Below are 143235 nucleotides of genomic sequence, written 5' to 3'. Positions count from 1 at the left end.
CCATATTAAGTTACTGTCCAGCAACTCGGGCCCCCCTCTGTGTAACTGCAATGGGCTGCGACAAAACCCATTGACTGCAAAGCGACACAAGAAGACCAATCACAAGCCCTTCCAACTAAAAATTTCCAAGCATTCCACCATCAGTGTAGGTCCCCTCCCATGTATGTGGTAAATGTAGAAGGCAGAACTTTAACCAATTCATGGAAAGACAGCTTTGCAGAATAACAAGTAGCCACCAGATGATAAGATTAGAAGCCTATTGAATTACTGGAGGTGAAAGAAACGTGCTCACTCACCACAATTTAACAAAAAACTATAATTATATATAATCACACATACATTTTACATTCATTCATTTGGAAATCTCATTCTTGTTCATTGTGGAATCAGTAGTGTGTGAACCAAGCCTTATAAAGGAAAATCGGTGTGTCATAGCAGTACTGGCATAGAGCATAGAGTATACACACTTAGGGAGCGTTCACATTTGGAATAAATATTAATATAAACTATATGAACAAAAGTATTGGGACACCCACACATTACACCTCCTGGAGGTTTTATGACATCCCATTCTAAATTCACAGGCATTAAACTGGAGTTGGTTCCCCCTTTGCAGCTGAAACATCTTCCACTCTTCTGGGAAGGCTTTCTACAAGATTTTGGAGTGTCTGTGGGAATTTTGCCCATTCATCCAGGAGAGCATTTGTGAGGTCAGACACAGATGTTGGACGAGAGGGCCTGGCTCACAATCTCCTTTCTAGTTCATCCTAAAGGTGTTCGATGGGATTGAGGTCAGGCCTCTGCATGGGCCAGTCAGGTCCTTCCACACCAAACGCCCCCAACCATACCTGTATGGACCTTGCTTTGTGCACTGGGGCACAGTCATGGTGGAACAGAAAAGGGCCAAACCCCAAACTGTTCCCACAAATTTGGAAGCATACAATTGTCCAAAATGTCTTGGTATGCTGAAGCAGTAAGATTTCTCTTCACTGGAACTAAGGGGGCTAGGCCAACCCCTGAAAAACAACCCCAAAGATTTATCCCTCCTTCACCAAACTTTACAGTTGGCAGAATGAAGTCAGGCAGGTAACGTTCTCCTGGCAATCACTAAAACCAGACTCGTCTATCAGACTAAGGTGATTTGTCACTCCACAAAACACGTTTCCACTGCTCCAGAGTCCAGTGGCGGCGTGCTTTACACCACTCCATCCAACGCTTAGCATTTTGCTTGGTGATGTTAGGCTTGTATGCAGCTGGTGGGCGATGGAAACCCATGCCATGGAGCTCCTGGTGCAGTTTTTGTGCGGATGTTAATGCAAGAGGTTTGGAGCTCTGCAGTTATTGAGTCAGCAGAGCGTTGGTGACTTCTATCTATGCACTATGCCCCTCAGTACTTGGCAACCCCACTCTGTAACTTTGCATGGTCTGCTACTTTGTGGCTGAGTTGCTGTGGTTTCTAAATGCCTCCATTTTGCAATAATATCACTCACAGTTAATTATGGAATATCAAGGAGGGAAGAAATTACACAAACTGACCTTTTACAATGGTGCCATCCTAAAACATTATTCCGCTGGAATTCAATGAGCTCTTTACAACGACCCATTTTTCATAAATGTCTGTAAAGGCAGACTGCATGGCTTGGCGCTTGAATTTATACTTCTGTGGCAATGGGACTGAATGAAACATATGCATTCAATGATTAAAGGGGTTGTGCGAGATTTAATTACTTTGTGTTAATGCTTGCAATTTATAAATATAAATACATTTGTAATATTCTTACGTTTTCCAAAGTGGCCCCGTTTCCAGATCCTGCCGTAGGGAACTTGACAGGTGACGTCACTCTCTGCACTGGCTCTGCCCGCTTTGTTGATCTTGAAGTCTTTGTCGGGTATGTGACACGTCACTTGTGACGTGGTTTAAATCGGCTTGTTCTGCTTCTCAGTCCGTAACACGCATGCTATGTCACTGCTGTTGTCGCGGTCCCTGCTGTTCTCGAGATAACAGCAGGGGCCACGCATGCGCGTTACAACAGAACAAGCCGACATACAAGTGACGTGTCGTATACCCGGAAAATAATTCAAGATCAACAAAGCGGCCAAAGCCAGAGCAGAGAGTGACGTCACCTGTCAAGTTCCCCACGGCAGGATCTGGAAACGGGGCCACTTTGGAAAATGTAAGTATATTACAAATGTATTTATATTTATAAATTACAAGCATTAACACAAGGTCATTAAATCTCGCACAACCCCTTTAAGGGATGTGACCCAATACTTCTGTCCATATAGTGTGTGTATATATATATATATATATATATATATATATATATATAGTGTGTATATATGTATATACAGTATATATATATATCTATATAGTGTGTGTGTATATATATATATATATATATAGTGTGTGTATATATGTATATACAGTATATATATATATCTATATAGTGTGTGTGTATATATATATATAGTGTGTGTATATATGTATATACAGTATATATATATCTATATAGTGTGTGTGTATATATATATATATATATATATATTATAAACATACGTTAATGTGCAAAAGTTTCCGGCAGTTGTGGAAAAATGATGCAAAGTAAGAATGTTAATCGTTTTTTATCAATTAACAAAATACAAAGTGAATGAACAGAAGAGAAATATAAATCAAATAAATTTTTGGTGTGACCACCCTTTGCCTTTAAAACAGCCTCAGTTCTTCTAGGTACACTTGCACACAGTTTTTGAAGGAATTCGGCAGGGAGGTTGTTCCAAATATCTTGGAGAACTAACCACAGATCTTCTGTAGATGGAAGCTTCCTCAAATCCTTCTGTCTCTTTATGTAATCTCAGATAGACTCGATAATGTTGAGATCAGGGCTCTGTGGGGGCCATATTATCACTTCCAGGGCTCCTTGTTCTTCTTTACGCTGAAGATATTTCTTAATGACATTCGCTGTATATTTGGGGTAGTTGTACTGCTGCAGAATAAATTTAGAGCCAATCAGACGCCTCCCTGATGGTATTGCATGATGTATAAGTATCTGCCTGTATTTCTCAGCATTGAGGACAGCATTAATCCTGACCAAATTCCCAACTCTATGTGTGGAAAGCTAAAAGAGAATAAAAAATGCACGGCGCCACATGGTGCTGGTCACCTAAGGGGGGGGGGGGGAGAAGTAAGACGAAAACAGGAATGTGCTCACCTATAGAAGTTGTGCAAACACAGGCACAACTCTGGTATCCGCATAAACGTCAATCCACGGAAAAACAGCTGTAGCCAATGTCCAGATCAGCGACAGGAACTGTTGCCACGATAATAAAAGGATACGGATGGGAAGGAAAAACTGGACCCTTAATTGGTGTTGCTTTTTGGAGAACAAACATTGTCTGTTCTCCAAATTGAAGCACCAATTAAGGGTCCAGTTTTTTCTTTCCACCCATATCCACCTATGTGTGGAAAGGCTGCCTTAAACTTGCAAGGAACCTCTACCATGCTTCACTGTTGCCTGCAGACACTACACTTTTGGAGAAAAAACTGCCTTCTGTTACAGCCAAATATTAAAATTTTTTACTCCTCAGTCCAGGGCACATGCTGTCATTCTTCTGTACCCCAGTTCATTCGTGCATCGTTGAGCCGCTTGGACTTGTTTCCACGTCAAAGGTATGGCTTCTTGGCCGCAATTCTTCCACGAAGACTTCTGGCCAGACTTCTCTGAACAGTAGGTGTTACTGATTGCCGGTTTCTGCCAGTTCTGAACTGATGGCACTGCTGGACATTTTCCGATTTCAAAGTGAAGTGAGCATGATGTGCCTTTGATCTGCTTTACTAAGTTTCCTTGGCCGACCACTGCGTCTACGGTCCTCAACGTTGCATTTTTCTTTGTGCTTCCTCAAAAGAACTTGAACAGCACATCTTGAAACCCCAGTCTGTTTGAAATATTTGCCTGGCAGAGACCTTGCTGATGCAAAGTAACTACCTTGTGTCTTGTTGCTGTGCCAAGTCTTGCCATGGTGGAACTGTGACATGAAACGGTCTTCCACAACCTCACCTTTGTAGCAGAGTTTGGCTGTTCCTCACCCCATTTTAAAGGCTATGTACACCGTTGAAATAGTTTCTTTCAATAAAAGTGTGTTTTGTGCAACTTTCTATTAAAAATAATTTTTACTTTTTGAGATACAGCTGCTTTGTAGTCTGTATACAGAGCAGCTGTATCATGCGCTGAGACCTGAATCCGTCAAGTCAGTGGCACTGACTGGTTCAGCGTCAGCGGGTCCACGCATGATCCACCTGTGATCGATCACATCTAAGTTATGAACTTAGATGCGATCGGTAACAGCTTGATCCTGCATGTCAGAGACACGCAGGACCCACTGTCACTAAAGCTGTCAGTGCCGCTGACTTGACATAGAGGTTTCAGCACTAGATACAGCTGCTTTGTATACAGTATACAAAGAATCTCAAAAAGTAAAGATGATATAACAAGTATTTAGAAAGTTGCACAAAACACAAACAACAAAATTATTTCAAAGGTGTACATAGCCTTTATGCCTCATACACAGCTGTTTCTGTTACAGTTAATGACTGTGTTTCAACCTACATATGAAAATAATGATCATTATAACCTGTTTGGAATAATTGGTTAATCACACACCTGACTATAATCCTACAAAATCCATGACTTTGTGTAACTAGAAGAATTGATGCTGTTCTGAAGGCAAAGGGTGGTCACACCAAATATTGATTTGATTTAGATTTCTCTTCTGTTCATTCACTTTGTATTTTGTTAATTGATAAAACTATTAACACTTCTAGTTTTAAAAACATTCTTACTTTGCATTATTTTTCCACAACTGCCAAAAACTTTTGCACAGTACTGTATGTTTTATACATATATACACATGCACACACACAATATATATATATTCTCGAGATAACAGCAGGGGCCACGCATGCGCGTTACAACAGAACAAGCCGACATACAAGTGACGTGTCGTATACCCGGAAAATAATTCAAGATCAACAAAGCGGCCAAAGCCAGAGCAGAGAGTGACGTCACCTGTCAAGTTCCCCACGGCAGGATCTGGAAACGGGGCCACTTTGGAAAACGTAAGTATATTACAAATGTATTTATATTTATAAATTACAAGCATTAACACAAAGTCATTAAATCTCGCACAACCCCTTTAAGGGATGTGACCCAATACTTCTGTCCATATAGTGTGTGTATATATATATATATATATATATATATATATATATATATAGTGTGTATATATGTATATACAGTATATATATATATATCTATATAGTGTGTGTGTATATATATATATATATATATATATAGTGTGTGTATATATGTATATACAGTATATATATATCTATATAGTGTGTGTGTATATATATATATATATATATATAAATATATATATATATATATATATATATATATATATATATATATATATATATATATATATATATATATATATATATATATTATAAACATACGTTAATGTGCAAAAGTTTCCGGCAGTTGTGGAAAAATGATGCAAAGTAAGAATGTTAATCGTTTTTTATCAATTAACAAAATACAAAGTGAATGAACAGAAGAGAAATATAAATCAAATACATTTTTGGTGTGACCACCCTTTGCCTTTAAAACAGCCTCAGTTCTTCTAGGTACACTTGCACACAGTTTTTGAAGGAATTCGGCAGGGAGGTTGTTCCAAATATCTTGGAGAACTAACCACAGATCTTCTGTAGATGGAAGCTTCCTCAAATCCTTCTGTCTCTTTATGTAATCTCAGATAGACTCGATAATGTTGAGATCAGGGCTCTGTGGGGGCCATATTATCACTTTCAGGGCTCCTTGTTCTTCTTTACGCTGAAGATATTTCTTAATGACATTCGCTGTATATTTGGGGTAGTTGTACTGCTGCAGAATAAATTTAGAGCCAATCAGACGCCTCCCTGATGGTATTGCATGATGTATAAGTATCTGCCTGTATTTCTCAGCATTGAGGACAGCATTAATCCTGACCAAATTCCCAACTCTATGTGTGGAAAGCTAAAAGAGAATAAAAAATGCACGGCGCCACATGGTGCTGGTCACCTAAGGGGGGGGGGGGGAGAAGTAAGACGAAAACAGGAATGTGCTCACCTATAGAAGTTGTGCAAACACAGGCACAACTCTGGTATCCGCATAAAAGTCAATCCACGGAAAAACAGCTGTAGCCAATGTCCAAATCAGCGACAGGAACTGTTGCCACGATAATAAAAGGATACGGATGGGAAGGAAAAACTGGACCCTTAATTGGTGTTGCTATTTGGAGAACAAACATTGTCTGTTCTCCAAATTGAAGCACCAATTAAGGGTCCAGTTTTTTCTTTCCACCCATATCCACCTATGTGTGGAAAGGCTGCCTTAAACTTGCAAGGAACCTCTACCATGCTTCACTGTTGCCTGCAGACACTACACTTTTGGAGAAAAAACTGCCTTCTGTTACAGCCAAATATTAAAATTTTTTACTCCTCAGTCCAGGGCACATGCTGTCATTCTTCTGTACCCCAGTTCATTCGTGCATCGTTGAGCCGCTTGGACTTGTTTCCACGTCAAAGGTATGGCTTCTTGGCCGCAATTCTTCCACGAAGACTTCTGGCCAGACTTCTCTGAACAGTAGGTGTTACTGATTGCCGGTTTCTGCCAGTTCTGAACTGATGGCACTGCTGGACATTTTCCGATTTCAAAGTGAAGTGAGCATGATGTGCCTTTGATCTGCTTTACTAAGTTTCCTTGGCCGACCACTGCGTCTACGGTCCTCAACGTTGCATTTTTCTTTGTGCTTCCTCAAAAGAACTTGAACAGCACATCTTGAAACCCCAGTCTGTTTGAAATATTTGCCTGGCAGAGACCTTGCTGATGCAAAGTAACTACCTTGTGTCTTGTTGCTGTGCCAAGTCTTGCCATGGTGGAACTGTGACATGAAACGGTCTTCCACAACCTCACCTTTGTAGCAGAGTTTGGCTGTTCCTCACCCCATTTTAAAGGCTATGTACACCGTTGAAATAGTTTCTTTCAATAAAAGTGTGTTTTTCTATTAAAAATAATTTTTACTTTTTGAGATACAGCTGCTTTGTAGTCTGTATACAGAGCAGCTGTATCATGCGCTGAGACCTGAATCCGTCAAGTCAGTGGCACTGACTGGTTCAGCGTCAGCGGGTCCACGCATGATCCACCTGTGATCGATCACATCTAAGTTATGAACTTAGATGCGATCGGTAACAGCTTGATCCTGCATGTCAGAGACATGCAGGACCCACTGTCACTAAAGCTGTCAGTGCCGCTGACTTGACATAGAGGTTTCAGCACTAGATACAGCTGCTTTGTATACAGTATACAAAGAATCTCAAAAAGTAAAGATGATATAACAAGTATTTAGAAAGTTGCACAAAACACAAACAACAAAATGATTTCAAAGGTGTACATAGCCTTTAAGCCTCATACACAGCTGTTTCTGTTACAGTTAATGACTGTGTTTCAACCTACATATGAAAATAATGATCATTATAACCTGTTTGGAATAATTGGTTAATCACACACCTGACTATAATCCTACAAAATCCATGACTTTGTGTAACTAGAAGAATTGATGCTGTTCTGAAGGCAAAGGGTGGTCACACCAAATATTGATTTGATTTAGATTTCTCTTCTGTTCATTCACTTTGTATTTTGTTAATTGATAAAACTATTAACACTTCTAGTTTTAAAAACATTCTTACTTTGCATTATTTTTCCACAACTGCCAAAAACTTTTGCACAGTACTGTATGTTTTATACATATATACACATGCACACACACACAATATATATATATATATATATATATATATATATATATATATAAATATATATATATATATATACACTACCGTTCAAAAGTTTGGGGTCACCCAGACAATTTTGTGTTTTCCATGAAAACTCACACTTATATTTATCAAATGAGTTGCAAAATGACTAGAAAATATAGTCAAGACATTGACAAGGTTAGAAATAATGATTTTTATTTGAAATAATAATTTTCTCCTTCAAACTTTGCTTTCGTCAAAGAATGCTCCATTTGCAGCAATTACAGCATTGCAGAACTTTGGCATTCTAGATGTTAATTTGCTGAGGTAATCGGGAGAAATTTCACCCCATGCTTCCAGAAGGCCCTCCCACAAGTTTGATTGGCTTGATGGGCACTTCTTGCGTACCATACGGTCAAGCTGCTCCCACAACAGCTCTATGGGGTTGAGATATGGTGACTGCGCTGGCCACTCCATTACAGATAGAATACCAGCTGCCTGCTTCTTCCCTAAATAGTTCTTGCATAATTTGGAGGTGTGCTTTGGGTCATTGTCCTGTTGTAGGATGAAATTGGCTCCAATCAAGCGCTGTCCACAGGGTATGGCATGGCGTTGCAAAATGGAGTGATAGCCTTCCTTATTCAAAATCCCTTTTACCTTGTACAAATCTCCCACTTTACCAGCACCAAAGCAACCCCAGACCTCCACCATGCTTGACAGATGGCGTCAGGCACTCTCCCAGCATCTTTTCAGTTGTTCTGCATCTCACAAATGTTCTTCTGTGTGATCGAAACACCTCAAACTTCGATTTGTCTGTCCATAACACTTTTTTCCAATCTTCCTCTGTCCAATGTCTGTGTGGTTTTGCCCATATTAATCTTTTCCTTTTATTAGCCAGTCTCAGATATGGCTTTATCTGAAGGCCAGCATCCCGGAGTCGCCTCTTCACTATAGACGTTGACCCTGGCGTTTTGCGGGTACTATTTAATGAAGCTGCCAGTTGAGGACCTGTGAGGCGTCTATTTCTCAAACTAGAGACTCTAATGTACTTGTCTTGTTGCTCAGTTGTGCAGCGGGGCTGTAAAGGATCTGCCTGACACAGCTTCTGTGTCGACGCCCGTGGTTACTCACTCTGCACCTGCTCCTAAGTCTGGTCGAGTGACCCCTTCTTCCACCAATCAGTCAGGGAGGCTGAGGAGTGGGAGAGCCTATCACAGCCTGGCCAGACGGAGCTAGCTCCCGCCCCCTGTCTATTTATACCTTCAATTCCTGCTCCTCCTTTGCTTTTGATTCTTTCAGTCTGTTTCCTGGCTCTGCTTCTGCTGCTTACTACTTGTCTTCTGCTTCATATTGACCCTGGCTTGACTGACTATTCTCCTGCTCTGCATTTTGTACCTCGTCCACTCCTGGTTTGACTCGGCTCGTTCACTATTCTTGTTGTTCACGGGGTTGCCGTGGGCAACAGCCCCATTTCCCTTAGCTTCTGTGTACCCTTGTCTGTTTGTCTGTCGTGCACTTGTACGCCCAGTTGTACGCCGTCGCTTAGGACGGGCTGTTGCAAGTAGGCAGGGACTAAGTGCCGGGTAGATTAGGGCTCACCTGTCTTTCTCCCTACCCCGCCATTACATAATCACAAGCACATATACCTTTTCAACCCTGGTCCCTGTCACAACTATGGACCCCCTTGAGACCCTGGCTCAGCAAATGCAGGGCCTCTCCCTACAGGTCCAAGCCCTGGCTCAGAGCGGCAACCAGCAAGATGCTACCCTGGTAGTGCCCCCCACCTCACCTCTTGAACCCCACCTCAAGTTGCCTGACCGGTTCTCAGGGGACCGGAAGACTTTTTTCTTTCGGGAGAGTTGTAGGCTCTATTTCCGTCTAAAGCCCCACTCCTCAGGTTCCGAGAGCCAGCGAGTGGGTATAATTATGTCCCGGCTCCAGGACGGGCCCCAAGAATGGGCCTTCTCCTTGGCTCCCGATGCCCCTGAACTTTCCTCTGTTGACCTTTTTTTTCCTGCTCTCGGGTTCATATGTAACGAGACTGACAAGACTGCCTTTGCCGAGAGTCAGCTGGTGACCTTACGTCAGGGTAAGAGACCCGTTGAGGAGTACTGTTCGGACTTTAGGAAGTGGTGTGTGGCTTCTCGGTGGAATGACCCTGCCTTTAGGTGCCAGTTTAGATTGGGTCTGTCGAACGCCCTGAAGGACCTGTTAGTTAGCTACCCCTCTTCTGACTCTCTAGATCAGGTTATGGCTTTAGCGGTACGACTTGACCGACGTCTCAGGGAACGACGACTTGAACGTTTTTGTTCTTCCACGGAAAACTCGGATGAACCAATGCAACTCGGGGCCTCCGTGTCTCCCTAACAACGTAGAGACTTCCGAAGGAAGAATGGTCTCTGCTTCTACTGTGGGGAGGACAAGCATCAAGTGAACAACTGTCCTAGGCGTAAGAATAAGCAGCCGGAAGAACTTCCGCGCCTAAGTGATCATCGGGGAGGTCACTTGGGCGCACAGGTATTTCCCGTAAATATGAAACCTAATAAGATCTTGCTTCCCTTTCAGGTCTCTTTTGGTGGTAGGTCTGCTACCAGCAGTGCCTTCGTGGATTCAGGGTCTTCTGCTAATATTATGTCTGTGGAATTTGCTATGTCTCTAGCTATGCCATTGATTGATTTGCCTAAACCTATTCCGGTAGTGGGTATCGACTCCACTCCTCTTGCTAATGGTTATTTTACGCAGCATACCCCTGTTTTTGAACTCCTTGTTGGCTCCATGCATTTGGAGCAGTGCTCTGTACTGGTTATGCAGGGATTATCGTCCGATTTGGTTTTAGGCCTTCCCTGGTTGCAGTTGCATAATCCCACGTTTAACTGGAGTACTGGGGATCTTACCAAATGGGGTAATGAATGCATGACGTCATGTTTTTCTGTTAATTTTATTTCTCTCCCTGAGGAGGTGAACACTCTACCTGAGTTTATTCAGGACTTTGCTGATGTTTTTTCTAAAAAGGCCTCTGAAGCGTTACCTCCTCATAGAGAATACGATTGCGCAATCGATTTGGTACCAGGAGCTAAGCTTCCTAAGGGTAGGATATTTAATCTCTCTTGTCCCGAACGTGAAGCCATGAGAGAGTATATCCAGGAATGCCTGGCCAAGGGTTACATTCGCCCCTCTACTTCGCCGGTAGGTGCTGGTTTCTTCTTCATAGGGAAGAAGGATGGTGGTCTTAGGCCGTGCATTGATTACCGAAACTTGAATAAGGTCACTGTAAGGAACCAGTATCCCCTTCCTTTGATTCCTGATCTCTTCAATCAGGTTCAGGAGGCCCAATGGTTCTCTAAGTTTGATCTACGGGGGGCTTATAACCTTATCCGCATCAAAGAGGGGGATGAGTGGAAGACTGCGTTTAACACGCCCGAAGGTCATTTAGAATACCTCGTCATGCCCTATGGGTTGTGTAATGCTCCCGCGGTCTTCCAGAATTTCATAAATGAGATTTTAAGAGACTACCTGGGGGTATTTCTTGTAGTGTACCTTGACAACATCCTAGTGTTTTCCAAGGACTGGTCCTCCCAAATTGAGCATGTCAGGAAGGTGCTCCAGGCCCTTCGGGAAAACAAGCTGTTTGCTAAAACCGAAAAATGTGTGTTTGGGGTGCAGGAGATACCATTTTTTGGGTCAAATCCTCACTCCGCATGAATTCCGCATGGGCCCTGCCAAGGTTCAGGCTGTGGCGGAATGGGTCCAACCTGCCTCCCTGAAGGCGTTACAGTGCTTCCTGGGGTTTGCTAATTATTATAGGAGATTTATTGCTAACTTCTCGGTCATCGCTAAGCCTCTTACAGATCTCACTCGCAAAGGTGCTGATCTCCTCCATTGGCCTCCAGAGGCGGTCCAGGCTTTTGAGATCCTTAGGAAGTGCTTTATCTCGGCCCCAGTGCTGATTCAGCCTAACCAAATGGAGCCATATATCGTGGAGGTTGACGCCTCCGAGGTGGGAGTGGGTGCTGTCTTGTCCCAGGGTACCAGGTCCCTCACCCATCTCCGTCCCTGTGCCTACTTCTCCAGGAAGTTCTCACCCACTGAGAGTAACTACGACATTGGCAACCGCGAACTTTTAGCCATTAAATGGGCATTTGAAGAGTGGCGCCACTTCCTGGAGGGGGCTAGGCACCAGGTTACGGTCCTTACCGACCACAAGAATCTGGTTTTCCTAGAATATGCCCGGAGGCTAAACCCGAGACTAGCTCGATGGGCGTTGTTTTTTACTAGATTCAACTTTTTGGTCACCTATAGGGCTGGGTCTAAAAATATTAAAGCTGATGCACTGTTGCGTAGCTTCATGGCCAGCCCTCCTTCGGAGGAAGATCCTGCTTGTGTTTTGCCCCATGTAAAATAGTTTCCTCTGTTGATTCTGACTTAGTCTCCGAAATTGCGGCTGATCAAGGTTCAGCTCCCGGGAACCTTGCTGAGAATAAGCTGTTTGTTCCCCTGCAATTCCGGCTAAGGGTATCATGACTCTGCACTATCTGGCCATCCAGGGTACCAAGCACCTCATTGCCAGAGACTATTGGTGGCCTGGGTTGCTTAAAGACGTTAAGGCCTACGTCGCCGCTTGTGAAATTTGTGCTAGGTCCAAGACTCCCAGGTCCCAACCAGCGTGTTTACTATGTTCTTTGCCCATTCCCCAGAGACCTTGGACCCATATCTCCATGGATTTTATCACCGATCTGCCTCCATCTCAAGGCAAGTCGGTGGTATGGGTGGTAGTGGACCGCTTCAGTAAGATGTGCCACTTTGTGCCCCTCAAGAAACTACCCAATGCTAAGACGTTGGCTACCTTGTTTATCAAACACATCCTGCGTCTCCATGGGGTTCCTGTCAATATTGTTTCTGACAGAGGGGTACAATTTGTTTCATTGTTTTGGAGAGCCTTCTGTAAAAAGTTGGAGATTGATCTGTCCTCCTCGGCCTTCCATCCTGAAACTAATGACCAAACTGAGAGGACTAATCAGTCTCTAGAACAATATTTAAGGTGTTTTATCTCTGATTGTCAATATGATTGGGTCTCCTTCATTTCCCTCGCTGAATTTTCCCTTAATAACCGGGTCAGTAACTCGTCAGGGGTCTCCTCCTTTTTCTGTAATTTTGGGTTCAATCCACGGTTCTCCTCCGTTTCACCTGGTGGTTCCAACAATCCTGAGGTAGATGTCGTTCATTGGGAACTGTGCACAGTCTGGGCCCAGGTTCAGAAGAGCCTAGAGGTGTCCCAGAGCATACAAAAGACCCAGGCAGATAGAAGATGTTCTGCTAACCCCTTGTTTGCGGTCGGGGATCTGGTGTGGCTGTCTTCAAGAAATTTGCGCCTTAAAGTCCCGGCCAAAAAATTTGCCCCCAGGTATATAGGGCCGTACAAGGTCATTGAAGTCTTTAACCCTGTCTCCTTCCGACTGGAGTTACCCCCGTCTTTTCGAATACACGTGTTTCATGCCTCCCTCCTGAAACGCTGCTCCGCATCCTTGGCTCCCTCGAGGAAACCTCCGGTCCCTGTTCTCACCCCTGAAGGGGTAGAATTCAAGGTGACCAAGATTGTGGACAGCAGGATGGTCCAAGTCTCTCTCCAGTACCTGGTCCATTGGAGAGGATACGGGCCTGAGGAGAGGACTTGGGTACCCGCCCGGGATGTTCACGCTGCAGTATTGCTCAGGAGGTTCCATCTTCGGTTCCCCTATAAGCCAGGTCCACCTAGAAAGGGTCCAGTGGCCCCTCATAAAAAGGGGGGGTACTGTAAAGGATCTGCCTGACAGCTTCTGTGTCGACGCCCGTGGTTACTCACTCTGCACCTGCTCCTAAGTCTGGTCGAGTGACCCCTTCTTCCACCAATCAGTCGGGGAGGCTGAGGAGTGGGAGAGCCTATCACAGCCTGGCCAGACGGAGCTAGCTCCCGCCCCGTCTATTTATACCTTCACTTCCTGCTCCTCCTTTGCTTGTGATTCTTTCAGTCTGTTTCCTGGCTCTGCTTCTACTGCTTACTACTTGTCTTCTGCTTCATATTGACCCTGGCTTGACTGACTATTCTCCTGCTCTGCATTTTGTACCTCGTCCACTCCTGGTTTGACTCGGCTCGTTCACTATTCTTGTTGCTCACGCGGTTACCGTGGGCAACAGCCCCATTTCCCTTAGCTTCTGTGTACCCTTGTCTGTCGTGCACTTAGTGAGCGTAGGGACCGTCGCCCAGTTGTACGCCGTCGCTTAGGACGGGCCGTTGCATGTAGGCAGGGACTGAGTGGCGGGTAGATTAGGGCTCACCTGTCTGTCTCCCTACCCCGCCATTACAGGGGCCTCCCACTTCTCTTTCTACTCTGGTTAGAGCCTGTTTGTGCTGTCCTCTGAAGGGAGTAGTACACACCGTTGTAGGAAATCTTCAGTTTCTTGTCAATTTCTCGCATGGAATATCCTTCATTTCTAAGAACAAGAATAGACTGTCGTGTTTCACATGAAAGCTCTCTTTTTCTAGCCATTTTGAGAGTTTAATTGAACCCACAAATGCAATGCTCCAGATTCTCAACTAGCTCAAAGGAAGGTCAGTTTTATAGCTCCTCCAAACAGCAAAACTGTTTACAGCGGTGCGAACATAATTGCACAAGGGTTTTCAAGTGTTTTCTAATTATCCATTAGCCTTCTAACACAGTTAGCAAACACAATGTACCATTAGAACACTGGAGTGATGGTTGCTGGAAATGGGCCTCTATACACCCATGTAGATATTGCATTAAAAACCAGACGTTTGCAGCTAGAATAGTCATTTAGCACATTAACAATGTATAGAGTGTATTTTTGATTAATTTAATGTTATCTTCATTGAAAAAAACGGTGCTTTTCTTTCAAAAATAAGGAAATTTCTAAGTGACCCTAAACTTTTGAACGGTAGTGTATATATATATATATATATACACACACACACACACACACTAGTCCTTCTCAATAAATTAGAATATAATCAAAAAGTTTAATTTATTTCAGTAATTCAATTCAAAAAGTGAAACTCATATATTATATAGATTCATTTCACACAGAGTAATCTATTTCCAGCATTTTTTTCTTTTAATGTTGATGATTATGGCTAACAGTTAATGAAACCCCAAATTTAGTCGCTCAGAAAGTTAGAATATTATGTAAGCCCAATTTCAAAAATAATTTTTAATACCGAAATGTTGGCTTACTGAAAAGTATGTACACAGTATATGCACTCAATACTTGGTCGTGGCTCCTTTTGCATGATTTACTGCATCTATGCGGCGTGGCATGGAGGCGATCAGCTCGTGGCACTGCTGAGGTGTTATGGAAGCCCAGGTTGCTTTGATAGCGGCCTTCAGCTCGTCTGCATTGTTGGGTCTGGTGTCTCATCTTTCCATTGACAATAACCCATAGGTTCTCTATGGGGTTTAGGTCAGGCGAGTTTGCTGGCCAGTCAAGCACAGTAATACTATGGTTATTAAACCAGGTATTGGTACTTTTGGCAGTGTGGGCAGGTAGACTCTGGGACCTTGACTTTCAAATGAAATGCAAAATTTACTATAATCTGAAAACAGGACTTTAGACCACTGAGCACCCGACCAGTCCTTTCTCCTTAGCCCAGGTAAGACGCTTCTGATGGGTCATGACATTTGTGGCCCATGTCCTGGATATGTCTGTGTGTGGTGGCTCTTGAAGCACTAACTCCAGCTGCAGTCTACTCCTTGTGAATCTCCCCCAGTTCCTTGAATGGCCTTTTCTTGACAATCCTTTCAAGGCTGCGGTTATCCCTGTTGCTTTTGCACCTTTTTCTACCACACTTTTTCCTTGCTCTCAACTCTCCATTAATATGCTTGGATACAGCACTGTGAACAGCCAGCTTCTTTAGCAATGTTGTTTTGTGGCTTACCCTCCTTGTGGAGGATGTCAATCACTGTCTTCTGGACAAATGTCAAGTCAGCAGTCTTCCCCATGATTGTGTAGCTACTGAACCAGACTGTTGGACCATTTAAAGGCTTAGGAAACCTTTACAGGTGTTTTGTGTTGATTTGCTGATTAGAGTGTGACACCATGAGTCTACAATCTTCAACTTTTACCCAATATTCAAATTTTCTGAGAGACATAATTCTGTGTTTTCATTAACTGTTAGCCATAACCTTCAACATTCAAAGACAAAAATGCTGGAAATAGATCAATCTGTGTGTAATGAATCTATATAATATATGAATTTCACTTTTTGAAATTAATTACTGAAATAAATAAACTTTTTAATGATATTCTAATTCATGGAGAAGGACCTGTATTATGTATATATATTCCAGTAACTATGCACAAAGGTCTGTACATATATAGGATTGCGGATAGGTCACTAATCACATATTTTTCTAGCAGTGCTAAAGTCCCTATGACAATGCATTTTATGGTCTCCTTTTGAGGTATACGCCGAGAGAAGCTCCCGACATTTACGTCAAAGAGAAACAGTAATTCCCAAAAACATTTGATGTCAGTCATATCAGAAGTTTTTATTGCGGAGCCCGCGTACTCAGCTGAGCGCCCTGCAGCATTGAGTGCTATTGGCACTCCTTGTTAGGCTAAAGATGGCTCCCATAGACATCCTATCTGAGTAGTTTTCAGCCCCACAGAGAGCATTAAAGCATTACAATGCATGTTGTACCGCTGCGTCCTGGTTCGTCAAGGGGTTAAAGAACACTGACCATACAGTGGATATAAAGTCTACACACACCTGTTAAAATGCCAGGTTTTTGTCATGTTACAAAATCAGTACAAGATCAATAATTTCACAACTTTTTCCACCTTTAATCTGTACAATTGTATTGAAAAACAAATGGAAATCTTTTAGGGTGGAAAAATAAAAAAACAAAATGTTTGCATAAATATGCACACCCATAAACTAATACTTTATTGAATTACCCTTTGACAGCATTCAGTCATTTTGGTTAGAAGTCTATCAGCATGGCACATCTTGACTTTGCAATTGTTGCCCACTCTTCCTTGCAAAAGTGCTCCAAATCTGTCAGATTGCAAAGGCATCACCTGTGTACAGCCCCACAGATTTTCAATGGGATTCAGGTCTGGGCCACTCCAAAACTGTAATCTTCTTCTGGTGAAGCCATTATTTTGTTGATTTGGAGGTATGCTTTGGGTCGTTGTAACGCTGAAAGGTGAAATTCCTCTTCAGCTTTTTAGCAGAAGCCTGCAGGATTTGTGCCAATAGTGCATATTTGGAACTGTTCATAATTCCCTCTACCATGACGAAAGCCCCAGTTTCAGAAAAAAGCCTCAAAGCATAATGCTGCCTCCACCATGCTTCACTGTGGGTATGGTGTTCTTTTGGTGATGTGCAGCGTTGACTTTGCACAAAAAATTCCTTTTGGAATTAGGGACAAAAAGTTAAACTTAGGTCTCATCAGACCATGAGGCTGGGTTCACACGACCACATTAACGTCCGTAATGGACGGACGTATTTCGGCCGGAAGTCCCGGACCGATCACAGTGCAAGGAGCCGGGCTCCTAGCATCATAGTTATGTACGACACTAGGAGTCCCTGCCTCTCTGCAGGACAACTGTCCCGTACTGTAATCATGTTTTCAGTACGGGACAGTAGTTCCACGGAGAGGCAGGGACTCCTAGCGTCATACATAACTATGTTGCTAGGAGCCCGGCTCCCTGCACTGAGTTCGATCCGGGACTTCCGGCCGAAATACGTCCGTCCATTACGGACGTTAATGTGCTCGTGTGAACCCAGCCTAACACGTTTTCCCACATGCTTTTGGCAGACTTGACTTTGGTAGGTCTTTGCAAAACATAGCCGGGCTTGGATGGTTTTATTAGTTAGAAAAGACTTCCGTCTTGCCACCTTACCTACATATGAAGAATACGGGAGATTGTTGTTACATGCACTACAAAACCAGTACCTGCCAGAAAGTCCTGCAACTAATTTAAGGTTGCTGTAGGCCTCTTGGTAGCCTCCCGGACCAATTTTCATCAAGTTTTGAGGGACATCCAGTTCTTGGTAAGGTCACTGTTGTGCCAAATGTAATCCACTTTTTTATGACCGCCTTCGCTGTGTTCCATGGTATATCTAATGCCTTGGAAATTCTTTGGTACCCTTCTCCCAGCTGATACCTTTCAACAATCAGATCCCTTTGATGTGTTGTAAGCTCTTTACGGACCATGGCTTTTGCCGTCACATGCAGCAAAGCAAATGTCAGGAAAATCCTAATAGATCAGCTGAACTTTATTTTGGGTTACTCGGATTCACTTTAAATAATGGCAGTTGTGTACTGACTACTATTTAGCATGAGTTTAAATGTGATTGGCTAATTCTGAACACAACCACATCCCCAATTATAAGAGGGTATTCACACTTATGCAACCACATTGTCATTTTGTTACTTTTATTTTTCCCCTCTAAATGATTTCAGTTTGTTTTTCAATGGAATTGTACAGATTATGGGTCACATTAAAGGTGGAAAAAGTTGTAAAATGATTAATCTTGTACTGATTTTTTGACATGACAAAAACCTGGCATTTTAACAGGGGCGTGTAGACTTTTTATATTCCACTGTATATGACAAGTGATAGATACATGTTCTTGGGGGGCAGAACTTACCTCGGTTACCTGTGACATTGCATTGCTTAACTCTTGCGTCTCCCATAATATGCATTATCTGCAGTGAATATTATTTAGATGATTACAGAACTTATTCTGAACGTGTACACTTTGCAGACTTTGTAACATTTACTTACCTACAATGTTTTTTACTCGCCAACAAATTTTACTAAAGCAGAAAAGCTTTTTTTCCTACTGAAATTCATTTTCCCTGCTATAAAAAACACCCCCCCCCCCCCCAGTGTAGACTAAAACCATGAGGAGTTTGCATGACATAGGGCTACAAGCCACACGTCCAGCTACAGGAGTTCAATTGACCACACGCCACCGCTCTCAAAAACTATCATGGTGCACAGCAAGACCACAATGGAGGCTGAAATGGCAGTCTATCCTCTTCATCAATGAGTCCCGCTTTTGTCTCAGATGCAATGATAGCCAGAGATTGGTCTGGAGACCACTTGGACAACTCCAATAAGAGGTCTTCACAAGGGAATGTCACACCGGTCCTACTCCTGGGATTATGGTGTGGCATAATGTATGGTAGCCAGACCCCTCTAGTTTTCATTTCAGGTACACTTACAGCTCGGTATTACATTGATTTGGTTATGGAACCTTTGGTACGGCCATGTCTCTAAAGTGTTACAGAAGCGGTTATTCAACAGGACGTCAAGCCGCATGTTGCTCATGCTACTGGGAGAAGCCTGCGTGGCCTAAACGTGCTACCATAGCCTGCAGCCTCTCCGGACTTGTCTCCCACGGAGCACATCTAGGACATCATTAGTCAGCAATTACAAAAGGCGTTGACAGCAGCCAATCTTGATTATTTGCATGCCCAAGTGTATTCAGCGTGGCATAACATTACTCAGACAACCATTAGTAACCTCATTGATAGTAGGCCAAGGCCTGCAAGTGCATGTATTTCTGCGTGTGACGATCATACTGGATATTGAATAAATCAAGATGTTTGGAACACAGTTTTCATTTTTTTTTCTATCATTTGCACATCAATAACAGGTCTATCGATCCTGCGATTTACACAATTCCAAAACTTTTCCTTCTTGGTATTGCAAATTCAATTTTGAGGAATGTATATATGATAGTGATTTGTTGATAGTTTTAAAGATTAATGCATCCCAGATACTAGATAAAGTGGCATCTGAACTCTAAGCATTTTTATCTAGTTTACATACAAAACAACTGTACACTTCTTTGATGTGATGGTAAAGATGGCCAATAAACCAAATTGCCATTGGCAAAAGAATAAGCCCTATATGGTTTATTGTTCATAAATTTAGCCCACCAGCTACCTGGGTCCATTTATTGTTCATGCAGGTAAAGACGGCCATACACTTGTGATTAAAAAAAAAGTTACCCAAACCTGCCGACTTCAGCAGGCTCAACCAACGATCCTAAGGGTATGGGGTCACCAGACTCTCCATGTGTTGGGGGAAAGAGGCTGTAGGATTTCAAATGCCCATGATCTTTTGCTTCCACGAGAGATAAGTAATTGCATGTGAAGTCTGGCAATGACTTATTTCCCCTTTCTCCAATTAAATAAACATGCCCGCTTAGCTGAGCCAAGTGTGCATGTTTATGGTGGCGTTGGGAGGAATAGCCGTCGGCCAATCCTATGGTCACACAACAGTTATTTCATGTGTATAGCCGGTTTAAGCGCTCTTGCACACTACCGTGTGTACCACCTCAGTCCCATCCGTGAACTGTGGAAAGATAGACCACGTTCTATCTTTCCCAGGATCAGCGAGTCGGGTCCGTTTTCAGACGGTGGGACCCACTGAAGTGAATTGGTGCCACTCGGATACTGTAAAAGATGGCCCGAGTGGCACCATAGATGTTTTAAAAAAGAGAAGTCGAATTAGTCCTTCGTATTTTCCCTGCCTTTATTACCCACTAATGTGCAATAACCAAGTCACAACTTTAGTGGTCCCTTTATTCTCACCGTGAAACCCTAATCAAAAAAGCGAGCAGAAACTGCAGCACTAGAAGCATTTGATGCAGTGGATGCTAGAGATTTTCTATTTAATAGATATGGCACACATTACGAGTGTTTGGACATGCCTCTTTCCCCCCCCCGACAATTTTGGAAACTTGAGTAATGCACAAAACAGTTAAAAGTGGTGGTAAACGCATAGTAAATTTGGCACTTTTTTTTATGCCAATTTTTTCAAACCCTGCATATTTTTTTGAGACCAATTTGCTTAATAAATTTCTAGCACTAACCAAAACACATCTGCAATGTACCTAAGATGATTTCAAAGAGTACTAGTTAGCTCTACAAACAAGTCTATTTTAGTGAATACTTGCATTGTCCATAAAATAAAAGTTTTGGTGCATAATTTCTTAGAATTTATGGTTGTGCAGTTCCTCTGTTGTTATTCCTCCTGGGAGTGTAATAAACTGACAACTGGGCGTTACACCTCCTCTTGTCAACAGGGTGTGATCCTAAACACACTGTCCAATCAGCGCTAGCAGCGTCAGCGTGTGTAGGGACACACCCTATCGACAAGGAAAATGGTAATACCCAGTCAACAATAAATCCATACATTTCTAGGAGAAATAATAGCGTAAGGCCCCATGCAAACAAACGTGATTTTGCAGCCGCAATTCCCCCAAAATTCCATAGAATTGCAGCCCCATTCATTCCTATGGGATCATACACACGACCGTGGTTTCCATGGTCCGTGCATGGCCCCGGAGCGCCGAAAGAACGGGCATGTCTTATTACGGCCATGTTCTGTAGGCAGGCTCATAGCAAATAATGGGCGCGGCCATGTGCACGGTCCACGATTTGCAGGCGGCTTGCCGGTGACACTCCGCCCCCAGCCAACACGAAAGTCACGGCCGTGCACATGGCTACGGTCGTGTGCATGAGGCCTAACAGCACAACCAAGCGTTCAACGAACAGATGCTCCAGAATAATGTGGAACGCAAGTATTTACTAAAACAAACAGACACGTCAGGAGAGCTGACAGGTCCTTTTTAATGTTGGATAAAATAAAGAAACTTTCAATACCAAGAGGATTCTCTATTAATTTACCCAGTCTAGATAGATGTAAAAAAAATTATATTATAGTTCGAGGTTATAGATATTGAGTTATTGAAGAATATAACTGAGAAATGAATACATTGATGTGATGTAGGCCCGTAAAATTATTTGGCATTGCTGTAGTAGCTTTAGTAAAAACAACTGTGTAGACAGACAGAAGTCAATAATACCTTTTAATGTGTAAATGCCTAGAAACACTGCCCACTGTACATGGCATTGTAAGCACTGTGGATGTATCTTACCTAAAGTGTCATACCTAACTACATCTACTTTATTCTGCCATCAGCTGGCTGTTAAAAATAAAAAGCACAACACCACCAACATAATAATAATAAATCACAGAGCTAGTCCTTTTAACCTAAAAACCAGAAGACATATTTGAGAGCAGATAAAGGAACTTCAATCCATACAAGACGGAGTTAATCTTGTACGGACATAACACCTTACACTTTAGTCATCCGATCCCTTTCGGCACTTCCTGACTGAGGGGACTGAAACAAATCTTTCACCCCTTGATCGAGGGGCACACACTAACTTTCCTTTAACAGGGTATTTTACAGAAAACTTATTAAGAGGTCTGGCTGGTGACAGATAATCTTTGAAGAGAACCCGTCAGCGCTCGTTAAATACTTGTCTTCTCGATGAAATAATGCTGGAGCATTTTTTGGGTTAAGAACTCTGTATTGTGACCATCTTCTATTATTCCTCCTGGAAATGCATGAATAAATTCACAACTGGACATTACCATTGCCTGTGTCAATTGGGTGTTTCCCTACACAGTATGACCGCGTCAGGGACACTGTAAATGGCAACAACGCAGAGTTCTAAGGAAAAGTGCTTCAGAATTGTCATAGGGAATGCACAGATTTAGTAAATCAGATGTGTCAGCAGAACGGACAAGTCCTCTTTAAGTAGAACGGTCATTCTAATGTCTACCTGAAAGAGCCTACGGAGCTTCTCGAACAAGTTGCAACTGAAAAAAAGGTCTAAGGCCTCATTCAGGCGGCAGTATTTTGAATTCCGATGTGGAACCTACACAGAAAAAGTATAAAAGGTAAGATTTGCTTTTCTTCTTTGTTATAGACCCACTCCTGTTATTGGCTTACAAATACCCACCATTATACTGCAGAGTAAATGAGGCCCAAGTCTGTACTGTCATTATCTCTACTCCCCTTAACTGTTGAATAGAGTTACCTTATAAGATCCTAACTGGCGAATTGTTTTCAGTACTGACAATTTAAAACCGTTATATGCAAGTAAATGTAACAACCATAAATGTTGTAATAGCAACAAATAGACAATTTTACATTTTATACAAAAAAAATTAAGTAAAATAAAAAGGAGGAGAATTACTGAAGTATGACTAAAAAAAAAAGAAAAGAAAAAAAGATACATAAAAAGGGTTTTCTGACCCCTAACAATACCTTCTATCAGGACAACTCCAGACCATATAACCTATTATGGCAAATGAACATGATAAAGGGGAGTCCCTTACAAGCAGCGGCTCTATCTCTGGTGGGCGGGCTGTCCGTCCACTACATGAAAGGTCAATCATTTGAATACCTATACGAGTAGCTGACAGCAACTTCCCCCAGTAAAATCAGTTTATGGAAATTGATGAAGATCATTAAAGGCCTCTTTCCCAGGATTCTTAAGGTTGGCCATACAACTTTGATAGATGTCCCATCTAGTACTCCCGACCCCCATACACACTCAGCCGAGGGTGCATGTGTTCTCAATGGGGAAAGTGGAACAGGCCGCCGTCCGACACCTCCAGCAGTGCCTTATCTCCGTGGAGAATAAAGGATTGGGCATGGTGAAATACAACATTCCCCGATCCTTCTTCCCTCCCCGACATCTGCTGTCGGTGGAAGCTCAAACACCCCTCAAAATCCATTAGTTGGTCAACTGGTCCAGCTGAAATGGGCAGGTTCAGCTGACGTTCATCTAATGTATATGGGCATTTCAAAGTTGACTTAAAGGAGTTTTCTCATCAGAGACATATAGGACATATCCTGTGGATATGTCATAAATGTCAGATAGATGCGGGTCCCACCTCTGGGACCTGCACCTATCTCTAGAATGGGGTCCCCTAAGCCCCGTTCTAGCTTTTTGTGCTCACGCTGCCTCCCAGCCACTTACTGATTACATGGTCAGGAGTTACGGAAACCTAGAATTGAATAGTAGTTCCGGAAACAGCGTAGCTCACATGCTACGCTGCTTCCGTAACTGCCATTCATTACTATGGGAGTTACGGAAACAGCATAGCTCAGCGAGTTACGCTGTTTCTATAACTCCCGACCATATCCCAACAATGTAAGCAAGAAATCGCCGAGAGTCAGCAAGTGCACAAAAAGCTAGAACGGGGTTTAGAGGACCCTGTTCTAGAGATAGGTGCAGGTCCCAGAGGTGGGACCTACATCTGACATTTAGGACATATCCTGTGGATATGTCCTAAATGTCCCCAATGGGAAAACCCCTTTAAGTCTTATGTGACTTTTCCAAACTTGGCTAAAATCGACATTTGGTTTAAGGGCTCAAGTACTTGGACATATCCATGTTGTACAGATTTAGTATAGGACGCCTAGACAACTACGGCCCAAATTGTACCTTCGTGTGCCTCCATCTTTATACACAGGCACCCAGAGATTTCATCTCACAGATTCATGCAGAATTATTCTTTTTTTTTTTACATGCTCTAATGCATGCCGTACTAAGGAGGTATTCTCCTCTAGAGACATTGCTTCTGGGGAGAACATGGCGCCTCACAAGTCGTTGGCGTACATGGTCTGTGCATATGGCACTGCTACGTGCACAGACCGTACAGCGTACAACTTTTTATAGTGGCACATCGCTGACCTTTAAATTGGGACAACAAGGATCATCACAGGAAAAAGGCCATCACTAATCATCATCAATTTCTATATAGTATTTTTTTTTATTATTTATTACTGGAATTCCGCATTTAAGCAGTGGAAAGTTACATTTAGTTCCATCTATTTTCTTCAGAACAAGATCAACACAGTAGTTGTAATACTGTTATATCACACCATAAGTCAAAAAAGAAAAAACCTAAATCTGTCCACAAAAAAAAAAAAAATCATTTTGAAATAATTTGAACTGTCCTGTTCTGATTTGCCTTCTACACAGCAATATACAAATATTAAATCTTGTGTACGCAAAAAGCAAATGTTTTATCCTCCACTATTTGTACAGTTTTTCTCCTAAATCATATTATCGCCATTATACTTCACTATGCATCAGTAAGTCCAGGTAAGGTGCAGAAAAAAGCAAGTGGCATTTAAATAGTTAACATCACATAGGCCTCTTTTTTCAGCAATAAGAGGGGGAAAAAAAAAATAATGATAACATTGCCGGTCCATTGTGCAGAACAATAACTGCTTAACATCTTCACTGTAACGGAAAGCAAGGTTGCTGCTGTGCGGTAGGCAGATTAATTGGACAAGCATTGTCATATTAACAAAGAAATGCAAAATGACGTCACTTGTCATATCCATTGAAAAACATTACATCTATGAACCTCGTCTCTTATCAAGATGTTGAAGGAAGTATTCTAAGTGCTGAAGACATGAACAGACTCCTCTTAGATTTCGAGCATCGCACAACTGGAACTATATCTCAAAGGCAGGAAACTTGGCATTTGCAGGATCCATTAAGTCGGCCAAAAAATAAATGGTGCCAGCCAGCCCTGTAGGTAAAGAATACAAACTTATAAGAAAAATAAAACAGATCTATAGAATAATGTACCCTCTACTGAAAATTACAATAATATAAAAAGTCACCATGGAGCTCTACGGCCATATAAAAGCATGAGTGCATTGATACAAGTCACGGAACCCTGAAGATACTTCTAATATTCTTTATAATTTATTGTATTATTTCTTAGGATGCACACCCTAGCTGCTGCAGAAGCTCTTTATGATTAGTATGCAACGCCCTCGTCTTTTTCATAAAGAAAGTCCACAGCATTAACAGTGTGATGTTCTGCAGCAGCTGAAACACAAAACTGTATAATACGCATCGCAGCCGCTAAAAAAATATTTTTTAAAGGGGGAGGTGGCTCTACATGTCAATCAGTGGTTAGCATAGAAGCAACTTCCTGCAAAAACCAATGCGTGAGACTGTTTCTGCAGGAAGCAATAAATAGTGACTATGTAGCACCGCTCATCTATTTATAATTGTCAGATTCGGATATCAGAATTTGATGGTTATACAAATTATTAAGATATAAAATAAACATCAAGGTACCAGTGAGCGTTGTGGCCCCTTTAATGTTTATCTAGGCACAGAGTCAGTAAATGTGACTTTGCCTGGTGCTGCATCTAATCCCAATGCAAGTGTTTATCGATGGGGGTCCCAGGGATACGACTGCCACCAACCATTCGTTGATTGTTCCTCTTAAAGTGGTTGTCCAGGTTCGGGGCTGCTTTTTATACTGATGACTTATCCACACTATATGATCGGTGGGGTCCGACACCAGTACCGATAAGCTGTCCGGCTGCCAGAAGCTATGCAGGTGTCGGTGCCGGAAGCAGAAGGCTCTGACCACTGTATACCGGCCGTGCTGGGTTATTGCAGCGCTGCTACTATTTACTTGAATAGGAGCAGAGCTGCAGTACAGTCTCTATACAGTGGATGGAAGCTTCTGCTTCCAACACCGACCCCTGCATAGCTTGCAATGCCCGGAGGCAGCCGGATCAGTGTGGGATTCGGGTGTCGACACCCACAGATCATATACTGATGACCTATCCTGTGGATAGATCATCAGTTAACAAAAAACACAGCCCCTAACCTTGACAACCACTTTAAAGAGGCTCTGTCACCAGATTTTGCAACCCTTATCTGCTATTGCAGCAGATCGGCGCTGCAATGTAGATTACAGTAACGTTTCTATTTTTAAAAAACGAGCATTTTTGGCCAAGTTATGACCATTTTCGTATTTATGCAAATGAGGCTTGCAAAAGTACAACTGGGCGTGTTGAAAAGTAAAAGTACAACTGGGCGTGTATTATGTGCGTACATCGGGGCGTGTTTACTACTTTTACTAGCTGGGCGCTCTGATGAGAAGTATCATCCACTTCTCTTCACAACGCCCAGCTTCTGGCAGTGCAGATCTGTGACGTCACTCACAGGTCCTGCATCGTGTCGGCACCAGAGGCTACAGTTGATTCTGCATCAGCATTTGCAGGTAAGTAGCTACATCGACTTACCTGCAAACGCCGATGCTGCTGCAGAATCATCTGTAGCCTCTGGTGCCGATGTGTCCTCGCTCGTCTGACACGATGCAGGACCTGTGAGTGACGACACAGCGTGATCTCTCGAGAACACGGCTGTGTCTGCACTGCCAGAAGCTGGGCGTTGTGAAGAGAAGTGGATGATACTTCTATACACAACGCCCAGCTAGTAAAAGTGGTAAACACGCCCCGATGTACGCACATAATACACGCCCAGTTGTACTTTTACTTTTCAACACGCCCAGTTGTACTTTTGCAAGCCTCATTTGCATAAATACAAAAATGGTCATAACTTGGCCAAAAATGCTTGTTTTTTAAAAATAAAAACGTTACTGTAATCTACATTGCAGCGCCTATCTGCTGCAATAGCAGATAGGGGTTGCAAAATCTGGTGACAGAGCCTCTTTAAGGTAAGGCTAGCAATGTTGTTTTTTTTCTGGAAAACCCCTTCTTAAGATTGTGTCTTATGATTTGTTATCCCCATTACAGATTAAAAAAAAAGTGAATAAAGGAGAGCCTGGGGTTTTAAAGTGGTTTTCCCATTTCACATGTTGAAATGAAAGAGAACATAAAATCTAATTTTAGCAAAATTTCAAAACTCAACAAGATCTCGTAGTACAGGCTGCAGCCTGGACTATTTATGACTTCTATATTAGTCGTTTTTCCAAGACAATGATATATATTTTTTTAATTAAAATGCTTGACAAAGACCCAACAGGGGTTGAAACGTTGCAGTTTTATTGCTTGGTGAATAAAGACTAACACCTTTTGGAAACTCGAGTGCTGCTGTATTTCTTATTCTTAATATATTTTTTTAAATGGGATATAAAGGGAATCGATTTCAAATACCTTCAAAAAGGGAAAATGGAGAATCTGGAGTCCTGCAGCCATGATGTCCATAATCCATGCACCACTCTGCAAACTGGCAGAACAACACAATATTAACAATGCAATGTTAAGCTATTGAACAGTTATTGAGATAAGAAATTTCATATTTTTCATTTTCTATCAACTCATTTAAAAAAAAACATGCTCCCAAAAATTGAGAAATGTGAAGTATATTCATTACTAAAAACAGCAGTTTCACCATGAAAAGGCTGTTACCTAGAACATTATCTCTGCCTGTGCCCTTAAAGGGGTATTCTCAAACAACACCTTTACCAGCCCTCCATTCATTCTTCGCTTCGACAGGGCAACCGCCTCACCAGGCAAGATGGCGTGGGGTCCCCCGTTCTTTACATAGGTGCAAGTATGGATTAAGGATGCAGAGTATTTAGCATCTTCAGAACACTGCAATTTCTTTAGTTTTTGCATTAGCGCATTCGGAGAGCCATAGCTACTTCGCGCCTGTGCCTTACAGGATAGGCCATCAATGTTTTTTTTCAGAAAACCACTTTACTCTAGTGATTGGCTAGTTATTATGGCTACGTTCATACATTTGCTCTTCTTGTCTAGATTATATATACTAGCTTATAGAAGTTGAGTTGGGCCTCATGCACACAGTCGCAGCTTGATTTCAATGAGCCCGGACCGCAAATCTGGACTGTATAATGACATGTCCTAATTTTTGGCGGTTTGGGATTCGGGCAATACACGGACCGTGGAAACCACGGTCGTGTGCATTGACCCATAGGTTAACGTGTGTTTTATACTGTGCGCAATTGCGGATAGTATACGACCGCAAATGCCCGGTCCTGTGCATGAGGCCTATACCCAATAGATGTGTTGTATATAACAAAATAAAACAATTACATGTCCCTGGATATTACCACAGCAACTATAGAGGAGAGAAGCAGTCATACATATGCTCTCTCATGGGGGTTATGGAAACAGCAGAGTGCTGTAGGATATGGCATAAATATCGGACACCAAAATACCCCTTTAATGGAGGACTGAAAGGCACAAAAGAGAAACGATGACAGGACGAGCAGTCAGGACAGGATAACAGCGTCACTCAGCAGTGGCATACACATATTGTAAAGCCATTTTGTATAAATCCCCGCACATTAGGCCAAACCGCTCACCTTACAGGCTCTGTACAAATATTTCAAATCATGAGTCAGGTTGAACATTGCAAGGAAACTATAGGCATTTCCTGCTACTCCATGGCATATACCATATCCTTTCTTCAACAATCCACGTTGCCAAGAGATCTCAGCGCACAGTGCGGCATCTGCTAGATATTCACCATCCTGAAAAATCTAGCAATAAAAAAAACATACGCAGAACGTTGAGTAGTTAAATTCCGTAGAACAGCAGCTGGACAATGCGAGCTTAAAGTGACTCTGCCACGATCTAATAGCCACATGCAGCATGGGGCAGGATGGTCCAAGGCAGGAGCGGTTTCGGCCATCGTACAATTGCATTGGCAACCCAACAGTCCTGCCTGACTGCATCTCTCGCGGCCGATTGCACATTTTAGCAGGAGATGCGGCTAGTAGATCACGACAGTGTCACTTTCTAGAGAGACAGTCTTTTTATGCACGGTGTATATATATGTACATATATATCACTTACAGAATATAAATATTGACCTTTTTATATATAAATAATATTCACAGCTGTAGTTTCTGTCCATATTATGGGTTCTGCCATTTTAAATACCATGACGCTGGGCAGGCCCTTTACTCACCCAGGTTTTTCCATATTATGCAATAATTAAAAGCTGGTAAAGGCATTTTCGTGTGTGTATGCGACTTTCACATTTTATGTGACTTATCTATAAAATATTGTTTTTTATCTATAGAAGGGTGCTTGACTAAACTTCCAGTCAGTAGAAAGATTTGAATAAAAAAAAAATCTTGCTTTCTTTCCAAATACCATTTCACAGACGTGGGAATTTTTGGGGGACGGATAGACTGCTGGCTGCATATTTTAAGAAAATAACTGAATTAGGCGCTGTTCAGTACTGCTTTGTACCATTCTTGCCTTAAGAATTATCAGACCCCATAAGTCAATGATGTGTGTGTGTGTGTGTGTGTGTGTGTGTGTGTGTGTGTGTGTATATATGAGCGCGTGTGTGTATGTATGTATGTATGTATGTATATGTACGCGTGTATGTATGTATGTATGTATATGTGCGCGTGTATGTATGTATGTATGTATGTATATATGTGCGCGTGTATGTATGTGTATATGTGCGCGTGTATGTATGTATGTGTGTGTATATGTGTATGTATGTGTGTGTATATGTATGTATGTATGTATGTATGTGTGTGCGCGTGTATGTATGTGTATATGTGCACGTGTATGTATATATATATTTGCGAGTGTATGTATGCGTGTGAGTATATGTGCGTGTGTATGTATGTGTATATATATATATATATGTGCGCGTGTATGTATGTATATGTGCGCGTGCGTGTATGTATGTATGTATGTATATGTGCGCGTGTATGTGTGTATGTATGTATGTATGTATATGTGCGCGTGTATGTATGTATATGTGCGTGTGTATGTATGCATGTATATGTGCGAGTGTATGCATGTATGTATATATGTGTGTGTATATGTGCGCGTGTATATGTGCGCGTGTATGCATGTATATGTGCGCGTGTATGCATGTATATGTGCGCGTGTATGCATGTATATGTGCGCGTGTATGCATGTATATGTGCGCGTGTATGCATGTATATGTGCGCGTGTATGCATGTATATGTGCGCGTGTATGCATGTATATGTGCGCGTGTATGCATGTATATGTGCGCGTGTATGCATGTATATGTGCGCGTGTATGCATGTATATGTGCGCGTGTATGCATGTATATGTGCGCGTGTATGCATGTATATGTGCGCGTGTATGCATGTATATGTGCGCGTGTATGCATGTATATGTGCGCGTGTATGCATGTATATGTGCGCGTGTATGCATGTATATGTGCGCGTGTATGCATGTATATGTGCGCGTGTATGCATGTATATGTGCGCGTGTATGCATGTATATGTGCGCGTGTATGCATGTATATGTGCGCGTGTATGCATGTATATGTGCGCGTGTATGCATGTATATGTGCGCGTGTATGCATGTATATGTGCGCGTGTATGCATGTATATGTGCGCGTGTATGCATGTATATGTGCGCGTGTATGCATGTATATGTGCGCGTGTATGCATGTATATGTGCGCGTGTATGCATGTATATGTGCGGGTGTATGAATGTATATGTGCGGGTGTATGCATGTATATGTGCGGGTGTATGCATGTATATGTGCGCGTGTATGCATGTATATGTGCGCGTGTATGCATGTATATGTGCGCGTGTATGCATGTATATGTGCGCGTGTATGCATGTATATGTGCGCGTGTATGCATGTATATGTGCGCGTGTATGCATGTATATGTGCGCGTGTATGCATGTATGTGCGCGTGTATGCATGTATATGTGCGCGTGTATGCATGTATGTATGTATGTATGTATGTATATGTGCGCGTGTATGCATGTATGTATGTATATGTGCGCGTGTATGCATGTATGTATGTATATGTGCGCGTGTATGTATGTATATATGTATGTGTGTATATGTGCGCGTGTATGCATGTATGTATGTATGTATGTATGTATATGTGCGCGTGTATGCATGTATGTATGTATATGTGCGCGTGTATGCATGTATGTATGTATATGTGCGAGTGTATGTATGTATATGTGCGCGTGTATGTATGTATGTATATGTGCGCATGTATGTATGTATGTATGTATATGTGCGCGTGTATGTATGTATGTATATGTGCGCGTGTATGTATGTATATGTGCGCGTGTATGTATGTATGTATGCATGTATGTATGTATATGTGCGCGTGTATGTATGTATATGTGCGCGTGTATGTATTTATGTATGTATATGTGCGCGTGTATGTATGTATGTATGTATATGTGCGCGTGTATGTATGTATGTATGTATGTATATGTGCGCGTGTATGTATGTATATGTGCGCGTGTATGTATTTATGTATGTATATGTGCGCGTGTATGTATGTATGTACACAAACACCAATCAATACATGCTGTGTGAGAAAGGCTATGTTAATGTGTTTAAAAAAAATAACATTTTTTTTTTTAAAAAGACGACACCTCAAGATAAACGTCACTATATTTATAGACTTATAAAACTGGGAATATTTCGATCAGAGCACAGGAACAGTGATAAGTACCTTGTAAGCCTGTGTTAACATATAAATGACACCAGGCGCTCCATGACACCAGTGCACCAGAAGATCTCTGCTGTCTCCAATGCAGGCAGGATAGTTTCCAGAAGGATACTTGAGCTGGCGGACATATTCCACACTTGGTCGAACAAGGGTCTGTAGCTTTTCACTACTGATGTTACATTCAGGCTGAGAAGAATAATGCAATATTACTTTTTCTGCAAGCACATTACCTGTACCAGAGGCCAAGCACAACACAGCTAGTAAATTATTTCGATTTATACTAAACTAGTAAATGCACATACCGGACCTGGAATCACCTTACTGCATACATCATCCACTGTTGGGGATTTTTTTTTTTTTTGTATGCTGGTACTGTTGCTGATGCCTAAAATTTTTAACTACAAAAAAAAATCCCCATTTCTATGAGCAGCTTAGACTATCAACAAGTGCAACATGAAGTATAAAGAAAAACATATTTCTCACAATCACACATGACTAACCCAATTGTCAATTTATTAATACATTACTAGGAGGAATGACAGAGGGACGTCACAACACTGAGTTCTAAGTATAGATGCTATCATTATTTTATGGAGAATGCAAGTATTCACTAGAACAGACATGTCAGAAGAGCTGACAGGTCCTCTTTAAAGGTAATACATTTCCTCTTCCACAGTCATTTCTAGTATACTATGTATTTCATGCTTGCAGGAATTCTGGCATCTATATATTTTTATGTTTTAATTGAGCTTTTGAAAGAGTATCTAAATAAATCATACTAGAAAATTGTGGGGAAGCATGGTTGAAAAAGATTGAAGGGGGTGACAGAATTAAAGGCTGTTGGCACGATGCAAGAGTATTGATTTATGGGTCTTAATTTTCTCCAAAGTATATCATAATATATAGAGTATGGAACAGATCATCCATGGGCAGACAAATAGAGGGGCCCCTGTGCAAAGACAGTATACGGGCCCTTACTCTTAATAGCTCACCTCCTTTATGTCTCTCTAACAATCCACCAGTAATCATGAGCAAAGAAATTCATTAGCTTAATCCATTACATGCAATCTGATAGGCAGTAGGAAACTCATATGGTATATCTGCCCTGATATCCTTGGATCAGAGCATTTCCAAGTTGCTGTAGTAGATACAATGTGATAAGTAATTTTCCAATGTCTACGAATGGCCTTTCATTTAAAGACTATGTAAACCTTTGATGGCCATTTTTTTTTTTAAATAAACAGGTCAGTCATTGTGTTTGGTGTAACTTTATAATTAGCCTTTATTAAAAATTCTATGTTCTCTATACAGAGCAGCTGTATCTAGCTCTAAATCCTGCTGCCGTCAGGTCCGCGTTCAGTGTCAGCCGGTCCGGAGTGTCGTTGATGTGCAGGATTCACCTGTTATCTATAACTTAGATGTGATGGATTACAGGTGAATCCTATCTGCTGACATTGAACCCCCATCAGGTCCACGGGACTAACGGATTCAGGTCAAAACAAAAGAAACAGCTGCTGTGTATGGAGAATACAGAACAGCTGTATCTCAAAAAGTAAAACACATTTTTAATAAAGATTAATTATAAAGTTACACCAAATACACTGACTTAACGGTTTATAAAAAAATAACGCCCCTCAAAGGTTCCCATAGCCTTTATGATCTTGACACATTTAAGTTTATCGCATATAACCACCTATATTGCAGTATATCTATCTAGTGTATGTAAAAGGGGTAGACTCATCACAACCACCACTTGTAATATTGTAGTTGACCTGGTAATAAGCCTTGAGAATAAAATACCTTAATGCAGCACTCCTATTAAGCGCTGTGTAATCAAATGCAGAAGCCGCCACTTCTACAATTGGGGCAGTTTGATAGGGAAACCAGTGACATCATTAACGACATCACAGGAATTTCCTGTGCCGAGGGGGTCGGGAAACAAGCAGGTGATCAGTCATTAAAATGTTCCTGTCACCCAGAATGTACATTACGTCAGACACAAAATAATTACCCCAAGCCAACAAGCCTCATGTAAAAATTGGGGTTAGACAGAAATAAAAACAAAATTCAACTTTAGAAAGTAGTACTCCAAAAATTAAAATTTGGCTCCTAAACATCATGAAAGGGTTAAACAGCTCCAAAATCTTAGTATTTTTAGTTATTGATATACTTTTTTTTTTTTTGTAATTCCTTTGTACAGTAAACATACCTGCATTAAGTAGTAATAAATGCCTGCAAGACCATGGGCTGGTCCAACATAGTACTCTCCATACCATTCGTACAATAACGGGCTATGGTTTCTCATGCGTTTGTGCACAGAGAAGTTCTCACCAGATTTTAGAACGACTTCACACACCTGAAAAAAAAAAAAAAATGGCTTTACTCTGTGAAACATCCTTGTAGTACCAGCAGTTGTTAGTTAGAGCATGTCTGCATTGTATACATTCCAATTACTGCACATAGAAAATAATCAATATCAATTTACAGCTTATTGGAGTTCTACAAAACCGAAATAAAACAGCACATTTTCTTCCAATCACAAATTTGACTTTTTACAATGGCCGTGCATTCACCTCTTGGATGCATCTGAAAGAAACCTTCTCTCCTTTGTAATACTTGTTGATGAACAACAAGGTGTATAGGTAACCCATACGGCCATACAAAAGCTCATCTGGTAGTCGGGACTCCAATTTCATCACAGAAGGGTGCATCTGAAGCACTCTGGGAAAACAAAATAATAGAATAAACTAACTCATCAAATCACTGCAAGGAATTGCTTAACATGCTTAATCCTTCCATCTGAAGGGTTGTCTGGTTTTACCAACCCATATAAATGTAATAGAGGGGGTGCTTCGGGAAGCCCCCTTTGCAGAAAAGATAAGCACTCCCTCTGGCAGACCATATGCATCTATGTATTATAAGGAGGACAAGCTGCTGCTTTAGGCCACATGCACACGACCGTAGATTTTATCTGTAATTATGGTCCGTAATTACGGATCCATTCATTTCTATGGCCGACGGACACCTTCCCATATATTTAGGCGAAGGTGTCAGGGCCGTAGAAAGTTTTCGTAAAAAAATAGGACATGTCCTATTTTTTTTTATTTTACAGACCATGCTCCCATACCCCCGGTCAGCCGTGCCTATAATCGCGGACTGTGATTACGGGCACGGGCGTGTGCATGGGGCGGTGTCCACGCATAACGGAATTGCAATTACCCATCAACTAGCTGAAAATCCGCACCATTTTAATGGTGCCAATCTTCTGCTGTGATTTTTGCATGATTACTACAGGAAAAAAAATGCAAGAAATCAGTCCACTTTCTGCTGCAGTATTTGACATGGTGCGGAAATAAAATTACACACCGCAGGTGAATTTCGGGACATTTGTACAATCAAACCCTCTTTGCTGCTACTGTATTCCATTGCGTATTTTTCATCCGCAATTCCGGACACAAAATATGCAGCAATTACGGCACGGGTGAACAAGCCCTATCTTTTAAAAAATAACAAAAGCTGCAGAATGCGGTGATCCGTTTTAGATTTAACATATAGGGGAAAATGTATTAAGACTGGCATTTCAGACACGTCAATCTAAAAAATGCTGGCGTAAGATGGGCCTATTTTATTAAATTAGGCACATTTCTGGCTGTCCGTATGCCACAAGAGTCAAATCTACGCCAGCTATGTGCTGGCGTAGCTTCGTGCTATAATTTACGCCAGATTCAAGCGTTAATTATAGGAAGCTCTGCTCTCGTTTTAGAAAAGTGGCGACTTTTGTGCCATTTGAGACTTTTCTACGTCAGTGGCGTAGAACTAGTAATAAATCTCCTTCATAGTGTAGAACACTATCATTTATATGTCTATATCAACACACACAAAATGTTAGCTTTGTAAAACTTTACAGCACCCTCTAGTGGTGAAGGTGGCTAACATCAGGGAACGGAAGGTAATGGCTTGTGTTCACTTTCATAACAGATCCCAAAAACAAGAGGGTATATTCCTCATTTCAAGATAGAGAATAGGGCCATGCAGACCAGATAATACATTTAACGTAATAAATTTCTGGGAGCTAATTAAACCCGGTTTTTATCCTTGACAAGATCCCATTGCCCAAAAAAATTATTAAAATGAAGCGTGGCCACAGCTATACCTCCAAAAGGACAGGAAATTTTTCTGCGCCATGTGCTGTAGCACTTCCCGACCCCACTCTACGAATTTGCATCGCTGAGCTGCTTTTAATCCGAGACACTTCTACTTCACAATAATAGCACTTACAGGTGACCGGGGAAGATCTAGTCGATCATAAATTTCACTAACTGACTTTTGTCAAAGGTGGCATCCTATGACAATGCAACGTTTAATGTCCCTGAGCTCTTCATTATGACCCATACTACTACCAATGTTTGTCTATGGAGAGTGCATGGTTGTGTGCCTGTTTGTGATGGGTGTGGCTGAAACAATTGAACTCACTAATTAGGAGGGATGTCTCCATACTTTTGGCCATAGGGTTTGTTCAAACATGGCAGATTTTCCACAATGGTTTTCATGTCATAAAATCAACAGCGTATTTATACTAGCAGCAGAGTGGATGAGATTTCAACAACGCTGCGTAAAAAGAAAAAAAAAAGAAAAATCAGCCGAAAACCTTTCAGAAATTGACCTGCTTCTTCCATCCGCAGAATGTCAATTTATGCTTCGGAATCGCTGCTTTTCTGTTGCGGTCTTACCTCTCCATTCAATTCAATGGGGAACACCCGCAACAAATAGCAAATGTTTTGCGATTTCTGCGGCGGAAATGCTGCGATTCCTCAAAAATCGCAACTCAAAAAATAAGGGTTTTTTTCATTTAAAATGAATAAAAAGGTTTATATTTACCACCCAAACATTTCATCCCATGTGACTGCTGCAGCCAATTACAGGCTGTAGTCACATGGACTGCAGCATCATTCCAGGAGGCCGAACTGCGCGTCAAATAGAGGGACCTGTCGCCATGGCAATGGAGACTAAGGTAAGTATAAACTTTTTTTTTTTTTTCTCCAACCACTGTTTTCCACAGCAGACATTCCGTCCGAGAAACTGCACTACAATTTGGTGCCTTTTTTGGGGCGGAATTCCCTGCGGGTTCCAGGATGGATACGCGGTGTACTTTTACACAGCAGATCTGCCCTGTGTGAACATGGCCATATAGTGTATGTTTATAGCAGTTGGAGCTGTATTTCTGATCCGGAACTCCAAATTCCCTGCATAGGGACATGAACATGCTAGTTACCTTCAGCTACGGTTAGCAATAGCTCACTGCATACGGTGTTATTATTGAACTCTATCTGCTACAGTATGCAGTAGTAGTCTCCCTCTAGTGGTGGCTGCAGGCAGCTAGCATTTTATTCTTTAAATCTAAATTACGGAAAGTCTGCCAGAGAGAGAGAAGATGCAACTGGTGATCGCTGTGACAGGCTGTCACAGTGATCACCTGACCAGAGAACACTGAAGCTCGGTGATACAGCTGTCTCTAGACAGCTGTGTCATGGAGCTCCTTACCGCCGGCACGCATGTGATTGCAGTGACAGGCTGTCACAGCGTTCACATAGCTGAGCTCCTTACCGTCGGCGCGCAAGCGCTGCTGGGAGGAGCAATGTGATCGCTGTGACATGCTGTCACAGCGTTCACATAACCGGAGACCACACTGAGTGGTCAATGGGTGAAAGCTCCATGATATCAGCTGTCTAGACAGCTGTATCACGGAGCTCCTCACAGTCGGCGCGTAAGCACTGCTGTTAGGAGCAATGTGATCGTTGTGACAGGTTGTCACAACGATCTCACCACCGGAAACCACGCTGAGTGGTCTCCTGTTAAAGTTCCATGATCCAGCTGTCTGGAGCAAAAGGGGAGCGGCAAACCTGCTAAATCTGCAGGACGTTCTGGAACGGCCCTGCAGAGTAAATTGCGGACCGCCCGGACGTTTATAGTCTATGGGCGGTTCGGAAGTGGTTAAGACTGCATCCACACATTGGGTTGTATCTAGTATTTTGTGAAACTGCTGCGTTTTTCAGAAAGGTTTTGTACCAAAAATTGCGATACAACATCCATGTGTGTTTTATTGTTAACCCCATGGACTATACAACCCCCTTTGTCACCACAGATGTATTGCTGCTGTTTTCTGTACAGCAGAGAACTTTACCCTCTGAGCACCAATACTTGAACTGTATTTACGGCCAGCGGTCAGGGTCCTTAAAACCCAAGTCATAGACTATTTACGGCGCGGGTTTTAGCTTGCTGCCCGAGTGATCGGGCAGCTGAATGTCGGGTCTCCAGCACCCGGGACCCTGAGGAGAAGATAGAAGCTTCTCTTCTCAATGAGCGCTGTGTATATGAATACAGGCAGCGGCGCTATTGGTCCCGGTGATCATGTGACTGGTCACATGATCGCCGGGATGCCGTTAGTGGTCTTACTAGACCCAGCAGAGCCCTATTAGGGACAGACCATAGTAATAAAAAATAAAAGTAAAGCAAAGTGCAGAAACAATTAATAATAATACGCATAAAATACCCACCCCAAAAAAAAACGTTCCGCCAATCATTGTCGTAATGCTAGCCCTGAGGCAATTACCCTAAAATAGATATATTAAAATTTACGGTAGACAATGACTATCACAAATAAAAGGTCTATTTTAGGGTAAAACTATGTTATTACCAGAAAAAAAATAGCTAAAATGTAAAAAAAGCTTATTTATTTTTTACTATTATTTTCAAACTTTAAGCCTAAAAATTCTAAAATAGCAAAAAGGAGGTGTATAAAAAAAAATAAGAAGAAACCTGCATTGTCTACGGAAAAAAAACAAAAATCACGTCGACGAACGAGTGCTAAAAAGGGCTAAACGGTGTCTGGTCCTGAACCTGTTAAAATGGACATGCTATAGTTATACTGTCAATTTGACAGTTTTGGTGCTCAGAGAGTTAACATAAGAAAAAGAGGTTCTCTCTGCAGTAAAAAAAATGGTGGCTAGGGGCTTAAACGTTATAGAAATGCAGGTAAAAAACATTATTTTGGTCAGGGGTTAACAAGAAAACATCACTAAAACAGGGCAAAACAGTTCTTCATTAAAACACATTGGTGTTGAGAGGTTAAAGGGGTTTTCCCATCAGGGAAATTTATGACATAACCACAGGATATGTCATAAATATCAGACTGATGCGGGCCCCACCTTTGGGACCCGCACCTATCTCTAGAACAGGGCCCCCTAAAACCCGTTCTACTGCTGTGTTCCCGCTGAAACGTGTTTTCCGACCATGCTGAGCTATGCGGTTTCCATCCCGTATTAGTGAATCACAGTTACGGAAACAGGTGGGATCCGCATCTATCTGATATTTATAACATATCCGGTGGATATGTCAAATGTCCCTCATAGCAAAACCCTTTAATACTTACATTCACAAGTGCCGATACTGTAGCAGTTTTTGGTTGCGACTTTTGCAAAGTTGCAGCAAAATGAAAGCAGCGGTTTTGCTGAACTGTATAATAAAGAGAACAGCCACCCGTGGGTTCACATGGTGCGTTTTTAGCATGCTTTTATGCCCTGTCTCTCATAGGGAGTTCATCAACCAAAGCCAAAAACTTGCAAGCTAAAAACGTAACAAAAACACACCACAGCCGTCAGTCATCACACCCGAGGGCTGAGGAAATGCCACCTAAGCAGACTTCTGAATGCAATTTTGGTATAGACACCTATCTCACCAATCAGGTAACTTACAAAGCTGCTTTATACAGTAATATATTCTATATACTGGCTAATATTTGTTTTTACTAGCCATGTACCCAGGGTTTCTGTTTAAAACTGAAAAAAAAAAAAACTGGGAACTGAACCTAAACAGAAGAAACATATTTAAAAAAAAAAAAAAAGGCCTTCTAGGGGTCTCCTCTCCTGGATCTAATTCTGGTTTTGGCTTACAAAATTCAGGCAAAATCTGCAGCAAATCTGCACTGTGGGAACCCAGTCTAATGGTGAAGTAAATGCATCATATTCGTTTTACATTTCGGAGAAAATCTATTTTGACTAAGAAGATGTGAAACCTTTACCTTGAAATACATTCGTCCGCCTCCTTGTGGGACCCCAGTTTATATAAAATAATGGCAGCTACTGCATAGGGTCCTGCATCACCGCACAGGAAGGTGACATCACGTCTCTTCAAGCAGTGCAATCCTTTGGAGGCATATTCTTGTGCTCTTAGCAAGTACGACTGATCCCCATACACTTCAGAGAGGTGAAGATACAACAGGGCTATTCCTGGAAGAAATACAAATAATGCAAAGAGCAAGTTGTTACAGAACAAAGGAACTAACACGCAAAGTTCTAAAATTAGGCTTTAAAACTATTACAAAAATTAGCCTCTCCATCTGTAAAGGATAGTTATATATATTTATAGGATGCTTGTTGCTTAGGACGACGTGAGGAAGATTAACCCCTATTTTGGGCCTTAATGACCAAGCAATTTTTTTTCGTTTTTCTATAGTTGCATTCAAAGAGCTGTAACTTTATTTTTCCGTTGACATAGCTGTATGAGGACCTTTTTTTGCGGGATTAGTTTTACTTTTTAAATGGCTCCCTTTTGGGGTACATTAATTTTTTGATTAACTTTTATTAGCTTTTTTTGGGTGGGGGGAGGGGAATAGAAAAAACCCCAACAAATTCCATCATTATTCTATGCGTTTTAAATTCACGCCGTTCACCGTGCGGCATAAATAACAGGTTACCTTTGTTCTATGAGTTGGTACGATTACGGCGATACCACGTTTTATGACTTTTGCACAATAAACACTTTTGAACAAAAATTATTTGTTTTTGCATCGTTGTTTTCCAAAAGGCATAACTTTTTTATTTTTCCGGCAATGTAGTGAAATGTGGGCTTGTTTTTTGCGGGATGAGATGTGGTTTCCATTGGTACTTTTTTGGGGTACATGGGACTTATTGCTTAACTTTTATTATGACTTTTTTGAGGGCAATGAAAAAAAAAATAGCAATTTTGCCATTGTTTTTTGTGTTTTTTTTTTTTTTACGGTGTTCACCTTGCGGTTTAAATTACATGTTAAAGGGAGTCTGCCACCAGAACTTCCAGTTGAACTAGAAGTATGCTAATATAGTTCATGCTAACCTGATTTTAAATGTGTTTTCCTTGTTCCCCAGCGTGCCTGCTTTGCATTAAAAACAATTTTATTAAGTTAATGCAAATTAGCATTCCGATGCAACGAGGACGTGTCCGTTGCACCAACATGTAAGCGCGTCATTGCCCTGTTCCACCCCCCCCCCCGTCCCTCACTGCTGGATGTGATTGACATGGGCCAGGCAGCATACTCGGCGAGTTCAAGCCTGGCCCCGTAGTGTAGTGAACGCGCGCACGTTCCTGCATCTTAGTTGGCACATGCGCAGTATAAACAATACGTCCGCCCCTGTAATCGGCACTACTGCGCATGAGCTGATGGCATCATTTTTATTAACTAAAACCACTTTTTATGGAATTCTCTCTTAATAATTTATATTTAACATTACTTATTTTCCAGTCCCACTAGGGGACTTCACTATGCGATCTTTAGATCACATATATAATGCTTTGGTATACTTCGTATACCAGAGCATTACTGCCTGTCAGTGTAAAACTGACAGGCAATCTATTAGGCCATGTATCTGGCACGGCCTAATAGGCATATAACCAGGGCAAGCCTGGTGGCCTTTATTAGGCCCCCGGCTGCCATGGCACCCCATCAGAGGCCCGTGATTGTATTTGTAGATGGGTGAGAGAAGGAGCTTCCTCTCTCTGTAAACAACTTAAATGTTGCGGTCGCTACTGACCGCAGCATTTAAGGGGTTAAACGGCCGCGATCTAAGTAAACTTCAATGGCTACCGTTTGAGCAGGAGCCCGACTGTCATCAGACAACCGAGCACCTGCTCCAGCCTGCACAGGACACCAATCCAGGACTTCGACTCGGCCGCGGTGAAAAGGCGACTGCCTAGCCCAAGGCCCCTTAGTAACCGCCGTGAAAATGCATATTGGTGGTCATTAGGGGGTTAATCCCTTGCGGTCGCAGCCATTTTTTCATAATTTTATTTTTCTCCCCACTTTACAAAAGCCATAACTTTTTTTAGTTTTTCTTCCACAGATGTATGTGGGCTTGTGTTTTTTTGGGGCAAGTTGTCGTTTTTAATGGCACCATTTAATCTACTGCATAATGTACTTGGAAACAGAAAAAATTTGGAGTGACCGAAAAACAGCAATTCTCGTGTTTTTCTTTTCTTTACGGTGTTCATCCTGTGGGTTAAAGGATTTGACTTTTTATTTATTTTTTTAAATAAAAATTGCGCATCAGTGTGACTGGTTCAACTTCCTAAATACATTTTATTAAAAATTATTTTTACTTTTTGAGATACAGCTGCTTTATATTCTGTATACAGAGCAGCTGTATCGTTCACGGATACCTGAATCCATCAGGTCCTGACGGGTTCAGGGACAGCGAGTCCTGCTTGTCTGATCCACCTGTAATCTATCACATCTAAGTTCTGAACTTAGAGGTGATCAATTACAGGTGGATCCTGCATGTCAAAGTTATGAACTTAGAGGTGATCGGTAACCGCTCGATCCTGTGTGTTAGGCTGGATTCACACGAGCATGTTACGTCCGTAAAGGACGGAACGTATTTCGGCCGCAAGTCCCCGGACCGAACACACTGCGGGGAGCCGGGCTCCTAGCATCATAGTGATGTACGACGCTAGGAGTCCCTGCCTCGCTGCGGGACAACTGTCCCATACTGTAATCATGTTTTCAGTACGGGACAGTAGTTCCATGGAGAGGCAGGGATTCCTAGCGTCGTACATAACTATGATGCTAGGAGCCCGGCTCCCCGCAGTGTGTTCGGTCCGGGACTTGCGACCGAAATACGTTCCGTCCTTTACGGACGAGTCCAGCCGTAGAGACACGCAGGGCGCGCTGACACTGAACTAGTCAGTCCCGCAGACCTGACCAATACAAGATTCAGTGCAAGATACAGCTGCTCTGTATACAGGGCAGATGTATCTCAAAAATCAAAAATTATTTTTAATAAAATGTATTTAGAAAGTTGCACCAATCACACTGATGCACGATTTTATTTGAAAAAAAAAAAAAAAACACGATATGAAAACTAGTCTTTAAATCATGTTATATTGTAGTAGTTAGGGATTTTTTTGAACTCGGCAATCCCAATTATGTTTGTTTTTTTGCTGTAGGGGAAAAAACAAACAAAAAAACGTGCTGGACCAGCGATCATTTGCTCTCTGGTACAATACACTCTAATACCTATGTATTACAGTTTATCATGAATTTTACTGGTCCTGCCTCTGGCTTAATAGGAGCCACTAACCCCTTTATCTTTAATAATCCCTTGGCCCCCATAAATCATCAATATTAACAGATAGTCATTTAATTAGATAGTGTGGTTGTGTTAACTGGTAACTGTAAGGATCCTATTTCACGGCCGGACGTGGGCTGTGTAAACGAGACAGCTCGTTGATCGGCGCTCTTTTGCGTCTTTCACAAGGAGATATGTATGGGAATGAGAGCTCGTTACTACAATCACTCGTCCCCATACATTTCTATCATGTCGGCATCACATCTCCCTGTTTACACAGTGAGATGTGCTGCCGATAATACTACTTTAGGATGCAGAAACGATCCGATCAGCCAATGAACACGCGTTCATCGGCTGTTTGCTGCCTTGTTCACACAGGGCAATTATCAGGAATGATGATTGGCCCGTGTAATAGGGCCTTAAGTGGTGGTTAACATCGACATGTATATGTTTATTATGAGTGACTGCTGTGTATCACGTGTCTTACATTTGTATTCTGGTATATGTCGTGTAGTAAACATTTCTATTGTTTATTAATAATGTGTTGCGCAATTTTACGGGCGTTAAAGAGAGATGAGCAAGGGAAAAAAAAAAAGATTTAAAAGGGGGGACATCCAATACCATATTATGTTGCCTACGGTAAAAAAGAAAAATTAAGTCCTTGGGCTTTACTATTTTGTCAAGCCATTAAAGGGAATCTGTCAGGAGTATAACAATACCTGTTAGTATCCTGGCTAGAGCCGTCACTCAAAGCAGAGGGGAGGAGGGAGATGGCGGCGTTTAGTTAGGAGAGCCTGGAGCACTTGAACATCAAAGAGTACTTGCGACCGCGGTGCCCAGGGAATTAAACGTCGATTTCTTGCACAAAACACAGGTATTGTTAACTGTCCCCCACTATATAGCGCGGTCTGCAATTTTCAGTGCAGAAAACTGCTGACAGATTCCCTTTAATATTATTCACCTACGTCTTAGTTGGAAAAGCTGGGTGACAACCAAAATTGCCACACATAACAATACCTGAATTTCAGATAGGATTTGCCTAGTTATGTAAAGAAACAACCATAGAGGCTCAGTCTACTTTACATGTGATAATGCATATAACAGTCATATTAATAGGTAACTTTGTTGCATAATTTTTATTAAAAATGCATTTTACCAGACCAGCCTGTGTACACAGAGGAATCTCCGGGATCTGCAGACTTTAGACCAATTTCCAGAAGATGAAGTAATTCTTTGATTTTACCATTCAAGCGATTAACAAAGTCAGGACTCAGCTTCAAAGGAAAAAAAGAAAATCATCATAGAGAGGTCCAACATTACATTTTTAAAAGGGTTCTGTACAAATGTTTGGTTAGGGCCTGTTCACATCAGCGTTCGTCTCCGCTGAGGTGTTCCATCCGAGGTTTCCATCGGGTTAACCCCTCAGTGGAAAGGCAAACCTCAGCTTCCGTTTCCCTCACCATTGAACTCAATGGTGACGGAAACTTAGCTAATGGTTTCCGTCTGTCACCGTTGTGACAGGGTTCCGTCGTTTTGACGGAATCAATAGCGCAGTCGACTGCACTATTGATTTAGTCCGAAACAACGTAATCCTGTGACAACAGAGACAGACGGAACCATTAGCTAGTTTTCCGTCACCATTGAGTTCAATGGTAAGGGAAACGTAAGCGGAGGTTTCCGTTTGCCTTTCCGTTGAGGGGTTAACCCGACGGAACCCCTCAACGGAAGGGCAACGGTAATGTGAACAGGCCCTTATACAAAGTGTAAGCACATAAAAAGCTCACACCTTACAGGTGGCCGTGCAAGTGCGCAACTCTCCATTCTGCTCAGCTGTTTCCGCATTTCCCATAGATGCATCTAAATAAACATCTAAGGCGGGAATAACCTTTTTCTCTTCGGTAGACCGCCAACTAGCAACAGCTGATGGGTACAGCCAACTAGCCTCCTAAGGCTGGGGGTCCACACGTTGTGGTACATTTTTTGCCACGACCGCACCAAAACCCTGCCATTTTGTCACAATTTTTGCAAATGCGGCAAAAAACAGAATTTTGACTGCGACGTGTGAATCTAGCCAACATTGGACTGAAGAGTGATTGAATGCATAACCTGTGCATGGCTTCTCCTCAGGTGAAGTGCTGCCCAGGAAGGGCTTTTCCTCAGAATGTTTTAATGCAGCTTTACATATAAACGTGTCCCCAGGTAGAGCAGCTAATTTTATGGATTTTTACCACAGAATAGCACCAAATCTCTCCCAGATTACTACAAATGGTAAGTAAATAGGAATGCACATTTCTTGTCAGTTATTTGATAATACTCAGAGAAAACAGTATTTCTAGTCAAACACCAGAGTTGCTGAGCGATTTTCCTTTGTGAATAAGACTTTGGAACTTCTATTATAATATATACTATTATATAACTATCATATTGTAGATCACAATGCATATTCACTTTATCAGATATATACTGTATAACTGTAGGAACGCTCTTTCATATATACTAGGGATGGCTATTACTGCTGTATACTGGTGTCTACAGACTACACGGACAAGACTTCTGTGGTAAATCGCGTGGTGGTGGTGGTGTTCATCATATGTCACATAACAGGGATACCCGCTGCTGTATACTGGGGGGTCTTCAGATTATTGCGAACACCAGACTGCATTGTGGTGTTTATCATAGAGATATACTAGTTTAATCATAACAATTTGTCTTAGGGCCCATTCACACGAACGCGAATCTCGTCCGTGTGCTGTGCATGGAAATCACGCCCAGCACACGGACCCATTTATTTCAATGGAACCGTTGACATTGAAGCCAATGCGTGCGTGAAAACCACGCACCGCGCACGGATGCACATCCGTCTGCGGTGGGTGATTTGCGCATCAATTCCTTTGAGAAAAAAAAAAAAAGAAGTGCTTTGCAAGTGCGTGAAAAAAGCATGCCACTCGCAAAGCACACTGTTGCATAACGCAACGCACACGGACAGATTTACGTGCGTTTTTTTTACATGCGTAAATCTGTCACGCTCGTGTAAATGTAGCCTTAATTCCTGCCTCCTAGTCATATAGCTGTGAGGTGAACTGCAGCTGGTGAGATGGACCCTGCGCCTCTGATCATGTGACTGCAGCAGGTATGACAGACCCTGCACCTCTGATCATGTGACTGCAGCAGGTATGACAGACCCTGCATCTCTGATCATGTGACTGCAGCAGGTATGACAGACCCTGCACCTCTGATCATGTGAATGCAGCAGGTATGACAGACCCTGCACCTCTGATCATGTGAATGCAGCAGGTATGACAGACCCTGCACCTCTGATCATGTGTGACTGCATCTGGTGAGATGGACCCTGCGCCTCTGATCATGTGACTGCAGCAGGTATGACAGACCCTGCACCTCTGATAATATTTGACTGCATCTGGCGTGACAGAACCTGAACCTCTGATAACGTGACTGCAGTTTGGGAGACACCTCTGATAATATGTGACAGTAGCATGTGAGACAGACCTGTTACACATGTCTATGCTGGGACGTCAACAACATTTGAAGGAAAACGATCTGAGTTTAATTTGAAGATAATAGATGCATTTGCAACATATAAACACCTCAGATGCTCGATGGACCAGAGTTTCGTCATCTCTGAGGCAAATGAAGCGATGGCATCCTCATTTATCCATAGACAACAGAATACCTCACAAGTCAAGCGAGACAGACTCATGTTAGTTGTCTGAGCTAACCGTGGAAATTGCTTCATATTATTTCTTTGGGAGAATTTCTGCCACACAGATTTTAAACTAGTGGGGGGCAGTGAAAAAACGTACAAAAGTCCAGAGTGATCGTAAAAAAAAATTAAAAAATAAACACGTCAAGTACACTCCGTGTGAACAGGGCCTTAGAATGTAGTAGAAAAATTATAGACAGATTTGCATTTATTCTGGCTACCAGCTTATCCAGTAACAGAACTAGTAAAGAATAAGAGATCCTCAGCTTACCTGTCCAGCTGAATTGAAGGGAGTTGAATAATCTTTACTGTAATCTTGATATAGAAAAGGATTTGGAAAGCTTCTGACATCCATGGTATATCAGGTATAACAAACTGACGAAAGAGTAAGAAAAAAAATTGTGATTAGCTAACTCATCTCAGGTATAATGTAGATCAGTCCGGTTCACCCACTGATGGCATCATTATGTGTTGTGGTCAACTTGGCACATTTTGCAGTCCTGGACTCAGGGAGCCACCCAACAGGTCAAAACAAGAAATAGGCATTGACGCATGCAACTATTTACATGGCCATAAGTGCTGAATAATTTTTTTTACCCCCTTATAAATAGGATTAAAGAGACTCTGTCACCAGATTATAAGTGCCCTGTCTCCTACATAATGTGATCGGCGCTGTAATGTATATAATAACAACAGTGGTTTTTATTTTGAAAAACGATCATTTTTGAGCAAGTTATGAGCTAGTTTAGATTTATGCTAATAAGTTTCTCAATGGACAACTGGGTGTGTTTTTACTTTTTACCAACTGGGTGTTGTACAGAGGAGTGTATGAGGCTGACCAATCAGTGACCAAACAGCGTCCTGCACTTCTCATTGTTCTAGCCCAGCTTCTTTCACTGCACAATCACACTAACAATGGGCTGGAACAATCAGAAGTGTATGACGCTGATTGGTCACTGATTGGTCAGCCTCATACACTTCTCTGTACAACACCCAGTTGGTAAAAAGTAAAAACACGCCCAGTTATCCATTGAGAAACTCATTAGCATAAATCTAAACTAGCTCATAACTTGCTCAAAAATGATCGTTTTTCAAAATAAAAACCACTGCTGTTATCTACATTACATTACAGCGCCAATCACATTATGTAGGAGATAGGGCACTTATAATCGGGTGACAGAGCCTCTTTAAGCCCTACTGGAGAAAATGAATATAGATTTCCTGCTAGTACATTTTTTCTTGGTTATAACATGTTTCCAGATACCACAGTATCCCTGCTTCTTTCTAGCTTAGAGAGCTAGCACTGTCCCTCTGTTCCCTATGGTTGGGCAGAGCACCCACAAAATCATGAGAAAGGCAGCAGCACCCTACAATTTATGGCTGCGTTACCCTGTGCTGCGCAATAGACACACATGGGCCATCTTATGGGCAACACTATAACTTAGTAGCAGTATGAGGCCTTATTCATGAGGTATTGCTTTAAAGAGACTCTGTCACCACATTAGAAGTGGCCTATCTCCTACATAAGGAGATCGGCGCTATAATGTAGGTGACAGCAGTGCTTTTTATTTTAAAAAAATTATCTATTTTCACCATTTTATTAGTGATTTTAGATTTATGCTTATGAGTTTCTCAATGGACAACTGGGCGTGTTTTACTATTGACCAATTGGGCGTTGTACAGAGGAGTGTATGACGCTGACCAATCAGTGTCATACACTTCTCTCCATTCATTTAGAGCAAGTGTAATCTCCCTGTAACCTGTCATTTACAGCGTAATCTCGCGGGATTACGCTTGCTCTGCTGTAACTACCACAGAACCAGTAACGAAGTGCAGAGATTGTGAATAGACATCCGGTGGAATGTCTATTCACTGTCTAAACACTTCAGTATCGTTAATGTGTTAGTATAAAACAGCACATACTGATCTAACAGGATCCCTATGCGCTGCCTAAATGAATGGAGAGAAGTGTATGACGCTGATTGGTCACTGATTGGTCAGCGTCATACACTCCTCTGTACAACGCCCACTTGGTCATATAGTAAAACACGCCTAGTTGTCCATTGAGAAACTAATTAGCATAAATCTAAAAATCGCTAATAAAGTGGTGAAAATAGATTGTTTTTTTTACATAAAAAGCACTGCTGTCATCTACATTATAGCGCCCATCTCCTTATGTAGGGGATAGGGCACTTATAATGTGGTGACAGAGCCTCTTTAAGTGCTCCTGTAGACAGCGGTTTTACTGCTCCGTTTTGGACACAGCCATAATAGGGTTCCCATAAAGGTACATGGGGTCTTTACTGTACATCCATATGCCTCTGATTTCATAAGGAGGCATACACAAGTTTCTTGTAAGATTCAGTACAAATCCATGGCATGATCAATGAGGTGCAGTATATACAGAGCTGTTCTCCCCTAGGAGCATTGCTTCTAGGGGGAAAATAGTTCTATACATACAGTAATGGAGAAAGTCCCTACAGCAGAACATGGAGGCCATACAGCTTCCGTACATGCTCCAAACCAGCGTTCAACCAATAGCTATCTCGTGTATGGTGTCTTAAATTTGCTTAGGAACCATTTATTCTCTCCCTTGTACGCAGATACTCCTATTAAAGGCTATGTAAACCTTTGACAGGCACATTTTTTTTTTTTTTTTTAATAAACAGTGTGTTTGGTGTAACTTTTAAATGTCTTTATTAAAAAATTGTTTCACTTTTTTTGTATGTAGTGCTAAATCCTGTTCCCGTCAGGACCGCAAGACTGACGGGTTCAGTCACAGCGGTTCTCCATCACATCTAAATTCACAACTTAGATGTGATAGATTACAGGTGGATTCCTCTGACACTGAACCCGTCAGGTTTGCAGGACTGACGGATTCAGGCAATAGCGACCAATACAGTTGCTCTGTATAGAGACTATAGAGAAGCTGTATCTGAAAAAGTAAAACAAATTTTGAATAAAGACTAATTAAAAAAAAAGTTACACCAAGCACTGTAAAAAAAAAATAAAAAAATGCCCATCAAAGGTGTACATAGCCTTTAATAGAAGACATACGCGAGCAAATCTCCTAAATGTGATGTAAAAATCGGACTAATTCGCACAAGAATTAGCTTAGCCCAAAAGTGAGTAATGGCTTGAGGGTTCAAGAGAAGTGACACTCAGTGTTGAATCAGAAATGTTTTTGATGTGGTCTTATATGAAGTGAAAAAGAGAATAGTTCTCCGAGCCTGGGTGAGACTTTTTGAATTTCAAGAATCCTCTGCTGCAAAGAATGAGGCTCCATGCACACGACCGTATTTTTCATCAGTAATTACGGACAGTAATTACTGAGCCACGGACACCTTTCAGTATTTTTACTGATGGGTGTCCGTGCTAAAAAAATGATAGAACCTGTCCTATTAGTCAGGCCCCATGCACACGACCGTGCCCGCAATCACGGCCCGGGATTGCGTGCGCGGCCGGCCGCCGATTGCCACCCGCATTTTCGGCCCATGCTCCCATACAAAGTATGGGAGCACAGCCCGCAAAAGAACGGACATGTTCCATAATTTTCGGAACATTTCTACGGCACGGACACCCATCCGTAGCGCTACGGAAAGGTGTCCGCGTTCAATGAAAGTGAATGGGTCTGTCTTTGTGGACCGCAATTGCGGTCTGCAAAAACTGAGGAATTTTACGGTCGTGTGCATAGGGCCTCAGTAATTACAGCAAGGACTGTCCCATAGAAGTCTATGGGAGCTTCCGTAAATATGGACGGCTACTGATGTGAATCCGTAAACTGTCCATATTTATGGAAGCATTGCTAGTCAACATGTTGCAACCTCCCTCTTTTTGTAAGGATCTGTATATACGGATGGAATACAGATGCAATACGGACAGTATTTACGGACACTCGTCCGTATATACAGATGATATACGGATGCCTACTGATCCGTATTTACGAACAGCATTTCGGGACAGATAAAAAAAAACCTGTTGTGTGCATGGGGCCTTAAAGAGGCTCTGTCACCAGATTATCAAATCCCTATCTCCTATTGCATGTGATCGGCGCTGCAATGTAGATAACAGTAACGTCTTTGTTTTTTTTTTTTAAAACGATCATTTTTGGCCAAGTTATGAGCAATTTTATATTTATGCAAATGAGCCTTTCTAATGGACAACTGGGCGTGTTTACTTGTTTTACTAGCTGGGCGTTGTGAATAGAAGTGTATGATGCTGACATATGATGCTGACAAACACTTCTATTCACAACGCCCAGCTAGTAAAACAAGTAATCACGCCCAGATGTTACAAACACAATACACGCCCAGTTGGAAATAAGAGAAAACACGCCCAGTTGTCCATTAGAATATAAATATAAAATTGCTCATAACTTGGCCAAAAATTATCGTTTAAAAAAAAACAAAAAAAAACCACGTTACTGTTATCTACATTGCAGCGCCGATCACATGCAATAGGAGATAGGGATTTGATAACCTGGTGACAGAGCCTCTTTAATCTTATGTCCATGACGTCTGGCAGACCCTCAGGCCCCATGCACACGACTATTTCCCCCCCCCCCCCATAAATACGTGTCCTTTGTCCCACGTTTTTAACCCGTATTTACGGACCCGTGCCTGTAATTACGGGTCTGTTGTCATCTGTATTCTACCCGTATTTACAGACCCGCAAAAAAGGGGGCTGGAAATGATGTCACATGATCGCTCAGACGCCATTTTCTCTGCTTCTCTTTCTTCAAAAATTGAAATCCCCTGACGTCACCTAGGAAAACTCCCGTAATTCCGGGAGCACACGTTGCCACCCGTAATTCCGGGAGCCCCATAGACTTCTATGTGCCTGCCTGTGCCGTAATTACGGCCTCAAATAGGACATGTTCCATATTTTTCAACGGGCCGTAATTACGGGCCTTTTTACGGTCGTGTGCATGGGGCCTCAGCTGTTGGGAATTTGGATTTTCCCTGTCTGATCCTTAGATATCTGTGTATGTGCTGGATGAGACAAGGTTCTAGTACATGTGCAGATACAATTTATATAGTGATCTCTGCGGGCGCCTACACGTATGTCCACTTCCCCAAAGAAGATAATGATAAAGCATTCACATTGGAATAAAACATGCCTATCACAGATAGGGATGATGGGTCACATTGTTCACTATGTATTCCCTACATGAAGCCCAGCTGTTTGTCACCTCATTATTGGTGCAGAATTGGATCAAACGGGTTTTCCCAGAAGGAAATTATTACCTGTGCACAGGATAGGCGATCATTTTCTCATCGCTGGCAACCCCACAGATCGCGAGAACGGTACTCACGAACCTCCAGATTCTCCTTACTTCACCCAACTAAGTGAGGAGCAGCTTGAATAGTGCGGTGGTCAAGCATGCACCTGCATTAAATTTCTAGGAGAATGATGAGAACAGCCGAGCACTGTACTTGACTGTTTACATTATTCCGATAGACTTTGGATGGAGCGGCAGCGCGCATGCTTGTCCGCCGCTCCATTCAATGTCTTCCTCACTGAGGTCGAGCAGTGAGGAGGAAGGGGGGGGGGGGGGCGTTCAGGGCCCCCATTGATCAGAAAATTATCACCTATGCTGTGGATAGATGACCGTTTAGGCTATGTTCACACGGGGTCTTTTGCCGAGTTTTTTGACGCGGAAACCGCGTCGCAAAACTCGGCAGAAACGGCCCGAGAACGCCTCCCATTGATTTCAATGGGAGGCGTCGGCGTCTTTTTCCCGCGAGCAGTAAAACTGCCTCGCGGGAAAAAGAAGCGACATGCCCTATCTTCGGGCGCTTCCGCGTCCGACCTCCCATTGACTTCAATGGGAGGCAGGAGAAAGCGTGTTTTATGCCCGCGGCGCTCAATGGCCGCGGGCGAAAAACGGCGCGATAATTGCTATTCACACGGAGTATTTTGGGGGAGGAATATCTGCCTCAAAATTCCGTTTGGAGCTTTGAGGCAGATATTCCTCCCCCAAAATACTCCGTGTGAACATAGCCTTATGATTCTGGGAAAACCCCCTTAATTTTGTAGATTATAGTAAATGTGCTCCTCAGCACAAATGCCCTGTGAAACGTCATAGACATGTTCTAAGGTTGTATCATTGGGGACCCAATGCAGAACACTAGAGCGAAGGAGCGTTCAGGAACCCATGAGTGATCATGAGAGTCCTAGCACCCACACACCATTGATATTCACTTCAAACAGGTCTCTAAGGCCCCATGCACACAAACTTACTTTTGCGGCCGCAATTCACCCGCAAATCTGCAGGTGAATTGCGGCCCCATTCATTTCAATGGGCCCATGCACACGACCGTGGTTTCCACGGTCCGTGCATTACCCGGGAGCCTGGACTGCAAAAAGATAGGACATGTCTTATTACGGCCGCATTTTGCGGTCCAGGCTCGTTGAAATGAATGCACACGACAACGTGCACGGCACGTGATTTGCGGCCAGCCGCAGGTTACACTCCGCGGTCGTCCGAGCCGCAAATCATGGCCCGTGCACACCACTACGGTCGCGTGCATGAGGCCTTAGTCTTTTCAAATGAGAAAATTTTGTGCGCATTCCCTTTTAACTTTTTATATTATTATTGAACAGTGTTTATCAGAAACTGAATAACTCCTTCAACCCTATGGAAATGTAGGTTTAAAGAGAACCTTTCACCTGCCAATACATGTGCAGCATGTAATGGGCAGGGCTGCACAAACCCTGGGGCACTTTACATTTCTTTCCTATCCTCCGTTATTCAGATATCGGTGCCATTATATTTGGCGCCCAATATTTAAATAGCCTCCTGAAGTGTCAATGGGGCGTGTAGTTGGCAAGGGGGCGTGTAACAGCGCTGTGACACTGTCCAATCAGCTACAGACAGTGTCACAGCAAAAGCTGGAGAGGGGAGTATGCGCGCGTGCAGCTCGCACTCTCACTCACTCTTTAGCGCTCTCCAGACAAGGAAGACAAGACAAATCGCGAGAGATCGCACGGTCTTGTCGTCCTTGTCTGCCGAGAGCTAAAGAGCACGCGCTCTCTCTCTCTCTCTCTCTGTCCATAGCGGATTGGACAGTGTCACAGAGATGCCAGTTACACACCCCATTGACGGTTCGGGGGGTTATTTAAACATCGGGCACCAAATATAACGGCACCGATATCTAAATAACGGAGGAGGATAGGAAAAAAAATGTAAAGTGCCCCAGGGTTTGTGTAGCCCTGCCTATTACATGCTGCACATGTATGGGCAGATGAAAGGTTATTTTTAAAGAGGTTTGCCAGCTACTAAAAATCGATGACCTATCCTCAGGATAGGCCATCAATAGCTGATGGTCAAGGTCCGACTCCTGGGACCCCCGCCGATCAGCTTTTTGCTCACTGTAAATTGTCGACACGCATTTAGCAGCGGTTCACAGGTATTGCAGCCTTTTCTCCTATAGAAGTGAACGGGAGAACAAGGCTGCAATACCTGTGAATCTCTGCTAAATGCGTGTCGACTATTCAGTGAGCAAACAAAAATGAAGGGGAAGCAGCGCTCGTACGAGCGCTGAGGCCCCTTCAAAACAGCTGATTGACAGGGGTCCTGAAAGTCAGACCCCGACCCATCAGCTATTGATGGCTATACTGAGGATAGGCCATCAATTTTTAGTGTCTGGAAAACTCCTTAAGGCTGGGTTCACACGAGCACATTAACGTCCGTAATGGACGGACGTATTTCGGCCGGAAGTCCCGGACCGAACTCAGTGCAGGGAGCCGGGCTCCTAGCATCATAGTTATGTACGATGCTAGGAGTCCCTGCCTCTCCGTGGAACTACTGTCCCGTACTGAAAACATGATTACAGTACGGGACAGTTGTCCTGCAGAGAGGCAGGGACTCCTAGCATCGTACATAACTATGATGCTAGGAGCCCGGCTCCCTGCACTGAGTTCGGTCCGGGACTTCCGGCCGAAATACGTCCGTCCATTACGGACGTTAATGTGCTCGTGTGAACCCTGCCTTAACCTCCTGGGCCTGGATGCAAATACTATGCCACCACTGATGACGTCACTGTGTTAGGCCTCCTTTAAACTTGAGGATTTTGCAGCAGTATTTGTAAGCCAAAACCAGGAAAGGAACATAAACAGAGAAAAAGTATGATGGAAAGATATCTACCGCTGCTGTGTTTCGTACCCACTCCTGGTTTTGACTTCTACATAACGGTGCAAAATATGAAAAGTACAGTACACAAATGTGAAAGAGGCCTAAGACTAATACACTGCAAAAAAAAAATTAAGTATTCATTGAGATTCAATACATTGGGGCAGATTTATCTATAGAATTTACACATGGACCAACGCCATTTTTTTGAAGCCTCTGCTCTACCTTTTCTGATATGTCAGAAAAAAATGAGCGGATCTTCAGTCTGTAAGGGTATGTTCACATGGAGTTCTTTTACGGTGATTTTGACGCATCTTTTGTGACGGAATCAGCGTAAAAATACGCCCTAAACCTGCCATCCATTGATTTCAACAGCAAATAGATTTTTTTTCTGCTTTTCTGAAAACAAACAAAAAACATCCTCGCCTGCACCATCTTGGGGCGGATTCCACGCTTGAACCTCCCACTGAAATAAATGGAGAAAAAAAAAAAGTGCCCAGCAGCTCGACAGGTTATGCAGGTTTTTTTTTTGTAAAAAAAAAATAATAATTCTAAATTTGCCTGCATTTTAAAAACCACCTCCATAATTCTGGGGATTTTTAGAAAAATATTTTTTTCTGCTTAACAAAAAAAACTGTGTGAACATACCCTTAGGCCCTGTTCACACTGAGTATTTCGACGAGTTTTTTGGCGCTGAAACCGCTCCGCAAAACTCGTCAAAAACCGGCTAAAAATGCCTCCCATTGATTTCAATGGGAGGCTGAGGCAGTTTTCTCCCTCGCGGGAGAAAGGGACATGCTCTACCTTCGCACGTTTACGCCTCTGACCTCCCATTGACACCAATGGGAGGCAGAGAAAGCGTATTTCACTGAGTTTTTTTGCCTGTAGCACTCACTGGGCGTGAGCGAAAAATGCGGCAAAAATCGCAGCAAACGCCGTGCAGGAAGGTCAAAATCTGTATCAAAATCCCAAACGGGATTTTGAGGCAGAATTTTCCTCCTGAAAAAAACTGTGTGAACATACCCTTAGGGCCTGTTCACACGGAGTTTTTTGACACGTTTTTTGACGCGGAAAACGCGTCGGAAAACGCGCCAAAAACGACCCAAAATGACTCCCATTGATTTCAATGGGAGACGGAGGCGGTTTTTTACCGCGAGTAAAAAAAACGCCTCGCGGCAAAAAGAAGGGACATGACCCTTCTTGATGCGGTTTCCGCGTCCAAAACCGCATTGAAAGCAATGGGGACACGTCAAAAAACACCTCGAACTAGTGAGGTGTTTTCTGACGAGTATATTGCCGAGAGTTTTGGAGGAGTTTCTTGCAGTCTCCTGCTGCTAGTCCAGCCCAGAAAGGGGCTGTCATTTCCTGTCTGCTCGTGGAGGCTGAAAAACATCGTGGACAGAACTCAGGGATACAGAAAACCGAAGTCCTGCATCCAAATACAAGTAAGTGCACTTGCTCCTATGTTCCATACATGCTATACATGTATGGAGCTGTGCATTTTTTTTTTAGAATTTTTTTTTTTATTTTTTTTTCTGATTTTTTTTTTAGATTTTTTTTTTAGATTTTTTTTTTAGATTTTTTTTTTAGATTTTTTTTTTAGATTTTTTTTTCTATTTTTTTATTTTTAATTTTTTAATTTTGTTATGCAGTTGTTCATGTATGTCATCTCTTTTTTATTTTTTTTTAACATTTCAGGAACAGAAATGACGACAGCAGAGGTGTACCACCGAATGGACATTGATGTTGGGAAATTGATTCAAGAAGTAAGTATACTTTTTTTTTTTTAATGTGGGCCTGTTCACATCAGCGTGGTTTCCGCTGAGGGGTTCCGTCGGTGCTTTCAGTCAGGGGAACCCCTCAACGGAAAGGCAAGTGTGAAGTGGTGACAGATCCGTTGCTAATTGTTTCTGTTTGTCCCCGTTGTGCAAAGGGTTCTGTCGTTTCGACTGAACCAATACCGCAGTGTAGGGAATCCCATTAGCAACGGATCCATCAGCATTGAAGTCAATGATGATGCAAACAGAAAACAAATGTTTTTTTTAATGTGGGCCTGTTCACATCAGCGTGGTTTCTGCTCAGGGGTTCCGTCGGTGCTTTCGGTCAGGGGAACCCCTCAACGGAAAGGCAAGTGTGAAGTAAGTTCCGTTTGCATCACCATTCATTTCAATGGTGACAGATCCGTTGACAGAAGGCTGTCAGGCTGGGTTCACACGACCATGTTACGTCTGTAATGTACGGAACGTATTTCAGCCGGAAGACCCGGACCGAAGACAGTGCAGGGAGCCGGGCTCCTAGCATCATAGTGATGTACGACGCTAGGAGTCCCTGCCTCGCTGCAGGACAACTGTCCCGTACTGTAATCATGATTACAGTACGGGACAGTAGTTCCACGCAGAGGCAGGGACTCCTAGTGTCGTACATCACTATGATGCTAGGAGCCCGGCTCCCTGCACTGTCTTCGGTCCGGGTCTTCCGGCCGAAATACGTTCCGTACATTATGGACGTAACATGGTTGTGTGAACCCAGCCTCATGCGTGTGAAAACCTCGGCAAAAACAGCCTGAAAAACCGCCTGGAAAACCGCGTCAAAAACCACGTCAAAAACCACATCAAACATGAAAACCTCCAGGGTCAGTTTTTACAGGAGGAATTTTCCTCCTGCAAAAAACTCCGTGTGAACAGGGCCTAAGCTACTTTCCTACGAGCATATTTTTCATTCTTTTTTTTCTACCCGTAATACAGAGCTAATGATAATCAGAGGCGATTCACATTGGTCAGAAAACACGTGCATATAATATAAAAGCAGCATGCACTACTCATCAATATTGCAGATGGAAATGCCATTAAAGTATATGGAGAGTGAATGAAATACAGATGCATCCATTTTTAGTCTGTATGTCATCACTATTGCATCTGTTTTTTTAACGAGGCCGTCCTATGTAATTCAATCACCTCCCTAGAAGACTGCGCATCAGTAATACGGATCTGTAATACTGAAGGAATACGGATGAAACATCGTACGCCGTATCGTGGATCTGTATTCTGGACATTTACCAATAAGGCCTAAGTCTCATTTACCACCAAGGTCTGACCTGGCATTGTGTGATCCCTGCACCATCTTCATCTACAGGGCGTGGGATCTATTGATAAATATGGCCCATTCTGCCCTTGGGAGAGACTAGCACATTGCGGCAGCAGCAGTAATACATTGATTTTCCCCATTGAGTTCAATCCAGAACAATTATCTGATGCTGCAATGAGCATGACCGGCTCCAAATCTTCTGCTGCAGTCATTCTAGGCCTACCGTCAATCATACGTTTCTTATATAGCGGTGGCCCTCTACATATAGGTGACCGGGACTCCCGGTGCTATAGCAACCTCTAAACCCATCATTTGCTACGTATGAACAGACACAAGCACAGGCCTAGTCTTTTTGCACACCGAGCAACGGCGGTAATAGAGACCGCGCCGCAAAACCCAGACTACGAGCGCACAGCGAGCAAACCCCCGGTACAGACACCGTCCCGAGCATGCGTTATAATAACTCACAGCGGAGGCAGAGGTGACAACAGGAAACACAACGTGCAAAGCGTGATCCGGTGCGGCTCCTGACCCAAGACCCGCCCTAGTGTGACGTACCCGGCGGTGTCTCCTCCCCCACCACATCAGCCATACAAGAAAACATCGGCGGTTGCACAGTAGATGCGCGTTAGTAACACAGCGCTCGGTGTGGTGATAGTGGAGACGGCAGGAGAATGCAGCGTCCATGCTTATCACATTCACATACTGGAGACGTGTGAAAACGGAACTCCCATTAGCCTAGAAATCTGCTCCCATCCCGGAGCTGCTATGGCGTAAATATCACTTTCCAGTTTCCATTTTTGTGGTAAAGACTCTCCACCTGCTCCACGTCCTCAGGGTATGTGCACACACACTAATTACGTCCGTAATTTACGGACGTATTTCGGCCGCAAGTCCCGGACCGAACACAGTGCAGGGAGCCGGGCTCCTAGCATCATACTTATGTACGATGCTAGAAGTCCCTGCCTCGCTGCAGGACAACTGTCCCGTACTGTAAACATGATTACACTACGGGACAGTTGTCCTGCAGCGAGGCAGGGACTCCTAGCATCGTACATAAGTATGATGCTAGGAGCCCGGCTCCCTGCACTGTGTTCGGTCCGGGACTTGCGGCCGAATTACGTCCGTCCATTACGGACGTAATTAGTGTGTGTGCACATACATAAGGGTATGTTCACACGGCCTATTTACGGACGTAATTCGGGCGTTTTGGCCCCGAATTACGTCTGAAAATAGCGCCTCAATAGCGCTGACAAACATCTGCCCATTGAAAGCAATGGGCAGACGTTTGTCTGTTCACACGAGGCGTATATTTACGCGCCGCTGTCAAATGACGGCGCGTAACTAGACGCCCGCGTCAAAGAAGTGACCTGTCACTTCTTTGGCCGTAATTGGAGCCGCTATTCATTGACTCCAATGAATAGCAGCGCTAATTACGGCCGTAATTGACGCGGCGTTCAAGCGCCTGCACATGCCGGTACGGCTGAAATTACGGGGATGTTTTCAGGCTGAAACATCCCCGTAATTTCAGCCGTTACGGACCCCCGCCGTGTGAACATACCCTAACGGTTTCATTTGGCAGGGTTCACACTCTGCATTATGTCACAAGTATACACATCAAAAGCTCATGTTGTTGCTGCTGCTGCATCCCTGCATGTGTTTTTGTTTTTTCTTAACCCCTTCACGCTGCAGCCGTTTTGACCTTCCTGACAGAGCTTAATTTTTCCAATCTGACTTTGTAGCGCTTCAACCAATGCTGAGATTGTTTTCTTGTGACACATGGTACTTTATGTTATTGGTAAAATTTGGTAGATACATTTGGTGTTTATTTGTGAATAATACCAAAGCTTAGAGAAAATGTGGAAAAATTAATGTTTTCTATAATTAAATGTATCTTGTTGTAGGACAAATAGTTATTTCACACATAATAGTTACTAGTTCACATTTCCTGTATGTCTACTTTATGTTGGCATCCGTTTTTTGAACATCCTTTTTATTTTTGTAGGACATTACAAGGCTTATAAGTTGAGCAGTAATTTTTCACATTTTCAAGAGAACTTCCAATACCTATTTTTTTTAGGGACCAGTGGCTTTGAAGGGGCCAAATATTTTAGGAACCCCCATAAATCATCCCGTTTAAAAAACGGCACCCCTCAAAGTATTCAAAACAGCATTTAGAATGTTTCTTAACCCTTTAAGTGTTTCACAGGAATGAAAGCAAAGTGGAGGTGAAATGGTGAAATTTCAAAATGTCATTTTTTTTGCAGATATTCCATTTTAATCCTGTTTTTCTGTTACGCAGCCAATATTAACAGAGAAACTCAACTCAATATTTATTTCCCTGGTTCTGAAGTTTTTAGAAATATCTTATATGTGGCCCTAGTGTGCTACTTGACTTCAACACAGGCCTCAGAAATGAAGGAGCACTTTGTGGATTTTGGGGCCTTCTTTTTATTAGAAAATAGTTTAGGCACCATGTCTAAGTTTAAAAAGGTCTTGTGGTGGGAAAACCCCCCAAAAAGACACCATTTTGGAAACTACACCCCTAAGGAATTGATATAGTGAACATTTTGACCCTAGAGCTGTTTTATAGATTTTATTAGAATTTGGCCATGAAAATGAAAAATGTAATTTTTTCCAATAAGATGTAGATTTACCTAAAAAATGTTTTCATTTCCACAAGGAATAAAGGAGAAAAAGCACCTCAACATCTGTAAAGCAATTTTTAGAGTATGGAAACACCCCATATGTGGCAATAAACTGCTGTTTGGACACGACCGTGTTGAGAAGGGAAGGAGCGCCATTTGGATTTTGGAGTGCAGATTTTGCTGGATTGGTTTCTGGGCGCCATGTCACATTTTCAGAGCCCCTGAGGCACCAGTACTGTGGAAACCACTAAAAAGGTGACTCCATTTGGGAAACTACACCTCTTAAGGAATTAATCTAGGATTATAGTGAGAATTCTGACCTAACAAGTTTTTTTCTGAATTGATTAGCATTGGGAAGCGAAAATGAAATATTTTTTTTTTCCAATAAGATGTAGTTTTGGCTTAAAATGCTTACATTTCACAAAGAATAAAGGATAAAAAGCACCCCAATATTCACAAAACAATTTCTCCCAAGTACGGAAATACCCCATATGTGGTCATAAACTACTGTTTGGGCACAGAAGGGAAAGAGCACCATTTGGCTTTTGAAATGTAGATTTTGCTGGATTGGTTTCTGGGCGCAATTTCGCATTTGCAGAGCCCCTCTAGTACAGTGGAAACACCCGAAAAGTGACTCTATTTGGGAACGTACACCCCTTGAGGAATTCATCTGGGGGTATAGTGAGAATTTTGACCCAAAGTTTTTTTGCTGAATAAATTAAAATTTTTATTTTTTTCCAATAAGATGTAGTTTAGATCAACATTTTTCATTTTCACAAGGAATAAAGAAGAACAAGCACCCCAGCACTTGTAAAGCAATGTCTCCCGAGTATGGTAATACCCCATATGTGGTAATAAACTGCTGTTTGGACATATGGCAGGGTTTAGAAGGGAAGGAGTGGTATTTGACTTTTGGAACGTAGATTTTGCTGGAATGGTTTGCGGATGCCATGTTGCATTTTCAAAACCCCTTATGTACCAAAAAAGTGACCCCATTTGGGAAACTACACCCCTAAAGGCATTTATTAAGGGGTGTAGTGAGCGATTTAAACCCCACTGGTATTTTCAAAAATTAATACGCAGTTTTTCCACTGATATGCTGTTTCACCGCACAATATATTTTGCCCAGCTTGTTCCACTGGAGAATCTTACCCCATAAATTGTTAAGTGGGTTCTCCCAGGTATGGCAATGCCATACATATGGATGTAAACTGCTGTTTGGGCACACTGTAGGGCTTAGAAGGGAAGGACCGCCATTTGGAGTGTGGCTTTACTTGGTAGTCGTTTTGTTTGAGTTTTACTGGTAAGCTGTGCGGTGTACATCAGGATATAATAAGAGGGTATAATAATGGGGTAAATAATACAACTATCCATAGATGTGTGTTACGCTGTGAAACAATCTGTTATGCACAGGCCGGTGTCGCACTGATAAACGGTTTTCTTTCCTATTCCCCTTTTGTAACGCTCTGCACCTATTTGTGACTTTTCCTCCTTTGTAGTTTGGGAAATTTTGCTGGGAAAATGTTTCCATGGTATAATATGGGCGCCCTCGCTTCCAGCAGATGTGCTATGTCCCTTCCTGGTTCCTAAACAGAGGCCTTGATAACCACTTCTTGAAACTGAAGGACTGTTCCCCTCTGGCTTCACATCCGGATTTTTTTTTTTTTTATCGCCGCATTACTAGTGCCATAACTTTTTTATTTTTCGGTTGATGGAGCTGTGTGAGGGCTTCTTTTTTATGAGAGAAGCTGTAGATTTTATTGGTACCATTTTGAGACACGCGACTTTTTGATCACTTTCTTTTTCATTTTTTGGAAGAGGAAATGACCAAAAATTATGTAATTTTATTTTTTTTCTGCATTCACTGTCTGCCATAAATTACATGTAAGGCCGGGTTCACACGAGTATGTTCGTCCTGCCTCGCTGCGGGAAAACTGTCCCGTACTGTAATCATGTTTTCAGTACGGGACAGTTTTCCGCAGGGACGCAGTTATAGATAGTGTTATAGATAACTATGATGCTAGGAGCCCGGCTCCCTGCAGTGTGTTCGGTCCGGGAAATGCGGCCGACATACGGTCCGTATTTTACGGACCGAACATGCTTGTGTGAACCCGATCTTAACTTTATTCTGCGGGTATAAACAATTAGGGCGATACCAAATTTTTATGGTTTTTTTCATGTATTTCAGCTTTTGCACAATAAAATCACTTTTTAAAAGGAAAAAAAAAAAAAACATTTGTTTTCTGTGTTGCCATATTCTAAGACCCATAACTTTTTTATTTTAGTATCGACAAGGATGTGTCAGGAATTTGTTTTTTGCGGGACGGGCTATCATTTTTATTGATACTATTTTGGTGTAAATGTGACTTTTTGATCACTTTTTATTCAATTTTTTTAGGAGGAGATGTGACCTAAAAACAGTGCTTCTGGCGTTGGTTTTCATATTTTTTTTACGGTGTTCACCGTGCGGGATAAATTACGTAATATTTGTATAGTTTGGACCCGATGATACCATTTATGTATAGTTTGTTGTTTTTTTTTTTTTTTTATAATAAAAGACTTGTGTTTGTTAACCTCAAACTTAAATTTTTTTATAACTTTTTTTGGATCCCACTAGGGGGCTTAAAGGCCTGCAATACTGGTCGCTATACTAATACACTGCATTACCTACATAATACAATGTATTAGAGCTGTCAGTGTGACATGGTCAGCAAGTAAATTAGGACCTGCCGTAGATGGGTCCTAACAGGCTTCTGGGCTTGACAAACCATGAGGCCATTGTTAGGCCTCCAGTTTCCGTACCAACCATCGGCACTCCCACGATCACGTTGCCGGGGTGCTGATCGGCTACAAACCCCTCAGATGCTGCGGTCGCTATTGATCGTGGCATCTGAAGGGTTAATCGGCCGGATCTTAGGCTAGTTTCAGTGCTGGCCATTACAGCAGGGTGTCAGCTGTAATATACAGCCGATACCTGGCGGTGATGGTGTAGGGAACATCTTCTGAGCCCGCATCATCACTGTGATGTAACTGTACTGCGGTTTCGTGGGAACCACTTCCCAACTGCGCCCATAAAATATATGGCGCATGTGGAGAAGGGGTTATAGCGAGTCTGTGAGTAGATTTTATGATACCAAACGGCTGACACCACCAGGTAGCTATCGTGTAATGGATTAGGGGCTTACCTGTTACTGCTTGCATTAGTGGAAAAAATAAGTTTCATTCTGCCTTGAGCTGTGCTCGCTGAACCAGGAAGATTTCGGTATCGAAGGGTATGTTCACAAGCAGTGTTTTTCGGGGCGTAAACGCCTCGAGAAACGCCTGAAGAAATGGAAGCAGAACGCCTCCAAACATCTGCCCATTGATTTCAATGGGAAAAACGGCATTTCGTTCAGACCAGGCTTTTTTTTATGTGTGCGTTTGAAAAAAGGGCGCGTAAAAAAACCCTCGTAAAAAGAAATGCATGTCACTTCTTGAGCCGTTTTTGGAGCCGTTTTTCATTGAGTCAATAGAAAAACAGCTCCAAAAATGGCTCCAAAAAAACAAATAAAAAACGTTTGATGCTTTAAAAACGGCTGAAAATCAGAGACTGTTTTCCCTTGTAAACAACTCAGTATTTTACAGCCGTTTTTACTTTAGCATGTGAACATAGCCTAACACTCGAACTCCTGATTCAACAGAAAACCAACTGCATAAGAGGGGGAGGGGTTGGAGCACTGCCCACCGTCTCCTCCTGGTTTGGCAGGGGGGCACATTCTAAAGGAGATAAAGTAGTCCAGCCGTTCCCCAGAACATTTAATCATCGAGGGGATATAGCAAATACATGCATATACTAAGTAGAAATTACAGAGTTAAAACAAAAGTCAGAAGACTTGGGGGTAGTGGGTGGCCCTGAGAAAGGAGAAACAGTGTTAGGCCGGATTCACACGAGCGTGTGCGTTTTGCTCGCGCAAAAAACGCAGCGTTTTGCGTGCGCAAAAGGTACTTAACAGCTCCAGCTCCGTGTGTCAGCCCCGTATGATGCGCGGCTGCGTGATTTTCGCGCAGCCGCCATCATTATGACACTCCGTTTGGATGTTTGTAAACAGAAAAACACGTGGTACTTTTCTGTTTTCATTCACAGTTTTACAGCTGTTGCGCAAATCACGCGCGTCCCACGGAAGTGCTTCCGTGTGGTGCGCGTGATTTTCACGCACCCAATGACTTCAATGGGTGCGTGATGCGCGAAATACGCACAAAGAACGGACATGTCGTGAGTTTTACGCAGCGGACACACGCTGCGCAAAAATCACTGACAGTCTGCACTGCCCCATAGACTAATATAGGTCCGTGCGAGACGCGTGAAAATCACGCGCGTTGCACGGACGTATATCACGTTCATCTGAATAAGCCCTTAGGGCTTATGTACACGAACGTGTAATACGTCCGTGCAACGCGCGTGATTTTCACGCGCCTCGCACAGACCTGTGTTAGTCTATGGGGCCGTTCAGACAGTCCGTGATTTTCACGCAGCGTATGTCTGCTGCGTAAAACTCACGACATGTCCGTTCTTTGTGCGTTGTTCGCGTATCACGCACCCATTGAAGTCAAATGGTGCGTGATTCGCACAACAGCAGTCAAAACTATGAATGAAAACAGAAAAGCACCACGTGCTTTTCTGTTTACAAACAGAGTGTCATAATGATGGCGGCTGCGCGAAAATCACGCAGCCGCACATCATATGGTGATGACACACGGAGCTGTTAAGTGTCTTTTGCGCGCGCAAAATGCAGCGTTTTTGTGCACGCAAAACGCACACGCTTGTGTAAATCTAGCCTAAATTGGAAATTGAGTCCTTCGTTTAAAACTAACACTGTGTATGAAGAATGCAACCTTGAAATGAACCTCCCTCTACACTAATACATTTAAAAATAAATATTTTATATAGATAAGAAGCCACCTGGAGACCTAAATACAATAGTTTCTATATTTTGTATTATAATAGTTCTCCATTTAGGATTTTAATTATAGGCATATTTAATTCAGCGTCAACTAACTTCTACTTTGATTACACTAATAACTTTATAGGTTCCTGTTATAGGGTCGCTAGGGTGTTATTCAGGTGCTGTATGCTACACCATATAAAATATGTTTATTACTGATATTACTATACATAAAACACCTTATGTTACAATAACATATAAACAGTATACAATCAATATTCTTTTCAATAGAGATAATAACCATGATGAAATCCGTAAACAAAAAATTATATAGAATTATCAAACAACAAAACTGCAGTAAAACACCATTACCAACACATTTACACACACATAAACAAACAGAATGTGTTATTTTCATACATACAGTACTGTGCAAAAGTTTTAGTCAGTTGTGGAAAAATTCTGCAAAGTAAGAATGCTTTCAAAAATAGTAAAAAAGAAGTGTTAATAGTTTTTTTCTGTCAATTAACAAAATGCAAAGTGAACGAACAGAAGAGAAATCATATTCAAATCAATATTTAGTGTGACCACCCTTTTCCTTCGAAACAGCATACATTTTTCTAGGTACACTTGCACATAGTTTTTGAAGGAACTCGGCACGGAGGTTGTTCCAAACATCTTGGAGAACTAACCACAGATCTTCTGTGAATGTAGGCTTCCTCAAATCCTTCTGTCTCTTCATGTAATCCCAGGCATACCAGATGATGTTGAGATCAGGACTCTGTAGGGGCCATATCAACACTTCCAGGTGTACTTGTTCTTCTTTACGCTGAGGATAGCTCTTAGTGACATTAGCTGTGTGTTTGGGGTCAATGTCCTGCTGCAGAATAAATTTGGAGCCAATGAGACGCCTCCGTGATAATATTGCATGATGGATAAGTATCTGCCTGTATTTATCAGCATTGAGGAGACCATTAATCCTGACCAAATCCCCAACTCTATTTTCTGAAATGCAGCCCCAAACTTGCAAGGAACCTCCACCATGCTTCACTGCTACCTACAGACACTTATTACTGTGCTGCTCTACAGCCCTTTGCGAACAAACTGCCTTCTGTTACAGCCAAGTATTTAAGATTTTACTCATCAGTTCAGAGCACCTGCTGCCATTTTTCTGCACCCCAGTACCTATTTCATGCATAGTTGAGTCGCTTGGTCTTTTTTCCCACATCAAAGGTATGGCTTTTTGGCCTCAATTCTTCCATAAAGACCTCTTCTGGCCAGACTTCTCCGAACAGTAAATGGGTGTACCTGGATCCCACTGGTTTCTGCCAGTTCTAAGCTGATTGCACTGCTAGACATCTTCCAGTTTTGAAGGGAAGTAAGTGTCATGTGTCTTTAATCTGCAGTTCTAAGTTTCCTTGGCCGACCACTGCGTCTACGGTCCTCAATGTTGCCAGTTTCTTTGTGCTTCTTCAAAAGAGCTTGAACAGACCATCTTTGAAATATTTGCCTTGGAGAGACCTTGCTGATGCAGTATAACTACCTTGTGTCGTATTGCTGTTCTCAGTCTTTCAACATGGTGGACCTGTGAGATGAAACTGTCTTCCACAACCTGACCTTTTATAGCAGAGTTTGGCTGTTCCTCACCCAGCTTTAAGCCTCTTACAGAGCTGTTACAGATAATGACTGTGCATCGGAAAAAAGGCTTACATTTGCACTGCAGTATCAGGATTGGACCACCGATGACTGACAAAGTATTGCCTACTCTGATGAGCCACGTTTTCTGCTTCATTGGCATATCAGGCGAGAAACATAAGGGAACAAACACCCTGCAACCATTTCTGGAAGAACACAAGGTGGTGGCGGCAGCGTTATGATCTGGGGAATTTTTCCATGGCATTCCCAGGGCCCACTCATTTATGTGGAAGGAACTCTGAACAAATTTGGGTATGAATCCATCCTTGCAGATCACGTTCACTCATACATGCTGTTTGTCTTTCCGGGTGCAGAAGGAATCTTCTAGTAAGACAATGCGACATGTCACACTACTAGAAATGTCTGACTGTGGTTGGAAGAGCACTTCCAAGTACTTCCCTGGTGTAATGACGGGGGTGGGGAGACAGACAAGTGAGCCCTAATCTACCCACCACTCAGTCCCTGCCTACTTGCAACGACCCGCCCTAGGCGACGGGGTACAACTGGGCGACGGTCCCTACGCTCAATAAGTGCACGACAGACAAACACACAAGGGTACACAGAGCAAAGCGGAGAAAGGGGCAGTTGCCCACAGCAACACCGTGAGCAACAAGAGAAGTGAACAAGCCGAGTAAAACCAGGAGAGTACGAGGTGCCAAACGCAGAGCAGAAGAGTAGTAAACAAGTCGAGTCAAACCAGGAGTGTACGAGGTACCAAACGCAGAGCAGGAGAGTAGTCAGCAATCCGGGGTCAATATGAAGCAAGGACAATGGTACAAGAAGCTGCAGCAGGGCCAGGAAACCAAACGAGAAGAATCACAAGCAAAGGAGGAACAGGAAAGGCAGGTATAAATAGACGGGAGCTAGCTCCGTCTGGCCAGGCTGTGATAGGTTCTCCCACTCCTAAGCCTGCCACCCTGAGTGATGGAAGATGGAGTCAGCCTCACAGACATAGAAGCAGGTGCAGACTGATTATCTATGGGCGTTAACCCCAAAGCTGTGCCTGGCAGATCCTTTACAGTACCCCCCCCTTTTATGAGGGGCCACCGGACCCTTTCTAAGTGGACCTGGTTTACTGGGGAAACGAAGGTGAAACCTCCTGACCAATATCCCAGCGTGAACATCCCGAGCGGGTACCCAAGTCCTCTCCTCAGGCCCGTATCCTCTCCAATGGACCAGGTACTGGAGGGAGCCTTGGACCATCCTACTGTCCACAATCTTGGCCACCTCGAATTCTGCCCCCTCAGGGGTGAGAACAGGGACCGGAGGTTTCCTCGAGGGAGCCAAGGACGGGGAGCAGCGTTTAAGGAGGGAGGCATGGAACACGTCGTGTACTCGAAAAGATGGGGGCAACTCCAGTCGGAAGGAGACAGGATTGAGGACTTCAATGACCTTGTACGGCCCTATAAACCGCGGAGCAAACTTCTTGGACGGGACCTTAAGACGCAAATTTTTAGACGATAGCCACACCAGATCCCCGACCATAAACAAGGGGTTAGCAGAACGTTTTCTATCTGCCTGAGTTTTTTGTATGCTCTGGGACGCTTCTAGGTTCTTCTGAACCTGAGCCCAGACTGTGCACAGTTCTCGATGAACGACCTCTACCTCGGGATTGTTGGAACTACCAGGTGACACGGAAGAGAACCGTGGATTAAACCCAAAATTACAGAAAAAGGGGGAGACCCCTGACGAGTTACTGACCCGGTTATTAAGGGAAAATTCGGCGAGGGGAATGAATGAGACCCAATCATATTGACAGTCAGACATAAAACACCTTAAATATTGTTCTAGAGACTGATTAGTCCTCTCAGTTTGGCCATTAGTTTCAGGATGGAAGGCAGAGGAGAAGGACAGATCAATCTCCAACTTTTTACAGAAGGCTCTCCAAAACAATGAAACAAATTGTACCCCTCTATCAGAAACAATATTGACAGGGACCCCATGGAGACGCAGGATGTGTTTGACAAACAAGGTAGCTAGCGTCTTAGCATTGGGTAGTTTTTTGAGGGGCACAAAGTGGCACATCTTACTGAAGCGGTCTACTACAAGACACACCACCGACTTGCCTTGAGATGGAGGCAAATCGGTGATAAAATCCATGGAGATATGGGTCCAAGGTCTCTGGGGAATGGGCAAAGAACATAGTAAGCCCGCTGGTCGGGACCTGGGAGTCTTGGACCTAGCACAAACTTCACAAGCGGCGACGTAGGCCTTAACATCTTTAGGCAACCCAGGCCACCAATAGTTTCTGGCAATGAGGTGCTTGGTACCCAGGATGCCTGGATGGCCAGATAGTGCAGAGTCATGATTTTCCCTAAGTAACCTTAGCCGGAATTGCAGGGGAACAAACAGCTTGTTCTCAGGAAGGCTCCCGGGAGCTGAACCTTGATCAGCCGCAATTTCAGAGACTAAATCAGAATCAATAGCGGAAATGATTATACCTGGAGGCAAAATACAAGCAGGATCTTCCTCCGAAGGAGGGCTGGCCATGAAGCTACGTGACAGTGCATCAGCCTTAACATTTTTAGACCCAGCCCTATAGGTAACCACAAAGTTGAATCTGGTAAAAAATAACGCCCAATGAGCTTATCTCGGGTTTAGCCTCCGGGCAGATTCTAGGAAAACCAGATTCTTGTGGTCGGTAAGGACCGTTACCTGGTGCCTAGCCCCCTCCAGGAAGTGGCGCCACTCTTCAAATGCCCATTTAATGGCTAAGAGTTCGCGGTTGCCAATATCATAGTTACTCTCAGTGGGTGAAAACTTCCTGGAGAAGTAGGCACAGGGACGGAGATGGGTGAGGGACCTGGTACCCTGGGACAAGACAGCCCCCACTCCCATCTCGGACGCGTCAACCTCCACGATAAATGGCTCCATTTGGTTTTGCTGAACCAGCACCGGGGCCGAGATAAAGCACTTCTTAAGGTCCTCAAAAGCCTGGACAGCCTCAGGAGGCCAGTGGAGGAGATCAGCACCTTTGCGAGTGAGATCCGTAAGAGGCTTAGCGATGACCGAGAAGTTAGCAATAAACCTCCTGTAATAATTAGCGAACCCCAGGAAGCACTGTAATGCCTTCAGGGAGGCAGGTTGGACCCATTCCGCCACAGCCTGGACCTTGGCGGGGTCCATGCGGAATTCATGAGGAGTGAGGATTTGGCCCAAAAATGGTATCTCCTGCACCCCAAACACACATTTTTCGGTCTTTACAAACAGTTTGTTTTCTCTAAGGACCTGGAGCACCTTCCTGACATGCTCAATGTGGGAGGACCAGTCCTTGGAAAACACAAGTATGTCATCAAGGTACACTACAAGAAATAACCCCAGGTAGTCTCTTAAAACCTCATTTATGAAATTCTGGAAGACCGCGGGAGCATTACACAACCCAAAAGGCATGACGAGGTATTCGAAATGACCTTCGGGCATGTTAAACGCAGTCTTCCACTCATCCCCCTCTTTGATGCGGATAAGGTTATACGCCCCCCGTAGCTCAAACTTAGAGAACCATTGGGCCCCCTGAACCTGATTAAAGAGATCAGGAATCAGAGGAAGGGCATACTGGTTCCTTATAGTGACCTTATTCAAGCTTCGGTAGTCAATGCATGGCCTAAGACCACCATCCTTCTTCCCTACGAAGAAGAAGCCAGCACCTACCGGAGAAGTAGAGGGGCGAATGTAACCCTTGGCCAGGCATTCCTGGATATACTCTCTCATGGCTTCACGTTCGGGACAAGAGAGATTAAATATCCTACCCTTAGGGAGCTTAGCTCCTGGTACCAAATCGATTGCGCAATCATATTCTCTATGAGGAGGTAACACTTCGGAGGCCTCCTTAGAGAAAACATCGGCGAAGTCCTGAACAAACTCAGGTAGCGTGTTCACCACCTCAGGGGGAGAAATAGAATTAACAGAAAAACATGACGTCAAGCATTCATTACCCCACTTGGTAAGGTCCCCAGAATTCCAGTCAAACGTGGGATTATGCAACTGCAACCAGGGAAGGCCTAAAACCAAATCGGACGATAATCCCTGCATTAACAGTACAGAGCACTGCTCCAAATGCATGGAGCCAACAAGGAGTTCAAAAACGGGTATGCTGTGTAAAATAACCATTAGCAAGAGGAGTGGAGTCGATACCCACTACCGGGACAGGTTTAGGCAAATCAATCAAAGGCATAGCTAGAGACATAGCAAATTCCACAGACATGATATTAGCAGAAGACCCTGAATCCACGAAGGCACTGCCGGTAGCAGACCTACCACCAAAAGAGACCTGAAAGGGAAGCAAGATTTTATTACGTTTCATATTTACGGGAAATACCTGTGCGCCCAAGTGACCTCCCCGATGATCACTTAGGCGCGGAAGTTCTCCGGCTGCATTCTTACGCTTAGGACAGTTGTTCACTTGATGCTTGTCATCCCCACAGTAGAAGCAGAGACCATTCTTCCTGCGGAAATCTCTACGTTGTTGGGGGGACACGGAGGCCCCGAGTTGCATAGGTACCTCCGAGTCTTCCGGGGAGGAACGAAGCAACGGAACCTCGGGAGGCATCATGGGGGAGTCAGAGGAGAAAACATCAAGACGTTCAAGTCGTCGTTCCCCGAGACGTCGGTCAAGTCGTACCACTAAAGCCATAACCTGCATTCCACCGAGAAGCTACGCACCACTTCCTAAAGTCAGAGCAATACTCCTCAACAGGTCTCTTACCCTGACGTAAGGTCACCAGCTGACTCTCGGCAAAAGCAGTCTTGTCAGTCTCGTCATTGATGAGTCCGAGAGCAGAAAAGAAAAGATCAACGGAGGAAAGTTCAGGGGCGTCAGGAGCCAAGGAGAAGGCCCATTCTTGGGGCCCTTCCTGGAGCCGGGACATAATTATACCCACCCGCTGGCTCTCAGAACCTGAGGAGTGGGGCTTTAAACGAAAATAGAGCCTACAACTCTCCCGAAAGGAGAGAAAAGTCTTCCGGTACCCTGAGAACCGGTCGGGCAACTTGAGGTGGGGTTCAAGAGGTGAGGTGAGGGGGACTACCGTGGTAGCATCAGGCTTGTTGACCCTCTGAGCCAGGGTCTGGACCTGTAGGGAGAGACCCTGCATTTCCTGAGCCAGGGTCTCAAGGGGGTCCATAGTGGTGTCAGGGACCAGGGTAGAATAGGTATGGGCTTGTGATTATGTAATGACGGGGGTGGGGAGACAGACAAGTGAGCCCTAATCTACCCACCACTCAGTCCCTGCCTACTTGCAACGACCCGCCCTAGGCGACGGGGTACAACTGGGCGACGGTCCCTACGCTCAATAAGTGCACGACAGACAAACACACAAGGGTACACAGAGCTAGGGGGAGAAAGGGGCAGTTGCCCACGGCAACACCGTGAGCAACAAGAGAAGTGAACAAGCCGAGTAAAACCAGGAGAGTACGAGGTGCCAAACGCAGAGCAGAAGAGTAGTAAACAAGTCGAGTCAAACCAGGAGTGTACGAGGTACCAAACGCAGAGCAGGAGAGTAGTCAGCAAGCCGGGGTCAATATGAAGCAAGGACAATGGTACAAGAAGCTGCAGCAGGGCCAGGAAACCAAACGAGAAGAATCACAAGCAAAGGAGGAACAGGAAAGGCAGGTATAAATAGACAGAGGGCGGGAGCTAGCTCCGTGTGGCCAGGCTGTGATAGGTTCTCCCACTCCTAAGCCTGCCACCCTGAGTGGTGGAAGATGGAGTCAGTCTCACAGACATAGAAGCAGGTGCAGACTGATTATCTATGGGCGTTAACCCCGAAGCTGTGCCTGGCAGATCCTTTACACCTGGCCCCCTAATTCGTGTCACGATCTAGGGGTATGTGGATCCACTAGGCCGCTCCGTAGCGGAGTGGCAGCTGACCAAGTCACAGTCTATGCAAAGTCTATACAAAGTTCGTAGCACAAGGTTACCTGAGATATTCCAGACAGTAGCAGAGGCTTTAGCATGGATGGGACGACGTGGCAGGTAGCGCCAGATGTGGCGGATGATACCAGGAGTGGTAGACGACACAACACGACTCCAACACTAGAAAGGCTCAGGAACAAACACAGCACAGGATACAGGTAGCAGGATATGGGAACACTGGGTGCAGGATACAACTAAGGGACCATTTGCAATACGAACGTGGGTAGACAACAATGCTCCTGCAAGGAGTGAAAGGGCAGGGTCCTTTTTATAGTCCAGGGTGATCTGGAAATACTTAATTACATATGCGCGTGCTAGCCCTTTAAGGTTGGGAATCAGCGCGCGTGCGCCCCCTAGTGGACACTACAGGGTAGGGCGGACGGATGTGCTGACGTCTCCGGGGAAGGAGACGTCGGCCACAGAAGAGAGGTCTGCGACCGCGGCCATCAGCAGGTATGGAAAGGAGGCAGTCCGTGGCCATTACAGTACCCCACTTACTCCCCCCTCTTCTTGGTTCCAGAGCGAGAGAGGACATTTTTAACAAGGGTAGGGGCATTAAGGTTCTCTTCTGGTTCCCAAGACCTCTCCTCAGGACCAAACCCTCTCCAGTCCACCAAATAGAAAGTCCTTCCTCCTACCCTCTAGCAGTCCAGGATCTCCTTCAACTCAAACACATCAGATTAACCGCTGGGAGTAACTACAGGACTAGGAGTTTTACTATAGCGGTTCAGGACCACAGGTTTCAGGAGGGACACATGAAAGGAGTTGGGGATTCTGAGGGTAGGAGGCAGCCGAAGCTTATAGCAGACAGGGTTTATCTGTTGTAGGATCTCAAAGGGTCTGAGGAACCTGGTAGCAAATTTGAATGAGGGACCCTTAAAACGAGTGTTCCTTGTGGATAGCCAGACCTTGACTGAGAAGGAACTTTTCTTTTTATTGGCATTCTGTTTCATGCGGTCCACTGTCTGGAGGATCACAGAGTTAGTTTGCTGCCAGATGTGAATAAAAGTCCCAAATTAAGAATTTGTTGCTGGTACCTGAGTCATGGCTGGCACAAGAAGAGGAACTTGAGGATGCTCGCTGCACACAATGTAGAAAGGAGACGAGGCAGTAGATTCACTTGTGTGATTGTTGTACAAGAATTCCGCCCAAGGTAGAAGTTGTACCCAATTGTCGTGTTGGGCGGAAACAAAATGACGAAGATAATTCCCCAAAATTTGATTGGCTCTCTCCACTTGACCATTGATAGGCGGAAGAGAATTCCAGCTTAACATCTAGCAGGTTACACAGGGCTTTCCAGAACTTGGACGTAAATTGTACACCCCAATCCGAGACAATATTCAGAGGAAGTCTGTGCAGACGGAAGATGTGTAGAATAAACATATTTGCCAGATGAGGAACAGACAGAAGACCAGTCAACGGAATAAAATGCGCCTGTAAAGGGAAGTGTTCTCTATGTCAGATATTAGTTAGGTGTGTATCTCTGCCTTCTGGGGGAGGGGGGAGAAGACATTAGACACATTCACTGCATTTGCACAATCTGCCCACCCCCCACCCCCCCTCACCAGGTAATGAGACATCCTGGGGGGGTGGAAGCCATAAGCAGTGAACAAATTCAGGAAGTTCATACTGCCTGCCATGCCCCACCCTTCGCCAGGTAACGAGCACATGCCCCCCCCACACTTGCATGTACATGAGCTTGTGATGTCACACAGATGTGCACAGACAAGGTATAAGAGGGTCAACTATCCCACACTCAGCCTCTTTCTTTTGCTCCCCGGCTCCACCAACGGACATCTTCCCTCCTGGTCTCCTCTTGCCTCATGGATCTTCCTGGGAGACCACACCAACCTTGAACCAGATAAACTGCTTAGTATACACGTGTAGCTACACGCAACTTCTCCCCCATAACACAACACTTCCCTGTTCAACCCTTTCCCACCTGCCTGACCTGAATATCTCCTGGTACCTGTTTAATCCCTGGTACCTGTTTAACCCTTTCCCATCATTTACCTGCTATCCCCTGGCATACAGCAATCCATTCCCCTTTTTAACCCTTTTTTGTTCTGAGTTTCTAAATTAACCCTTGCTGTCCCTGTTACCTGATTAACCCTTAGTGTACAGGGATAGTTATTGCTAGGTGGGAGTGGGACAGAAATAGTGAGCATGTGTATTGTATTGTATTGTATTGTAACTGTATTCATATGTATGTTTAGGCAAGTGGGTGATGGTATAACGTAGGATTGTGATACTGTGTTTATACTGTACTACGTATAGTGTGAGTATACTCGGTATATATTAACTTGTTATATGTATTGGGGTATACTGATACTATACTGTGATCAGTTACTTTGTTCTGTGTTTGGTGTATTTGATATGTGAGTGTGATTATTGTTAGTAATAAATATTACCCTTTATTTACTATACAATTGTATTACTGTACGGTCTTATACGCTTACGTAGCAGCAAAGCAAGTAGACAAACGTTAGTATAAGGAAAATGTAGGGGAACTAGGCATAACCCTAGTGACCCTGATTATAAAGGAGGTAGTAATAGTGGGGGACACAAGCCAGTGAAATCCACCATTATACCAGCCCTTTTACAGCGCCAATTTAGAGAAACTATGCACTACTACCCAGACCGTAGAACAACCAGCTGGGGGGGGGAAGGTCTGTAATAAATTCCATAGCGATATGCTGCCAAGGAGCATCAGGGACAGGCAGAGGTAGGAGCGGACCAGTAGGTTTGGAGCGGGTAGACTTGTTCGAGGCACAGTTCGTACATGAAGATACATAGCCCACAACATCTCTAGGCAACGTGGACCACCAGTACTGACGGGCTATGAAATCCTGAGTCTTTCGAACACCTGAGTGCCCCGCCAGTTTGGAGTTGTGTCCCCAGCGGAGAATTCTCTTCCTGTTAGCAAGGCGGACAAAGGTCTTTTTCCAGGGGGAATGTCTCTAATTTGCAACGGGTTAGCGACAATAATCCTAGATGGATCTATAATATATTGAGGAATTTCCTCAGAGTCATTAGTTTAAAATGATCGAGACAGGGTGTCAGCCTTCACATTCTTAGCAGGACGGAAGTGAAGCAAGAGTTGAAATCGAGCGAAGAACAACGACGACCTGCCTTTCCGAGGATTTAGTCGTTGTGCTGACTGTAAGTACGTAAGGTTCTTGTGGTCCATATAAATGATAATAGGGTGAACCGCGCCCTCCAGCAAGTGTCTCTATTCCTCTAATGCCAACTTGACGGCCAGCAACTCCAAATCCCCAATGGAATAGTTGCATTCTGCTGGAGAGAATAATTTCGAAAAGAAGCCACAGGCGATCATCTTGCGCTTAGAGTTTTTTTTACATAGTAGTGCTACAGCACCAACGGAAGATGCGTCCACTTCCAGAAAGAACTGCCGAGAAGCATCAGGGTGATGGAGGTCAGATGCTGAGGTGAAAGCACTCTTGAGATTAGTAAACGCTATTTCTGCCTCTGTAAACCACACCATGGCGTTCACCCCTTCTTGGTGAGGGCCGAGCTTGGAGCAGTGAGATGAGAAGTTCGGGATAAATTGCCGATAGAAGTCCCAGAAATCTTTCTATGGACTGAAGGCCCTGTGGACGTGGTCACTCTAAGACGGATTTAACCTACTCTGGGTCCATCTTGAGACCACGGTCAGATACAATGTAGCCCAGGAAAGGCAGAGAGTTCCTCTCAAACACACATTTCTCAATTTTAGCATATGGGCAATTCCCCCTTAACCGCGACAGAACTTGGCGAACATACTTCCAATGTGTCATCAAATCAGGTGAGTAAATCAGGATGTCATCCATATAGACCATCTCACAGACATACAGCTGATCTCGGAAAATGTCATTTACAAACTCCTGGAACACAGCTGGAGCATTACACATTCCAAAGGGCATCACAAGGTATTCGTAATGGCCATCTTGGGTGTTAAATGCAGTTTTCCAATCGTCACCTTTGCGGATACGAATCAAGCTATATGCTCCATGTAGATCCAGATTTGGAAATACCTTGGCCCCATGAATTCTATCGAAAAGTTCTAAGATGAGCGGCAGAGGATACTTATTCTTTACCGTAATTTGGTTCAGACTCCAGTAGTCGATACATAGATGAAGAGATCTGTCCTCACGAAGAAGAATCCGGCTCCGGCCGGTGAGGAAGATTTCCGGATGAACCCTCTCTCGAGGTGGTTCTCCTTAATGTAGGTGGACATGGCTAGGGTCACTGGCATCTGGGCCCCCATTGGAGGACTTCTCCAGAACTCCAGTCGAGAATCAGTAGACGAAGCCAAGGCAGACCCAGCAGAGCAAAGTTGATTGCTTTAGGCAGCACGGGGAAGGTGATCTGTTCCGAGTGAAGAACTCCGATTCGTAGTGTCAGTGGTTTAGTGATGGACACAATAGGGTCGGGCAATTCACAGAGGCAATAGCCAGGGGTTTCTCCAGAAGAACTGTGGGTAGATGTAGATCCTACTGGATAAAATTTGCAGCTGCTCCAGAATCCAGATAGGCAGAGGAGTGTGGTGTCTCTCCAGAGATGATGTTAAGGGTATGTTCACACGGCCTATTTACGGAGGTAATTCTGGCATTTTACGCCTCGAATTACGGCCGAATAAACGGCTCCAAACCTTTTTTTTTATGCGCCGCTGTCAAAAGACGGCGTGTAAAAAGACGGCCGCCTTGAAGAAGTGCATGTCACTTCTTGGGACGTAATTGGAGCTGTATTTCATTGACTCCATTGAAAAACAGCTGCAATTACGTCCGTAATGGACGCCGCGAAAAACGCCTGCACATGCAAAAACGTCTGAAATTCAGGAGCTGTTTTCGCCTGAAAACAGCTCCGTAATTTCAGACGTAATTGCCGTTGCCGTGTGAACATACCCTTACAGGAATAGATAACTTGGGAGAGGCTTTGACGTTTGGCATTGTCCCACCTAGGGTTGTCTCTCCAACCAACCCTAGGTGCTGAAATTTCCCGGCTTTTGTGGTCATTGGCACACCTTTAAGGCCGCAATACAGACACAGACCTGAAGAGCGTCTGCGCTGTTTCTCCTACTCGGACAGTTTGATTCTGTATACCTGCATAGGTTCTTCAGGTAGAGCAACAGGAGAAGGCAATAGTGGTCTCTGGAACGAGGGTGCCAATCTGTGGAAATGTCTCTCCCACCAAACCTCCTGAGCACGTTCCTGGATCCTCATGTTGCTCGCGGGCTGCTAGCTCGTCTTTGATGTGCGAGGACAGTCCTTGCCAAAAGGTCGCCACAAATGCCTCATTGTTCCATTCCAACTCTGCAGCCAGGGTATGGAAGGAGATAGCATATTCTCCTACTGTGGACCCTCCTTGCTTGAGGGTTAGCAGAGTGGCCGCTGCAGAGGATGCTCGACCAGGCCCCTCGAACACAGTACAAAAAGTCTGTAAGAATAAAGCTAGGTCAGAGAATTCAGGTCCCTCCCGTTGCAAGATGGGGTTCGCCCATGCCAGGGTCTTGCCAGCGAGAAGGGAAATGATGAACGCTACCTTGACCTAATCAGAGGGGAAGAGATGAGTTCATAGTCTAAAATGAATGATACATTGATTGATGAAACCTCTACAGGCTCTAGGGTCACCATCATAGCGGGGAGGAAGAGGCACCAAAACTGTGGATCCGGAAAAGACAGGAGGAGTAACGGGCAGTGGTACGGCAACAGCATACGGAAGAGCAGCCACGAGGGGTTGATCCTGGCGCGCACGTAGGTCATGCATATCGGTTTGTATCACCTGAACTGCGATCTTAGATTGGCCAGCGGGTTCCATGGCCTGAGCGTACTGTCACAATCTAGGGGTATGTGGACCCACTAGGCTGCGCCGCCGTAGCGGAGTGGTAGCTGACCAAGTCACACTCTATGCAAAGTCTATACAAAGTTCGTAGCACAAGGGTACCTGAGATAGTCCAGACAGAGGCTTTGACATGAATGGGACTTGACGTGGCAGGTAGACGTGGCAGATGATACCAGAAGGGGCAGATGACACCAAACTTGGTGTATATCAGCAGGCGTGGCAGATGATCCAACACGACTCCAACACTAGAAAGGCTCAGGAACAAACACAGCATGGGATACAGGTAGCAGGGTACGAGAACGCTGGGAGCAGGATACAACTACGCTCAGGCAAGGAGTGATTCCCGGGCCCACTCATTCATGTAGAAGGAACTCTGAACCAATTTGGGTATGAATCCATCCTTGCAGATCACGTGCACTCATACATGCAGTTTGTCCTTTCCTGGTGCAGAAGGAATCTTCTAGCAAGACAACGCGACATGTAACACGGCTAGAAATGTCCGACTGTGGTTGGAAGAGCACTTCCAAGTACTTCTCTGGCCCCCTAAGTCGTGTCACGATCTTGCAATGGGCAGATGTTTGCCGACGTATTGGAGCTGTCTTTTCAGGCGTAATTCAAGGCATAAAACGCCTCCATTACGTCTGAAAAGAGGTCGTGGGAACCCAGCCTAATAGTTTCAGAAAACAGCAGAAAACATGTTCAAACACGTCCCAGGCATGTCAGGGTATGTTTTTTGTTCAATGAACACACCCATATCGCAGTACGCTCCAATCACAACATGGTTTCAACGAGCACAAATGACAATTATTCTACGTGCATGAACACGCCCACAATGCAATACGCACCAATTGCATCTTTGTTACACCGAGCACCAATCACAATCATTTTACGTGCACGTCATACCGGAAGGGGCGGGAAAGAATAACGGAAGGGGCTGTACGGCGGATCCAGAAGAGTCGGGGCATTCTTTGAAGGGAGTAACTGGAGCGTGGCCTAATTAGAAAGATCAAAAGTTGGGGCGTGGCTAACCCATAGACCAGCCCCTAAAGGGGCAGGCACCTGTCAAAATTAGTTTGACGAATTATATAGCTCTATACTACTCCCTGGAGATGGTGGCATACAGCCCCCCTGTAAATAGTGCCACACCCCCTATAGATAGCGCCAAACAGCCCCTCCTGTAGATAGCGCCACACAGCCCCCCTGTAGATCTGGTGCATGGGACCTCCATGAAACGCCTGAATAATTAATAACTATTAATATTTCTGGCGCATCTGTAGGTTTCGTGTGCCACAACAGAAACTAGAGCTCATGGACGTCTAGTTTCTATTGCAGCGCAGGGAGAAGACAGAAGACTGCTGTAGGTGAGTAGTTTTTTTTTATTTTTCATATTACTAACTTAGATTCATTGGACTACTTTGATGATCTAAGTTTTTTTTTATTTTATTTAAATAAAATGGTTAACAAGGGTTGTGTAGGAGACTTTTTATTTCAAGAACAAAATATTTTCTTATGACTGTGCGTTTATTGATACTTTATTAGTTCCAGTTGTCTATTTGACGACGTTCATTACTAAGGCGAGGCTTAGTGTTAGCCAGTAAAAAGGCTAGAACCAACCCCTCATTATTACACCGGTACCAACCGCCACCATGGTGAAATCAACGGCAGATAGAAAGAACCCGCAGCGTTTCTTGCTCGTGGTCCTTGCGTTAGCTTTAATGGCCGTGTGCGCGAAAAAACATGGAAAAAAACTCAAATAGTTCAAAATCTACCTCAAAATTCCTGTTTTTCCTGTCTGCCTGCAAAAAACTCCAGTTCAACTGTGCAGTTTTCGGTGAAAAACGCGGCAAAACCGCACTGTGTGAATACACCCGAAGAAAATATTTGTTTATTCAAATAAAAACTCCCCTACACAACCATCGATAACATATTATTTAAAAAAACAAAAAACGTGATCATCGAAGTAGACCAACGAATCTACGACGTAGTCCAAACGGTCCAGCGAAACCTTCAAAACAAAAAAATAAAAGTTAGTAATATGAAAAATAAAAAAACTTATACTCACCTACAGCAGACTTCTGTCTTCTCCACTGCGGCGCAATAGAAACTAGACGTCAATGAAAAACAATTCCCTTAGGACACTGATAGCGCAGTTCTCCCACTTGTAGATCGACATATGTGCACCTGGAGACCATACAGACCAGGCGTTATGTGCTATCTGTAGAAGTATGAGATAAACCCATCCCCTACCGTTTATTTTATACTCGTCCTGTTTTCATACAATCAATAAAACAGTAAATAACATAAGACAGCACTTTGGCATATATATGTGGTAAGTTTATGTGTTCTTGGCAACGGTTGACCCTTTACATTCAGTACAATTGTTTAGACAAAAACATGTTATTCATTTTTCCTGCTACTCCTCCATGTTCTTAACCTTTATACACAGTAAATGCTTGAGAAATGATAACCAACACTCCCATCCCACATGTTAACTTCTAATCCAGATGTTACTGAATTAACTCTTACTTTAACATTACTGCCCTCTTTTCATCATTTTTCTCAAGCACCAGCTAGCCTCCCTATGACCTGGGAAACCTACACAAGGAATAGAGATACTAATCTCCATAAACTGTGTGATGACCTCATCCATCTAGACGGCCTTCAAAAGTTGATTTCTCCTATAATCTCTCTCTGCATATTACTCAGAGGCACAGCTAGGGGTTTAGCACAGGAGGGGGCGAAGCATATCTGAGTGGGCCCCAACCCAGTAGCCCCCCCCAATGCATTTTTACAACTTCAGAGGCACAACCTAATCATAGTGGTTATTATTGTGAATGAGCAGGAGTGCTGTACTGTATACGCTGCTATATTATCCATGAAAGTTAAAAGTTTGAGAGCAATATAAAAGGCTACAAAATTACATGTATAGCCTAGTTTAAATGCTATCTACTACATTATGCAGAACAGTAGAAAAGAAGGGGACTATTACATTAAGAATAATTAACAGAGGGGCGTGGCTTGGATGGCAGCCTGAGAGGACGCATGAACCGGATCTCCCGCCATCCTGACTACTATCCTGCATATTTGGCACCCATCCCTGACTTTATCGACCGCTGCACCGGAGGATTGTACCCCTGAACGGCTAACACGACCATCGGCGGGGATATTTGCAGTAATCCCGACAGCAACGAGCGGCACATAGAGAGTCGCTGTACGGCGGCCCGGAGCCGCCATTTGCAATTTCAGCTCACACATCCGCGGCCACACGTGTGCACCAAGCTACCTCCAGCATTCCTTAACCTGTTGCACCAACATCTAAGAGCGTGCTATAGATGGGGTAGGTACATACTGGCAGCGCAGACTGCAACTTACCTGCTCTCTGCTCCGTTCTTCCAGTTTTGAGCCTGGTCCCATCGTGAGAGGGACGTGCCTGCGAGGCCCTGTGGATTGTGGCACACAGCTGCAGCAGTTACTGTGTCCCAAACGTTTGCTTGCAGTGTTGACCGATTTGAATCTTCCTTGCTCACAGTACTCGTCTGCTATTTTATTATACATTGGGCCAGCGGTACCACGTGTGAACCATTGTTCCAACACTTGACTTTTGGATTCTGGGTCAGTTATAGACGGTTATCTGCTGTCCTGTTTGGTTGACATTTATACTGATATATAGTGCACGATTGGAGTCTCTATACCAAGATTTCCTGGACTTCCTGTGATATACGCCATTTTTCTATATATCAAAAGCTATTATTCCTTTCTCCTCTGAAGACAGTATCTCCTATTGCAATTTTCAATATGACAAATAACCGCGCTAAAGGAGCCTCTGCCTCGGAGAAATTAAAAGACTTTGCTAGAAATGATCCTCCAGAAAGCACTAGATCCTTACGATGCTTAACACCCCTAAATCTATGGATCCACCACGCACTAATCTCTCAGGTGACGAGCAGGAGGAGGAACCTACCCTGCCTCAAGTATCTCACCAATTACTCCAGGCCATAACGGCTTGCAAGACTTCTCTGTCGGGTAAAATGGAAGAGATCAAAATTGATGTTGGTCTTCTGCGACAAGATATGCAATCAATGCGTGGCCGATTAACGGAGGTGGAGTCTCGTGTCTCCCAACTGGAGGATAGAGTTTCTCCAAGGGAAACGAAATCTCGTTTACCTCGTAATCTCGCGAGATTACGCGTGGCTTGCTGGAATCTCACAGAAAAGATTCAGAAGTGTCAGGATTCTGAATACACATGACGTCCAGGCTGGAGGTCATGTGTATTCATTATCAGGACACTTGTGTATGTGGCTGCACATCGTTCTAGTAAGAACACTATGTGCTGTGTAAATGAATGGAGAGGAGTGCATGATGCTGATTGGTCACTGATTCGTCAGCATCATACACTTCTATTCACAACGCCCAGTTAGTAAAACAAGTAAACACGCCCAGTTAAAAACACAATACACGCCCAGTTGGACATACGAAAAAAAACACGCCCAGTTGTCCATTTCAAAGCTCATTTGCATATATATAAAATAGCTCATAACTTGGCCAAAAATTAACGTTTTTTAAAAAAAAACACGTTACTGTTCTCTACATTGCAGCGCCGATCACATGCAATAGGAGATAGGGATTTGAGAATCTGGTGACAGAGCCTCTTTAAGTCTCCAAGAAACACATTTAACATCGGCATCGACTAGATGGCTGAATAAACCGTGGATTCAATGTTCTGCACATTTGTTTCATACATGTTATTCTAGGGGAGTGTCCCTAATGGTCCATAGATCGCTAAGATGGGAGGCTAAGGCAACTCGAAGGGATTCTGAGGGGAGGTTTGTCTTTACCTATGCTGAGATTAACTCTAAAGGCTATGTGATAATATGCGTTTATAACCCACCTTTGGCCTCTCTAGAAATATTACATTGGGCAGTAAGTTTTGCCCTTGACTACCCAGATGCTACTGTCATTTGCATGGGGGACCTTAATCTATTAATGGACAGCAATTTAGATAGATTTTGTGACTCACTGCCGTCTTGTGTGGGTCTCACAACCAATACTGCTTTGTCTACGTTTATAACTGGAACTGGCTGGTTAGACTTGTGGCGCCTTAAATACCCTGATTTATTAGACTATACCTGTCATTCCTCCACAAGACGCACATTATCACGCTTGGATTATATATTTGGGACACCTGATTTTGGTATTACGCATGGCCTCTATAAAACATGGTCCTAGGGCAATATCGGATCACAATCCGGTCATTTTTTACTTTTCGGACTCTATCCAGTAGAGGTGGGCCCTTATGGAAGGTGAGCCCCTTCTGGTTGAGCTCCCAGAGATTATACACGCAATACCAACATGTTAAATCGAAACATAAATAGTTTTTTTCTAGACAGTCATATTTTGAACTAGGCAATCAATCTAGCAAATTATTGGCATTTATGGTGAAGCAACAATCTGCCTCAAATGCGATCTTGAAGCTTAGGGCCCACTCGGGGGATGTACTTCTGGAAGCTGAACTTCTGACTCAGCTTTCAGTGTTTCCTTGATTATTATACTTCCTTATATAAAACTACATTGGAGGTAACTGATGTAGATATATCGGCTTATCTTTCAGACTTATCTTTCCCACAGCTTACAGACACTCAACGTGCATTTTTGAATGCTGATATTACTATTGACGAAATTACCCTTGCCATTAGAGATATGGCTAGGGGTAAAGCCGCTGGTCCAGATGGCCTCCCTATGGAAATTTACAGCAAATACAGTGACCATTTAATACCTCACCTACAGAAGGTCTTGATGTCTGCCACTACTTCTGGGGTATTGCCACCTACGATCTATGGAATGCGGTTCTTATCGCCCCATATCGTTGGTAAATGTCGATGATAAGATACTAACTAAAATTCTTGCTCAAAGACTAAATACAGTTGTGGTGTTATAGGTAATATCATCAAAAGTAGGTTATTAAGAGGTCAGTTCATAACCCATTCTGACACAGAAGATACATCTGATTTACATAAGAAATTCATATCTTTGGCCATCAAAGGACGTCCAATGTCTGACATGTTTAATTGGCCCTTTCCTCACCAAGGTGCGAGATGTGTTGATTACGAATTTATCACTAGGGCCTGTATCTAGCATTAGATAGCATTCTCACCCAGGGTTAGAAGTAATTGCCCACACATCCTGACCAAACATCTAAAGCTATGCAAATGGATGCCTGTGGTGTGTCTGCCCTGTGGACCAGGAGAAACATGTGACAATGGCCTATGTTCAAAGAAAATATGATACATCATGGCAAACCCCATCATAATTGATATTTGTAGTGACCCACATAGCTAGTTATGATTAGGGGAAATAGCCCTCATATATATGTCAAATTCACATCCCTACACCCAGAGGAACTACCTGGAATTGGCTATTGGCTAAAAACATGGGCCTATTACAGTGGTGTTTGAAATGCCCTGGTTGGTAAGTGTCTGCACAGGTGAATGCAGGTAATATTCTATTTCTAGGGAATTCCTGCAAGAACACATGACCACTTTTATGTTTCTCTATAGAAATACAACTGTGTAATGGGAGGAGTATGCTTCATTATCATATGAACAGCATCCTCCCAGTGACATCACCAGCCAGCGAACTGGGGGAAAAAAACTGGGTTTAAAGAGGCTCTGTCACCACATTATAAGTGGCCTATATTGTACATGATGTGATCGGTGCTGTAATGTAGATTACAGCAGTGTTTTTTATTTAGAAAAATTATCATTTTTTACGTAGTTATGACCTATTTTAGCTTTATGCTAATGAGTTTCTGTAATGGACAACTGGGCGTGTTTTACTTTTTGACCTAGTGGGCGTTGTGGAGAGAAGTGTATGACACTGACCAATCAGTCACCAATCAGCGTCATACACTTCTCTCCATTCATTTACACAGCACTAGCGATATAGCTATATCGCTATGTGCAGCCACATACACACACACGAACGTTACTGCAGTGTTCTGACAATGAATATACATTACCTCCAGCCAGGACATGATGTGTATTCTACAGGGGCGGACATACCGCATGTGCAGCCGGTGCAGCTGCACAAGGGCCCCGCGTGGGAAGGGGGCCCGTTCAGTGGCGTAACTACCACAGTAGCAGCCGTAGCAGCTGCTACGGGGCCCGCGGCATGGGGGGGCCCGTGTCGCCCTGACAGGCACATTACATTTTATGTACCAGGCCTGGCGGCACGGGCCCCCTCATGCCTAGTAGCATCACAACACTAGGCATGAGGGGAGGGAGGGGGCGGGGGCCCGGTGATAGCCGCCACACTGCACTACCAATCGGGAGGGAGGGGGCGGGTGCCCGGGCCCGGTGATAGCCGCTACACTGCACTGCCAATCTGGCACAGATGAATAGGACAGGACGGCGATGCTGGTGGTAGGAGGAGCGCTCAGGCAGGGGAGAGGACAGGGGGCGGTGCGACGTAAGACTTCGGGCGGCTGGACAGTACAGTCAGGACTGCCGGAGAACTCATAGGATGAGCGGAGGACAGACACAGGACGAGTGGAGGACGTGCAGACTGCAGAGGACAGGTAGATGAAGTTAAAAAGTTCATGTCAGAAGGGAGAAGTTTTTATGTAGAAAAATCTGCCTCATAATTCCTTCCGGAATTTTGAGGCATATTTTGACCTGCCGGTAGAACACTTCCCGCGTTTTTCATTGCGTTTTTTTGTGGCGTTTTTCGACCATCGGGCCGTGGGCAGGGAAACGCAGCAAAAAACGCATTTTCTGCCTGCCATTGTTGTCAATGGGAAGTCAGAGACAGAAACGCCCGAAGAAAGGGCATTGCGCTTCTTTTTCCCGCATGCGGTTTTTACTGCTCGCAGGAAAAATTTCATGGATTTCAATGGGAGGCACTTTCTGACGTTTTTCGCGAAAAAAACCTCAGTGTGAACTCCCCCTAACACAGGGGCGTAACTACTGCTATAGCAGCCGTAGCGGCTGCTACGGGGCCGCGGCATGAGGGGGCCCGCGTCACCTGCCGGCACGGGCCCCCACCTTGGCCGGAATCTCCGCTAGCTGCCGCTATGGCTGCTACAGCGCGATGCCACGGAACACTACGGCAGAGCAGGGAGTATCTCCCCGCTCTGCCATTAAACATAAGACATGTATCCCCTATCCACAGGATAGGGGATACGTGTGTGATCGCTGGCATTGATAGGGAGAACGGGGGACCGAAAGTCCCCTGAAGTTCTCCATCACAAACCTCGGACTTCCGGGGTCTGTGTCGGCAGCTCCGTAGAAATGAATGGAGCGCCGGTCACACTTGAGCTGCGCAGACACCGGAAGTCAGAGGTGAGTGATGGAGAACTTCGGGGGACTTTCGGTCCCCCGCTCTCCCTATCAATGCCAGCGATCACACATGTATCCCCTATCCTGTGGATAGGGGATACATGTCTTTTGTCTTTTCACACTGTAGGTCGCATTTTTTTGAGTGATTGGGGGTGTATGGCGTTCCCTACAGGGGGGGGGCTGTATAGCGTTCCCTACAGGGGGGGGCTGTAAGGCGTTCCCTACAGGGGGGGCTGTATAGCGTTCCCTACAGGGGGGGCTGTATAGCGTTCCCTACAGGGGGGTCTGTATGGCGTTCCCTAAAGGGGGGTCTGTATGGCGTTCCCTACAGGGGGGGGCTGTATGACTTTCCCTACAGACCCCCCCTGTAGGGAACGCCATACAGAACCCCTGTAGATAACGCCATACAGACCCCACTGTAGATAACGCCATAAAGTCCCCCCTGTAGATAACACCATACAGCCCCCTGTAGATAACGCCATACAGCCCCCCTGTAGATAGCGCCATACAGTCCCCCCTGTAGATAGCGCCATACAGTCCCCCCTGTAGATAGCGCCATACAGTCCCCCCTGTAGATAGCGCCATACAGTCCCCCCTGTAGATAGCGCCATACAGTCCCCCCTGTAGATAGCGCCATACAGACCCCCCTGTAGATAGCGCCATACAGACCCCTCTGTAGATAGCGCCATACAGTCCCCCCTGTAGATAACGCCATACAGCCCCCTCTGTTGATAGCGCCATACAGTCCCCCCTGTAGATAACGCCATACAGCCCCCTCTGTAGATATCTTGAGATTCAGTCCTGCTTGATAGGTAACAGTGCAGTAAGCTAAGCATGATAAGATCATCTAAATTATTGCATCTCAGTTGCATGAGTGCTTTGTGTTATATTCAATGATTCAATTTAACCTAAGTCTCTAAATGTGGGCAAAGAAAATAAAAAAACTATACTCACCTCCTCCCTCGCCTCCGTTCACCCGCCGCAGCCCCCATCCTCCTGTCTCGGTCTGTGTTACAAGTGTACAAGGCTGCACTGGTGACGCGCTGCCGATGGCACGTGACCGCTGCTGCCAATAACTCCTCATTGGTGTGCTGCTGAGGACAGTAGTTCCACAGCAAATCGCTGTTGAGGGCATTGATTGGCTGCAGCGGTCATGTGCCATCGACCGCGCGTCACCACAGCAGCTTTGTAAACACAGAAAGGGATAGGGGCTGCGGAGGGGGAACGGAGGCGCCGGAGGAGGTGAGTATAGGTTTTTCATTTTCTTTGCCCACATTTAGGGACTTAGTTTAGATAAGAATTTAACCCGGAAAAAAATGTGTTACTTGTGTTCTAAACTGGTAATAAAATGTACAATATAAATCTTCCTTCATAATTTTTATTAGTAAGGTTTATTTTTATATGCATATATATGTTTAGGTAACTTTGTCGGTATTGGGGGGGGGGCGGGGGGGCCCTGGCACATTATCTGCACAGGGGCCTTTTGCAGTCTGTGTCCGCCACTGGTATTCTAACCACTTCTGTAGCGTCTGTGTGAGACTACAGCACAGCACAGCCTGATCTCGCTGTAAATGACAGTTTACAGCGTAATCTCGCGAGACTACGCCTTAATATGCTGTAAATCACAGAGAAGTGGTCAGGATTCTGAATACACATCCCGTCCTGGCTGGAGGTAATGTATATTCACTGTCTGGACACTGCAGTAACGTTATAGTGTGTTTATGTGGCTGCACATAGCGATATCGCTATGTGCTGTGTAAATGAATGGAGAGAAGTGTATGACGCTGATTGGTCAGCGTCATACACTCCCCTGTACAACGCCCACTTGGCGAAAAAGTAAAACACGCCCAGTTGTCCATTAAGAAACTCATTAGCATAAAGGTATTATTTGTCATAATGATCGTTTTTCTAAATAAAAAACACTGCTGTAATCTACATTACAGTGCCGATCACATCATGTACAATATAGGGCACTTATAATGTGGTGACAGAGCCTCTTTGAAATGCCAGGAGAAGTGAGGGCCAGTGTCAGTCGTTGGGGATCCATACCTCGGTTGGAGTGACTGCCCATATTTTCAGCTGTCCCCACAGCCAGGATATCACTTCTGTACATCAGTAAGGTTTTGTTCTGTTTCTTTTATCCCTTTTATTTTCATAAATGGTTTGAATGCATTGTAACTGTATGTATATTTTTCATCTTTTAATCTGACAACTATTTTTTGTACTGCACTATTGTGTATTAAATTTGAAATATTTATAAGTCTCTTCCTTGTAGTCTTACAGAACTTAATCTTCCAAAGGTGAAGAACGTTACCTGTATTTTATGTTCCATTTAGATAATCTGTTATTGTAACTGGTGTAAGGGAAGATAGAGACGTAGGCCCCTATTGCCTAGATAAATATAGGTGGTGGTAGCATACTGTGGTATAAATTATTGGGGTGTTGGAAACCTATGTGGGTAATTTAGCATAATTCTGTCATCTAGAGTAGGTGGGCGTGGATTTATGTGGTAAATTAATAAACTCAGTAGTGTAGTTCACCCCTGTGACGTGACCTGAGATCGACAATCGGCACAAAAGTCATCCTGGATTTGATACACCGGGATCAAACTGGCTTCATGCTGGGTAAAAGCACATCCAGAAGTATCAGGAGGGTTCAGACGATAGTTCAATGTAGTACACTGCAAGATAACAACTGGGCATTGGTGTCTTTGGATGCGACAAAGGCTTTTGATTCCATTGAATGGCCTTTTTTATTTGTTTGCCTTAAAGAATTTGGTTTCGGACCTGTTTTTATTTGTTTGCCTTAAAGAATTTGGTTTCGGACCTGTTTTTAGTAAATGGATTAGGATAATATATGCTTCGCCCCGGGCTGCTGTCCTGGTGAATAATATATTGTCCACGTCATTTGCTCTTCAAAGGGGTACACGTCAGGGATGCCCCCTGTAACCAGCTCTATTTAGTTTATCAATTGAGGCATTAGCTCTGAAGATACATTCCTCTCCACTTATAACAGGTATAACTATAGCAGATCGCACGGACACCATTGGTCTCTATGCAGATGACATGGTGCTCTTCATGGATAGGGTACAGGATACACTTCCCTCAGTTATACAACTTATTGAACGATTTGGGAAATATTCCGGTCTTTCTATTAATTGGGGGAAATCCTCTCTTATGTCCCTGTCCTAAGTACAGCCCCCTGGCCCGTCTGAGCTGTCGCCATTGCCTTTGGTGGACAATTTCAAATATCTTGGCATATTTATAACAAAACTTCCAGCTATTGACCATTCTTTAAACGTTTTACCGCTATTGGGCTACACCCATTCTAAATTTAACACCCTTGGTAGACTGCCCCTTTCGGTATCTGGTTGTATAAACCTGGTTAAAATGATTCTGTTGCCTAAATTTCTATATGCACTTCAACACAGCCCTGTTGTCGTGCCTAAATCATTTTTTAAACAGATTAACTCCTTGTTATCACCATTTATATGGGGTAATTCTAGACCCAAACTTAGGCTGTCCATGCTCCAGAGGCCTAGGGCACTGGCAGGAACGGCTCTGCCGGCTTTCTTTCTATATTATTTAGCAGGCCAACTTAGGACCTTACGCTCCTGAATGCCTGGAAAGGATCTTTCCAACTCAGAACACCATTTGGCTCATGTACTTGGGTGTCAATGTTTGCTCGGTTCCCTTGAAATGAATACTCTCCCTACCCCTATTAAACCCTTGACCGTACATAAGCTGGCTCGTGTGGTTTGGAAACAAGCTAAAAAGCAGCTGGGTTACAATGACATAGTATCTGAAATGTCTTTATGGAACAATGCTTACTTTCCTTTAATGCCACCACGGATGTCTCCAGCTATTGGGACTATCAGAGACCTATATGATGATAATGTCCTACTTTCATTTACTCAATTACAGACTAAAAATATGGCATACCACGCACTCATTTTCATAGGTATCTACAGATCCGTCATATTTTACAAACCCAATTCCATAATTTGAGAAATAACTTAACAATCTCTTCCTTCCCACTGATAGGAATTCTTAAATCACAGGGTCCGCAAGGACTGATATCCACTTTATATACTCACTTATTATCCATCACAGTGAATTCAACACCGCTCACTGTAGAAAGTAGATGGAAACAATGGATTCCTACAATTCAGCCGGATGATTGGAATGATATTTTGGAATCACATCTTCATGTGTCCCCATCCGCCAACAATAAAATGATCCAGTTATGTATAGTACACCAGGCATATTTAACCCCGGTTAGGATATTCAATATGGGACAATTACCTCCTTCAGACTGTTTGAGATGCCATGCAGATTTTTGGCACATGATATGGTCATGTACCCTCATTAGGGACTTTTGGAGAGACATACTATCCCTGTTATCGTCCTTATTACATGTAGACAAAAATGGACAGAGGCAGCACTTCCAGTCCTGTTGGACTGAAACGTCGCACGGGTGAATAAAAAGCTGTTATCCTTGGAAGTGCTGCCTCTGTCCATTTTTGTCTGCCTGATATTGAGGACCGTGGACCAAGTCCAGTCGAGGCGTGCACCCAGCTGCGGTCCAGTGCTGTGGAACTTATTACATGTACACATCCCTTTATGTCCTAAGATATGTTTGTTTGGTGTACTGGATGGGGAGACATGGAGACACCACACTTGTATATTTTTACGAGAAACTTTGTTTCTAGCACGAAAAACTATAGCACAACACTGGATGAATGATCGACTTCCCTCCATTTGTCATTGGAAAAGATTGGTAAACTCTGTGATACCTTTCGAATAGATTGTCTATCAGAATCGTATTGTAATACTACGTTTTCTAAGGTTTGGGATATTTGGAACAATTCCAACTTTGACAGTCAACCTGATCCGACAGAAACTGTGATGTCAAAGATGGCACGCACACTCGTATTTCTCCTTGAACATGCTGTACTTGATTTATTTGCTGCTTGTGAAAGACATGGGTCCTTGTTTGTTTCGTTTCCTTTTATTTACATTCTTGTTTTCTGTACTCTCCATTTTTAAAGGTCATACAAACTTCAATGTAAACTAACATACGTACCAAATCATTGTTTATAGAATCCTGTATTCATTTGAGAGATGGATTATACTCTATGTGCTCTGATTGTTTGACTTTATGTACACTCATCTGCTCCAATGTGATGTATTTTACAATCAGTTCTTAATAAAACGAGTAAAAAAAAAAAATGATTAACAGGAGAAGACACGGCAGCCATTTCAATCTCAGAGACACATCCTAATCTATAGAAGTTTAATAGCAGACTATAATACCAGTTCAGCGGTATATGAAAAGGAGATACACATCCAAACCAACTTGATACTTGAAAGCAGTAGACTATCCAAATATAAGCAAGGAGAACATCGGCTCTAATCCATCACATAAACCTTATCATATACAAATCCCAGGAGCAGAGCAGGTGAGCGGCTACAAGTACATTCACAATTAGGCCTACAGCATGCAACTATTATATTTCAGATAGAAAAACTGTTTAATATACTCCTAGAAAATACATTTAAAAAACATGTTACTCGGTATATACAGGGATGATAGGGGGTTGTGTAAAGGGATGATGGGTGTTATATAGAGTTATATACAGGGATGATGGGGTTATATACATGGATATCCGCTTCAGCTATCATCCCCGTATATAACCCCCATCATCCCTGTATATATCAACCATCATCCCTGTATATACCAGCCATCATTCCTGTATATAACCTCCAACATCCCTGTATATACCAGCCAAGCTGGTATATACAGGTATGATGGGGGTTATATACAGTGATGATGGGGGTTATATACAGGGATGATGGCTGCTATATACAGGGATGATAGGAGGTTGTGTACAGAGATGATGGGGCTTATATACATGGATGATGTCTGCTCCAGCTATCATCCCTATATAAAACCCCCATCATCCTTGTATATTTCAACCATCATCACGGTATATACCAGCCATCATTCCTGTATGTTACGAAGGGTCTGTGGACCCACTGGGCCGTACCGTCTTGGCGGTAAGGCAGCTGGCCAACAGGACGCAGGTCAAAGTCTATAGTTCGTATAGGGTACCTGTGGCAGCTCGGACTGTAGCAAGGCAGGCTTGGCAGGAACTTGGCAGCAGGTTCACGTCAGGTGTGGAAAAGCATAACCTGCGTGGTATACAACACAGTGCGGCACTAGATCAGGATACAAGTAATAGGATACAGGAACAGGAACACTGGGAGCAGGAAACACTAGGGGGCCATATGCAAGACAGACTAGGAATACACAACAAAGCTCAGGCATAGAACTAGGGAGCTGGACCCGTCTTATAGTCCAGAGTACTCATGGGTCAAGGTTCATGAGCGAGGTTCGGCGCGCGCGCTGCCCCTTTAAGAGCGGGCACGAGCGTGCGCACCCTACGGGATCTGGCTGTGGTGAGAAGATGCAAGTGCTGGCTTTCCTGAGGAGGAGGCTGGGGCCAGCGCTTGCCGACTCGTGGCTGCGGCTGTCAGGGGGAGCACGGAGCTGACAGCCCGCAGCCACGGACGTTACACTGTATATAACCTCCATCATCCCTGTATATATCAACTATCACCCCTGTATATAGTGCCGTCATTCCTGTATATAACCTCCAGGCTGGTATATACAGGTATGATGGGGGTTATATACAGTGATGATGGGGGTTATATACAGGGATGATGGTTGATATATACAGGAATGATGGGGGTTATATACAGGGATGATGGGTAGTCCAGCCATCATCCCTGTATTAACCCCCATCATCCCTATTTAAAAAAGCCATTATCCCTGTATAATTTCAGAACGGGATACATCGGGGAGGGGTGCTTGCTCACCCTCTCCTCACACGCAGGCAGGCTTCTTCTGTTCCTAGCGGGCAGCGTTAGAAGCGTGCACTAGCAGACGTGCCTAGCGGGCGCGCACGTCTGCTAGCTTGAATGACTGTGTGGCTACGCACAGTCATGGTGAGATTGACGGGAGCGGCGAGAGAAGAGTGGAGCGGCGGGAGCAGAGCAGCGGGAGCGGAGGGCCCCACCATCGCAGTGAGTGGGCCCCAGCATCTCAGTGGGCCCGGAGACACCACCCCCCATGCCCCCCGCTAGATACGCTACTGATAGTACTCCTACCTTTAGGTTAAATATGAGTGTTGATTATACAATTTATGTTTTATACAAAATAATACATCAGAAAAAGCAGGTTCTTAATTAACCTGTTCCTGGACCATGACATAATAGCACGTCGTGGTGCGGGGGGTTATATATGGAGCAGGCTCACCCGCTGAGCCCACTCCGGATGCTGCGGATGACAGCTGTGTATTACAGCAGACAGCCAGGACTAACGGGCAGGAACAGCGATTTAGTTTCTCCTGGCCGTATAACCCCTTAAATGCTGCGATGAATCACGATCGCTGCATCTAAGCATTAAAAAGAGGGGGGTGCCTCCCTCCGAAAGCTCATCCCCCCCCCCTGCGATGCGATCCCGAGGGGCCGATGGTTGTTATGGCAGCCCAGGGGCCTAATGAAGGCCCCGAGGACTGATTTTCTTCATCTCCTTTTCTAGGAGCCTGTAAATATTACAATGTACTTCAATACATTAATATTGCAGTGTATTGTACCAGCAATATAATGATCGCTGGTTTAAGTACCCCGCATCCATAAAAATTCCAAACTATTACAATATATGAACGTCGTAAAGAATAGAAAATTTAAAACACTTGCTGTTTTTTGGTCACTTCATATCCCGCAAAATATGAAATGAAAAGTGATCAAAAAGTCTCACGTAAAGACGTAAAAACGAAACCAATTGAGGAATTGCTGTTTTTTTTCCTATTCCACCTCACAGAGATTTTTTTTCCAGTTTCCCAATACATTATATGGTACAATAAATGGTGCTTTGAAAAACTACAACTCGTCCCGCAAATAACAAGCTCTCATATGGCTTAATAGATCGGAAAAACAAAAAGTTATTGCTTTTGAAAGGTGGGGTGGAAAAAATGAAAACGAACATCCAAAAAATGGCTGTGACACGGACCGCCCATAGACTATAAACGTCCGGGTGGTACGCAATTAACTCTGCAGGGCCGTTCCAGAACGTCCTGCAGAGTTAGCAGGTTTGCCACTCCCCGGCGGCCTTTAGTTCCGTGATAGAGCTGACTCTAGACAGCTGTATCATAGAACTTTAACCAGAGACCACTCAGCGAGGTCTCCGGTCATGTGATCGTTGTGACAACCTGTCACAACGATCACATTGCTCCGAACAGCAGCGCTTACGCGACGACTGTGAGGAGCTCTGTGATACAGCTGTCTAGAGACAGCTGTATCACGGAGCATTCACCCGGAGACCACTCAGTGTGGTCTCCGGTCATGTGATCACTGTGATAGCGTGCACTTTTTCCGTGTTTTTCGCCTGAGGCCATTGAGGAACACGGGCGTAAACCGCTTTTTCTGCCTCCCAGCCGACCAGGAAAAAACAACAATTTTGGCTGTATATTGGTGCTGATTCCGACGCGGTTTCCACGTCAAAATCAGCACCAAAAAACTCTGTGTGAATTGGGCCTTAGGGTGACGTTAGATGTGGCGGATTCACTGCAAATTTTACCTGCGGATTTGCGCAGGCAAAGTCTGCAGCGGATTACAGTACAAGACAAGTAGATGAGATTTTACAAAACTCATATGCATGCTTCAGACATTTTACATGGCAGATTTTCCAATCTTTGATATGTCATTAAATGAATACCTTGGGGTCTGCTTTCCATAAAATAATCATTTTTGGGGTGTCAGAGGGGTTCCAGTCCACAAAAATTGATGGCCTATCCTCAGGATAAGGCCCTATTCACACGACAGGGTTTCCCGGCCGTGTGATGGCCGTTCAAAAACCGTCCGTCACACAGCCCCAGTAGGAACAATAGATCCCAAATGGGACTATTCACACAACCGATTTTTTGATGGCCTGGTAAACCACAAAAAATGGGACATGCCCTACTTTCGGCCATTTTCCCGGCCCCCATAGAAGTCTATGGGTCAGGTAATACACCGCGATCATTTGAATGTGTTCCGAGTGACGGCCGTGTCTTCCGTTGCTCGCTCTCTCTCCTCCTCACAGTGCAATGTGCATGTGAGGAGGAGGGTATATTGTTGCTCCCGGTAGGAGCAGAATCCCCAATCCCCGGCTACAGCTGCAACAACACTGTGGCCGGGGATTGGGGATTCCGCTCCAGCACAATCCCTGACTTCACTGTCCATATATGGACACCGTGATCTCAAGCTCTTCTGAAGCGGAATCCCCAATCCCCGGCCACAACTTCGGCAATACTGTGGCCGGGGATTGGGGATTCTGATCCAGGAGAAGTCCCTCACTTCACTGTCCATCTACAGGAAGGTAGGGGGGTGCCATCTATGGGGGGTGACTATGTACAAGGGGGCTGTGTAGCACTACCTATAGGGGCTGAGTGGCATTACCTACAGGTGGGCTGTGTGGCATTACCTACAGGGGAGCAGTGTGGCATTGCTTACAGGTGGGCAGTGTGGCATTACCTACAGGGGGCTGTGTGGCATTACCTACAGCTGTGTGGCATTACCTACAGGGGGTTGTGTGGCATTACCTACAGGGGGTCTGTGTGGCACTACCTACAGGGGGGCTGTGGGGCACTACCTACAAGGGGGACTGTGTGGCACTACCTATAGTGGGGGCTGTGTGGCACTACCTACATGGGGCTGTGGGGCACTACCTACAAGGGGGGCTGGGTGGCACTAACTACAAGGGGGGCTGTGTGGCACTATCTACAGCGGGGCTGTGGCAGTATCTACAGAGGGCAATGTGTGGCATTATCTACGGAGGGAAGTGTGTGGCAAAAATTGACAAATTAAATTCATCCGATTTTAAAACGGACAGGGAAAAAAACGGATGCAAAACGGGTCAAAATCGGCCGTTGAAAACGGAAACACGGCCCGGAACGTTTTTATCGGCCTATACTCGAACCCTGTCATGTGAATAGAGCCTTAGGCCTTATTCACACGACAGGGTCCCGACAGGGTCCGAGTGTCGGCCGATAAAATCGGCCGTTTTGGACTGTTTTTCCAGGCCGGTTTGCATCCGTTTTGCATCTGTTCCGATTCTGTTCCGGGCCTGGCATATCTGGACAGTGACATCAGGAGCAACTCCTGAAGCGGAATCCCCATGTGGCCGGTGATTCCACTTCAGGAAAAGCCCCTGTCGTCTGTGTCCATTTATGGACACGGAACATTACTGGCTTCTCCTGATGTGGAAACCCCGGTCACAGAGTGTTCGGGGATTCTGCTTCAGGAGTTGCCCCTGATGTCACTGTCCATATATGGACAGAGACATCAAGCGCTCTGTCCAGGAGCGGAATCCCCGAACACACGGGGATTCCGCTCCTTCAGGGAGCTAAAGTGGGGCTAGCACATAGCAGAGCAGGGAGATACCTCCCTGCTCTGCTATAGTGGCGTCGCTACAGCAGTTGCAGCCGCAGCAGCTGCTATCGACGCCATCGGCCATGGGAGGTGTCGCCGGGCCAGGGCGCTTTTAAAACAAGCAGGGGAAGGGAGCCAGTGCAGCGCCCCCTTCCACCTGCTGTACACCCCGGCCCTGCCACACAGTACACCTGTATAAGGGCACCCCCACATTGTAGAAACTTACCTGCAGCATACAGCGCTTCGTACGAATGGCATAAACTCCTCCTCCTCACATGCACTCTGCGCTGTGAGGAGAGAGCGAGCGACGGTAGATGACAGAATCCCTTATTTCCTGATAGATTGTAAGCTCTTGCGAGCAGGGTACTCACTCCTCTTGTTTGAGTTTTAAATTAGTTTTGTCAATATGTAATGTCTGATATTGCTTGTACAATGCACCCCATGAACTGTAAAGTGCTGCGGAATATGTTGGCGCTATATAAATAAAAATTATTATTATTAATAATACCATAGTATGATGATTAGTTACTAATATTAATTGCTTAGTATATGCAGAGTTTACACTTATAGCATCAAAAGATAATCAGTATTATCATAAAAAACCCGATGTGTAAACGTGTCAAATACACTAGCGTTTCTTGTGAAGCTCTTTTAAAATACAGGCGTTTTTGACACGTTTTCACGTGTTTTTGTTATGTGTTTTGCGGTTTTTGCTAATTTTTTGGCGCGTAACTAGGACTCCTATTGACTATGGGAACATTGCGTTTTACTTATCAAAGAACTGACCCGACGCTTCTTTTTTTTTATGCAACATGTTTTTTAGAAACGCTCACTTAAAAGAGTGCATTGTATGCACTAACGGCTCGCTTTCCCATTGATGTAAATGAGAAGCTTAATTAGGCACGTAAAATGCCCCAAGAACCGTGTCAAATACACGTCATCCGAACCTGTCCACTGAAAAGTCATCCACCACAGGGTCTACCCCATTCTCAGCCTTTTGTTATGTCCTGTAGCTGCTTGCTGCCGTGATCAGCACGTCCTACCATTGTACAACCGCCCAAAAAAATGGAGCTGCACAGTGATAGGCAATTTGAAAACACCCCCTCCTGGCTCGTAGACAAAAATAGGGGAGGGGGGGGTGAGTGTTCCTCCCACATTTACAGCAGTTGTGAGTCAGGTTGCTTTGCCTGATTCACCTTGCTGTAATTATGGGAAGTGCTCCCTCTGGTGTCCAACATAGGAAAACATGTCAAATTATGATTTAATTTTTAATACTTCCCACCTGTTTTAGCTGCAAAGGGGGGGGACCAACTCCATATTAATGATGTCATAATATCCCCTGTAGTTGTAATGTGTAGGTGTCCAAATACTTTTGTACATATAGTGTATCTATACTGGTATCCCTCAGTCATAAGGGTCCCCCATCCAAACATCAATTATCGAGGATTCCCCCCCATTACACACTTTGTCCCATCTCTATGGGTTAGTGTCCGACATTACTATCTGTGTTTCTGGTTTCCAATAGGCTTAGGTGACAAAATAGTGTCCTGTCATCTCAGGTACACAGGTCTCTCATAAAAGTAATCATAAAATGTAATATGGATGGAGACACCTCTACTTGAGTATACTTGTAAAATAGTTTGATTTCTTTGGATTAAAGGGATATTCCCAAATTAGTCATTTATGACATGTGCCATAAATGTCTGTTAGTTGTGGGTCCCATCTCTGGACCTGCACATATATAAAGAACAGGGATCGCCTGACCCCTGCTTCGCATGGTGAGCCGGCCACTGTCATCAGATCCCGGGCACTAGTGTAGAGGTTGCCGTGCATACACGCGTCTCTCTCCAGTAGTATAGAGCTATATAAGTCATAAAACTAGTTTTGGCAGGTCTCACGGTCTTTAGGGGCGTGGTTAGGGCGTGGCTAACATATAGCCACGCCCCACCCTGTGATCTTTCCTGTTAGGTGCCTCCCCAGACCACGCCCTTCCGGTGCCGGTTTTGACAGGTGACACGCCTCTTCCGGAACCGGCGTTCCCCAGACCACACCCTTCCGGTTCCGTGACACGCCTCTTCCGGAATCGGCGTTCCCCAGACCACACCCTTCCAGTTCAGTGACACGCCTCTTCCGGAACCGGCGTACACCAGACCACACTCTTCCGGTTCTGGTAGGTGAACCCCGCCCCTTCCGGAACAGCATCATATGACGCGTACGTAGAAGGATTGTGATTGGTGCTCGCTGAAGCCATGCTGTGATTGGTGCATACGGCATTGTGGGCGTGTTCATGCCTGTAGAATGAATGTGATTGGTGCGTGCTGAAGCCATGATGTTATTGGTGCGTACCGAGTTGTGGGCGTGTTCATTGAACAGAAACATGCCCTGATATGCCTGGAAAGCGTCCGAACATGTTTTCTGCGGTTTTCTGAAACTATAAGTATAACTGTGCGCATGACAGGGTTACATTTTGAATAATGAATGTGATTGGTGCTCGCTGTAACCAAGGCATGACCAGGGTTATATCTGAACACGTTATTCACAAATTATTTGAATAAAAGCTCACTTTGTTCTTTTTGTATAAACACATAAATTTCTGGGTAAATGTATTGTAAAAAAAATAAAATAAAAAATAAAACAATGTTTAAAAGGATTACCTGGGGTGGGATTCGAGGGAACCCACGCCGGCTTATACGCCGATTATATCCAACGCCTTACGATAAAATGTGGCGCTATTTTACAGCGCACAACACTTTCCGTTATATAGATGTTCTGCAGGATTTAATGTTCAGTTATAACCACACAGGACACAGGACAATACGCTGTCGACCGGTGGACTTCACAAACGCAAATTCGCTAGACATTTGGAAGAATATTTACGGTGAATATTTCAAAGCTAAAAAAGGTAAACCCTTGTTTAAGGACGGCGACCAGGTCAGGATTTCGAAATTTAAGGATCTTTTCAGCAAAGGCTATGAACAGACGTTGACGGATGAAATATTTACTGTGCAGGCGGTAAACACTAAAGGCTTGAAGCCTCTGTATAAGTTAAAGGACGCCTCTGGGGACCCGATCGAAGGCTCTTTCTACGCCGAAGAAATACAAAAAATACCGGACAACCACGATCGGGTGTACAGAATTGAAAAAGTTTTTTAAAAAAAAGCGTGTCAGAGGTGAAACATTATATTACGTGAAGTGGCGCGGGTACCCAACATTATTCAATAGTTGGATTGAAAAGCAGCAGTTAACAAGTATTTAAAAACGCAGACAGATGGAGGCGGCACAGTTTTATATAACGCTTCCAAGCAATGCATCATACCGCACAGATCAACAAAATGAGATCTCTAATTACACAATCAAACTTTCTAAACCGGTCACATTAATTGGCCCCTGGGAAGTCGGTCTTACAGAGATACAGTACCCACACACTTGGAATACATTTGAAACGGATGAAGGCTACATATATTTAGGTCTGCCGGGCGGTGCACTTAAGCAAGTCAACGTGAAGTCAGGATATTACAATTCTGTGAAAGAACTGGTAAAAAGCATCAACGAGAGGATTGAGAATTACAAGCATCCGCCTATTGATGTAAAATTGTCATATGACGCCATCGAAAGAATAGTGACTGTAACAGGGATGCATCCTTTCATACTCAGCGATAAATTGACGAACATATTGGGCTTAGACTCTAATAAAACCAATGTAGCCGGCAATGGCACAAAATGTGTCGATATAAAAAGCGGATTTTACAAGCTATACAGATATAATCGAACATCAAAGAGTCGGGGATAGTTTTGTACCCCTATTACGAACGGTTGAAATTACAGGCAGTAACAACGAAATGATCACGCAGCATTACGTCAAACCTGATTACGTCGACGTCAGTAAAAACCACTTTGATCATATTACTATTCAAACAAAGAGCGATCAAAACAGAAATGTGCCATCTAAGTACGGGAAGTCGATCATTAAACTACACTTTCGCCCGCTAAGAGGCACGTACTAATTAAAAAGGCGACATGGTAATCGTGAAAAACTATGGGGAGCCGCATATTTACGCCAGCTACTATAGTGCACAGGCCGGACATGTCTTACCAGGATTTCACGGTAACGCATACATGTCTGGTCACGGTTTAGGTGGTGTCTTGCGAAGTTTATCCAGGAAAGCTGTGCCATTGTTTAGACGAGGTTTAGAATTAGTAAAACCTCACATGAAAACTGCTGCGAGGGGTATAGCTCAAGATGTCGTGAGTCGTGTTTCAGCAGCTATGATGAACAAAATAGCCGGAGAGACACAGGAAGGCTCGGGATTTGTTTACATCGCTAAGAACAAACCTAAAAGGAAACGGAAATGCAAAGAGGCGGGACAACGGAGAGCAACCCAACACCACAGCAACAGGGGAGGTCCTAAAAGGAATAAAAAGAAAAAAAACACGTTGTGAAGTGCATAACATATATTGAACGTTACGGCAAGAACTCTAGCAGACATGGCTTTCATTCATACAGCGTCCGTTGAATGCGCCAAATCAGAACTGGACCTATTTGAAATACAGCCTACACAGACCAGCATTGAAAAAAGCCTGTACGTCGAGGTTCAACCGCTAGCCGCCATAGCAGAAGCCGCACCGCTCGAATTCTACAAAGCCGGCAGCGGTGAACACTATTTAGACCTAAATAACACGCTACTCTACTTAACGCTCCGAATTGTTAAAAACGACAATACACCAATCGCTCATGGAGCCCATGTGAGCCTGACCAATTATCCTATAGCCACGTTGTTTAGCCAATTAGATGTTTCACTAGGCGACAGACTTATATCTCAATCTAACAGTCTGTATCCGTATAGAGCCTATATAGAAACAATCCTTAACTACAGCTCGGACGCTTTATCCACGCAGTTCACAACCGACTTGTTTTACAAGGACACTGCGGGACAGTACCAGGTACGCCCTATTGGTGGAGCTAACACAGGGTTCACAAAGCAGGCGCTAATGACCGATCGCAGTAAAGTTGTTGAAGTTCTGGGCCATCTTCATAGCGATTTATTTTTCCAAGAAAAGTTGATTTTAAATGGCGTCGATCTGAAGATAAAATATACCCGTTGTAAGGATGAATTTTGTCTAATGTCGGCTGAAGCTGAACCTTTCAAGATACAGATTCTGAATGCCTCGCTCTTTGTCAAAAGAGTACAGATATCTCACGAAGTGCGCAAGGACTTTTAGGCAGTAATGCAATGTACGCTATTGGCCGTGTAAGCATGAAGGTCTTCAGCGTCCCTGTCAGCAGTCGTGTATGCAGCCAGGAAAATCTATTTCTGGGACAGTTACCAAGAACGGTTATTATCGGATTTGTTGGTAATGACGCGTTTTCCGGGGCCTATGATCAAAACCCTCTGTGTTTCAAACATAATCACATGAACTTTGCGGCTCTTTATGTGGATGGTGAGCAAATACCCACAAAACCCTTCCAGCCCGATTTTGAGAATGGTAACGCCGTTAGAGAATACATGTCACTGGTGCATATAGCGAGGAAGCAAAATGTAGATAGCGGGCTACTGATCGACAGAGAAGAATTTCTGAACGGCTACACACTATTGGCTTTTGATTTGTCACTCGATCAGAAAGCTGCTAGCCATTTTTCACTCATACGCAATGGAAATCTAAGAGTGGAAATACGCTTTTCAAGAGCTTTGGAAAGAACCGTTAAGATGATAATCTATGGAATATTTGATAACATCATAGAAATCACTCAAAGACGTGAAGTTGTTTATGATTTTCTCTAAAATACAAAAAGAATGAACACGCTGGAGATTACACGTATTTTAAACAGGAACCCCCACACTCATGGAATATTTAGAGGTGTGCTGCCTTATGACTTGCTACCGGACCGTAAACTGGACTCGTTGCCTGCCGCCTTTATTGTAAATACCCATGACTCTAGAAGACCGGGCGAACACTGGCTGGTGCTTTACATCACAACCGAAAAACAGGGCTTTTTTTTTTTTACTCATACGGACTTTCCCCTGAAAGTTTGATATACCCTAAAGAAATACTGACATTTTTACATAAAAATTCTACCAAGGTTGTGTTTCAAAACACACTATTTTAGAGCACTCTTTCATCTGTATGCGGACAATATTGCATATTTTTTGTCATTCAAATGTGTAAAGGTTTGTCATTTTTTAAGTTTTTCAATCGTCGCATTCCAAGAGCTATAACTCTTTTATTTTTGCGTCGACATAGCTGTATAAGGTCTTGTTTTTTGCGGGACAAGTTGTGTTTTATAATAGCACCATTTTGAGGTACATATTATTTATTGATTAACTTTTATTAACTTTTTTTGGGGGGAGAATAGAAAAAAATCTGAAATTTTGCCACTCTTTTTTGTGTCCTAAATCTACGCCGTTTACTGTGTGGTATAAATAACACAATAACTTTATTCAGCGGGTTGTTACGATTGCAACGATACCAAATTTGTATAGTTTTTTTATGTTTTACTACTTTTACACAGTAAAAACGCTTTTTTTTCAAAATTATTTGTTTTTGTGTCTCCATATTTGAAGAGCCGTAACGTTTTTATTTTTTCGCCGATGCGGTTGTATGAGGGCTTTTTTTTTGCGGGACGACTTGTAGTTTTTATTGGTACCATTTTGGAGTAGATGCGACTTTTTTATCAGTTTTTAATCACATTTTTTTTTAAAGTCAGGATTCACAGAAAACAGCAATTTTTCTGTCATTTTTTATTTAATTTTTTTACGGCGTTCACCGTGTGGGTTAAGTAATGTAATAGCTTTATAGCCGGGGTCGTTACGGGGTCGTTATGTATAACTTTTTTACTTTATTTTGATTTATTAATAGTAAAGCAGTTTGTAAGGGGAAAAAGTGTTTTTTTCATTTTTTTTTCATTAACTTTATTAAACTTTTTTTTTCCGGTATTTTTTGTATTTCTTCGGGGTAGAAAGAGCCTTCGATCGGGTCCCCAGAGGCGTCCTTTAACTTATACAGAGGCTTCAAGCCTTTAGTGTTTACCGCCTGCACAGTAAATATTTCATCCGTAAACGTCTGTTCATAGCCTTTGCTGAAAGGATCCTTAAATTTCGAAATCCTGACCTGGTCGCCGTCTTTAAACAAGGGTTTACCTTTTTTAGCTTTGAAATATTCACCGTAAATATTCTTCTTCCGAATTTGCGTTTGTGACGTCCACCGGTCGACAGCGTATTGTCCTGTGTCCTGTGTGGTTATAACTGAACATTAAATCCTGCAGAACATCTATATAATGGAAAGTGTTGTGTGCTGTAAAATAGCGCCACATTTTATCGTAAGGCGTTGGACATAAAAATCCAATCGGCGTATAAGCCGGCGTGGGTTTGACTCCCACCCCAGGTAATCCTTTTAAACATTGTTTTATTTTTGATTTTATTTACAATAAATTTACCCAGCAATTTTATGTGTTTATATAAAAAGAACAAAGTGAGCTTTTATTCAAATAATTTGTGAATAACGTGTTCAGATATAACCCTGGTCATGCCTTGGTTACAGCGAACACCAATCACATTCATTATTCAAAATGTAACCCTGTCATGCGCACAGTTATACTTATAGTTTCAGAAAACCGCAGAAAACATGTTCGGACGCTTTCCAGGCATGTCAGGGCATGTTTCTGTTCAATGAACACGCTCACAACTCGGTACACACCATTCACATCATGGCTTCAGCGCGCACCAATCACATTCATTCTACAGGCATGAACACGCCCACAATGCAGTATGCACCAATCACAGCATGGCTTCAGCGAGCACCAATCACAATCCTTCTACGTACGCGTCATATGATGCTGTTCCGGAAGGGGCGGGGTTCACCTACCGGAACCGGAAGGGTGTGGTCTGGGGTACGCCAGTTCCGGAAGAGGTGTGTCACTGAACCAGAAGGGTGTGGTCTGGGGAACGCTGGTTCCGGGAGAGGCGTGTCATGGAACCAGAAGGGTGTAGTCTGGGGAACGCCGGTTCCGGAAGAGGCGTGTCACCTGTCAAAACCGGAACTGGAAGGGCGTGGTCTGGGGAGGCGCCTAACAGCAAAGATCATAGGATGGGGGCGTGGTTATATGTTAACCACGCCCTAAAGGGGCGTGGCAACGGTCAAAACTAGTTTGATGACTTATATAGCTCTATACTACTCTCTCCCTTCTATAGGAGTTACGGAAACAACCAAGCAAGCACTGCTAGGCTTTTAACGTACATCCAATAGAACAGAATGGAGAGAGACACTAATAGCCCCCTCTCCACTAGTCCCCTCCTGGATATGCCACATGTCTAAGTTGGGAATAATCGTTTAATACAAACTGTCATTTATAAGAACAGTTATAGACAATTACTCTTCTTTTTGTCTGTCATTTTTATACATGAACCTCACTGTATATTACTGATGTGAAGTAATTGTTACTTTATTTTCAAAAAAATGAACAGTCCCTTTAGTCATAGGACTTTTTATTGTATTTATATCTCTATTACATGGACCTTACTGAGGTCCTCAGTACCATGCTGGTAAATGAAGATTTTGTTGTAACAATTTTAATGTGTTTTCCTTCTTGCCTTACAGCAGTGGGCGTGTGACTGTGCAGATAACAACTTTCTTCTTGCAGACCCGCTCCACAGTATGACCTTGAGGAAGGCAGTTCTAAAATTCCAAAAACTGCAACAGTCCTTACATCACCAGTAGCAAGCCCTGAAGTCTGAACTGCTCCGGCTAAAGAACAAGACTGTAAGTCAGCAGTTATAGTTACTTTTGTTATTGCAGTATATTCTATTTTTATTTAAAAGGGGAAACAAATTGTGTTTTTAAAATGTGTGTCAGTGCTATGTGCAACAAAATAATGTGAAATGAATAGATTTGAAACCGTTCTCCTTTTTGTTTAAACCAACTTTAGCAGAAATTTGAAACAACTACACAATAGAGCAAAAAAAAAAATAAAAAAAATATTTGGCTCTGTTCACACTTGATGTGTTTATAATGGAAACCATGGTGCATAGCTGGATATGTCAAACAACAGATAATAGCAGCGCCCAACAGACCCCATTTACTTTCATTGGGGTTTCGTCGGGTACAGCCAAGGGTTGCGTGCAGTGCTTATTTCTCCCGTCATATTTGACAGAATCTGCAACTGAGCCTCAAACCAAGATGTCAACATAGCATAGCCTTATTTCATAAATGTTTTTTGTTTTTTTTAAATATGTATAATGTCAATTGATGCTGAGCATCTGTACAATATATATAGTTCTGCTCTGTTTAATGTACAGGGTATCTATATACAGATCATACTGAGTATTTATACTGTCGTGGCCGACATGTGAAGAACTCATTGCTGTCAATCAGTGTATATATATATATATATATATATATATATATATATATATATATATATATATATATATATATATATATATATATATATATATATATATATATATATACATATAAAGCCCCATCAGCTTCTGTAGCACTTTGCATAGCAAAATATTGGGGTAACACATTGTAACTATTTTAAAAGACAGTGTGGTATGGATCAGTCAAAAGTAGGAGTCCTGTTCATGGAGGTTTACAGTCTAGAGCCTAATCTCTGTACAGCAGACATTCTGTATTTCAGACATAGCAAATTTGCTGCTTTGTAGTGGGGGAGGAAAGGAGGACCTAAGGACTACAAGCTTAGTCTGCTAACCTCAGTGGTACTCTACACATAATATATATTTAAAACAAGTAACACATGTATAGAACATAAAGTATTATAGTATATTTAGGCTATTGTGAAGCGTATAATAGAATATCATGCTTTAGTCTACTTTTACACTTGAAAGAGTATGTCACACCGTTGGATTATTTGCCTAACATATTTATATTGCATTTAAGAGGATATGATCTGCGAACATGTATAACATGTATAACACTAGGATCAGAATTTTTTGTTTTGGGGGGGGGGGGGGGTGCGGCAAAAAGGGAATATTGCAAAATATTGCACCATATCTATAATGCATATTTGCAGGAATCCCCTAAGATCATTTTTCATTTAGTTAGTGACTCAACATGAAGGCTGGTGAACCGTATTTTGTATCACAGATAAAGATATAGCAATCCGTCCTTTAGGGTCTCCATAACACCTGTTTTAGCAAAACTAACCATTTCTTGCCCGTTTACTCTAGTCCAGAGTAGCCACACTGAATATTACAAAAATAAAAATCTTATTAATGGGGTTTTTGTGACTTTTATATTGATGGCGTATCAATCATCCCTGTATTCAATCAGCTGATCGGTAGGATTCCAGGAGTCGGACCCGCACCGATCTGATATTGATGGACCATCTGTAATGGCAGGAAAGAGGTGAAGGCAAAGTGAGCCCTAATCTACCCACCGCCCTGTCCCTGCCTACTTGCAACGACCCGCCCTAGGCGACGGGGTACAACTGGGCGGCGGTCCCTACCCTGTCTAAGTGCACGGGAGAACAAACAGGGAACACACAAGGGAAGGGGCAGTAGCCACGGAACGCCGCGAGGAAACGGAGCGGTGAATGAGTAGTCAGGACCAGGATGAAGTGGAGTATACCAAAGTGAGCACGGAGAAGGAAGCAAGCCAGGGGCAAAGCAAAGCAGGTTAAGCGGAACTGCAGCAAGGCAGAAGCACGGCAGAAGCAGGCTGGAGCAAGCAGCAGAGAGGCCAGGAATCCAGAAGAATTACAAGCACTGAGGAAGAGAACACGGCAGGTAATAAAGGACAGGGGGCGGAGCTAACTCCGACTGACCAGGCCGTGATAGGCTCTCCCACTCCTGAGCCTGCCACCCTGGTTGGTGGGAGATGGTGCCAGTCGAACAGGTCTGGCCTCAGGTGTGGATTGATTAATCCCAGGAGTATACCTAGACGTGGTACCTGGCAGATCCCTAACACCATCATTATAAAAGTCTCAGAACATCTCTTTAAAGATATGACTGATTATTATGACTTTTAACTAGGGATGAGCGAATCGATTTTAAACTAATCTAATTTAGTCCGAATTTTTCAAAAGGATCGGATTTGGTGAACTTCGAAACTTCTTGGGTTCACGGCACCGATTAACGTGCCTGGTCACATTCCCTGCCATGTTCAGAATGGGAGTGCTGTACAGTCCGTAGAGAAGGCAGCACTAACAAGGGGCGGGCACTTCATAGAGCAAGACAACAAAGCTGATCTTTTAATAACTATGTATTAGTGAGTGGGACATAATTAATCATTTTTAACCCCAAGCCAGCACATTGCCACAATTCGTGCGGCGCTTCACAGGGGAAGACTTCGGCTCTGATCTTCTAATAACTATGTGTTAGTAAGTGGCATCTAATTCTGTTTCCCACACATTAATGAAAATAAACATAAAGTGGCCAACCCTTTCAGTCCCAGTAGACAGTACAGAGTTGGACACGAGTTTTCAGTGCAATTGGGGGACTAGCGTTTCTCGGTGAATTGATTAGGATCCGCCCCAAAAATTTTTTGGGGAAATTCACTCATCTCTATTTTTATCATAGTGTAAACTGCTTGTGGTTTTAACTCTAGAACCAAGGTCTAGTAATGCTACAACATTCCTGGTGCCATAAGTGTACAACAGTATCTCTGGCTGGGGAGCCACTTTGTCGGGTTGCCTGATGTTCCATAAGGGCAAGATATATAGGGCAAGTAACAGGTATGAACTCACAAGGATTTGCCACCAGACTTGCAGCCTTTTATTTCCAATATTGTTCTGTTTTGCTATCCAAACATTTAAGGCGTCGTTCACATCTGTGTTCTTGAATTCCATTCTTCTACTCTGTCATAGGAGCAGTACAATGAAATTGATGGATTGTCGAAACCGTCGCACAACAGATACCAATGACGCTAGATGAACCTTATCGACTGATTATAGGTTCCGTCTTGGTGTCCGTCCTTTTGACAGAAAAAATAGCGCAGCATTCTAACAAAGCCTCCAACGCATATGTGAACATAGCCTTAGGCTGGGTTCACACTACCTATTTTCAGGCGTAAACGAGGCGTTTTACGCCTCGAATTATGCCTGAAAACACGGCTCCAATACGTCGGCAAACATCTGCCCATTCATTTAAATGGGTTTGCCGATGTACTGTGCCGACGACCTTTAATTTTACGCGTCGCTGTCAAAAGACGGCGCGTAAAATTACAGCCTCGGCAAAGAAGTGCAGGACACTTCTTGGGGCGTAATTGGAGCCGTTTTTCATTGAATCCAATGAAGAACAGCTCCAAATTACGTCCGTCATTGACGCCTCGCAAAATGCGAGTACGAGCATTTACGTCGGAAATTACGGAGCTCTTTTCTCCTGAAAACAGCTCCGTAATTTCAGCCGTAAATGCAGTTATCGTGTGCACATACCCTTAGCTGTACATACAAAAAAACATGCATTTTAGAAAACACCAGTGATCCTTTCAGTGATAGCTTTACTGTATTTTGGCATACTATACTAAATGCTAAATAATTGTGGGGAAAAATTCAAAAGTGTATTTTGGATTAATGGGTAAAGATAAAAAAAAAATCAAGATGTTGTGAGTATTTGAAATATTACTGCTAACTGAGTAGTGTGTTTTGGAAGAATTCTTAATCGTGATTTTTTTATATTACAGATATATTTTACCTATACCCAATTTGCCATTTTTGATTCAGTTCTTCTATAGATGCACTGAAGACTCCATCAGTAATCAATAAGCAGATGGATTTAACATTGATTCCGTCATTAGATGAGGCACATTGGCCTATAATGATGATATGGGAGAGAATTAACCATGCATATACATCAGATTCTCCCCCCTGGAACTGGGGAATTCAAAAAGGGAGCTTTGGATTCCAAACATGGCGCTTCAACTCCAACAATGAACGATACATAGTGGCCTGGGACACGTTTTGCTCATACTGGAGAGTGAAAACTCCGTTTGGACCTTCTCTACATTTCATTGGACCTCTGTTTATTGATAAATCAAGTAGAGGATTACAAGTACCGCCATCATTTAGTGTCATTGTATCAGCTACAGATGTTTTAATTCCTGCCGATTCTCCAGTGGTGACTGACCAAATGTTAAAAATTGCTCATTTTGTTATTAAACCTAGTGATTACAGGTGATATCAAACAAAAGTTAATGAAGGAATATGTATTTTGGGTCACATTTAGATTTAATGTTACATTACACATAGCCCCTTTTACTAAGCTCTGCCTAGTTTTGTTTAGAAAAGTGGTGAGAGTGGCGTAAATGGCCCAGAAGTCGCAATTTTTCGTGCAAATTGCGAATTTTGAGCCGTTTGAGTCTTATATACACTATATAACCAGTGTAAAAAAGTTGATAAATCCCCCCTGCAGAGCGTGAGGAGATGTGAAAATGTGAGCAAAAGGGTGTAAGCCAAATTATGAACAAACTTAATTAATAAAATTTCTTTGACAAAACATATTTGTTACTAAATATTTCACAATAATTGTATTTCTATTTATATCAATGCACCTTTATATCTTAAACACTCAAAATCTTGTAGAGCTAGGGAACATGTAAATCCCATGTCATCAACGAGCTCCACACTGATTTAGGCCTTATTCACACGAACGTGTCCGTTTTGGTGCGTGCCTGCATTATTTCCGTGCATATGGCAGCGTGATGACACTCTGTTTTTATGTTTACAAACATAAAAGCAGGAGGTGCTTTTATTTTTTCATTCATTTATTTTACTACTGTAGCGCGAATCACGTGCGGCACGCAGAAGTGCTTCCGTGTGCCGTGCGCGAATTTAACGCACCCATTGACTTCAATGGGTGCGTGATGTGCGAAAAACGGCCAAGTATAGGACATGTCGTGAGTTCTACGCAGCGCACATTCGCTGCGTGAAAATCACTGACTGTCTGAACGGCCTCATTCACTAACATAGGTCCGTGCGACGCGTATGATTTTCACACGCGTATCACGGATGTAATACTCGTTCGTGTGAATAAGGCCTAAGAGTAGTAAAGTAAAAGTCAATTAAATATGAGATCAGTGTGGTATTAAGCACCTTAAAAAACATATATCCCATCACATCTTCTTCCTAGATTATGTAAAGTGGTACTCCGGGGCTATAATATTGATAACGTATCTTTAGGATAGCCCATCAATGTTTCAATGGTGGGAGTCAGACAGTGGCAGATTAAGTAGACCATAGGCCCTGGGCTGTTCCACAAACTTGGGCCCCCCTTCCCCACCGCCGCTCTGCCGTGTCTATAGTGAACACCACCTTTATGTGCGAGCATTGACAAATCAGTGTTACGATTTCTCTTGTCAAAGTGCTGTGTCCCTACATACTGACAGTCTCCAACCATCGCTGACAGCATCACACTGTGTAGGGACACATCCTCTTGACAAGGAGAATGGTAACACGCATTTGTGTATTAGTCCTGGGTACACAAAGACTTTATGTGGAATACAAAGATTTCCTACAACAGACATGTCAGGAGAGGGGACAGATCCTCTATAGATCCAGTGACTCACAAGTGATGTCTTCTCTGATGGGAGTCGTTCTCTTTTCTTCTCCATCTGACGCAGACCGGTATGGCGACTTCTCCTGATGAGACATCTTTGCTCCTCGCTTCTGCAACCATTTCCAGCCTCTATAGAAACCGGGCACGGACCGGTTTTTCATACCGATGACCTATCAATGTGCCTGGACAATCCGTTTTACTCAGACTAAAAAATTAGAATAAATACAGACCACAGACCGTTTAAACTACTGCCGTCCCCAGACCAGACACCCCTAAGCAAATACAGACCCCAGAACAAGCACCCTAAACAAATACAGACCCCAGAACAAGCACCCTAAATACAGACCTTGGAACAGACCCCTAAATACAGACCCCAGACCTGAACCCCTAAACTAATAATAACCCCAGACCTGACTCCCTAAACTAATACAGACCCCAGACCAGGCCCCCTAAATATACAGACCCCAGACCTCCTAAATACAGGCTCCAGACAAGACCCTTAAATACAGACCCCAGACCAGACCCCTAAATACAGACCCCAGACCAGACCCCCTAAATATACAAACTCCAGACCTCCTATAAACAGACCCCAGACCAGACCCCTAAATACAGACCCCAGACCAGACCCAATAAATATACAGACCCCTATTTACAGACGCTAGACCAGACCCCCTAAATACAGACCCCAGATCCCTTAAACTAATACAGAACCCCAGACCTCATATATACAGACCCCTTAAACTAATACAGACCCCCTAAATACAGACCCCTTAAACTAATACAGACCCCAGACCTCCTAAATACAGACCCCAGACCAGACCCCTTGAATGCAGACCCCAGACCAGAACCACTAAACTAATAAAGACCCTCTAAATACATACCCCCTATATACAGACCCCCTAAATACAGAACCCAGACCTCCTAAATCAGACCCCAGACCAGACCCGCTAAATACAGACCACTTAAACTAATACAGACCCCCTAATAACAGACCCCTTAAACTAATACAGACCCCAGACCAGACCCACTAAACTAATACAGACCCCCTAACTTCAGACCCCCTAAATACAGACCCAGACCTCTTAAATACAGACCACAGACTAAACTCCCTAAATACCGACCCCAGACCAGACCACCAAAATACAGACCCCAGACCAGACCCCCTAAATACAGACCCCAGACCAGACCACCTAAATGCAGACCCCCTAAATACAGGCCCTCTAAACACAGACCCCTTAATCAAAGCCATAGTCCCCTTATACTTACCTAGCAACTCACCTCACCTCACGGTCTTCTCTATTGCTGCTGTTGTAGGACCTGCGGTCATGTGACTAGCAGGTCTCTAATCAGTAACAAGAGCTGCAGACATATGGTCATGTGACCTTTATGTCTGCAGGTCCTTTACAGCAGTGATCCCCAACCACCGAGCCGCGGACCAATACCGGACCGCGGATCATTTGGTACCGGGCTGCGGTATCTGGTATCCGCTCCGGTTGTCTCATGGAATCTCGGGCGAAAAACCGCACCAAACTGTAGTGCAGTTTGTCGTCCGGAATGTCCACTGCGGAAAACTGCTGAGCAGGCCTCCTGGGATGACGTTTCATCCCAGGAGACCGCTGCAGCCTCTGATTGGCTGCAGCAGTGGTCACATGGGATGAAACGTCATCCCAGGAAGCCGGCCCTCTAACGTCAACAAGGCACGCCTCCTGGGATGATGTTTCATCCCATGTGACCGCCGCTGGTCCCAATTCCAACTGCCTCTGCATCTTTAGGATGTAGATACAGTTGAATTGAATGCTGGAGCAAGAGTGACGGCTCCTTGCCCCAGCATTCACTCTGCCGTGAGCGGCTCGGTGCAGGTAGGTGCGATGTTGTGCACCGAGTCACACATAGCACAGACCGGAGGAGAAGGATCCTCCACCCATCGTGGGAGTGGGGATAAGTAAGTAATTATGTTGTTATTTTTTGTTAGGCACATATGGGGGCATTATACTGGGAATGGGAGGGGGGCTGATATGGTGGCAGCTATGGGAGCATTTTACTGAATGAGGCAGCTAAGTGGGGCCTTACACTGTATGGGAGGCCTTATACTGTTTGGGGGGAATTATACTGTATGGGGGGCATTATACTGTGGGGGCACCTATGGGGAGCATTATACTATGGGGATAGCTATGGGGGGCATTATACTGTGGGGGCAGCTATGGGGGCATTATACTGTGAGGTGGCAGCTATGGGGGGCATTATACTGTGATGGGGCAGCTATGGGGAGCATTATACTATGGGGCATTATACTGTGTGGGCGAAGCTATGGGGAGCATAATACTATGGGGGCATTATACTGTGTGGGGGAAGCTATGGGGAGCATAATACTGAGTGGGGGCAGCTATGGGGAGCATTATACTATGGGGCATTAAACTGGGGGAAGCTATGGGGGAGCATAATACTGTATGGGGGCAGCTATGGGGAGCATTATACTATGGGGGCATTATAATGTGAGGGGGCAGCTATGGGGAGCATTATACTATGGGGGCATTATACTGTGTGGGGGAAGCTATGGGGGGCATTGTACTGTGGAGGCAGCTATGGGGGCATTATACTGTGGGGGCATCCATTGGGATTATTGGGCAAGGCCCTGGGCATAGGTGGTCTGGTGGTGTTGGGGAAGGGTAGGGGGCCCCAAGCTGAATTCTTGGCACCAGGGCCCATGAGCCTTTAGCTACGCCCCTGCTGCTATTTGTTGTGGATTTTACCTCCCATTGAATTCAATGGGGAAAACCCGCAACAAATAGGCAGCGTTTACACAAATACAATTGGCTTGATGCGGAATAAAATTCTGCACCGCTGGTCAATTTCTGAGTGTTTTTTCCGTTCAGTATTTACACAGAGTGTGGATGAGACTTGTTTTATCTCATCCACTCTGCTGCTACTGTATTATGCTGTGGATTTTCCACAGCATAATACAGGTATTATAATACAGGTATACACTGTATTTACGCAATGTGTGAACTGACCCTAATATGCTCATTTTGCGTAAAGGTACAGAGAGGAGGAGACCTCATCTGTCCTCAGTAGGCGTGGACTCCTGCATCACTGTGACACTGTCTAATCAGAGCAGACAGCCTCACACAGGGGCGTAGCTAAAGGCTCATGGGCCCTGATGCAAAGATTCTACTTGGGCCCCCCTCCCCAAATTTCTCATGGCCGACGGCCCGCAGCTATTCAGCTGCATCGCTGGGTCTCCTAAGTGACCCAACGATTCAGCACTAGCAGCCAGGGCATCACTAAGGTCTTGAAACATCAGGGGGAATAGCCCCAATACATATACCCCCCCAACAAAAATGTGTGTATGTATATGTGTGTGTGTGTATATATGAGACAGCATATCTATAGCACTACGACCATATAGCTATGGATAGGATTAGATACAGTGGCTCAGCAGGCAGTATCACACATGATAGGATTAGATACAGTGGCTCAGCAGACAGTATCACCCATGATAGGATTAGATATAAGGCCCAGCAGACAGTATCACACATTATAGGATTAGATAAAGTGGCTCAGCAGAAGAGTATCACACATGATCAGTGGCGGATATAGTAGACCATAGGCCCTGGGCTGTTCCCCAAACTTGGGCCCCCCTTCCCCACCGCCGCTCTGCCATGTCTATAGTGAACACCACCTTTATGTGCGAGCATTGACAAATCAGTGTTACGATTCCTCTTGTCAAAGTGCTGTGTCCCTACATACTGACAGTCTCCAACCATCGCTGACAGCATCACACTGTGTAGGGACACATCCTCTTGACAAGGAGAATGGTAACACGCATTTGTGTATTAGTCCTGGGTACACAAAGACTTTATGTAGTGTCCTGACAATACCATAGAGGAGTATTGTTTACATTGTAATGCATTGAACATAATGTGATTTGTTGTGTTATGCTGCCACCTAGTGATGCAGAATTGTGATTCAACTTGTTTTTCCAGCCTGTAAAGGGTGTGGCTGGAGAGGAGGGTCGGAGGCAGTTCCCATGAGGCTTTGCAGCAGAAAGTTGTAGAGGAGTCGGTTCCAGGAGAGGAACGAGGGAAGACAGCCTGTGAGGAGAGCTGAGATAATACTGGGCCTCACAGCATATTTAGTTCAGAAAGCTTCTGGCCTGAACTAGAAATTAATACAGGGAAACAAACCTGCTTAAAGAGAAGGAAAGCAAGAGAGAAGAAAGTTCATTTTGCTGCTTGCAGATAGGAAACTGTCCCAGCCTGACTCATCCCGCCTGCCCTAGCTGGATCATAACTTCTATGTGGAGCCAAGCTGCAGCCTGCAATCTTCCAGTAAAGAAACTGTGAGTTATTATTATACCAAGTTACATCACCGTCTCCTGCGTGTTAATCTGCACTGCACCCACTAACAACAAGGGCACCCCATATCCCATCCACCAGGAGACAGCACCACAGGGTGTGCCCCAGGGGGAATCAACAACTACCACCCATACATATGCAGATCCCCCTCCTTCACTGTGCCAGCTCCGCAGGAGTGTGAGAGGACTACAGCCACCGTGAGTACTACAACTCCCAACATTGGTCTCTGCACTTTCCCTCATCCCCATCGGGCTGTTGCACATAAATTGGCGTCACGAACAGGATTAATACACCTCTGTGCCTGCTAAAGAGACTTTATTGTTGCAAGAAATTATCACCAGCACATGTGGGGTTAAGCAGCCATCTTGGAAAGACTGTGTGTTACTTATGGAACTTGTGATGGAAATTGCTGTACTGACAGTGAATGTGATTAGAGACTTTTACATTGAATTGATCATTGTTTTAGCAGAAGAAAAGTGACATTAGAGACTGTTTGCATTGAATTGATCATTGTTTTAGCAGAAGAAAAGTGACATTAGAGACTGTTTGCATTGAATTGTTTGCTGCATCACAACTGCTCTTAGTTCCACCCCCGCTCACTTGAAGGCGGGAAAGCAGAGAATCTGCCCAGCAACAGCAAGGAACCTCATGTTACAGACCACTACAGTGGAACCAAAGTTCCTACCTACTGTTGCAGTGGGGAAGGAGAAACCAGCCGGAACCACTGGAAGTAGATGGGCGCCGTCGTCTTGAAAAGTACAGAATCTGCGTCACAGCGGCCGCTTATATTCCAAAAAGACAGAGAAAGAGGTTCCAGCTCCAAAACAGTGAGTACCGCTGAAAGTTTTTACAATTCAGCCCAAGTAAAGATGAACTTATCGCATCAGTGAGCAAAAATAAGAGACTTACTACACATTCTGCTACTGAGCATCTCGTTGCTAGGGGCAACGATAGGAATTTATATTAGAAATGTCTGACGACAGCGATAACGGCTCCCCCAGCCGAGGTGGATCACCCACCACCAGGCATATGATGCCGCTGACCATGCCGTATTATTTTGGAGCACCCTGGCTCCCCCGCTACAAAGGTGAATCACATACCCTGAGAGAATTTAAAGGGAAAATGCTTGCTATGTTCCGGTTATATCCAGTGTCAACAGAACAGAAGGTGGAAATTCTCATTGGCCAGCTAGGGGGCGCTGCATTGAGAGAGGTAAAGTCATGGCCTCATGCAGAAAGAAAGACAGTAGAACAGATTCTTGAAAGACTACTGGTCACCTTTGAAACCAGGACGGTATCAGAATTGAAAATGTGCTTCTTTAGCAAGAAACAACAGCCCGGTGAGTCCCTTAGAGACTATGCTTTAGCCCTACAGGAGGCACTGAGGGCCGTTATAGAAGTGGACCCACGTGAAGCACAGAATGCAGATAACACACTGCGGGAGCAGTTTATTGAAGGAGCTGAAACAAAGTCTCTGAAAAGTCAACTAAAGATGCTGTCTGCTCAACATCCTGAAAGTACGTTCCTGGATTTTAAAGAATTGTCCATCAGAATCCTGGGGGTAGAACTCAACCAAGAATCAACCAAATTTGCTGTGTGTCCTGCTGACAGTTATGGAGATGCTAAGCTCATGTGTCCTGTGTCTCCAGGAAATACTCTCCTTGCTGCCCAGGGTGCACACGTACAGATTCCAGATACAGTGGCTGATTTAAAGGACCAAGTCGCAATCCTGACTAAGAGCTTGGAGAAGGTGTGTTATAAGCTTGAACAGTTAGAGATGCGTCCTCAGCCAGAGTGTGAGTCCCCACAGCATAGGAGTCGTCCTACTGACAGTGCGAGCAAGAGATACTACAGGAGATCTGGAAGATTGCCTACAGACAGGTTTGATACTCATGGAAGGCCCATCTGCAGACACTGCCACAAAAGTGGTCATGTGGAGAGAGAGTGCTGGCGGTCAAAAGAACATCCCCCGAGGCCAAGGACCGTCCCTCGGGTGGAAGAACACTAGGTCCAGAAGATCCAAATTGGCTGACAAGGTATGTCGGGCCCCATCCATTAGTCACCATCCACATTAATGGGGTACCCCTGACAGCTCTGCTGGACACTGGTTCGCAAGTCACCACCATACAGAAAGCCATGTTTGAGAAATACTGGAGCCGCGACCTATTGATGCAGCCACCAGAAGTTTGGCTGAATGTTATTGCAAGCAATGGTCAGACAGTACCCCTGCAAGGTTACTGGGAACCCACCGTTCAAGTGGGAGAGACTAACCTAACACAGCAAGGTGTGATCATAGTAAAGGTCCATGATGAAGATATGCCTCCAGTGGTGCTCGGAATGAACATCCTAAGGAATTGTTATGGGGAAATGCTAGATGCCCTACACCGATCCCTGCCAACAGCGTCACACTCTGCGCAGAAAGTAATCCAACAGACTATTCGTGTGCTGTGCGCTCAGCAGAAGTTTGCCAACGTCAGAGGAGAGATCTGCCGTGCCCGCATTAGAGATGTCCGTCCAGTGATCCTGAAACCCGGTACCGAAACCCTGCTGTGGTGCCATGCTCGCCCAGGGATACGAGGCCAAGACTACCAAGCCTTAGTAGAACCCCTCCATCTTGAAGAACATCCTATGGTGCTTGCTGCAAGAAGTCTAGTGACCGTTTCCCACGGAAAGGTACCCATCCGCCTCTTGAATCTGAGTGACATCCCTGTGGAATTAAAGAAATACTACTCTGTTGCCCAGTTATTACAGGTCACATTCCAAGACATTGTGGAAGTTTCAACAGTTGCTGCCCAACAGTCCACTCAAATACAGAGTACACAAGAAGAGAATTCATCTACACCATGGTGGTCAGAAATTTGTGTTGGGGATATTGCCACGCCTGCTGAACAAATTGAAGGAGTATTGGAAGTCTCAAGAGAATACCATCAGGCCTTCAGTAAACATCCCCTGGACTTCGGGAAGACCAGCATAATGAAGCACAATATCCCAACTGGCTCTCATCCTCCAATTAAAGAGAGATACCGGCCCATACCACCCACTATGTACCAACCTGTCAAGAAGATGATAAAAGAAATGAAGGATGCCAAGGTGATTCGGGACAGTCACAGCCCTTGGGCTGCACCTATTGTCTTAGTCAAAAAGAAAGATGGCAAGATGCGATTCTGCGTAGACTACCGGAAAATTAACAATATAACCCACAAAGATGCCTATCCTCTACCACGCATAGAAGAGTCCTTGACTGCTTTGGGAAAAGCTGCTTATTTCTCCACCCTGGATTTGACAAGTGGGTACTGGCAGGTACCTATGGCCCCAGAAGACATTGAGAAGACAGCATTTACCACTCCCATGGGCCTATTTGAATTCAATTGCATGCCCTTTGGACTCTGTAATGCACCTGGAACTTTTCAGAGGTTGATGGAGCGCTGTCTGGGCCACAAGAACTTTGAGACTGTTCTGCTGTATTTGGATGACGTGATCATCTACTCTAAGTCCTATGAAGACCACCTACAACATCTGGCTGAGGTCTTCCAGGTTCTCATTAAGCATGGTCTCAAGGTGAAACCCTCCAAGTGCCATCTGCTGAAGCCACAAGTCAACTACTTGGGACACGTTATTAGCTCTGAGGGTGTGATGCCTGACCCAGAAAAGATTGCTGTTGTGAAGGATTGGCCAACTCCCACCACAGTAAAAGAGGTGAGAAGTTTCCTGGGATTCGCAGGTTATTACAGGCGCTTTATACCCTATTTCGCCCAGATTGCAGAGCCTCTACAAGAGCTTCTTAGAGGACACTCAAAGGAACATCTGAAAAGACCAATTCCTATTGAATGGACTGAGGATCAAGAGATTGCCTTCCAGCTGCTGAAACAGAAGCTGATTGAGCCACCCATCCTTGGTTATCCAGACTACAGTCAACCTTTCTGCCTCTACACGGATGCCAGCAAGAAAGGTCTTGGAGCCATCCTGACCCAAATGCAAGAGGGAAGAGAACGGGTAATAGCCTTTGGCAGCCGAGGGCTTAAAGGGACTGAACGAAATGACCAAAATTACAGCTCGTTCAAATTGGAGTTCCTCGCGTTAGTGTGGGCTGTAACCGAGAAGTACAAAGACTACCTCGCGGCAACACCATTCGTAGTCTACACAGACAACAACCCCCTTGCACATCTGAACACAGCCAGGCTGGGAGCCCTAGAGCAAAGGTGGGCATCTCGTCTTGCAAACTACGACTTTGTGGTCAAGTACAGAACCGGCAAATCCAATGAGAATGCGGACGCATTATCCCGCCTGCCAACCGATGAAGTACCTGCTCAGAATGAAGAAGACTGGGAAGAAGTAGAAATGCCATCCTTCTACACCCGCTTCACCCAGCAGAACACAATCACCATCATGGAGAAAGGACTTTGCTCCCAGCAACAGAGTTCAGAATCACTCCAAGAGAAGGAGCAATGGATTAAACTTCAAGCAGAGAGTCGGGTGATGGGAGAGCTGCAAGATTTTCTCGTCAGTAGAAGAGTACCTGAGCGACTTCGTCGTGGCAATGTAGACCCTGAATTAATCCGTCTCTGGAGACAGAGGAGACGACTCTTCATAAAAAAAGATCTGATGCTACGCAGCACTCTGGATCCCATCACTGGTGACCGTCTACATCAAGTAGTAGTACCCCGTCGAGATGCAAGAACAGTACTAGAAGCCTACCATGACAGATCGGGACACTTCGGTGTACAAAAAACAGAAGCCACAGTCCGCAGACGCTTCTATTGGGTAGGAATGCGTGAAGATATTGAGAATTGGTGTAGAGAGTGTCAAGCTTGTGCTCTAAGCAGAGGTGAAAAACATGATCAGAAGGCTCCATTACATCCCATCGTAAGTCACCGACCTTTGGAGATCGTGGCCATAGATCATGTCAAATTTGAGCCTAGCAGATCTGGATACACATATGCAATGACCATCATCGATCACTACACCAAGTTTGTGGTTGCAGTACCTGTCCGAGACTTGACAGCCAAAACCACTGCCGCTGTTTTTTGGAAAAACTTCATGCTACCCTATGGATGTCCTGAGAAGATCCTGACTGACAGAGGGTCAGCATTTGAATCTCAGCTATTCCAAGACCTGTGTTCTCTCTACAGTTGTCAGAAGCTCCGTACAACAGCTTACCACCCACAAGGCAATGGCCTCTGTGAAAAGATGAACAAGACGCTTATAGAGATGCTGAGGACTGTGCCATCTCACAGGAGGACTAATTGGCCAACCCTGCTACCAGAGTTAGTTTACATGTACAACAACACTGTACACTGTTCCACTGGGTACACTCCCTACTACCTCATGTTTGGTCGTCAGGGCAAATTACCAGCTGACTTAGACCTGGATGTGTCAGTGCCTGATGCCATCAACCCGTTGCCACGAACCGATTGGGTGAGTGACCACCAGAGACGTCTGGCTGATGCCAACAAAATTGTTGAAAGTCGAATGGAGGAAGCCCGCAAGAAGCAACAAATGGACTTTGACTTGCATGCTAGAGCCGAGCCTTTTAAGATTGGTGATCATGTTTGGCTCAAGAATAATCACAGAACGAGCAAACTGGACACCAAGTGGGAAACAGAACCGTACACCATCAAAGCCATCCCATATCCTGACACAGCCGTGTACGAAATAGTGAAAGAAGGCCGAGCACCTCAAGTAGTCCATCGTAACAGACTTAAATTGTGTCAAAAAGAGTTTGTTCCTGCAGAGGCTGAAATCGTTGAGAAACCTCCTGTTGTTGAGAAACTTTTACCGTCACCAGAGACACAGATGCCTGATTTTTCTCCTTTGGATTGGTTCTTTGGGCCTTTAATTTCCTTCATTGTCCCTGACAAAAGTGTTCCGGATCAAGTTGAGACTCCGATAACATCACAGCCAGGGTCTTCAGCCAGCCCAGAGCAACAGATGAACCCAGAACCAGCTTTCTTCGAGGAAGAACCTATTAGAAGACCAGAGAGGAGCACCAGGGGTAAATTACCCGCCAGGTATCTCGACTAACTGTTTCATCATAGAATTTAACATTTTCTCTACCTCATACTTTTTACTTGAACATTGAATGACTTTGCTATATTTACCCAAGTTATTCCGTGCCGAACTTTTGGACACTGTCCCGGTTGAGTTAAGAACTCTTGCACCCCACAAGTTTATATGAGGAATCCACATCCCTGTTCCCCAACAGTTGATACAGGAACTTTACATTGAACAAGAGTCGTCACCCATATTCCTTATTCTAGTGCCTTAAAGGACTGATGAGACTCTTCGTGAAAGTAATATATTGCACTGTTTTAATATATGCTTGATATGTGCCTGACTTTTCCATTCCTAGGGTTGCAGTTCCTCCATCGTTGCAGACGCCGAGGACGGCTTTTGTTAAAGCAGGGGTGTATGTAGTGTCCTGACAATACCATAGAGGAGTATTGTTTACATTGTAATGCATTGAACATAATGTGATTTGTTGTGTTATGCTGCCACCTAGTGATGCAGAATTGTGATTCAACTTGTTTTTCCAGCCTGTAAAGGGTGTGGCTGGAGAGGAGGGTCGGAGGCAGTTCCCATGAGGCTTTGCAGCAGAAAGTTGTAGAGGAGTCGGTTCCAGGAGAGGAACGAGGGAAGACAGCCTGTGAGGAGAGCTGAGATAATACTGGGCCTCACAGCATATTTAGTTCAGAAAGCTTCTGGCCTGAACTAGAAATTAATACAGGGAAACAAACCTGCTTAAAGAGAAGGAAAGCAAGAGAGAAGAAAGTTTATTTTGCTGCTTGCAGATAGGAAACTGTCTCAGCCTGACTCATCCCGCCTGCCCTAGCTGGATCATAACTTCTATGTGGAGCCAAGCTGCAGCCTGCAATCTTCCAGTAAAGAAACTGTGAGTTATTATTATACCAAGTTACATCACCGTCTCCTGCGTGTTAATCTGCACTGCACCCACTAACAACAAGGGCACCCCATATCCCATCCACCAGGAGACAGCACCACAGGGTGTGCCCCAGGGGGAATCAACAACTACCACCCATACATATGCAGATCCCCCTCCTTCACTGTGCCAGCTCCGCAGGAGTGTGAGAGGACTACAGCCACCGTGAGTACTACAACTCCCAACATTGGTCTCTGCACTTTCCCTCATCCCCATCGGGCTGTTGCACATATGTGGAATACAAAGATTTCCTACAACAGACATGTCAGGAGAGGGGACAGATCCTCTATAGATCCAGTGACTCACAAGTGATGTCTTCTCTGATGGGAGTCGTTCTCTTTTCTTCTCCATCTGATGCAGACCGGTATGGCGACTTCTCCTGATGAGACATCTTTGCTCCTCGCTTCTGCAACCATTTCCAGCCTCTATAGAAACCGGGCACGGACCGGTTTTTCATACCGATGACCTATCAATGTGCCTGGACAATCCGTTTTACTCAGACTAAAAAATTAGAATAAATACAGACCCCAGACCGTTTAAACTACTGCCGTCCCCAGACCAGACACCCCTAAGCAAATACAGACCCCAGAACAAGCACCCTAAACAAATACAGACCCCAGAACAAGTACCCTAAATACAGACCTTGGAACAGACCCCTAAATACAGACCCCAGACCTGAACCCCTAAACTAATAATAACCCCAGACCTGACTCCCTAAACTAATACAGACCCCAGACCAGGCCCCCTAAATATACAGACCCCAGACCTCCTAAATACAGGCTCCAGACAAGACCCTTAAATACAGACACCAGACCCCTAAATACAGACCCCAGACCAGACCCCCTAAATATACAAACTCCAGACCTCCTATAAACAGACCCCACACCAGACCCCTAAATACAGACCCCAGACCAGACCCAATAAATATACAGACCCCTATTTACAGACGCTAGACCAGACCCCCTAAATACAGACCCCAGATCCCTTAAACTAATACAGAACCCCAGACCTCATATATACAGACCCCTTAAACTAATACAGACCCCCTAAATACAGACCCCTTAAACTAATACAGACCCCAGACCTCCTAAATACAGACCCCAGACCAGACCCCTTGAATGCAGACCCCAGACCAGAACCACTAAACTAATAAAGACCCTCTAAATACATACCCCCTATATACAGACCCCCTAAATACAGAACCCAGACCTCCTAAATCAGACCCCAGACCAGACCCGCTAAATACAGACCACTTAAACTAATACAGACCCCCTAATAACAGACCCCTTAAACTAATACAGACCCCAGACCAGACCCACTAAACTAATACAGACCCCCTAACTTCAGACCCCCTAAATACAGACCCAGACCTCTTAAATACAGACCACAGACTAAACTCCCTAAATACCGACCCCAGACCAGACCACCAAAATACAGACCCCAGACCAGACCACCTAAATGCAGACCCCCTAAATACAGGCCCTCTAAACACAGACCCCTTAATCAAAGCCATAGTCCCCTTATACTTACCTAGCAACTCACCTCACCTCACGGTCTTCTCTATTGCTGCTGTTGTAGGACCTGCGGTCATGTGACTAGCAGGTCTCTAATCAGTAACAAGAGCTGCAGACATATGGTCATGTGACCTTTATGTCTGCAGGTCCTTTACAGCAGTGATCCCCAACCACCGAGCCGCGGACCAATACCGGACCGCGGATCATTTGGTACCGGGCTGCGGTATCTGGTATCCGCTCCGGTTGTCTCATGGAATCTCGGGCGAAAAACAGCACCAAACTGTAGTGCAGTTTGTCGTCCGGAATGTCCACTGCGGAAAACTGCTGAGCAGGCCTCCTGGGATGACGTTTCATCCCAGGAGACCGCTGCAGCCTCTGATTGGCTGCAGCAGTGGTCACATGGGATGAAACGTCATCCCAGGAAGCCGGCCCTCTAACGTCAACAAGGCACGCCTCCTGGGATGATGTTTCATCCCATGTGACCGCCGCTGGTCCCAATTCCAACTGCCTCTGCATCTTTAGGATGTAGATACAGTTGAATTGAATGCTGGAGCAAGAGTGACGGCTCCTTGCCCCAGCATTCACTCTGCCGTGAGCGGCTCGGTGCAGGTAGGTGCGATGTTGTGCACCGAGTCACACATAGCACAGACCGGAGGAGAAGGATCCTCCACCCATCGTGGGAGTGGGGATAAGTAAGTAATTATGTTGTTATTTTTTGTTAGGCACATATGGGGGCATTATACTGGGAATGGGAGGGGGGCTGATATGGTGGCAGCTATGGGAGCATTTTACTGAATGAGGCAGCTAAGTGGGGCCTTACACTGTATGGGAGGCCTTATACTGTTTGGGGGGAATTATACTGTATGGGGGGCATTATACTGTGGGGGCACCTATGGGGAGCATTATACTATGGGGATAGCTATGGGGGGCATTATACTGTGGGGGCAGCTATGGGGGCATTATACTGTGAGGTGGCAGCTATGGGGGGCATTATACTGTGATGGGGCAGCTATGGGGAGCATTATACTATGGGGCATTATACTGTGTGGGCGAAGCTATGGGGAGCATAATACTATGGGGGCATTATATTGTGTGGGGGAAGCTATGGGGAGCATAATACTGAGTGGGGGCAGCTATGGGGAGCATTATACTATGGGGCATTAAACTGGGGGAAGCTATGGGGGAGCATAATACTGTATGGGGGCAGCTATGGGGAGCATTATACTATGGGGGCATTATAATGTGAGGGGGCAGCTATGGGGAGCATTATACTATGGGGGCATTATACTGTGTGGGGGAAGCTATGGGGGGCATTGTACTGTGGAGGCAGCTATGGGGGCATTATACTGTGGGGGCATCCATTGGGATTATTGGGCAAGGCCCTGGGCATAGGTGGTCTGGTGGTGTTGGGGAAGGGTAGGGGGCCCCAAGCTGAATTCTTGGCACCAGGGCCCATGAGCCTTTAGCTACGCCCCTGCTGCTATTTGTTGTGGATTTTACCTCCCATTGAATTCAATGGGGAAAACCCGCAACAAATAGGCAGCGTTTACACAAATACAATTGGCTTGATGCGGAATAAAATTCTGCACCGCTGGTCAATTTCTGAGTGTTTTTTCCGTTCAGTATTTACACAGAGTGTGGATGAGACTTGTTTTATCTCATCCACTCTGCTGCTACTGTATTATGCTGTGGATTTTCCACAGCATAATACAGGTATTATAATACAGGTATACACTGTATTTACGCAATGTGTGAACTGACCCTAATATGCTCATTTTGCGTAAAGGTACAGAGAGGAGGAGACCTCATCTGTCCTCAGTAGGCGTGGACTCCTGCATCACTGTGACACTGTCTAATCAGAGCAGACAGCCTCATACAGGGGCGTAGCTAAAGGCTCATGGGCCCTGATGCAAAGATTCTACTTGGGCCCCCCTCCCCAAATTTCTCATGGCCGACGGCCCGCAGCTATTCAGCTGCATCGCTGGGTCTCCTAAGTGACCCAACGATTCAGCACTAGCAGCCAGGGCATCACTAAGGTCTTGAAACATCAGGGGGAATAGCCCCAATACATATACCCCCCCAACAAAAATGTGTGTATGTATATGTGTGTGTGTGTGTGTATATATGAGACAGCATATCTATAGCACTACGACCATATAGCTATGGATAGGATTAGATACAGTGGCTCAGCAGGCAGTATCACACATGATAGGATTAGATACAGTGGCTCAGCAGACAGTATCACCCATGATAGGATTAGATATAAGGCCCAGCAGACAGTATCACACATTATATGATTAGATAAAGTGGCTCAGCAGAAGAGTATCACACATGATCAGTGGCGGATATAGTAGACCATAGGCCCTGGGCTGTTCCCCAAACTTGGGCCCCCCTTCCCCACCGCCGCTCTGCCATGTCTATAGTGAACACCACCTTTTTGTGCGAGCATTGACAAATGGGTGTTACGATTCCCCTTGTCAAAGGGCTGTGTCCCTACATACTGACAGTTTCCAACCATCGCTGACAGTATCACACTGTGTATGGACACTTCCTCTTGACAATGGGAATGGTAACACGCATTTGTCTATTAGTTCTGGGTACACAAAGATATGTAGACTACAGGGATTTCCTACAACAGTCAGGAGAGGGGACAGATCCTCTATAGATCCAGTGACTCACAGGTGATGTCTTCTCTGATGGGAGTCGTTCTCTTTTCTTCTGCATCTGACGCAGACTTTTATGGCGACTTCTCCTGATGAGACAGCTTTGCCCATCACTTCTACAGCCATTTCCAGCCTCTATAGAAACACACAAATTTAGACACAAAGGCCCAGGACCCTACATTAAAGGTGTTGTCCTGGCACAGACCGTTTTTTCTATTGATGTGCCCGGACAACCCCTTTTACTCAGACTAATAAATTTGAACCCCAGACTAGATCATAGAATACATACAGACCCAGACCTTCTAAACTATTGCAGTCCCCAGACCAGACGCCCCTAAACAAATACAGACTCCAAAACAAGCACCCTAAATAAATACAGACCTCAGACAGGACCCCTAAATAAAGACCCCAGACCAGACCCCCTAAACTAATACAGACCCTAGACCAGGCCCCCTAAATACAGACCCCATAAACTAATTCAGAGCCCAGACCCCTAAATACAGACCAACTAAATACAGACCTGCAGACCTCAAACTAATACAGACCCCTAAATACACACCCCAGACCTGACCCCCTACACTAATGACCCCAGACCTGACTCCCTTAAGTAATACAGACACCAGACCCCCTAATCTAATACAGACCCCAGACCAGACCCCTAAATATAGACCCCTAAATAAAGACCCCCTAAACTAATACAGACCCTAGAACATGCCCCCTAAATAGACCACATAAACTAATACAGACCCCAGACGTCAAACTAATACAGATCCCCTAAATACAGACCCCAGAACCCTTAAACTAACACAGAACCCTAAAGATACAGACCCTAAACCCCTTAAACTGATACTGAGCTCAAACACCCTAAATAAAGACCCCAGACCCCTTAAACAAATCCATCCCCTTATACTTACATAGCAGCTCACCTCAGTCTTGTCTGTGGAGTCTTGCTGCTGCTCATTGAACTGCAGGTCTCTAAACAGTAGTAAGAACTTCAGAGATGAGGTCATGTGACCTTATGTCTAAAGGTCCTTTTGCAGGACATATACAATGCCGTTTCATCTCGTTTTTTTCCGCGATTCGCAGCAATATCGCAACTAAATTACATTGTACTTTGGGTGGCCATGGGCCCCCCATGAGCCTCGGACCCCGGGCGGCCACCCAAAACACCCTATGATGATCCGCCATTGCACATGATAGGATTAGTAATAGGGTTGTCAACAGCTTGTTGACATTGCGGCTCCAGCACTGGACCCAGGAAACGTAAGAATAATAATTGTTTTGCTTTTTCATGTGTTACTAATTATTTTTGTGTGTTTGTGTCTTTTTACAGGTTCGGTTGTTGGACTACGTCGGATTCGAGGACTACTTCGATGATGGCTTTTTTTAAATTCTCAATAAAATGGATAACGATGGTTGTGTGTGGTATTTTTATTTCAATAAAATATTTTTCCTATGTCTTTGTAATTTTCTAAACTTTATTACTACCACCTTATTATTAGTTGCTGGCTGATTGACAACATCCATTACTAAGGCGAGACTTAATGTTAGACATGAAGAGGTTAACACTAACCCCCATTATTACCCCGGTACCCACCGCCACCAGGGGTATCGGGAAGAGCCAGGTACGATCCAGTACTCGACCATCTGTAGTGATGGACCGCACTGGCGCGGCCGCAGGCTGGTATTATTAGGCTGGGAAAGGCCAAAAACAGTGGCCCTTCCCACCCTGGTAATGCTAGCCTGCTGCTATGTTGTATCTAGCTGGTCATAAAAATGGGGGAACCCCACATCGTTCTTTCCAATTATTTTTTATTTTTTTTAAATGACATGGGGTCCATTTTTCATAACCAGCCAAATACAACATAGCAGCAGCAGCCTAGTATTACCAGGGCGAGAAGGGCCACTGTGTTTGGCCTTTCCCAGCCTAATAACACCAGCCTGCGGCCGCCCCAGTTCCCGACCATCACCACAGATCATACAGGATCGTATCCGGCACCCCTGGTGGCGGTGGGTACCGGGGTAATAATGGGGGTTAGTGTTAGCCTCTGCAGCGGCTAACACTAAGCCCCACCTTAGCAATCGACGATGTCAAGCAGCCAGCAGCTATTAATAAGGCAGTGGTATTAACCCCTTCCCGCCGCAGCCCTTTTTCAGATTTTCATTTTCGCTTTTTTCTCCCCACGTTCCAAAAGCCATAACGTCTTTATTTTTCCGTTGATATAGTACTATGAGGGCTTGATTTTTGCGGAACGAGTTGTAGTTTTTTGTAGCATCATTTATTTTGCCATATAATGTACTAGGAAACGGGAAAAAAATTATATGTGGGGTAGAAAAGGAAAAAAACCGATGGTTTTTTGCATGCTATTTTTACGGAATTCACTGGACAATTAAAACAACATGTTAACTTTATTTTTCCGTCGATTAAGTGGTATGAGGGCTTATTTTTTGCGAGATAAGCTGTCGTTTTTAATAATACCATTTTGGTGTACATGCAACATTTTGATCACTTTTTATTTCATTTTTTGTGGGAGATTATGTGACCAAAAATAGAGATATTGGCGTTTAGAATTTTTTTTTTTTACGGCGTTCACCGTGCGGGTTAAATAATGATATATTGTAATAGTTCAGACTTTTATGGACGCAGCGATACCAATTATGTTTTATTTTATTTTTTTTACTATGCTCCAGGGCAAAAATGGGAAAAGGTTTTTTTGTACATAGCGCCCGATACAGCCCCACTGTAGATAGCTCCAGATACAGCACCCCTGTACATAGCGCCAGACACAGCCCCCTGTACATAGCGCCAGACACAGCCCCCCTGTACATAGCGCCAGACACAGCCCCCCTATAGATAGCTCCAGACACAGCCCCCCCATGTAGATAGCTCCACACACAGCCCCCCTGTAGATTGTTTCACACCCAGCCCGCTGTACAAAGCGCCAGACACAGCCCCCTGTAGACAGCTCCAGAAACAGCCCCCCCTGTAGATAGCGTCAGATACAGACCCCTGTAGATAGCTCCACCCAGAGCCCCCCTGTAGATAGCTCCAGATACAGCCCCCCTGTAGATAGCGCTACAGACAGTCCCCCTGTAGATAGCGCCACACACAGCCCCCCCTGTAGATAGCGCCACCCACAGCCCCCTGTAGATAGCGCCACACACAGCCCCCCTCTACATAGCGCCACACACAGCCCCCCTGTAGATAGCTCCAGACACAGCCCCTCCCTGTAGATAGCGCCACACACAGCCTCCCCTGTAGATAGCGCCAGACACAGCCCCCCTGTAGATAGCGCCACACACAGCGCCCCTGTATATAGCTCCTCACACAGCCCCCCTGTAGATAGCGCCAGACACAGCACCCCTGTACATAGCTCCACACACAGCACCCTGTAGATAGCTCCACACACAGCCCCCCTGTAGACAGCTCCACACACACAACCCCCTTATACTTTGTGCCACAATACAAAAGTTTTAATATAATTTTTTTTTTTTTTGACACAAAAAAACCACTTTATTTAACTAATTTTTACTTTTTTTATTAGTCCCCCTAGGGGAATTCAACCAGCGATCGTTAGATCGCTTGCACGATATACTGCAATACTAATGTATTGCAGTATATCGTGATTCTGACAGGTATCTATTAAGCCCTGCCGGAGGCAGGTGCACAAAGATGGCAGACCTGGGGGGCCTTCATTAGGCCCCCAGGCAGCCATAGCAACAATCACCCCCCCACGATTGCGTTGCAGGGGGCGCGATGAGCTGTTAGAGGGGGTCGCTCCCATCCTTCTAACGATTTAAATTCTGCGGTCGCTATTGACCGCAGCATTTAACGAGTTAAACGAGCAGGATCGCGCTCGAGCGCAATGCCGCTCGTTACTCTGAAGTGTCGGCTGTAACAAACAGCCGACACCCGCATCGTATGGAGCGGGTTCACTCCGTGAGCCCGTTCCATACTTCCTCTACCCGACTTTGGCGTATGGATAGGTCAAATGTCGGGAAGGGGTTAAAGTTTAAAAAAGGACATAGAAGCACGTAGAAGAAATATTTTATTGAAATAAAAAAAAAACACACAACCCTCATTAACCATTTTATTGATAATAAAAAAAAGCCGTCATCGAAGTAGTCCTCGAATCCGACGGGGTTCCGTTGTTTTGACGGAATCAATAGCGCAGTCTACCGCTGCGACCCCTATAGTTACGCCACTGGCCTCACAGTTATGCAAGCAGAGTAGTGGCCTTGGCACAACGGGAGGGCCAAAAATTTAAAAATTACAGTGCTGCAATTTAGAGGATACCAGGAATATGGGGAGGTATGTGGTCTAAAAACCCATGACAGGTCCTCTTTAAAATCAATCAGTAGCACTACAAAAAGTAATCTGTGTAGTCCTACACTTTAATTTCTGGTCGTGCATGCAAACAAATGTGGACTGAGAAATTTCAGATTTTCTTTGACTCTTAGGGACTATTTTTTTTATTAATGCTTGACCTTCAGGATTTTGGGCCCATCTGGTGCTCCTATGACTTTTTACAAAAAATAACGTATTACATGTCTAGACTGAAATAAAAAAATAGATCATTGTTCATAGTCTTTGTTTCTGATTTGATACATTAATAAAAAAGGAGTAAAAATGTGTTATGTCTGTTTTGTACTTGGGGTTTCCATGGAGTCTGAGGTGCAGAGGCCTCCATCCTCCTCAAGCTATTGTACATATAGTCTGTATGTAATGCAGTCTGCCATCTGCTGGTGAAAAGGGAACATTACATGGGACATGTTCACTTTTTATCAGCGGATGTCTGATAGCGGTGGCGTAGCTATACGGGTCGCAGCGGTCGCAATTGGGACCGGGCCCCAAAGCCAGGGGGGCCCGAGCCCCCCCACATCACACTTATTTACAGTTACTATAGTAACTGGGGTCTATGTAATAAACTACACGCATACCTCCCAATTTTTGAATTCGGAAAAGAGGGACATTTTTAAGCCACGCCCCTAACCACGCACAATATCCCACATAAACACATCAAATCACGGCCAGATCCTTCTGCAGATAACAAGCGCACATTCTCACTGCGGATCTCTAGACTGTCTGGATATCACAAATATTATGGATCCGGTTATGTCGTCTTTATGTTACTTTTCCTAACTTGGGTATAACATTTGCTCATCACGGCGGCAGCAGCTGCAGGACAACCCAAAAGGCTGAGAACAATGAAAGTCAAGAGGGAGACCCTGTGGTTGATGACTTTTCAATTGACAGGTAGCAGAGTTACACGATGGGGATTTTTTTTTTTTTCCAGATGTGTAACTCTGCTACTGGTTAATGGAAAAATCATCCACCAGAGCCCCCCTGTGGATTGCTCCACACACAGCCCCCCCTTGTACATAGCGCCAGACACAGCCCCCCTGTAGATAGCTCCAGATACAGCCCCCCCTGTAGATAGCTCCACGCACAGCGCCCCTGTAGATAGCTCCAGACACAGCCCCCCTGTAGATAGCGCTACACACAGTCCCCTTGTAGATAGCGCCACACACAGCCCCCTTGTAGATAGCCCCAGACACAGCCCCCTTGTAGATAGCGCCACACACAGCCCCCCTGTAGATAGCGCCACACACAGCCCCCCTGTACATAGCTCCACACACAGCCCCCCTGTAGATAGCTCCACACACAACCCCCTTATACTTTGTGCCACAATGCCGCCAGAGCGGAGAGTGGTAGAGGAAGGCCTACTGCTGCCACTCTCCACTTTATGTTACTTTTCCTAATTTGGGTATAACATTTGCTTATCACGGCAGCAGCAGCTGCAGGACAAACCAAAAGGCTGAGAACAATGAAAGTCAAGAGGGAGACCCTGTGTTGATGACTTTTCAATTGACAGGTAGCAGAGTTACATGATGGGGATTTTTTTTTTCCAGATGTGTAACTCTGCTACCGGTTATTGGAAAAATCATCCACTAGAGCCCCCCTGTGGATTGCTCCACACACAGCCCCCCTGTACATAGCGCCAGACACAGCCCCCCTGTAGATAGCTCCAGATACAGCCCCCCTGGATATAGCTCCAGACACAACCCCCTGTAGATTGCTCCACACACAGCCCCCCTGTACATAGCGCCAGACACAGCCCCCCTGTAGATAGCTCCAAATACAGCCCCCCTGTAGATTGCTCCACAAGCAGCCCCCGTGTACATAGCGCCAGACACAGACCCCTGTAGATAGCTCCAGACACAGCCCCCTGTAGATTGCTTCACACACATCCCCGTGTACATAGCGCCAGACACAGCCCCACTGTAGATAGCTCCAGATACAGCCCCCCTGTACATAGCGCCAGACACAGCCCCCTATACATAGCGCCAGACACAGCCCCCCTGTACATAGCGCCAGACACAGCCCCCTGTACATAGCGCCAGACACAGCCCCTCTGTAGATAGCTCCAGACACAGCCCCCCTGTAGACAGCTCCACACACAGCCCGCCTGTAGATTGTTTCACACACAGCCCCCCTGTACATAGCTCCACACACAGCCCCCCTGTAGATAGCGCCAGACACAGCCCCTCTGTACATAGCTCCGCACACAGCCCCCTGTAGATAGCGCCACACACAGCTCCCCTGTACATAGCTCCACACACAGCCCCCCTGTAGACAGCTCCACACACAGCCCTCCTGTAGATAGTTCCACACAGCCCCCTGTAGATTGCTTCACACACATCCCCCTGTACATAGCGCCAGACACAGCCCCACTGTAGATAGCTCCAGATACAGCCCCCCTGTACATAGCGCCAGACACAGCCCCCTATACATAGCGCCAGACACAGCCCCCCTGTACATAGCGCCAGACACAGCCCCCCTGTACATAGCGCCAGACACAGCCCCTCTGTAGATAGCTCCAGACACAGCCCCCCTGTAGACAGCTCCACCCACAGCCCCCCTGTAGATAGCGCTACACACAGTCCCCTTGTAGATAGCGCCACACACAGCCCCCCTGTAGATAGCGCCAGACACAGCCCCCTGTAGATAGCAACACACACAGCCCCCCTGTAGATAGCTCCAGACACAGCCCCCCTGTAGATAGCGCTACACACAATCCCCTTGTAGATAGCGCCAGACACAGCCCCCTGTAGATAGCACCACACACAGCCCCCCTGTAGATAGCTCCAGACACAGCCCCCTGTAGATAGCGCCAGACACAGCACCCCTGTACATAGCTCCACACACAGCACCCTATAGATAGCGCCAGACACAGCCCCTCTGTACATAGTTCCGCACACAGCCCCCCTGTAGATAGCGCCACACACAGCCCCCCTGTACATAGCTCCACACACAGCCCCCCTGTAGACAGCTCCACACACAACCCCCTTAAGCTTTGTGCCACAATGCTGTCAGAGCGGAGAGTGGTAGAGGAAGGCCTACTGCTGCCACTCTCCACTTTATGTTACTTTTCCTAATTTGGGTATAACATTTGCTTATCACGGCAGCAGCAGCTGCAGGACAAACCAAAAGGCTGAGAACAATGAAAGTCAAGAGGGAGACCCTGTGGTTGATGACTTTTCAATTGACAGGTAGCAGTTACATGATGGGGATTTTTTTTATCCAGTTGTGTAACTCTGAAACCGGTCAATGGAAAAATCATCCACCAGAGCCCCCCTGTAGATTGCTCCACACACAGCCCCCCTGTACATAGCGCAAGACACAGCACCCTGTAGATAGCTCCAGATACAGCCCCCCTGTAGATAGCTCCAGACACAGCCCCCTGTAGATAGCTCCAGATACAGCCCCCCTGTAGATAGATCCACACACAGCCCCCCTGTAGATAGCGCCAGACATCGCCCCCCTGTAGATAGCTCCACACACAGCCCCCTTGTAGATAGCTACACACACAGTCCCCCTGTAGATAGCGCCACACACAGCCCCCCTGTAGATAGCGCCAGACACAGCCCCCCTGTAGATAGCTCCACATACAGCCCCCTTGTAGATAGCGCCACACACAGCCCCCCTGTAGATAGTGCCAGACACAGCCCCCCTGTAGATAGCTCCACACACAGCCGCCTTATAGATGGCTCCACACACAGTCCCCCTGTAGATAGCTCCACACAGTCCCCCTGTAGATAGCACCACACACAGCCCCCCTGTAGATAGCACCACACACAGCCCCCTGTACATAGCGCCACACACAGCCCCCCTGTAGATAGCGCCAGACACAGCCCCCTGTACATAGCTCCACACACAGCCCCCTTATAGATAGCTCCACACACAGTCCCCCTGTAGATAGCGCCACACACAGCCCCCCTGTAGATAGCGCCGCACACAGCCCCCCTGTAGATAGCGCCACACACAGCCCCCCTGTAGATAATGCCAGATACAGCCCCACTGTAGACAGCTCCACACGCAACCCCCTTATACTTTGTGCCACAATGCCGCCAGAGCGGAGAGCGGTAGAGGTAGCCTACTACTGTCCCTCACCGTCAGAAGAAGGCAGGAGTCTTGCAGCGGCGTTCTCACTGGTGTCGATGCCGGCCCGGGAGTGGACCAGTCCAGTCCCCTGACGTGTCACCTGACCGGTGAGGTCAGGTGACAGGTCAGGGGACTGGACTGGTCCACTCCCGTGCCGGCATCGATCCCAGTGAGAACACCGCCGCACGACTCCTGCCTTCTTCTGATCGCTGCTGCAGTCATCTGGCATGCAGGGCGGCTGTCAGCAGCGATCAGCTGTTTTGATACAGCTGCAGCGCCCGGCGGGACATTTTGCAGACCACCAGGGATGGCGGGACCCCGGTGAGAAACCGGGACTGTCCCGCCGGATCCGGGATGGTTGGGAGGTATGCTACACAGGCCCCTGTTACTATAGTAAAAGTATAATTGCCCTCCTCGCTCCGGGCGCAGCGCAGTTTAGCTTCATGACGTCATGATGTCACGACGCTACCTGCACCGCACACAACATCATGACGCTGAATGGCGTCAGGACCTGCAATGCGCCCAGGGCTGAAGAGGAGAGTAATTATAAGATTTCCTGCTGTTGGGGCCGGTATCTAAGCTTACCATAGGGTATGCTTAGATAAGTGGCCAAGCAGACAGTATCACGCATGGTGTGATACTGTCTGCTGGGCCCTGTATCGAAGCCTACCATGTGGTAGAATTAGATGCAGGGCCCAATAAACAGTATCATACATGTTGTGATAATGTAAGCTGGGCCCTTTATCTAAGCTTAACATGTTTGATACTGTCTGCTGGGCCCTGTATCCAGGCCCTAATTTGCCATTAGGCACTAGCGCTCTGCCCATGGACTCCATAACTGCTCCCGACGACACTGTCCACATACGAAGAGTGATGTTGGGAGCTCCCGGAGGTATACTCATATTCATGTAAACCTGTGACGGATGCCATACAGTGGCATCTGTCACCCATAGGCTCCCAGGTCTAATTCACATATGCATTAGAGGCATTTAGAAACTATACTTTCTAAACCTATAGTCCTTAAACGTCTATGAGGGACAGTGTCAAATGCCTTTGCAAAGTCCAAAAACACTATATCCACAGCGGCCCCTTTGTTTAGGCTTCTGCTGTATTTGGCTGGTTATAAAAAAAATGGGGGGAAACCACGTGGTTTTTTAAAAAAAAAAAAGAAAATAAAAATTGGAAAAATAAACGATGTGGGGGCCCCTATTTTTTATAACTAGCCAAATACAACATAGCAGCAGCAGTTTAGCGTTACTAGGGTGGGAAGGGCCACAGTTTTTGGCCTTTCCTAGCCTAATAACACCAGCCTACGTCCACCTGAGTAACTGACCATCACTGCAGATGGTCTGGTACTGGATCGTACCAGGCTCTTCCCTGCACCCCTGGTGGCGGTAGGTAATCATGGGGGGTGGGGGGGTTAGCCTTTTCACCTGCTAACACTAAGCCTCGCCTTAGTAATGGACGCTGACAATCAGACAGCGGCCATTGCTAAGGCAGTAGTAATAAAGTTAAACAAAATACAAAGACATAGAAAAAATAATTTATTGAAATAAAAAAACACAACACTCGTTAACCATTTTATTGAGAATAAAAAAACGCCGTCAACAAAGTAGTCCTCGAATCCGAAGTAGTACAACAACCGAACCTGTAAAAAAACACAAACATAAAAAATAAATTAATAACACATAATAAAGCAAAGCAATTATTATTGTAAAGGATCTGCCAGGCACAGCTTCGGGGTTAACTCCCATAGGTAATCAGTCGGCACCTGAGTCTATGTCTCTGAGACTGACTCCAGCTTCCACCACTCAGGCTGGCAGGCTTAGGAGTGGGAGAGCCTATCGCAGGCTGGCCAGACTCAGCTAGCTCCCGCCCTCGGTCTATTTATACCTGCCTTTCCTGTTCCTCCTTTGCTTGTGATTTTTCTTGTGTGGTTTCCTGGCCTTGCTACAGCTTCTGACTATTTGATCCTGCTCCATTCTGACCCTGGCTTACTGACTACTCTCCTGCTCTGCGTTTGGTACCTCGTACACTCCTGGTTTGACTCGGCTCGTTCACCTCTCTTGTTGCTCACCGTGTTGCCGTGGGCAACTGCCCCATTTCCCTTAGCTTGTGTACCCTTGTCTGTTTGTCTCGTGCACTTACTGAGCGTAGGGACCGCCGCCCAGTTGTACCCCGTCACCTAGGGCGGGTCGTTGCAAGTAGGCAGGGACAGAGTGGCGGGTAGATTAGGGCTCACTTGTCCGTTTCCCTACGCCTATCATTACATAATCACAAGCCCGTTACCTAGTCTACCCTGGTCCCTGTCTCTACTATGGACCCCCTTGAGACCCTGGCCCAGCAAATGCAGGGTCTCTCCCTACAGGTCCAGGCCCTGGCTCAGAGGGTCAACCAGCCTGACGCTACCATGGTAGTGCCCCTCACCTCACCTCTTGAACCCCACCTCAAGTTGCCTGACCGGTTCCCAGGGGACCGGAGGACTTTTCTCTCCTTTCGGGAGAGTTGTAGGCTCTACTTTCGCTTAAAGCCTCACTCCTCAGGTTCTGAGAGCCAGCGGGTGGGTATAATTATGTCCCGGCTCCTGGAAGGGCCCCAAGAGTGGGCCTTCTCCTTGGCTCCTGACGCCCCTGAACTTTCCTCCGTTGATCGTTTCTTTTCTGCTCTCGGACTCATTTATGACGAGACTGACAGGACTGCCTTTGCCGAGAGTCAGCTGGTGACCTTACGTCAGGGTAAGAGACCTGTTGAGGAGTATTGTTCTGACTTTAGAAAGTGGTGCGTAGCTTCTCTGTGGAATGACCCTGCCTTAAGGTGCCAGTTTAGGTTGGGTCTGTCGAACGCCTTGAAAGACCTGCTAGTTAGCTATCCCTCTTTTGACTCCCTAGACCAGGTTTTGGCTTTACAACTTGACCGACGTCTCAGGGAACGACAACATGAACGTTTTTCTGTTTTCCCCTCTGACTCCCCCATGATGCCTCCCGAGGTCCCGTTGCTTCGCTCTTCCACGGAAGACTCGGAGGTACCTATGCAACTCGGGGCCTCCGTGTCCCCCCGACAACGTAGAGAGTTCCGCAGGAAGAATGGTCTCTGCTTCTATTGTGGGGATGACAAGCATCAAGTGAACACCTGTCCTAGGCGTAAGAATAAGCAGCCGGAAAACTTCCGCGCCTAAGTGATCATCGGGGAGGTCACTTGGGCGCACAGGTATTTCCCGTAAATATGAAACGTAATAAGATCTTGCTTCCCTTTCAGGTCTCTTTTGGTGGTAGGTCTGCTACCGTCACTGCCTTCGTGGATTCAGGGTCTTCTACTAATATCATGTCTGTGGAATTTGCTATGTCTCTAGCTATGCCTTTGATTGATTTGCCTAAACCTGTCCCGGTAGTGGGTATCGACTCCACTCCTCTTGCTAATGGTTATTTTACACAGCATACCCCTGTTTTTGAACTCCTTGTTGGCTCCATGCATTTGGAGCCGTGCTCTGTACTGTTGATGCAGGGATTATCGTCCAATTTGGTTTTAGGCCTTCCCTGGTTGCAGTTGCATAATCCCACGTTTGACTGGAATACTGGGGAGCTTACCAAATGGGGTAATGAATGCTTGACGTCATGTTTTGCTGTTAATTCCATTTCTCCCCCTGAAGAGGTGAACACGCTACCTGAGTTTGTGCAGGACTTCGCTGATTTTTTCTCTAAGGAGGCCTCCGAAGTGTTACCTCCTCATAGAGAATACGACTGCGCTATCAAATTGGTACCAGGAGCTAAGCTCCCTAAGGGTAGGATATTTAATCTTTCTTGTCCCGAACGTGAAGCCATGAGAGAGTATATCCAGGAATGCCTGGCCAAGGGTTACATTCTCCCCTCTACTTCTCCGGTAGGTGCTGGCTTCTTCTTCGTAGGGAAGAAGGATGGTGGTCTTAGGCCATGCATTGACTACCGTAACTTGAATAAGGTCACTGTAAGGAACCAGTATCCCCTTCCTTTGATTCCTGATCTCTTTAATCAGGTTCAGGGGGCCCAATGGTTCTCGAAGTTTGATCTACGGGGGGCGTATAATCTTATCCGCATCAAAGGAGGGGGATGAGTGGAAGACTGCGTTTAACACACCCGAAGGTCATTTCGAATACCTCGTCATGCCCTTTGGGTTGTGTAATGCTCCTGTGGTCTTCCAGAATTTCATAAATGAAATTTTAAGAGATTACCTGGCGGTATGTCTTGTAGTGTACCTTGATGACATACTGGTGTTTTCCAAGGACTTGTCCTCCCACATTGAGCATGTCAGGAAGGTGCTCCAGGTCCTTCGGGAAAACAAACTGTTTGCGAAAACCGAAAAATGTGTGTTTGGGGTACAGGAGATACCATTTTTGGGTCAAATCCTCACTCCTCATGAATTCCGCATGGGCCCGCCAAGGTCCAGGCTGTGGCGGAATGGGTCCAACCTGCCTCCCTGAAGGCGTTACAGTGTTTCTTGGGGTTCGCTAATTATTACAGGAGATTTATTGCTAACTTCTCGGTCATCGCTAAGCCTCTTACGGACCTCACTCGCAAAGGTGCTGATCTCCTCCACTGGCCTCCTGACGCTGTCCAGGCTTTTGAGGTCCTTAAGAAGTGCTTTATCTCGGCCCCGGTGCTGGTTCAGCCCAACCAAATGGAGCCATTTATCGTGGAAGTTGACGCATCCGAGGTGGGAGTGGGGGCTGTCTTGTCCCAGGGTACCAGGTCCCTCACCCATCTCCGTCCCTGTGCCTACTTCTCCAGGAAGTTTTCGCCCACTGAGAGTAACTATGATATTGGCAACCGTGAACTCTTAGCCATTAAATGGGAATTTGAAGAGTGGCGCCACTTCCTGGAGGGGGCTAGGCACCAGGTAACTGTCCTTACCGACCACAAGAATCTGGTTTTCCTAGAATCTGCCCGGAGACTAAACCCGAGAGAAGCTCGATGGGCGCTATTTTTTACCAGATTCAACTTTTTGGTTACCTATAGGGCTGGGTCTAAAAATATTAAGGCCGATGCACTGTCGCGTAGCTTCATGGCCAGCCCCCCTTCGGAGGAAGATCCTGCTTGTATTCTGCCTCCTGGTATAATCATTTCTTCTATTGATTCTGATTTAGTCTCAGAAATTGCGGCTGATCAAGGTTCAGCTCCCGGGAACCTTCCTGAGGACAAGCTGTTTGTTCCCCTGCAATTCCGGCTAAGGGTACTTAGGGAAAATAATGACTCCGCACTATCTGGTCATCCAGGCATCCTGGGTACCAAACACCTCATTGCCAGAAACTATTGGTGGCCTGGGTTGCCTAAAGACGTTAAGGCCTACGTCGCCGCTTGTGAGGTTTGTGCTAGGTCCAAGACTCCCAGGTCCCGACCAGCGGGCTTACTACGTTCTTTGCCCATTCCCCAGAGACCTTGGACCCATATCTCCATGGATTTTATCACCGATTTGCCTCCATCTCAAGGCAAGTCGGTGGTGTGGGTTGTAGTAGACCGCTTCAGTAAGATGTGCCACTTTGTGCCCCTCAAGAAACTACCCAATGCCAAGACGTTAGCTACCTTGTTTGTCCAACACATCCTGTGTCTCCATGGGGTCTCTGTCAATATTGTTTCGGACAGAGGGGTACAATTTGTTTTATTGTTTTGGAGAGCCTTCTGTAAAAAGTTGGAGATTGATCTGTCCTTCTCCTCTGCCTTCCATCCTGAAACTAATGGCCAAACCGAGAGGACTAATCAATCTCTAGAACAATATTTAAGGTGTTTTATCTCTGACTGTCAATTTGATTGGGTCTCATTCATTCCCCTCGCCGAATTTTCCCTTAATAACTGGGTCAGTAACTCGTCAGGGGTCTCCCCCTTTTTCTGTAATTTTGGGTTTAATCCACGGTTCTCCTCCGTTTCACCTGGTGGTTCCAACAATCCCGAGGTAGAGGTCGCTCATCGGGAACTGTGCACAGTCTGGGCCCAGGTTCAGAAGAACCTAGAGGCGTCCCAGAGCGTACAAAAAACTCAGGCTGATAAAAGACGTTCTGCTAACCCCTTGTTTATGGTCGGGGATCTGGTGTGGTTATCGTCTAGGAACTTGCGCCTTAAGGTCCCGTCCAAGAAATTTGCTCCCCGGTTTATTGGGCCGTATAAGGTCATTGAAGTCCTCAATCCTGTCTCCTTCCGACTGGAGTTGCCCCCATCTTTTCGAATACACGACGTGTTACATGCCTCCCTCCTTAAACGCTGCTCCCCGTCCTTGGCTCCCTCGAGGAGACCTCCTGTTCCCGTTCTCACCCCTGAGGGGGTGGAATTCGAGGTGGCCAAGATTGTGGACAGCAAGATGGTCCAAGGCTCCCTCCAGTACCTGGTCCATTGGAGAGGATACGGGCCTGAGGAGAGGACTTGGGTACCCGCCCGGGATGTTCACGCTGGGGTATTGGTCAGGAAGTTCCACCTTCGTTTCCCCAATAAACCAGGTCCACTTAGAAAGGGTCCGGTGGCCCCTCATAAAAGGGGGGGGGTACTGTAAAGGATCTGCCAGGCACAGCTTCGGGGTTAACTCCCATAGGTAATCAGTCGGCACCTGAGTCTATGTCTCTGAGACAGACTCCAGCTTCCACCACTCAGCCTAGCAGGCTTAGGAGTGGGAGAGCCTATTGCAGCCTGGCCAGACTCAGCTAGCTCCCGCCCTCGGTCTATTTATACCTGCCTTTCCTGT

The 143235-nt window shown here is 44.7% G+C and overlaps 1 protein-coding gene and 1 long non-coding RNA gene across 4 annotated transcripts; one reads left to right on the top strand and one right to left on the bottom strand.

The window, feature by feature from the left end:
- Window positions 1-21723: 21723 nt before the first annotated feature.
- On the bottom strand, window positions 21724-58858 carry LANCL1 (LanC like glutathione S-transferase 1). The gene is made up of 10 exons (XM_075829652.1): window positions 58756-58858; window positions 47341-47444; window positions 44505-44622; window positions 40048-40255; window positions 34544-34691; window positions 34180-34326; window positions 31974-32156; window positions 28847-29023; window positions 27672-27744; window positions 21724-25276 (listed from the first exon to the last, which is right to left on the bottom strand). Exons 2-10 carry the CDS (start codon window positions 47422-47424, stop codon window positions 25200-25202), a joined length of 1215 nt encoding a protein of 404 aa, XP_075685767.1. The 5' UTR covers window positions 47425-47444; window positions 58756-58858; the 3' UTR covers window positions 21724-25199.
- Window positions 58858-111567, top strand: LOC142655468 (uncharacterized). Of its 3 annotated transcripts, XR_012849498.1 has the most exons (4): window positions 58858-59060; window positions 60971-61190; window positions 106705-106866; window positions 110752-111567. It is a non-coding gene; the product is annotated as an uncharacterized LOC142655468 (long non-coding RNA). The 3 variants fall into 3 exon arrangements; XR_012849499.1 differs by lacking the exon at window positions 60971-61190 and having other exon boundaries at window positions 58867-59060; XR_012849500.1 differs by lacking the exon at window positions 60971-61190 and having other exon boundaries at window positions 58870-59060; window positions 106748-106866.
- Window positions 111568-143235: the final 31668 nt, after the last annotated feature.

Source organism: Rhinoderma darwinii, chromosome 6 (assembly GCF_050947455.1).
Source record: "Rhinoderma darwinii isolate aRhiDar2 chromosome 6, aRhiDar2.hap1, whole genome shotgun sequence".
Classification (NCBI taxonomy): Eukaryota; Metazoa; Chordata; class Amphibia; order Anura; family Rhinodermatidae; genus Rhinoderma; species Rhinoderma darwinii.
The sequence above is the reverse complement of the archived record's forward strand: the minus strand, read 5'-3'. Positions and strand labels throughout refer to the sequence as shown.

What these genes read in the sequence shown, in the direction of transcription:
- LANCL1 (XM_075829652.1), bottom strand. Translation starts at nt 47,424, where the DNA reads ATGGATGTCAGAAGCTTTCCAAATCCTTTTCTATATCAAGATTACAGT. An exon ending in TGTTAACACAGGCTTACAAG is followed by an intron (nt 29,024 to 31,973) that starts GTACTTATCACT and finishes TTTTATTGCTAG; the next exon opens with ATTTTTCAGGATGGTGAATA. An exon ending in ATTTGTACAGAGCCTGTAAG is followed by an intron (nt 27,745 to 28,846) that starts GTGAGCGGTTTG and finishes TTGTTCTGCCAG; the next exon opens with TTTGCAGAGTGGTGCATGGA.